The sequence below is a fragment of the Pleurodeles waltl genome, chromosome 6 (assembly GCF_031143425.1).
Source record: "Pleurodeles waltl isolate 20211129_DDA chromosome 6, aPleWal1.hap1.20221129, whole genome shotgun sequence".
Taxonomy (NCBI): Eukaryota; Metazoa; Chordata; class Amphibia; order Caudata; family Salamandridae; genus Pleurodeles; species Pleurodeles waltl.
Genome location: NC_090445.1, coordinates 674,194,400 through 674,338,578, shown reverse-complemented (window position 1 = coordinate 674,338,578; position 144,179 = coordinate 674,194,400). Strand labels below are relative to the sequence as shown.

The window sequence follows — 144,179 nt, the reverse complement described above, 5'->3', positions numbered from 1 at the left end:
AGCAATGCCATAAATATACAGTACATACATTTCAAAATGCAGTGTGGGCTAAGACAAATGTTGACCAGCCACCTTGTCATATGAATGGTTTTAAACATCATGCAGATGTGCCTTTGATAGTGAAGTTGCAGCCTCCTCCCTGCGGTGTATGTGGATTCCCTGCCATGTGTTAAAGACGGCCTCAGGGCTGGTGTCCGCATCTTTTGGCAGATGCCGTGGAGAGAGACTTGCAATTAATTAATAGTGGTGAAAGTACCTTAGTGTGAAACTGTACTTTTCTGTGCTACTTTAACACCAGTTTAGCAATTCCATACAAGGATGGCTCTATTGAGAATGATGAGTATGTCCATGCCATTAGAACTCGAACCACAAGTGTACTGACGCCTGTGTTCAGTAACATCCCATTTCAATACCTGTGTGCAGGTCAATATCTTGGTGATTGTGGGTATCCTGCCACAAAAAAGTGGCTGCTTTGGGACAGTGATACAAATGATCTGTGTGCGCATATGACATGTGGTAAGTTGTCCATACATTATGACCGTCATGTAAGTGCACAACACATTTTGCAGGTCTTACCTTGATATACATAAATATGAACAGATGGAATTTTGTCTATTGAGAAGGCAGTACATAGTTATAGCTGAGTACGGATGTTGCTGGAGCCACTAGGAGTCCTACCCTGAATTGAAATCCCCAAGCAAAATCGTCAGAGACACTAGAACTGAGCTGGTAGTATCTAGATGAGAAAACACTCTCCACATGAGTAGCAGCCAGGGAAACCAACTGAGATGTGAATGAACCCAGTACTGGCAACAGTAAAGACATAATGGATCATGACACCAGGGTGAAAACCAGCTGAGCAGTGGCGGTTAGAGAGGAGTATGAGCCAGGTATATCCACACAGCTGGCAGTGGAGGGAGATCATTCATCTTCCCTAGCTATAGACTTCATCTCTCTGTTCCCAGTTCGACTAACTATACTATGCTGCTACCAATCTCTTAGAGCTGGTACCCTCCCATCATCGATGTCTAGTTCCCTCATTAAATCTTTTTTATTATACAAGAAATCAGTTGAGCTCTGTGTCAGTCAGAAATCTATGGTAACTTGGTTTGCAAGTTCGATCCAGGCTATTGATGGTCATGAAACAGGAATCAGTAAAGCCATGGAAGGCCTTAGAACAATATCACCAAATGCACACTGTAGCTTTAAAGTAACAAAGAACACAAAAGTAAGGGAAGGTTAGAATGTGAAGCAATAACAACATAACTGCGATAAGGAGGCCATTCTTCACACAACATGGGGAAGGGGTCACACCATGGAGAACAATGTTCCCAGCGGAAATGGTGGTCTCCTGGTGGGGCCGCACGCCAGGGTTGTAATGTGGGAGCTGGACCGCCACAGTTGCAGTGGTCTGACCGCAACTGCTAGGCTGGTAGTCCTTGTGTCGCTGGCCTCGTAAACAGGCCCAAAGTGTCTATGCAGGATTGGTGCTGTTCTCAAGAATGTATGAGGAAATGTGCCCCTTCTATATATGATCTAGGCATCAAATAAAGTAGCCTACCAGTTAAATAATCTTGAGACCTATACAAAATAAAGATGTGCAGATTTATTAAATAAAGTTCTTTACAGAATGCTCAATATAAGTATCAAATTAGTTGGAATACATAAAAAAAATCATATATAGAGAATTAGCATACGGTTCTATAAAATTGCATAGATCAGTTTGCCAATGCTGGCATTTAAGCTAACAGATGCAGATGGAGACTTACAGTGTCTCTCAAATATAATCTTCAAACAAAACAAGTCCAGAATATGCAAAAAGTCGACATGACTGCTCTCTACGAACCAGGAAAGCAGCACCAAAGCTTGAGACTAAAAGTCTGGCTCACCTCCAGAATGAGCTTGTTTTACAGGAAAATATACAGTATGAATCATACAGTCAGCATGAGGTGAACAAATTGTTACTTAGGTTTATCGAGTAACAATACAAAATTAAAACATCATCAGCTAATACCATACCAACACCATGCCCTAATTGAATATGCAGATAGTACCTTTTTGACCTAATGTCACTGGATGTGACAGTACAAGCCTAGTTACATCAAAACAGTGTCAGACTTCCAGAATGAATAGGCCCACTGATCAAGAGGCAGGAAAGACCTTGAGCCGTTACATTTTGTAAGAAAGCTTCCTCTAAGTCTCACCAAGAACATCATCACAAAGCAGACATGCGCATTTTGCTGATTGCAGTCAGAGATGAAAACATGGTCACGTTCAAATTCAAGATTGAGTATGGGTCTTGTATCCACCTAGTTGACCAATACCAGTAAAAACATTGTTTTGTAAAGTTGTGTTGTCGTTTTTAATGCAAAACACTCATGGCACTAAGCAAACATTTTTTGTTAAACAAGATATAACCTACACAGTGCTTACCGAAACACTGATATATATCCTGTTTCTTATAATTGACACATTTCACTTCTGGGTGGTCCTCATATACCCATGTACAAGTAGTGTCTCTTGATTTTCCAGGGACATAGCATCTTCCACTCCTCGGTAGACCCAAAAGCACAAGTTGTTGCTTACTCACACCATTGTGGGCCACAAAGGATCATGTCAGAAAACTGTCTCTTGATTTTCCTGGGTCGTACCATCCCTGACCATGGGTGGATCCTATAAATCCATGTAAGAATGAAGAGGGTCATTATGACCCTGGCTGTAGGTGATAATGTGGAGGCAGTACCGACAACAGTCACATTCACGCACACACTCACACATACATGCACACAACGACACACACACACACACACACACACACCCCCCAACGCCATCCCCCACCCGCCCAATTTACCTGCATCCAGGGGGTCTTCCGGCAGGCAACGGGATGGGGGGTTGCTACCGCTAGCAGTGCCCGCCAGCAGAACACCGCTAGGCCATATCATGTGTCATAATACGGCTGGCGGCGGTCTACTGGCGTGGTGTAAGCGCCATCTTACCACCATCCGCCAGTATCCCCACAGCCGGATTTCTGCCCTTCTTGTGGTGGAAATCCGACTGTGGTCATAATTTGGCGAACGGATGGTAGCCGCGGTGATGGACATTTGGCGGCCGTCACCGCACCTGTAGGCGGCATTTACCGCCATTATCATAATGAGGCCCGAAGTCTCTTAATCTTCCTGATTCAGAGCATCTGGGCTATTTGGTGCACCATGTAAGAAAGATGCCTGTACATTTTCATTGGGTCACACCCTTCATTTGCCTAGGCTCCAAGTCAAGCACCTATCCACCATGCACATTAGGGATAGCTCACCCAACCTCTAACATAAGAAATAATGATGTAAGTATGGTAGGCTAAGTGTATGAAAATGCAGCTCTATACTTCCCACGTCTTTCTGCTTCATGCAGCACAGAAACACGTTGCCACAGTTTGTAGCACAGCTCTGAACCTCGCAACACCAAAATACTTTCAACAATAGAAAACATATTTTTTCTCAGCCATGCATATCAGCCTCAGAATATACTTACTTGATCATCCAGAAAACATTTTCAGGATCACGAGAGTGAGGAAAGTACAATGTAAATGCTACAATGAAATACAGTTGCACACAAAGGCCCTCATTATGAACATGGCGGTAAACACTGCTCTGCCGGCGGTGGCGGTAACTACCGCCAACAGTCCGGTGGTCTGGCCCGCCAAATAATGAACCACCTGAAAAACAGGCAGCCTGAAAACCTCTCACCGCCAGCATAGGAGTGCCGGCAACAACGGAAGAGGCCGCCCACAGGCCGACGGAAAGGCCCTACCCGCCCATCAAATAATGAAGCACTATACCGCCATCAGTTCCGGGAAGGGAACCACCCGGAAACTAACCAAATAAAAGGAAACTCTCACCGTAGGCTCACACAACACGCCAAAGCAGACATGGATAGAGAGTTGCAAATCATGCCAGCCCTGCTCCTTGCCATATACCTCCGAGACCGCTGACGAAGACGATGACATTAAGTATTGTAACCTACTAAACAAGGGAAGAAAGGGCACAGTTACATGTCCACCCACTCCACCCACCCTGCAACGCACCCACAACCCCTCACAACAGCACAAGCCATACAACCCACAGCAAGAGGTACTTACCCGACACAAGGCAAATTAAACCTGCCCAAAGTACACATGTGCACACCACCACCGCACAAAGAAATGATGAACCACGGATCCAGAGTGTGCCAAAACCAACACTGGCCACATGAACTTTAATTAAGCTCCATGAGCAACAGAAGTCCAACCGAAGGCCAATGGCCAGTCCATATTCTGAAGTCCGATGGGCCCAAATGGCCCAAACTTGACTCACACAAGTGCAAAGGTACTATACTTCAAAGGCTGGTGGCCTTTGAGGTATAGTACCTTTGTGGCAACAATGGGGCATCCAGGCACCTCAGGGAACAGGGGCAGGGAGTGGTGGGGGTGGGGATATTTGACTGGGTGGGGCTTGGCTTTACATTTGGGAGGTGGAGGGGGCTTGGGTCTGGTCTTAGAAGGTGGTGTAGCGGCCTTGGACTGGGGTGTGACAGATGTTCCTGGGCCAACACGGGGTCTCTTGCTCACAGGGGAGGTAGCACGGGAATGGGTAGGGCGGACAGGAACGGGCTGTGACGTGAGATGAGTGGACAGGGCAAGGAGGTGGGCATGTTTAGGGACGAGACAGGGTAGGCCAGTGGGTTTGAATAGGTCAATACGGGATAGGAAAAGTTTTTTTAGGGGCAATCGGGGTTGACCGGGAAGAAGGCGTGGAGTGGAGGTAGAGGGAGTGGTCGTGACAGGTGTAGGTGTGTGTGACGTGGGTGCAGGTGACTGTACAGTCTGCTGAGGTGTGGTGGATGGGTGTATGTGTGTTGGGTGGATGTTTTGGAACGTTTGAGTGTCTTGGGAGGGGGGGTGGACACTGTGGGACAAGACAGGCTGCCAGTGTACATGAATGTTGTCTGTCTGTCTGCAAGTTTAGTGAGTGTACTACACGTGTCAACCAAAGGCGTTGTGATGGGTGCAGGTGTGGTGTCTGGGGTGCATGAATGGATGTCTGATTTTGTGGTAACTGCCAGAATGGGGCCAGCAACAGCGAATGAGGGTGCAGTGCCTGTGAATGTGCATGTGGAGGTGACAGACAGGGAGGCGGAAGAGGTGGACACACTGGGGGAAGTGGATGTTGGTGTGTGTGCCTTTGTATGTTGACTGTTTGTATGCCTGTGGTGGGAAGTGTGGTGCTTGTGTTTTGCAGTGTGCTTCATGTGTATTGAGGTATGTGCATGGCTGTCAGAATGTGTGCTTGGGACGGGTGAAGGAAGTGGAGTGCTGGAAGGGGTAGAGGTGGTTGGAGGGGGGACAGAATGACCAGGGACACTGGCTGCCATCGAAGAGGAGGCCAGAGCCTGGAAAGATCTCTGTAGGCCAGACATGGCACTGTGAATGCCATTGAGGTAGGCATTGGTCTGCTGCACCTCTGATGCTAGCCCCTGGATGGCATTGACGATGGTTGTCTGCCCTACCAAGATAGTCCTCAGGAGGTCAATAGCCTCCTCCGTGAGGGCAGCAGGGCTGACTAGGGCAGGGGATGAGGTGCCTGGGGCGGAGGAGACACCCACCCTTCTGGATGAGCGGGCACAGGCAACTTGGTGGGGAGCAAATGGGAATTCCCTGGCTGATTTTAGATTCCTGCCATTACCAGGTACAATTTCTCCTCTTGTGGAGATGGGAAAGCCTTCCTCAAATCCCTTTACCAATAAATGTGCATCCTTCTTGTTGTAGTATTCATTGGCCAGTTTTCTCATTACGTGTGTGTTTATGGGGGATCTAGCTAATTTGTACCTCTTCCAGCTAGCCACCCTTGCCTGATCTGGCCTGTTGATATTAATGCTTCTTTTTCTTCTCATTTTTGTCTGAACGCTGTCTGTTTTTTTATGCAACTGGAAGCTGGGTGATCCCCACCGCATGATGAGCAACAGTGCCTGAACTTGCAGCCATGCCCCCATGTGCATTCGTCTGTTTCATACTTCCAGCATATAGCCGGCGTCCCTTTATCCCGAAAACCTTTACCACTGGTCCACGGCTTGCGCCTGTGGAATGATTTGTGCTTCTCGTATCTCCCTTTGGAGTGCGAGGTCCGAAAGGGCTGTTCTGACCTCCCCGACCAGGATCTAACCTCCTTAGCTACCATCATTTTATGGATGTAGCTGGACACGTCCTCCTCATTCCATTCCATTTCTGGGTGTGCCTGCCTTTTTAGCCTGAAACTTTTATCATATTCTAGCCATGCATCCCCTGGGAATTGGCGGTGAGCCTCGTGTATTTTGGATTCGTATAACCAAAGATCAGCTGCGCATCGCGGGAATTTTTCTACTATTACACACGCCATAATCCTAAATGCGTCTAGCCAATTTTCAAAATTCCTTTCTTTCCTTGCCTTTCTCCTTTCACGCCTGTCTTCATCTTTCTTATCGCATACCGTTAGATCTAACCCTTCTAGCTGGATTTCCAGCAAAGAAAAAATTTCTATAAACTCTTTTCGCCACACCCTTTCTTTAACTGTTAAGGGGATGGCGTTGGCTAAGCCTGCCACCCTTGCTGTCATGGCGGGGCGACCCAGGGAGGGTCTGGTGTATGCCTCTGGGGGTTGCCCTGTTGACTTAACCTGATCGGTGTCCTGCTTGGTATGCCCCACGCTGGTGTGGGATCCCCTGGGATTGCTTGGTAGCTGCCCTGTGTATGCGCCCCTGAACCTTCCCCCTTGCTGCGGTTCTCCTCTTCTCTTTCCCTGCGCAATCTGGACCTGACCCTGCGCCGCCACTCTTTAATAGCAAGGGTGTAATTGATTTAAGACATTCTTTGATAATGGCACTTATATGCTCACCATCCGTTGACTTGTGTGAACTGATGCTCTCTGGTGTCTCTAGCTCTGAAGGTGGTGCGGTATCTCGCTCGGGACCCCTTGACCTCTTCGCTGCCTTCTTTGCCGGTTTCCCCACTGACCTTTGACGTTTGTTTGGCTTTTGCGTATGGTCCACTTCAGGCTGTGTCTCACTGTTGTCCCCCTTTGCGGGAATGTCGTGCTCAGGTGTAGGAGGGGTCCCCCCTTCAGGGCCTGTGTCTTCCATATTTTTGCGAAGCCAGTCTTTGCCTCACTTAAGGGCCTCTGCCCTCATCTGTGCCAGCATTCTCTCTAAGTCATCCTGCTGTTCCACTACTACTACGTCTTCCATATCGTGAACGATTGTTGAGCCAAAAAGTTTCTCTAGATTGTCTCTCTTGTGAAATGAGGCACCCTCCTCCTGTGTGTAACACGCCCCCTTGATGAAAACCACGTGTCCCGTGCGTTGCCGGAAAACCACTCGGGGCTAATGCAGGCGTGTGTGAGCACAGTACTGGTCTTAGTGCAGGGCTGTCCCGACTTAAGATATAACTTACAACAATGACGGTAACGAAAGAGTCCGGTTTATTTGCCCTCAAGCCGTTGCAGTTGCCCTAGCCTTAATATGCGCCAGTCCTGATGAAGGTATTAATCGTCTATGCGGTGCCGGTAATATTAAAGTTTATGCCATAAAAATGCGTGTCTACCAAATTGCCCCCAAAGCGTTGATAGGATCGGTGTTGCGCCTTACACGTCCGCTCGGCAACAAAAGGGGGTTGCTGCCTTTCTGGCGGGGAGTCGCGTCGCCTCTAGGTGGTCCTCCCTCCTGAAAATACTGTGTCGCCTTGATAGGCGAACCTCGCTTCCAGGCAGCTTCCCTGCTTCCCGTCGTGTCCCCGGGACCCGGTACGCAGAAATTGGCGGTCGGCGGGAGCTTCCGGACGCGTTGCTCTTTTCGGGAGACAGCCGGGAAGCCGTACAAGTGAGAACAACGCTCCACCACGTTACCCCTTGGAGTCGCGTCGCCCCTCGAGGCGGTCCTCTTAGGGGGGTGGAGCTGTGCCGGGTGCGTGGACGCATCTCTCAGCTCGCGGTTCCACAACCGGATGGCATGAATTGCGGCTCCGGTCGTGTATCCCCGGGGAGGTGGCCTTTTTTTTTTTTTTAATATATTTTTATTAACATTTTGCTATTACAACGTTACATATTTATTCATTTCACATGCACTTTTATATCTGCTTCTTATTTTGTACTTTTTCGCTTATTGCTCGATCTTTATTAACAGTCGTTTTATTTCTCTTTATTCAACCAGTTACTCTTTTACTTATTCAATCACTTTTCTTTGTTACAGCTCTTTGTTCTGCATAAGCAATAGTCAAGCAACAGGTTTAAACCCCTTCTTCCTTGTAACTTGGAATAATGGTATAGAGGGTTAGGTGCCACCCAATTGGGTGTGGGAGGAAGGAGGAAGAGGCGGGAATAAAAAAGAACAGGCCACACAGGGCCAACCATGGGGCTATGTGCAAATGATTTTTATAGTTGTTGAACTGAAGGTGCTATGTCAGATCCATTTTTTATTTTAATTTTAAGCAGGGGGTGATATCGACCCAGGGCGCAGGGACGCGCCGTGTAGACGGAGGGGCACGCACACTGCCTATCATGTTTGATGGCGAGGTGGGGATCCACGGCCCAGCTGCCTTCAGGCCTCTACACTTAATGAAAGCCACGTGGAGGTCGGGTTTGTTCTGGGTGCCTATCTATGTGCTACAATCGCCTGGCTCCGACCTCGGCGTGGGTTGGGAGTCGCTGGTTTCTCTTGCTGGGTTCACCAATCTCCTAATTATACTCTCCCAATTCGTCACTAAGTTCTCCCACCCCGGAGCTATGGGAACCCGGCGGATACTCCTGGCTTCTTCTGCTTTTAGGACCTGTAATTCAGCTCTAGCCCACGTTAATGTATCATTCTCCCAGACAGTCAGTAAAGGACAACCCGCAGCTTTCCAGCCCCTCGAGATTAGTCTCTTATATAGTGCCAGGGTGAGGTCCAAAAAGCGCCCCTTCACTTTTCCACGGAGTGCCGTTGGTCCAAGGCCCAGCAAGCACATCTCGGGGCTGGGTCTTAACTCAATCTCAAGCAATTCAGTTAAGGTAGTCAACATTTCCTTCCAGCCAGTCTGGATCACCGGGCAAGTCCAAACCATGTGGTCGAAATTCGCCCCACCGCCCCCCGCACCTCGGGCAGGTCGCTGGAGATCCACCGTATATACGGAACAGCCTGTGGGGTGTGAGGTATGTTCTATGCAGGTAATTATATTGAAGGTACCTTAAGCGTGTATTACGGGACACCATCCGGGGGTAAGCCAGTATCTTTTTCCACTCTGAGTCTGTGAGTTCTCGACCAACCGTGCCCTCCCAGCCTCCTCTCAGTGAACGTAGGGGGTCTAAAGCTGCCTCAACCTGGGACCGATATATCTTGGTGATGAGACGTGTTTCCTCACCTAATGTCATCAGTGAGTGCAAGACCCCGTGTGTGTCAGGTTCCGCATTTGCCGTGTCCCAGTGAGCCCTAAGGGTATGTACCAGTCTCCCGTACAGTAGAAACTGTCCACCGGGAACACCCTCCTCCATCAAGTCAACAAATCCCCTCAGGACTCCCTCTTTGAAAAGTCCTCCCACTACTTCTATTCCCGCTGCTAGCCAATGACTGAGTCCCATACTTCCCGGCCCCCTCCCCCTGGGTTCTATAGCAAGTACTGCCAGCGGCAGAGCTGGAGAATACGGGTGACCAACTCCTACTCTTTTCGTGCATCTTTTCCAACATCCTATTGCCACTTTTATCATTATGTTGTTCCCAGGGAGAGTTATCTTCCTGTTTGCCATGTTTGCCGCAATCCACGCCGTATCAATCACTCCCTGGGCCGTATATAAATCCAATTGGCCCCGACCCGTAAGCCACCCGGCTATCCACTGTAATTGGGATGCAAGGTAATATGCCTCAAAGTCAGGTGCCCCCAGGCCTCCCGCTTGGGGAGGCCTGCAGATGGTCACGAGAGTGGTACGTCTTCGCCCACTATCCCAAATTAGTTCTCTAAGCAATGTGTTCAGATCACGGAACCATGCCCGGGGTATTAGCAGCGGTAAATTGGCAAAGTAATAGAGCAGTCGGGGAGCATGATCATTTTGGATAGCGCCACTCTAGCCATCACTGACAATTTTAAAGAGCGCCAGAATGTTACTGATGATCTCAGCGAACGAAGCGCTCCACCTAGGTTACCCTCTCTTAGGTCAGCCATACCATGGTAGATCTGGATCCCCAAGTATCTAAATGTACGCGGAGCCCATTTCAGGTCCACCGGGCACGCTATGGGGCGACCATATCCAGACGTCAGGGGGAACACATATGTTTTATTACGGTTAAGTCTTAATCCTGATACTAAACCAAATTCCTCAAGTACGTTCAGGGCCCAGGGGAGTCCACTCGCCCCGTCTCTAAGGTATATCAAAATGTCGTCTGCATATAGCGAGATAATGTGATCCCCTGGTCCCCACCGAATCCCTCTGCCCGCTCCTTCACCTCGCACCCACGCCGCTAAGGGTTCCATCGCCAACGCGAACAACAATGGAGACAGGGGGCATCCCTGTCTAGTTCCCCGATACACTGGGTAAGCAGCTGAGACCGTCCTACCCGTCTTGACCCTTGCCAATGGGGACGAATATAACAGGTCCACCCAGGCAACCCAGCCACCACCCAGGCCCATTTTTAACATTGTCGCCCTCAAGTAATCCCATCTGATCGAGTCGAAGGCCTTTTCAAAGTCCACAGCTAGCAAGGTCCCGGCTGGTGGCTTCGCCTCATCAGGCATATGCATTATAGAGAAAATCCGCCTAAGATTCAAGGAGGTGCTGCGACCAGGAATAAAACCGTTCTGGTCAGGGTGCACCAGGGTCGGCATAAGGGGCAGTAACCGATTAGCTAGTATCTTACTCAAGATCTTAAAGTCGCTATTTAGCATTGATAGTGGTCTAAATTCTGTTACCGATGGATCACTAATGTTTGTTTTTGGGAGCGGCACAACCAATGCTTCACGGAGCGTGGAAGGGAGCACCCCATTCTTTACCGCCTCCATATACATTTCCTTCAGTCTGGGAGTTAATAAGGATTTATACTTTTTATAAAAATCCATCGGAAGACCATCTGTGCCCGGGGTCTTCCCAGGAGCCAGCTGCGTGATTGCTTCGTTTATCTCTTCTGCAGTCACTGGACCCCCCAGGCCGGCCCCGTCCTCCGGGCTCAAAGCCGGCAGAGACATCCGAGTTAGGAAACCATCAAGGATCCCCACCTCCAAGTCTGTGGGCTTCCTATACAAGTACGTATAATAATCTTTGAATGCGTCGTTAATGGATTCTGGACTAATTCTGCGTGTCCCACCCCTGTCCAATACACTTGCAATAGGACCACTATCACCATTCGGGCGCACTAGCCATGCCAAAAGTCTACCGGATCTCCCCTCCTCTGATTGCATGGATACCAAGTATCTTTGCACACTGTGGCATCTGAGACGCTCTTCTATTCGGGAGTGCTCCCTACGCGCACTCTCGTACTCTTCATCCGCTTGTCTTGTGGGGCCCTGTCTCAACTCCCCCTCGTGGATGACCTTCTCCAGTGCGTTTAATTCTCTCTCAAGTGTACGTTTTATCCCCACTGACTGTCCCAGACAATGACCCCGCGTCCCCACCTTGAGTGTCTCCCACTCTATGCCTCTGGAGGAAGTGGATCCCCGGTTATCCTCTATGTGTTCCTCTAAGTAGCTTTGTACCCCCTCCCTGTACGCTTGGTCCTCCAAGGCCGACGGAAGCATTCTCCATGCCGGTATAGGAGGTCTGTCCCGAGATACATTCAATGTCATCAATAGAGGATTATGATCAGATATTGTGCGGGCAAGGTACTCCGCGTGGGTCATATTTCGGGCCAGCCCTGCTGTGCAAACTATTCTGTCGATTCTAGTATGTACCTGGTGGAGGCCCGAGTAAAACGAATAATCCCTGGCAACAGGGTGTTGTAGCCGCCAAGCATCCACCAGTCCCCAGGCGTCCAGCCACTCTGCTAGTTTTTTTGCTGCTTTAATTGATGTTGCTCCCTGCAGTGGGGGGTTAGACCTATCTAGGTCGATATCAAGCACTGCGTTAAAGTCTCCTCCTATTAGTACTTCCCCCGTGCATTGACGAGTGAGATGCCCAGACAGGCCCGTCATGAATAATGCTTGTTCCTGGTTGGGGGCGTATATACAACTCAGGGTCAACTGGAGCCCCTGTAGTTTCCCTTCTAAAATGACAAATCTTCCCTCCCTGTCTATGTTGGAGGAATCTAGCACAAATGGAACTCCCGCTCTAATCCAAATTAGGGTTCCTCTTGCGTAAGCTGAATATTCTGTGGCAAATACCTGACCCCTCCATCTCCTCCGTAATTTCTCCCCCTCTCCGGGCACGAGGTGAGTCTCCTGTAGCATAGCTATATGCACCCCTCTTCTTTTTAAAAAGAAAAGAATTCTATGTCGCTTACTCGGAGTGCCCATCCCCCTAACGTTCCAGGTCATAGTGTTGTAGCCCCCCATCGTATTCTTAGAACCCGTTGTACATGGAGTCTACACGCCCCCGGCCCCGGCCAAGCCCCCCAGAAGCTTGCACCTTCATTATGATCAGCCCACATCGCACATATAGCCGGTATAACTAATAACAAAAAAACCCAACTCCCCTTCCCCAGGGCGCCTCCAAAACTGTAGGCTGCCCAATAAGTCCTACAACACTGCAGATCACACAAACACATCAAGTCAATACTCGCCGGTCAGGGTTGACAGGCGAGAAACAGGTCCGGGGGGGCGGCCAGGTCCGGAGGGGCCACCGTACTTCTTATCTTGACTCGCCTTTCAGCGCCGGTGCGGGTTCTGTTTAGATCAGTTCATCAGCCGTTTGTGGGGTTACCTCCGGTGCACTAGTCGATCCCCCAGAGCCCTCGGGCGAGGACACCACTATGTCTTCTGATTCCTCTTCAGAGACCGCCGGCGGAGACGATTCCACTCCCATCTTGGCTGCCGCTTTTAGGGCTTCTCTCTTTCCAGTCTCCCTTTGTGCCTGCGTGGGTGCTAGCCGTCGGCCGCCCCCTGGCCTTCTCCCTCTCAGGGCCCGCCGGGACCCCCCCCCACCGCGGCCCCCCGGCGCAGGCCGCGCCGGGCCCGACCCCGAGCTCTCAAGCCACTCCCATGCCTCCTCCGGAGTCTGGAGGAAAGTGGTTTTCCCCTCCACAATCACTCGTAGTCTTGCTGGATAGAGCAATGAGTACTGTATCCCTTCTTCTCGTAAAGTTCTTTTAACGGCCAGGAAGGAGGCACGCTTGTTTTGGACCTCCAAGGTGAAGTCAGGGAACAGTGTTGCTTCGCCATTGGCCACTTTAAACGGACCCAATTCCCTGGCTTTCTGCAGGAGGATGTCTCTGTCTCTATAGTGCAGGAGTTTAGCAATTACAGCCCGGGGCGGTCTGCCAGGGGCAAGCGGTCTAGCCGGCACCCGGTGTGCACGTTCCAATGAATAAAAGGGGGTCAGGCATCCTGGTGCCACAACCGTACTTAGCCATTTCTCCAGAAACTCCACCATGTTAGTCCCCTCGACCCCCTCAGGGAGACCCACCACGCGAATATTGTTTCTCCTGTTTCTGCCCTCTGCGTCCTCAGCTCGCCGTTCGAGCTTCGCCACTCTGTCTGCCAGAGAGGTCACCTCCGCTGATACTTCTGCTTGTTTTGGAACAACTTCCTCTAGTGTTGCTTCTGCCTCCTTTACTCTGTCGGCCAATTTGTGGTGGTCGGCTCTCAATAGCCCCACCTCTATCGCCACCTGATTAATGTCACGCTGTAGAGTGGATTTGGTGTCCTCAATGGCACCCAGTATCTTGTCCAGGGTGTCCTGAACCTTGGTTTGTGACTGGCTCTGTGTGGTCAGCTCGTTGTCCGCCATTGGTATCAGTGTCATGGGTTCCATGGCTTTGTTCTTGTGTCTGCCCTTGGAGGGCATTGAATATGCAGAGGAGGGCGTCTCAGCGAGGCCGGCGCGCTGTGCAGGTAATTATACTGCCTGCTGTTGGCCTGCCCGTTCACCCAATCTGTTGCCGTCAAGATCTCAGGTTCTGGTCGCTCTAGGAGGAGTCTCAGACACCATGCCAGTCATCCCCAGCTCGTTGGGCCACAGTAAGCAGGTGCGCCCAGGATCCTCGATGTCGCCGTGTAGCTCGCCTCCGCCGAGCGTCCCCACCAGCGGCGCAGTCGGAAACAAGGTGGTTTGGATCGGGTCGGGGTGGCGCCTCCCCCAACACCGCGCCGCCCTGCGCGGGAGGGGCAACCGCGGCAGGCCCCCAAGGCCGCGCCGTCTCCAGCAGCCAGGAGGGACCCCAACCCCGGGCAACAATGGTGCGCAGTCTCAAATTTCGGATGATAACAGCAATCAGCACGGGGCGGACCCTCGCCGCCACACCCCGCGACGGGCGATCAGTGACCAACTTGAACCGTCCTAGGCGCAGGGGGCCCCCCCGCCACCATACAGGGGGCACCCGGGCAACGACCACCGGCACCGCAGTCGTACGGCCCCCAGGGGGCACAGGAGAAGCGGGCTCCCAATCAGTCCTCCTCGGGGCGCCTCTTGTCCCCTTGTCTCCTCACCGTCCGTGCCCCCGCAGCCGGGAAGCACCAGGCCCGCCTCCCGGGTGGGAGGCCAACTTCACTCCGTCCGGCGTCCCCACTCGGCACTCCGATCTGCCCCTCACACCTCGGGGCGGGCCCGCGCACAGCCTCCGCGCCCGGCGGGGCACGCCGCACGTCCCAGGACCGCGGCCGCAGCCCGCCAGCAGGCCCCCGGGCACGATCCCCGCCGGGCCACACGAATCCGCAGGGGGCCACTCCCGGGGCAACGGCCCCTCACCAGTGGCCCCACCCGCAATCGCCGCTCACCTCCTCCTTCGCTCCGAGCCAGCGGCACCTCAATTCAGCGCGGGGCGGCCCCGCCCGTCAGCTAGGCCGCAGCCGCTCCGCAGCCCCGATCGGCCCCGGGAACCCAGGCGCTCACCCCGGGGGCCAAGCCGCGCCGCCACCGTCTCCCCACGTCTTCAGCAGTCGTTACGCTCCACTTTGAGCGCGACACTGCCCGCCCCAGCGCGTCTAGGCATACGTTTGAAGTCGGCCCCTCCGGAGCCGAGCGGTTAAGCGTGCGCCATCCCCGGGGAGGTGGTCTTCTTTTTCCGGAGACTGCCGGGAAGCCACCACCCAAGAAAAACACTGGATTAGGGCGTAGCCCCCTGGAGTCACGTCGCCCTTAGGGGCGGTCGTCCACGGGGAGTGGTGATGTGCCGGGAAGGCGACCCCGTCGGTGATCGGATGGGACGATGGGCTGTAGCCCGTGGTCGCGTCACCCGGCCGAGTGGTCCCACGGGGAGCTAGCTGGAAACAAAATAGGAGCACGGCTTGCAGCGAGGACTTGGCTCCGGAGACAAAAGGTAGGGTCTGAATCACGTCTTCTTCCTGGCTCCTGGCTTCTTTATTTGCAGTTCGCCTCCAGCGTGTCGTCCTATGTTCATTTCCCGTGTGTCCTTGTCCCAGCCAAAATGGGGCTCCTTAAATGCCCCCCAACTCTCTGTTGGGCATTGTCGCCCTTTCACTCATTGGAGGGTTTGAAAAACTCAAAGCCTCCCCATTGGTTCTTGATGTGGCTCTTTGCACCTTCTGTCCCCACTTTGGTGTTTATTGGGGGCCAGGGGGTGCCCCCTCTTGGGCGTCTTGGGTGAGCAGGAGATTCCCCCAAAACCGGTTAGACCAGTCGTCCCTTCCGGGTCCAAGGTGGCCGTAATGGCGCTGGCCTGTAATGCCCCCTGCGGGGGCGGCCTTTGCTCAACTCCTTAGTGTTCCACAGAAAACGTTTACGTAATTCACCAATACTAACAACATATGCCATGACTTCATGCATTTTTTCGGAAACAGTATGGTTTCTATCGTGCTGTTTTTTGTACTTAAAAACACTTCAGTTGATTTGGTTCAGTATTTTTAAACTTTTCTTTTCATACTGTAGCCTGTACCCACTTTAAAACTAACTTTCACTGACATCTTGTTTTTGATGTAACAGGTATAGAGATTAATATTGTAATTGCATTTATGTAGCCCTTACGATCGCTGATGAGGATTTAAAGTGCTTTACAGGACACTTAGGTTAACGCTTAGTCACATGGAACATCTGGTAGTTTTAGTCTTATGAATTCAGACCTCGGTGCATGCATTATCTTCTGTTTATTACAAATTAAATGGAATTAGAAAAGTTTAGTAAGGGTATTGTGGCATCATGCAAGTGGTTGAAGAGATAAATGCAGGTGCTACAGAAGATTAGGTACTTTGGGGGTTTCGGAAGAGGAGGGTAGTGGTCTGTAGAATGGGGTGTAGCCCGTTAGCACATACATCAGCGCTTGCTACAGTACATTTTGCCATTGTATAGCACCGTAATTATCAAGTCGGCTGCCATCAAATCATTGGAACTCGTGTCATTAATCTTATAAGGACGAAAGACTGGGACTCCCTAAAGTGATTTGGGAGGCACAATACTGGTTATTACATCCATATATACAAACATGCAGGCATGCATACACATAAACACAGTACATTAATAGAAAGGCTGGCAGGACGGTTTTAGATAGCCCCCAGGTCAGAATGCAGCATTTCTTTTGTTTACATTTAAAATGAGCTGCATGAAATGGATGGCCTCACAACACTGATCAAATAAAACAAACGGCTAAGAACTATATTCTATCATCATACACTGTTTGTTAAATTTTACTGAGAAGGAAAAATTCTCGTGTGCTGCTGTAAGCTTGCATTCTTTGTTATAGTGTGTGACCTGCTCATTTTACACATAACATTTAGCTTGCCTTAATGTTTTTTATAATGCAGATATCTCAATTAGGCAGGAATATCAGGAACTGCAGGGTCAACGGGGAGACTTTCAAAGAGATAAGGAAGACTGGGTGACCTGTGAACGGCCTTTGGAGGACAGGTCACAGCATCGCCGTAGGTGTGATGGTGCTTGGAATCCAGACTCCCATGCTCAGACCAGTTCACGGAGACTAAGGATAGGGGTGGGCGGGTTGAGAGCTAAAGGCCTCTAAGCCCAAATGGTGAGAACCGATATTAGCAATGCATCAGTGCCTTGAATACGGGAACCCTTTTCGTTCAGGTTTGAGCAGTACTCTCCTCAGAAGTTGGAAACGTAATGGTCTGTGGGAGTGGTGCACAGTAAACGAAGAACTCATACTGTGCTGAGCTACGAGTGTTTCTACAGCATGCAACTACACAATAAATGTTTTACCAAATTGATTATGTAATTAGTTTAGATATCTTGGCATTCTGTAGTCCAGCTGCCCAGCTATTATTTTCGAAACGTTTTCAGAACCTTCTGCTTCCCTTTTACCACGATATTGCTGCCTGTGTCTTGCCCCACACACTACATCAATTCCCACATTTTATGTGTTGCCCACTGATGGTAACTCTCACTTCTTTTACTCAATTCCATTAACAGTGCACATTGTTCAGATTCATAATTCACTTAGTATGTACATTTGAGTGTATGTATTGAAAAACATTTGTCTTAGGTTTGTGTTTGATTGTGTGAATGGTTTTGTAAGTACTGGTGATGTGCTGTAGTAGCGACTTATATAAATCATCCGTTCTGTCCTTTACTCATGGTATTCTGTCCAACTAATGTTTTAGTGGTGGTGAAAATAGTGGAATGGTTGTAGTGTGTGGTACTAGTGTCTTTGGTTCTATACGCGTCATGATTCTCTGAGGTGATAAGTGTGTGATGCGGGCATGTTTATTGTCCCATTTGGTTGTTTATTTTTGCTCCTGTTTAGTTGCATGTGTTGTGTAGTGTGCTTTTACGCGCTATGTGTGGCATACTCGTTACATGTGTCCCCCTGATACGCATTGTGCTTGCATCACTGTGAAATTCTGTATTGCTTGGTGTTCTTGTCTCTTCTGTCTCTTAAGTTGGAAGGCATTTCTTTTCTGTTTCATAAAGAAGGGGATGCTTTTTGTCTTGTTCCCTTAGTTACCTACTGATGTCATGGAATGATGGGGTTATGAGAGTTCCCTGGAGGGTATTTGAGCCAATGAGACCATGGTTGACCAACTTCTTCTGGTGGGGTTGTTGGTCGAATGTGAATTTACCTTGAAAAAACAAAAGACAAGAGGCATTTGGCAAAACGAGAGCAGTTGGTTTAATTAAACACTATGGCCAGTACAGAACAGTGTTGGCACGTCGGACCTTATTAGTTTATTGCAATAAGTTGATAAGGAGACACGTGTATAAGGTCAATGAACCTTTGGACTCGTTTAAGATGTTCACACCCTCGAGTTTACACATATCATGGAAATCAACAATCCATTTAAATCTTTAGAGACAGTAAATTTCACACATCATGACCCATTTGGCCATGAATAACCACTCTTTTAGTATCAATTAGAAAGTTTACTTCCCTAGATTAACAATGCTAATATCACATAAATTAGTCTTAAAACCACATGATACAAGTACAAAAAGCACACTGGTTGACCACATCTTTTAAAGAATCTAAACTTAACTAAAGCATTTACAATCAGACCCTCTAAGATCAGAGTACAAAGCAACAGTAAGAGTAATTGCGCAATAGAGATAACATACATTGAGATAATCAGCAATTGAGCAAGTAATCAAATCAGTACCCTAGTCAGTTGGAAAAGTCTCTCTGTCATCAGATCAGAGTTAGCATGTTGGGCTTCATGCAAACGTTTTAGTCAACATTGATTTGGAAGACATCTAACTATGGCTCTATCAGAAGCAGCAGTTGGTACCTAGAAACAGAAGATACATCAGTAGTAAAGACATTTACAGATTAGTATACCTGTTTTTTACGGGTTACACATTATTTTCTATATTAAGTCATTTTCTATGCACATTTCAGGATAAAAAATACATAAAATATTTATTAGTAAAATTTCATCGCTCACAACAATTACAGAAACGGGTTTTGAGGACTGTCTCAAAGTACAATTGATCTGAGCAGTGTTTTATACATTTCTCTAGGCAACATAAAACTATTTCTGCATTTTTTTTTAGCTGAAGAATGTGAGTAGTTGTCTTGGAGTCGTAAGTAAGGTCCCTGATAACAAACGCAGATGGGCCTCAACCTTGTGTGGACACAACGTGGGCCAGTAGGTAATGTGTCCAGATGTCCGGCATGAGGTGTGCATGATCGCGGTGTGTTACAGTGCGTGCTGTATTGTGATTGGCCGAGTGTGCCTAACTTCATGTAGCATCTGACTTTATGGTGTTTTGGGAATGCATGCACCCCTACGGCCATCTGTACTGTTTTGGGGCCAATCTCCTGGGTCCATTGTGGTTTTCCTGCACCTATTTTTGTGATTTATTTGATTTTCCTGTTTGCTTGTTTGTCCGCTGGCTACATGCTGCCCCACCGATGACCTGTCAATCTGTAACTGCAGGCCTAGGTCTTAGAGCCTGTCTGACCACGTATTTCTGAGTTGGGGATGATGGAGAGTTCATGACGGGTGAATTTGATAATAGTGATGCGATTTCGTTTTTATGTGTGAATGTATCATGGTGCACATCGACATCGACTTTATAAAGATTAACAGGGTCTTCTTTGATTGTACCCTATCTATAATAAATCCCTCCCAAATCACCATACTTGTATGGGTGTTACTTCACCAACATACTTCACAATAATGTGTGCCGGCTTTTGTGATTTGAAAAGTAGTGTGATGCTGAGCTGAACTAGAATGGAGGTGTGCAGTGTTCCAAGCTGTCCCTGGAAATGCCAGCGAGGATGCTGATGTAGATGGAGTAGGTTTCTCTTTAATATGAAGATTACACAATGGTCCATCATTTTGGGTGTCCTGTGTATTCAGCAAAGACACCACAAATATTTGGCTGGGCTGGTTGTAGATGTAGGAGGTCCAATGCAGAGCAGTCTGCAGCAAGGAGGTTAGTGTTAGCTGGAAGTGTCTTGTTATTGGGTTGCTCTCACAGGGCCACACAATGCTCATCTTTGTCCTGGAACTTCTCCTGCTGATATGAAATGCCTTTAACTATCCTGCCATCTATTCCTAACCTCCACCAATGGACACAGCTCTAGTCTCAATGTTTTGAAAATATTGATGTTCACCTGCCACAAGTCCTGCTCAGAGACTACACTCAGAATGTGGTATATAATACTTTGGAGCTAGTTCTCCTCTCAGGTCCTTGGTATCAGTGGTGAGCCTTCCACCACCCTGGGAAGGGTATATTTCTTCATGGTGTCATCCCTAAATGAGATATGATAACTCCTATGATACGGCAAGGTACCTCTCTCATTACCAGCACAAACTACCTTTTAGCTATAGAGCTACAGGTCCTAAGATATTTGATTGTATACATATTATTATAACGTTTGATAGTGCTAGTACAATATATTTTTGTCAAATAGAATTTTGTCATACTCATTTTGTGTGTGGTTCACTAACAGTTTTTACACTGAGTTTCTGCACAAACAAATTGATGCGGTTTCCTATTTCACCTTGCCAGCAGCTAGTTAGTAAGCAACAAAGTGTAATAATTAGTTATCAATTCCTGTGCTCAGCATTGGTTTATCATGGATAAGGATTGCCTGGAGAATATGGAATACTGATATCTATATCCAGGCACAAGGACCCCATCTACCTGTTTCTCCTAATGAGACGGAGAAGAACAATCTGCTTGAGAGGTTACTGAAGTATATAGACACTTTAGACAATATTTATTACAGGCACACAGAACTGAGTCTGCAGAAGATCCAACACACATTGCAACCTCTGTAGCTCGTAACACATCTGTTAGATGCAGTGTACCCTTAGTCCACACCTCTGGAACACATGGATGTATGAACTTCTGTTTGTTCTATTTTATTACTGCTTGTTCTAGGTTCATTGGACAACCACCAAGTGTGTGCGAAAAAACTGAACACCAGAAGTTTGGGATTGTTGATGTCCATGAGCCAATATTTTTATTAAGAGGTTGAAAGTGTATGCAAGTGTGTATAAATGGTTTGAGGCATAGAGGCTTGATGAAGTTTGAAATAATATTTTGGAAAAAGGATGTATGTAATGTTCAGCAGTTAAAAAAAATCTTGCTGAATAAATATAATTCAGCAGTGTATATATGAATCAAGCCATAATTAAAATGTTATGATGGCTTTGTATAAAAATTAATAAATTAAAATGATGTCACTTTATGTAGTGACATATGTCGTAGATCGTATCGCTGTGTAACAAAATAGAAGAAACAGAGGTTAAGCAGGAATATTCTTGTGTCTGAGATTGTTTTATTACCCCTCTCCTGAACCTATAAATAATATATTGGGGTTCCAAAAACATTTGGCATTTCTCACTATCTATGTTGGAATGAAAGTGTTCGTAATATGGACACCATAGCCTAAAAAGTTCAAGGCAACTTGAAGAGCAATGCGGACCCCTTTGTTGAAGTCTTGTAGTTACCACACTGTAACGGAAATAGGCAGAATTGCCCAAGATTATATCCCAAATATATATGGCATAAACTACCTCCTGCCATACATTCTAAGGATATTGCAAGGCACGGAGGTGTTTGTGACCATATAGATGAATGAGTCCTAAGTAAGGAGTACTGAGTATTAATGCTAGCCCATTAGAAGTGAGATGCTTTTATCTGAAAACCTATATCTGCCCTCTCACCCGCTGGGACATTTAGCAGTTTATACCAGGGCTGGCTTTAGGGCAGTGCGACAGGTGCAGCTGGACTGGGCTCTGACCTGGGGAGGGGATGCTGTGTTTAGCAATAGATTACATTTGAGAAACACCTGCTGCAGAGTTCCTTATGCGTTCATCTTTCAGGCAGCTATAAAAATGTAAATTTTACTCTTGTTCCTACCAGGGAGAGAGGGTGTTTTGTCCAGTGGCAGTTTTGACTCGCCATAAAGTAGCACATAGTGTCATTATGCCTGCTGCAAAGAATGAATACCATGCAGATCACAGATCTGTATTTTATGTAGATAGCTGAGTGGATTACTGCTTTTGTCACAGAGATGCTTTTGTTACTGCAGTTCATAAAATATAATTTTAATATAGAACAGACTGTTCCGAACTGTCATCAAACAGCTGCATGCAAATTGCATAAAATAGATTAGGATGTTATGCTTTTTTCCTCCAGTCTTTCATTATCCATTCCTAATGTTGCTAAAAGGGTTTATTCGTGTAGATTTACATTCTTGTTAGTAAAGTCAGCCTTTACCAGTGCTTTAAAATAAATGGAATTTATGTGAGAGAGGGGCTATGGAGAGATGAGGGGCACTATTGGAGAGTGGTAGTGAGGGAATCCGAGGAGGAGGTAATGGAAGGGTGCCAAAAATGAATGTCACACTGGGTGCCACCAGCGCAAAGACTTCCCTGATCGAAACCGTACAAGATAAAAGCATAAAGATAGGGACTACATTTTATTTTTTGTATTTCACAAGTCTGCAAAATGGCATCAATACATATGACACCATCTGCCACTCTTGGCTTTTCTGCCAGCAGCATGTTGTACAGTGGGGCTTGTCATTTCGCTTTTGACACTTTTTTAATGGGGTCAAAACCCCAGTCTGCAAAGTACTTTTGGCTTAAATGTCAGAATTGGCCAAAGGTGTTATAGATGACAGGAAGTCACTTATTGCCAAAGTTAATTTCTAAAACTACTTCACATGTAAAAAACAAAAATAAACTCTGCTGCCATAGTTTGTGAGGGGTAAACTTTTATTCACATTAAGGATTTGGATAGTGTAAGGTTTTGCACTAAGCTTCACAACACAACAAAGATACAATATGGACAGCAGCAGCGCAACTGTCCCTAATGCTTCTCTGCAAACAGACATAAATATATAGGGGATAAAGTACCCCCTCCTATACATTCTAAGGATACTGCAAGAAACCAATGAGTTCTATAACTACATAGAGGAATGAGGCCGGAGGCCGAGTTCTTTCATAAGGTTATGGAACTCTTAGGTGTCTTACAGTATCCCTACGATTTACGGCATGGGCTACTTTATCCCATATAATATATGGACACATCAACACCTTTCCCATAAACCACTTAAAAACTTGGTGTATAGCTCCTTCATATCAAAGAAAGAGTGTGTTTGCAAAAATGAAGAATAACAAGCATTTGTAATGCAATGGGTCTCGCGTTTACTTGAGTTAAAGCTATTAGCGTTGTAAATTCCTAGCCGGGCTTTTCTTGCCACATAAACTGAAAAGTAAAACAGTTTCACATAAGCGAACGAACGGCCACCATGAGCGCAAAGCAACCACACAAACGGGAACAGAGCTTCGCTGAAATGTATTGCTGAAATGAAATGTAACGTGGCGCTTTGAATCGGCTTGCTTATGTCAACTTTTTTACTTTTCATTTTCAATTTATGTGGCAAGAAAAGTCCAGTTAGGAATTTACAACTGCTCTAACTCGAGCAAACACGAGACCCACTGCATTGCAAATGCTTGTTTTTTTTTACTTAAAATTTAAGCACTGGCCCGGACCCCTCAGATCTCCAATGCCCCTCCGCACTGGCAGGCAGCATAGGCTGCATTTAATACTGGAGCCGCGAAGAGTTATAATGCATCCTGCCTTAGACATTCCCGATTCTTCTACACTGAATTCCCAGTACTGAATCTTTGAAATATTCACATACTTGAAACCAGCAGTTCCACTTGAAGTGTTCTCCCCTACCTACAGCTTGGGAGCCAAGCGCACCTTAGTGTCCGCTTTACCTCCCGCTCTATGGATGACGATAGGAAACTTGTAATATACTATGCATTATAGATTTCTTTTTTTATTTATAGGGCAATTCAGTTATTTTTATTGTTTATTGATGATCTGGGAATCCAATAAAATCCATATGAAAAATAAAACGCACAAGATAAAATGCAGTATGCTAAAACCATTAAAACTATGAAAAATTAAATCAATAAAACGTCTAGACACATTTAAAAAAGTTAAAAACGTGGTCTTGGCCATTTACTACCGTATAATAATGCAGAACATATAAATAAGACGTGTTTCAAATCCTAACATCCATGTTTACAAAAGTGACGTGCTCGGTGTATCATACTGTTTAGATGTTATGTCATTTAATGGAACAGTATTTAAATAAATGAATGCCCAGAGGTGTCGAACCCACTGACCCAAGTTCTGTGACACGTCTGACGCTCTGCAGCCTTGTTAAATGGTAGCTGTTTGGGTGCGTGGGAGGGTTTGTATTGCCATATGACGTGTGCCTGCATACCCTTGAGCAGGTTGTATGTTTTGTGTACTGTTTTGCCATTACAACGGAGAGCCTCTTGGCAGCATCACCACTCCCGCTGCATGAGGGTTCAAGAGAAAGTCACGGAATCTTTGTCCCAGTCAACAAAATAGACACAGAATTAGTTGACCTTTTATATAGCGCTTCATAACCCCGGCGGGCTGTCCAGGCACTTTCTATGGATGGTGGCATTAATTGTGAGATATCCACAGATGCTGTTGACCTCAGCTGTTACATGTGTTCAAAAACAATCAGTTGGAAATAATGCGATTACGGGCGCGTAGTTCACCCTAACTGGGGAATGTAATTTGTTTAAAGTTCTGGGTTCTGAGTTAATTTCCCTTTAGGTTTTTGTGCTCTCGTTGACGTGTACGATGAGTAATACTTCAGTTGTGAGATCACATCAATGTGAAGTCGTGTAAGTACTGGACTCATCTCCTGACCTTATGCCAGGCCCTGCATTTCGCCCCATGAATACACTGGATTCAAGCAGACTCTTGGGATGTGGACTGTCCTCCGGCAATGCATCCTTCATCCCCAAAAGCGACTGGCCTGTTCCAGGGTGGCTGTTCGGAGCGGCTACTGCTAGCAGCTAAATGCCCCAACGAAGAGCTGCGGCAGCTCCTTTCACTGAACAATGAGAGCTCAAGGCGCTAAGACTGCGGGACGGTAACGCCCTTACCGTGAGCGTAAAGGCACTCGCACAAGTGATAGTAAACTAATGTTGACGCCTTCCCTGAAAGACTGTCAAGACAAAGAGCTGAACTGTGACATTAACTGAGGAAAGAAAACCTGAGGTTACACATGCTGAAGCAAACCCTTCCGTAATTGCACGACAGAACAAGCATTTAGTATGCAATGGTGTCGTGTTTGCTCGAGTTAGCGTTGTAAATTACTGACTGGACTTTTATTGCCACACAGACTGAAAATAATAAAAGAAAGAGAGCGAGCTGGCCCTGGAAAAGCCCCCCTCTGTTTTTATTATGTTTGCAGACGGAGCTGGTGGGGAGGAGGGACTGAACAAGCACCCACACTGTTGAGGTGAAACAGGCAAATGCCAAAAAAAGTCCCTTACAGAAGAGATAAACAGGACATAGCGCAATTACACAGTACTTTGTGCTGCTCCCAAAGTGAAAAAAGGCAGGACAAAGAGGCAGAACTGACCACTAGCAAGCAAGGATTTTTTAAGGACACTGCAACTAACAAATCAAAACACTGGAACTCACTCTATTGTATACTTTAGTATACAGCAGGCTTAACGCTAACGATAGACCTAAAAATAGAACCTCTACTGCAAAAATAAACACATAAAAAACCTGTTAGATATTTGTTGCAACAAGATATTAAAAACAGTTCAATACAAGTACGTTTAAAAAAAAAAAAGCTGCAGTACCTCAGAAAATGGAGAAACATGCAGTAAGATTCTAACTTTTCTACAATTATCTAAGGAATGCAAAACATCATTCTGTTCTTTCTGCTTGTCACTGTAAGCTAGAAAAACAGTGCAGAAGAAAGGAAAGTAATGTTTCATTTTTTTGCTCTAAACAGCTGCTCCGTGACATGACCTGCATTTCACCTTGTCTGCTGCCTCTTGCAGCAGGCTTTCTGACATAAGGACTAGACTGCAATGACTTATTACAGTTGAGCTCTAACAACTCTAGCAACTGGGTGTGTCACAAGTCTCTAATTATAAAGATATTAGAGACAGCCATTTATACATGGATTGCAGAATCCTGTGTATTATACAAGAATTATGCACCTTCTTGAAAAAACATCCAAAAGAGAGTTGAGCAATGGACTTTGCTTCTTTTTTTCTCTGGACATGTTCTGGCACTTGGATATTGCCTATAAAGCTTCCCACGCCTTCCTCAAGACTATCGATATAGCACATCAACTGTTGTGAAACAGTACATAGTTCATTTGGCATGGTTTGAAAGAACATTCAATATATCCTTTGTTTTTTTCATAAAATGGGATAACAGAAGTGAAAAAACCCTTCTTCACAGAACAGGTACACCTTCGGCAGTAACAGTGCAAACTTCCCTCCTTTAGAGGAAAGGTATTGCTAAGACAGCAGCAGCAGACGGTTTGTTCATGTGAGGACAGGTACAGATTGGACAGCAGCAGTGCAAACTGTGATTCCTTGCAGAACAGGAACAACATGGTAATAGGAAAGCAAGCTTCCATCTCTCAGACTGCAGCAAGTGCAATATCACATTCCCCACAGATCAAATCCTGTATGGCAGACTAGAATAAGCTTTCATGGCTCACAGAAAATCTACATTTAAGTTATGATTGAGATGTAGGTTACAGACTGCTCTTTAGAGTGCTCAACTCGGAGGAATGTGTAGGATGAGAAGTGAGTTCTGATGCCATTCTCACTTAGGTGGTTTTCATGGCAGAATTTTGTAAAAAACTGCTGCTGTCAAAGACCTGCTGTTTATGTTGATTCTTTGATGTACACATATTGAGAAGTAATCGTTCTCTAGTAGGTCATTAGTTGTAGCACCCCAGCCATAGCATAACTAACAATTTCCAGTCTCTTTTTAAAAGTTTTGAATGCGCTCTCAGCAGGCGCTGTGCACAATCAGCCTCAGTACTGCACTTGTTCAAAATGTTGAGGGCCGCCACTGACCAGCTGAATTCTTACGCACTTTTATTGAGAGCTTTGATTCCTGCTGTATGCAGGTTTGTCACCTTTCTTAGAGCAAAATACCGCCCATCTGTTCACGTTTTAAGATCTGCAAAAGCCTGCACATTATACTTATCCTTAAGTAGGACTTTATGTGAAATAGTCTGTATTAATAATTAATTGTTAACAAGGCCTTACTGTCTTTGTTTTGTTATCAGTCAGAGGTCCTTAAGGCAGCTGTAGAGCACATTTCAAAGTGTTTTCTTTGTACATTTACTGTTTAAAGTGTGTACTAATATGTAGAAAAAATACCAGCTTTATCTGTTTTTCCTAATTTTTCTACCAGCAGGAACATCAAAAAACTGGCATAAAATTTGGTGAAGCAGGGTCACCAACACACGGTGCAGGACTTCTTGTTCCAAGGTCCATAACTTTCACACTGCATCACGTTTTAGTGAGTGTACTGTGAGACTGGGGACCTCATTACGAGTTTGGCAGTCCGTGGCACTCGGTCCTCCGCCAACAAGGGCGGTCCGAACGCCACATTATGACCGTGGTGGAGCTGCCACAGGCCGACCGCCGGCACCACCAGGTTGCCACCAGCCTACGGCCTGGCAGTGCTGGCGGTCTTAATCCGCCAGGGCAGCCTCAGGATTACGACCCGCGTTTCCGCCAGCCTTTGCATGGCGGTCCCACCGCAATGCAAAGTCTGGCGGAAAGGGGGTGCCGGAGGCCCCCTGGGGGGCCCCTGTACTGCCCATGCACTTGGCATGGACAGTGCAGGGATCCCCATGGACTGCTCTGTCGTGCCTTTCACTGCCCGAATTACGGGCAGTGAAAAGCACGATAGGGTCTGTCACGCCCGACGTACCGCAACATTGCCGCTGGCTCTATTATGAGCCGGTGTCAGTGTTGTGGTATGTTTTCTGCTATTTCCAACCTGCCAGCCCAGCAGGAAACTCGTAGTAGGTACCGCGGAGGGACGGCCACATATACGGTCATCCCGACGCAGGACTTTGGCGGGCGGTGGAGATAATGAGGGCCTCGGTGTTCTCTCCTCCTTCCATCTTGCTCATTCCACATCAACAGGGGTGTGAATAGTTCCAATGGTGAGCATTAGGGAGTACTCTGACTAGAGATATGCCACTGTGTTGTTGAACCTGCTCAGACTTTAATGATAGTTCACAGAAGCGTATTTTGGCAGTGTGATAAAGTGAGGATTAAACAGCAAGTCTCCTAGTGCCATTGCTAAACCTTTACTGCTGTACCATATCTAGCAGTGGAGGTTCAGTGTTTGTTTCTGCACAACTCAGTGAACTGCACATTTTGTTTGGGGGTCTTTCCTAAGAACTTTTTTTATAGCAATTGTTATCCTAGAGCCTATTTTAAGCATTCCCAATGTTTAAAAATAAGAAATTCAAGGCATAGTGATATTGTGAAGCCTAAGGTTCTAGTCTATTCCAATTCAATAATCAAGTTACTTCTGTTTGTAACCTTGGCTGGCCAAAGAAAGCGATAGCAAGGCAAGCAAAGAAGCCTTACTCCAGTGTGTAGCAAAGGGATAGCAACTCATAGACAGCATAAGACAGTATTGCCAAACCAGTATCTCTTCTAGAGACTAGGGCTTAATTTAGAAGGCAGTATGGAGTGAAACCCTCAAAATAACTCCACGATTTACAGTCCACGCGATTGACGTGTTTCACTCTGCCTACATCTGTTGGAGGAAAATCTGTCAATAAAGTAAGACAGAAAGTTTTACACAATAATATGGTTTTAATCTATTGATCAATTGGGAACATCAGCCAGTCTCAAAAAGAGACGAAATTCTGAAGTTATCTTTTTCAGCACATCCATTTATTAGGCTTAGTCGGATTCACTACTTACATAGGTTTTAACACTATCCTTCACCTGAAATGTTTGTAGTGGCGTTTGTGATTTTATATTTGTGTATATATCTATATAACATATTCCTATTATTTCCCTACATCACATCTAATACCTTCCCTCAGTGACCCTGTCTCTGCAGACATTTATGCTGCCCTCTGTCACACCACACACCCTACCTTTTGGCCCCCTTGAAAAATTTACCGGCAATACATGTCAAACTACTCAATTCAGGCTAGAGAGACTCAATTTTAAAAGTCAAAAATAACTTTATTTGAGCTGCCTAAAATTGCCTCAGTCTCAGTGTTAGTTAATGGGGAAACTAAATCCCCAGGATTTTGTTTTCACCACCTCTCTTTCCTGTTACAAAATGTTGACATCTATTACCCATGCTAAGATGTCAGGAACAGTGCTCCCTTAACTGTGCTCAGACACAGGCACAATTAAGGCAATCCATAGAGAAAAAGCAACAGTGTACTATACCGAGATTTTAACTTTGGCCTTTGGCTTCAGTATTCACCAGTGAGTCTGTGCTTCTTTTCTCGCAAAAGCAGTGGCTAATTTGTAAATAAAAACGTGCCAGTGCTCAGATCTCTCCTCTGAAACATGCGGCTGTTGCATTTAAATGTGCGAGCACAGAATACTGAGGCAGCGTAATCCTAGAGCCATCTCGGGCATCTTTAATCCATTTACAGCCACTCCCTGCCCTTAGGCTAACTCTTGCACCTTTCTCCCTTTGTGACATTTTCCCGTCTTGCTGTCCCCCGTCTTTCCCATGTGTCTTTTGCTCGCAGTAAGTGCCTGATGCAGAAAAATAAGGGCCAGCCCTCAAAAATAGGTGCCGGTGCCCTCCACCGGCTCAAATTAAGCACTTCGCAAACGGAGCTGTAGCGTGTAGTTGCAAACACTTCTCCACGTGTGCTGTAATTGGTTACTTTTTTTCTATTCCAACTCCAGCTCTAAAAAGATTGGAGAGAAACCGGCTTTCATATACACTAATGCATGTAGAATCCGACAGAAGTTGGGTGAGGGCAGCTTAGCCTCGGTAGCCCTCTTTACAGTGCAAGAAAGAAAAGGCGAAATATAAAATGTTCTGTGGAATGATTCGAATCTTTTAACGTGTACCTCGTATTATAAACCAGCTTATGCGCAAAACTCCTGTACATGCTACTTGATCAGTGTCTCCTACGGCGCGGACTATGCGCATGCCCAGGATATCAGTGTGTTTTATTTGAGCGTGTGCGGCAACAGACATGATTTATCACCCTGCCAGTGGCGCCAGGCACAGGAAAGGGAGCTGTGGGTCTGAGGTTGCACCTCGCATGCTGATCAGTTGTAGCGCCAAGTGTGATCGTCAGATACGATCCCGGGAGAAACATGTATCCACAGGATCCAAAAAAGGCGAGTGCACGAGCCGGGAATGTTCAGAATATTTGTGTTTGTGTAGAACTGTCGCATCCGTATGCAGAAGCTCTCAGTCTACCAATTCTGGAATTTGAACACTTGAAAGTTTCATAAATATACATGGTTTTACCACAATTTTAAGATGTGTATCTAAAAAGTGGAAAGCGTTTGCTTGTTTCCAATGACCAAAGTTCACATTGCTAATTGTACATGCGCATTTGCCTGATTTTGTATGTTCTTCCATGAAAGCCACGTGTAGGCACACAAGGTCAGACACACTGTATCGTCTTCTTCACAACCCCAACACAGCACTCAACATCAGGAGGCACAACAGTACCAGTTATCAACTATTTACAGTTATCCAGCTATGGGCTAAAAAGGTGACTGTTTTTGATACTTGTATAGCGCGAGGCCAGCCGAATGGCAGCGGGGGGCTGTAAAGAGTGAAAGGCAAAAATACAGTCAATGTTTTAGTGAAGGGTGGCTGGTTACTGACAGAGAGTATGCAGTGTCAAGGGAACTGGCTGAGGGATATCCATTCTGCTTAGGGTTACCACCTAACCAGTATTTGATCGGCCTGCCAGTACTTATATGTCTGTTAGGGAAAGAATATCCTGTGCCTGGTAAATTGGTAAGTACCCATACCCTGAGTGCCTAACTTTATGTGAACTTGGTATCTTTATTTTGTGTTTGACCCTGGTGTAATACTAATCGAGCGTGTGCGCAGAGGCCTATGCCTGACCCTGATAATATTAGGTCCAGAATGTGTTCAGTATCCTGCAGGAGGGCACCATGCTTACCCTTACAGTGGGAATATGATGACTTTCTTGCCCTGGTTCATCACATAAAGAGGTGGTGGTAGCATAACATGTTTTGTGTATCAGTAGTATGACCCGACCTTTTTCTAGGAGAGGCAAGACCATTGGCTTCTTTCATGGACATTTCTGCATTACGTGAACCCCAAACGTGCTCTGACATTCCATGTGTGAGCCTAGTGCATGTGTGTGCAATGAGTGTGTAACATACGTATGACATTATAACTTGTTTTTTTGTGAGAGTCAGAGTAGTAGGACAAGTGGTCCATTTTGAATGTCCCTGGTTTACATGGTTCATTATGGAGGCTGCACATGGCATCCCCAGACAGTTGAACTATATTGCTTGTGGTTGGGGGATATAGATCCATACACCGAAATGAGGAAGCTAGAGACACAGGTACCTTTAGAAATTCAGTGAAGACCTTATTAGCAAAAGGCTGTTGATTAGTTTATCCTGAGCACTGCTATTTGGGAGGGGTGAGAGATGGAACCTACCTTCTGTTGTTCAAGGTAAGAATGTTTCTAGGCAGACCTGCCTTTTTGTCTAGCCTTATTTGCTGCTTTAGGAAGGCGAATGACAGCCATGTGCATAGATCTCACACTCCATTGTGGCCTTGTTTTGGATATTTCTTCTTAGTGCCGGCCCATGGCACAGACTGTGAGGGACAGCCCGAAAATTACATTTGATAGAGAACCACCCCAAATCATATCTGAAGCCTTAGAAAAAACTAGATCCTCTGTCTGAAAAATGTGTATAAAAGTGGGATCCAAACCGCTTATTATGTCCAAATCCCATTTTCCTCATGAACAAGGAATAGAGTGCTTGAAGGACTTCCCTGTGACCAGGGCTGGTGTCCGCATGACAGGCAGTCTCCAACAGGTGAGGGGACATCACCTCAAGTTTTCATTTCTGTCTGCTGTAGAAGCTGATGGTCTGTTCTTGTGCCTAGAAGTTTGTCTGCCTGCTGAGAGAGGGGAGAAGAATGCCTTGCCCTGCATGAGGACACACTGTCCAGGGGGAGGATCTCAGCATTTTACAGCATGTAGAACACCCAGAGAGTGAAGCTAGGAGGGACCTGTGGTCTGAGGTGGTCCATAGGTTCTCTGAGTAGTTCCCCTGTAAACCGCGCCAATACTTTGCAAATACTAACACCACCTTGTCATCTGGCAGCCCTCTGGAGAAAAGGATCTACATCCCTGCTGAAGTGAGGCTCAATTGGTCTGGAAGGCTGTAACTGCTGAAGGCACATCACTGCTGACAAATTGGCCCAGATACTGGTGCACCCGTCTGGCTGGGTACGGGTCAACACTCGTACATCCAACTAATTCACAGGACCTGCTGCTTTGACTTGTCCATCAATTCCTGTTCCAAGGGTAGGTTACGGCTGAAGCTCCCACAATGAGAAACTCCACTGTGAAGAACGGGTAAGCTAACTGCACCTGTTGACCATTAAAGCAGCAACAACCACCAAGCAGGTCAAGCAGTAAGGCGGTGCTTACCCTGCAGTAAAACAAGGGACTAAAAATGCATTGAGGAATCTGGCGTGACGTCTAAAGACTGTTAGCCTGGGGTGAGAACTGTTGAACTGAGTTGCACATCAAACCTTTTGGTAAATAGGTGTGACATATAGAGCTATGCTTAATTAATGCCACTGCCTCCATCGTCCTGGAGGAAAGTAGGATGATACTAGACCTGGGGAGAGGATGTGGATGGGGTTGTAGCACCAGATCTTAACTGAGATCACAATCCTGTATTTGCAGTTTGTATAGTATTCTATTTTGCTAAGAGATTATCATATTTTATAAAAAGATAATAAGCACTGGGCTGGTCTATACAATATTGTGTCTGTTGGTTGACTATTGAGTTCTGAGCTCCTGGCTCCCAAAATACCTCCCTGAGAAGCTTTTGGCTGCTTGCCCTCGCCATTCTGATAGTCTGATTTAATAAAGGATGTACTTGGCACAGTTTGGAAAGCCATAGTAGACCGGGCCGCAAGACCTCACTGGCAAAACTTATCCACCACAGTAGAGGCCCAGTAGCCCCTGTCTGCCATGTGATTCCCGAATGTGGTCTCACAGCGTCTATGTCAGTAAAAACATTGGAGGAATCAGTAAAACGTGGCATTCTTCTCCTTTGAAATATAATTTTGAAACAACAAACAGTAGAAGAAATTCCTCATTTGAAGCCAATGACAACAGAATGTGTGAATTTAATGGAATGATAACAAAATCAAAGTAAATATTGAAAGAATAAAATAACATAAAAACCTCAAAAAAGTAGACACTTGGTTTAGAAAAACAGTGGAGCATAACTCTAAAGTGTCCAAAGCAGCTTTTTCTATCATCTGAAGAGGTCATCCCTGTGGTAGGGTTGCTTCCTGATGCATTTATTGCTCTCAAATACTGTTTACTCGGCAGAGCACGATAAAGAGTTCTGTTAGGCCTGACATCCTTGGTGTGGTACTCCCCCAGACTTTTTCTTTCAGTCCACTGTTTCTCCTGAACTTGTTTTGTTGCATTAGGGCTCTATGTACTTTTACACCTGCACTTTTACCCCAGCTAACAAGTGGTAAAGTGTTTGTGCTGTCCCTTTCAAACATGGTAAAATTGTTGAACACCTAATTGTTGCATTTAATTTACTTATAAGTTCCTAGTAAATAGTACTATATATACCAAGAGCCTATAAATTACATGCTACTAGTGGACTTCAGCACTCATTGTGCTATCCACTAAAGTAGCACCGAAAAAAATATCTCAGGCCTGCAACTACAGCCGTTAGTGCAGTTTTGAACTGCTATTTTGACCTGGCAAAATTAACCATTTGCCTGGCCTAAACCTTTCTTTTTAATACTTAAGTTACCTCTCAAGTAGGCTCAAAGGACCAAGTGCATGGTATTTAACAAGTAGGACATGAACACTCACATTTTGACCTGGCCGGTAACCACTCCTAAAGTCATTTTTCACTACTGTAAGACTGTCTATCCCATAGACTAACCAAGGGCCTTATTACATTTGATAAGTGATAAATTCAGTTTGGGAACAGTTAGGGAAATGTTTCCTCCACTCAAATGAATTGTAATCTAAAATGCTCTCAAATGGTCAACTCAAATTTTAAGTTACTATTCTGAAAATGCCACTTTTAAAGAGTTGTCATTTTTTTCCTAAATCAAATGTGCCTCTCTGCCATTGCTCAGAGTCACATGAATGTAAATGGCTCTCCTTCTGTGTTTTGTGTATACCTTTCAGTGATGGGGACAAGAGGGCCTTAGGTGTGGAGCAGGGTGTTTCTCTCTTGAGCAGGATGTCTTGGGGGATGTACTCAGCCTTTCGTGAGCTTCAAAGGGTAGCCTCAGGGCTTGCCCACCACCTTCCTGACTTCTAAGGGCTGCCTGCCCTGCCACTGACAAATACAGCTCATGTCTAGGCCTGCTGGCACTTTGTTACCCTAGACAGTTGTGAGTCAAACCCAGGAAAAGGTTAGCCAAAGTGGGCAACCTCCGCCCACATGCTGACACTGGGGATAAAAGTGGCACCTTCAGAACCTATCTTTGGAACATTCCTACCCAGGCTTCCCAAAAGTGACTCCAAGGCTCATTTGGCTGACCCCTTATTTGCGTAACATGGACACAACAAGCTTCCAAAGACCTCCCTGCAACTGCCCAGATGTATAGCACCAACTGGACCTGACTGATAACTGCTGCTGGCTTGTAGTGGAGTGAGTCCTGATCTACAGGAGTCTTGGACCTTTGGCAGGCATGAATGTAATGCTTCTGAACTCAAGGCAGGGATACAGAAGTTTTTGGCTTCTCGCAATCATGAAGCGGCCTCTTTGCACTAAGAAATCACCGCCCACGATGACTGATAACGCAAAAATCCAGTGGAACTTCCATTTAACACCTACAGTAACCGTCCTCAATGACCACCAAAGTGAAAATGTATCCAGACCTGCACTTCGCACCAACAATGACGTCCAAAGCAAGCAGGTCGAATCTTATTTCTTCAGACAGCAGGGCAGTCATAGCTCCAGAGACAACTAGCTCTACATACTACAACAACGACCGTCTGTGACAGCCAAACTACTCCTGGAGCCAAAAACGCCCTCCTTGCGGTCCCTGCCTTCATGAACAGTACCTCCTTGCTTGGACATGAGAAGGTAAATCTTCAGTGGAGTGAACCTGGTGCCTTTACCTGACCTACACTCCATCGCAGTCAGTCTGAACGCATGACTTTACCACGGATAACCACGAGCGGCTCTTTGAGCTTTGTGGCACTATTTTTTCCTAAAAGTTTAAAAACTGATATCTCCAATTCTACAGATTGGATTTTTGTAATGTTGGTGTCATTAGATCATGGTCAAAATAAGCTTTTATTTTACTACTACTTCTCTTCCCTGGGTACACACGTACTTTCCTCTCTTCTCACAGTCAATCCTCTTTTCAAAATAATATGTTTTATATTTTCTAATGCTTGTGCACCTCAACAGTGGCATAAATCAAATTATACTCTTGAAATACTATTACCTTGGGAACCTTCTGGAGAATATATGCATCAGCTTTTGTAAAACTGAGGCCAATCCAAAAGGCAATCTCACATATCTGTAAGTGCTATCAGTCAGTAGTCACAAAAATTGTAAATAATCAGGAGTCACAGTCTACCTAAACCTGGTGATAAGCTGCCTGTAAATCAATGGTAAAAAAACATGCAGAGCCACATTTGGCTATTGAGTTCAGTATCTTGGGGAAGGAGGGTAATCAATGTGGATGTTCAGCTGTAAAGGTCATAAATAAGCACAGAGGCATAACTCACCCGATTTATTCTTGGCAGCCACTATTGTGGGGACCCATAGGATTTACTCCTGGGGAGAACGTAGCGGAAGCTACTGCTAAGTCAGGCAGTCTGGCAATGCATCTTGGGCAGACAGATGAACAGGTTGGTCCCAGCCTTCTCTTGGGTTCTCAGACCAGCTTTTATCCAAAAATGTTCTAAGTCCCAAGTTTGGGATTTTGCCTATCTGGGTACCTTTTACACCACCACCAAGGGTCCAAAACTGGAGGGGTACCAGTTGGGGGGTTAAGACTCATTCAAGGTGAGCTGGGGTTAGAGCCTTTTCTGTTCCTGAGGCTCTGATCATGAGGCCAGCCAACTAGCCCCCGGACTCCCTCTGGTAGTCCTGGATCAAGTGATGAAAAGGGCTCAAACAGCAGGTTAGGCCTCTGACGGTTTATGGCAGGCTCCAGGCAGCGAAACAGTCCTTCCTGGTGTGGCAAAACAGCCTTGTGAAGTACATAGCAGGCCACTGTAGCAGCAGTCCTCTGAGAGTCCTTTCACAGATCCAGAGAGTGAACGGAAGACTGGGTCTGAGGGTCCTGTTTATAGGTTGAGCATAGCAGCATGTAAGCACTCCATTTCCAACGCCTTGGTATCTATGTGGGCTTTGAACCACACCCACCTCACACCCATCACTTTCACTAGTTCGTGGGCTTGCCTTTAAAAAATCCTGTTATCATTGGTGAATGCTTTACATTTGTCGCTCCTTGGGGCGTTTTTGTTACTGCCTTGGGAACCGACCCTGGTACATGGGTAATTGCACGTTTGCCGATATGTTTGACTGCGTGCAAAGTTATTTTCCTTTTGTGTGTCTCCTTCGCGCTCACTCTCATGGCGGCCGTGGCGCTTTGAATTGGTTCGCTCATATCAACTGTTTTACTTTTCATTTTTCACTTTGTGTGTCTCCTTTGCACTCACGCTAATGGAGGCTGTGGCGCTTTGAATCAGCTTGCTTATGTCAACTTATTTACTTTTTTTTGTACACAGCAAATAAATGAAATTCTTAATATGTGTATATTTCAGCAAAGAAGCATTGTTTCCCTATCAAGGAATGCTTACGGCCCACAATCGAAAACTGTCCTGTTAGATTAATGTTACCTCCTGAAAATATACTTTTTTGATGAAGCATTGAATTGCCATTGTGGAACTGGCATGTGTTTTATTTCATCTGAATAATAAAAGAGTCAGTTTGCGAATACAACAAAAACAGCAGATTCACACTTTCTAGCTTTCTTCTGTAAATTTGAAACAGGTATTAAAAATGTTGAAAGCTTTCGGTGGTCTTGATGATTCTGTGGCAGATGGGGGTCAGGCTTCCTTGGGATTATTTGAGAGGCAGCTGTGTTTGAGTATAAAGTTAACATATATGGAAACCAGGAGATCTAGATTCCGAACCCCCACCTTCTCCACATTATCAAAATGTTTGATCTTGAGCTAAACTTATTTTTCCCCCGTTGCTGGTTTTGCTTGTGTGCTAATATTTTGAAAGTGTTTGCATGGAATTCAGTTTGTGATGTGCAATATTTATCTATTCATTCACAGTGATTTTTCTGATTTCTGCACAAAATTATGTTGCTTGTAAGTATCAAGTGGCAATATGCAACAGGAATGGTTATAGGTTTTGATCTGCACTTAACACATAAGTATCGGTAGAACATCCTTCGAGGTATTGTTTTGCACTTTGGAAATTGTAGAACACCACATATATATTCCCTTTTGTAACTGTGGTACAGTTTGACCAAATTCCCTTTTTGGACAACCATCTCGTCATACACAGTCAAAAATGCCCTTTGCATCTGTGCAAATGAGTAATAGTGCGGGGTGCTTCCTTTATTCTTGGTGCTCGCAAAAATGTTCATACCAACCCCACACAGCAGGAGGCCAAGGTGCCATAGTTGGGCGATGTCAACCAATCTTGGTTTCAAAGCAGGGACCCACCCTGCAGCCCATCAGGAACATTTTGGTGGCAGAATGTTTAGTCTGGCCATGTTTACCCAACACTACTACACCCTGGCCTTGCCCCTTCTTCATCCAATTTCCTCCTGGGACCAGTTATGTTGGTCCCACCCTTGCTCCCAGCTTCTCATCTCTGGTTTCTGACTAATGCGTGGAGACACCAGTTTTGTTTCAGGAGGCCTCAAGTAAGTACATAGTTTATTAGACCAAAGGCATAAGCGCTTTGACTTGTTGTAAGTATTGTGGGCTTTTAATCACACCCAGATCATGCTTATCACTTTCATTCGCTCCTGTCCTTCCCTTTCCAAAATCACTTGATGTCATTGGTAAATGCTTTACGTTTGTCCTGCTTTAGGGCTGTTTTTTCCATGCCTGGCTGACTGCCCCTGTTACATGGAGTACTCCACGATTGCCAATATATCTCAACGTGGGTGAACTATTTTTTCTTTTGTCTCTCCTCTTAGTGCTGCACGGCGGCCATGGCGCTCTCAGCGCAAACAGGCACAACAGTGTGAACTCGATCAGAGGTATTTGAGTGAAGGTCACATTGTTCACAGTTACCCAATCAATGTACTTTCTTGTGGCTCTCCCCATAAAACACTTTAAGTTGGTAAATGCTTTAGTAAAAAAGAAATTCTGTAAGCGAAAGCGACTCTCCCGGCACAGCGGGAGAGCCGATACTACAATATTCACTGCCCTTGGAAAACTTGCCCCATAATGCTTTGCAGGGCATTGCTTTTACAAAACATTTTTACTCATAACTCAGCCTGTGGTGGTCCTAGGACAATGGACCACCACCAAAACGTTCAGCATAACACTTTTATCTCGGTTATCTCTGGGTCCCCACACTAGGTTAGTAGACACCCCAAAATACTAACCACTCCCACCATTCAGTGTCTTTTTAAGCGCTCTCATGGCTGGAACTTTTGTTTTATGAGGGGGAATAGCTTGTGTTTTAAGGGCTTTATTTGTAATATAATTGCTGTATGCCTGCTATTCCTGAAAATGTCTAATGCACTACTCTCTCTAGGGACTATATATATGGTTACACTGCATCACTTTCTACCATTTTCTTTTTGTGTTGTTATGCTTTCTAGGGGCTTACTATATAGTTACATGACCATGCTTCTTACAAATGCTATTTTCATTGTGGTGTTCTCTAGGGGCTGTTCTAAGCATTCCACTCATATCAACACACTAAAATATTTGTGACATGGACACTTGCCCCATAATGCTTTGCAGGGCATTACTTTTACAAAATATTCGTACTCATGACTCAGCCTGTGGTGGTCCTAGGACAATGGGACCACCTTCAAAACATTGACCAAAATGTGCTATTTCTGTCTGCATCATCTCAGAATTCCCACACTATGTTAGTGTGGACTCCAAAATAGTAACCCCTACCACTATGCATTATCGTTTTCAGCTCTTTTATGGCTTGAGCTGAAAATTTGGTTTTATAGCTGGGAGAAGTTATGTTTTATGGGCTTGTTGGGGCCATTCTGAGCATTGCTGTCAACACACTATAATATTTGCAGCACAATACTCGCCCCAATAATGCTTTGCAGGGCATTACTTTGACAAAACATAACTGAGCCTGTGGTGGTCCTAGGACAATGGAACCACCTTCAAAATGCTCTTTCTGTCTACATCATCTCTGGGTTTCCACACTAGGTTAGTAGGGGGCCCAAAATAACAACACTTCCTGCCATTCAGTGGCTTTTAATCTTTCTCATGGCTAGAACTTTTGTTTTACAGCTGGGAGAAGTGTTGTTTTAAAAGCCTTGCTTGTAATATAATTGCTGTGGGCCTGCTAGCCCTAAAAATGCCCCATAGTGGCTGAGTATATTATTTCACTGCATTACTTTCTTCTGATTTTTTTTTTTCATGGGGTTATGCCCTTTAGGGTCTAACAATATGGTTACATGGCCATGTTTTTTACAAGTAATATTTTTTATGGCCCCCAAGGGACTGTTTTGAGCATTACAGTCTAATGCCAAAAGTTTATTTCTGATAAAGGTTTATATAATAATTGTATATGTTTTAATAATCTCTCCTTTTCACAATTATGACCATGATTCTGGCCAACTTAACATCCTTACTAAACTCTAACTGTTTGAATATTCTTGATATATTTGGGTGACCCTTCTAGTTTATTACTCCTCTGTGGCTGTCTTGTGTCCTTTTTGGGTAATTGTGTTAGCCAACCAGCAACGCTGATGGTGGGGTGGTGAAAGTGATATTCTATTGCAATTAGCATGGCAGATTTAAATTATGATGCTAATATTTTTTGCTGCAGATAGAGGAAGAAGGTGAATGGAAGTGCTTCCGTTATATGCAGGACCACTGGAATTATATGGCATGAAAAGACAAAATCATGAGGCAGGAGTGACCAATTTATGTGGCATGAAAAATCCAGTTATTCATTTACAATGCCAATAGCTCTAACTCAAGCAAATGTGAGACCTATTGCATTGCAAATGCGTGTTATACCTGGTGCCTTCTATAAAACAGAAGTTTCTAGAGAATTCCCTTTGAAGTGCTTGAAATTTCCTGACTCCTTTGCCCTAGCTCCGAGCTGGCTGTTTGAACAGTGCAGGGGTAACAAGTAATTTGTCTGATGACAATGCACAGTCTATTCAGTTGCAAGTGGGGCTGTTTCCACCACCGCCCCATCTTGCTAGTTGATGGCCTATCCGGGCACATCATATCCCTCTTTTGTGTGGCTGTCTGGGAAGAATAAACAAAGTCCAACTGCCAACTTCACCCAGTCATGTGACCTAGGAACATGCTGTAGGTACCAAATAGCTAGGGCAGGAAAATGACAACTTTCTAAAAGTCGCATTTTCAAGATTGTAGTGTAAAATCCAACTTTTCCATTAAAGAGGGCTTTTAATTCAAATTTCTCCATTAAGTGTCTACCTATTCCCAAAGCTTAGCACTTATTAAATGTGATAAGACAAACCAAATGTTATCCTATGGGAGAGGTAGGCCTCACAGTAGAGAAAAAAAAATGTAGGAGTTTTTCACTACCAGGACACGTAAAACGTAAAAGCGCATGTCAGACCTTTCAATAACAATCAATGCCTTCTGCCATATGGGCTGCCTAGGGCCTACCTTATGGGTGACCTATATGTAATAGAAAGAGATTTTAAGGCTTGGCAGGGAGTTTATTATGCCAAGTCAAATTAACAGTTTAAAACAGCATTCATGTTGCAATGGCAGACTTAGAAGATGTTTTAAGGGACTATTTAAGTGAGTGCCAGTCTAGGAGCTGCAGTAGCATTTAATTTACAGGTATATCGTATACCACGTTACTAGGGTCTTCTAAGTTAATTGAATATGCCAATTAGGAGTAAGCCAGTTTTAACATGTCAAATAGCAAGAGCACAAGCACTTTAGCACTAGTTAGCAGTGGTAATGTGCACAGAGTCCTAAGCGCAACAAAAACAAATTTAGCAAAAGGTGGAGGGCAAAGGCAAAACGTTTGGGGGAAGACAACCCTAAGGTTGACAGTTCTAATGGAATAAATGGTCTGTGAGATCTCAGGCTAATCTCAGGCTAATCAGCTAAATAAACTGTCAACAAAGTGGGGACAAGAAGACATTCCTGTCATAGGCCATTCTCAATTAGGATTTTCCGTGTTAGAAGTCTGTTTTGATCTGACCCTACCTTGGCTAATTTCCTTTGATGTAGTTCCTTTACCACAGCTAATAGGCTTCTAAAGTTCAAACAGAGCACAAAAAGTATCCCTCACCAGATTAGAAAACTCAATTAGATTTTGATAAATAAGCAAGGCCAAAAAGACAAAATCCAATCAGTAGAACCGGAGATATGCACGTTTAGAGTTTTCAGTGAAAATAGCGCCAAAAAGCACAAAGCTCCAACTCTGTATATCTGGCAGCGCTGGATTGAGGCCAAGTTGCAGAATCAGGCCGACCGCAATTGAGCGTGGTCTGGCTACCTGGACCCACTTAGGCCCGCTAAACCAGAGTACCGGTTGTGGAGCGTTATGAGGTCCTAGTCGAGGATACTTTGAGCAGCCCAGGCGATGCTATGTCAAGGTCAGAGATGTGTTGCGCAGCGTCACTTCCAGGGAGATGTGATGCGAGGTCATCGTTGAGGAGGCTGTCAACAACGGACGGTTACAGTGTGGAATCCTGCATCAATGATTGGTCACGCATGGCTGGTTCTGAAGAAGCTGCAGGACTTGCAATGTGGAGTACTGTATTGTCATCAAGGGTGCCATTGATGAGAGGCTTGTGATTTGATTGCCTGCATCGAGGATGCGTTGCGCAGCAGTGGTGCCAATGAGACTACGGGCTGCAGCAACAATTGGAAGTCTTTGCAACAGGAAGCAGTGTTGGTTCTGCTTGGGGTAACAGACTGGTTAAAGAGATAGGAGAAGAATTAATTTAGACTGAGCTGTGGATTTCACAGAAGCGAGATTGGAAGGTGTTAAGCAAAATGTTGGCAGTGAGGTGGAGAATAAGGCAGTTGAAGAAAAAAAAGGGTTCAAATGTTTTGCAGACGAAAGGAAGTATATAATGGTGGGGTTAGCTGCATGTTTTTTTTATACGGATAGAACAATAGCACGTGGATATGTACCACATTGTAGTGAGTGGTTAAACCGGGAGGTTATACAGTGTTGTACAATGAAGATTAGAACAAATAGTTTCTTAGGTTGTGGCCTGCAAGGGTCAAATGAGTGGCATAAAGGGTTAGAAGATTTGGGTATGGGAATGCACTGTCGGGGGGAATGTAGGCATCAACTTGGTAAGCGCAGATATGAACATTTGTGGGGTGGCAGAGATGTAGGAAGAGCGAAACAGAGGAGTAAGTAGTGTGACAAGGTTTTTTGATTTTTGAAGAGAAGTAGACTGCAAAGTCTAAACTAAAGAAAGATGATGCAGGAAGATTGTTGCTAGTGAGTGCCAGTTGGTTAGAGTGTGATTGAAGAGATGTGATTAGAATTTTAAAGTAGGTTCACTTGCTGTTGTCAACTGCTTTGGAAACTTTACATAGAGCATATTAGTATGTTTGAAAGTTTCCTTTAGTCTTGATTGTACGCTATTTATGGGGTAGTATGTGCAAAATTGTTTAAGAGCAAAAGATGTGGAGTTCTAGTAATGGTTTAGGTCTTGATGTTTTATGGGACAGGTGTCCATTGGGAAAGCAAAAAGGACGATCTGATTGCCAATGTAAGGAAAGGAGTGTAAATCAAAGTGCCCAGTTATGTAGGGGATCTTGCTACAGATTGACTAGACATTACTAAGTTAAATATAGACAGAGTTTTTGTTGAGATATGGCTCTACGCACTCTGATGCTGGTTTTATATTCAGTCTAGGACAGTAGAAGAGGTGATGATTGATGGGTGTCTTGTATCTGCAGTGGGTATGAAACCATGGTAGGGTTGCATGGCATGGTAGCCGGGTGATGTGTGGTAGTAGAATGGGTATGAAATTGCAATGCTTTGATGCCTTGTGGATAATAAGGAGAAGTAGAAGTAAAGTGAGTGGCACTGACACTTTTCTTGTGGGAATGTACAAAGCTGATAAGTATGTTATGACTGTGTATATTGTTGGTGCAGAGGTCACTTTTGTTAGGGGAAATGTGTTGGAGGTTTTGGTCATAGTGTTGTGTAAATTAAATCACAATGAAGCAAGCACAGCAGATCATAATTACAGTGGAACAAAACTGCAGTGGAGCAAGCTCACACAGGTGTAAACTCACAGTGGAGTAAAATCGCAGTAGAGGAAAAACTCGGTGTAACATTCTCACAGTGGAGCAAGATCACAGTAGAGCAAACACAGAAGCAAATTCACATTGGAGCAGTGATGTTACTTAATGAACATTAGCAAACTTGGAAAAATCATCATTCTTTTGAGAGGGAGACATTGACTTGTGTTTAGGTAGTAGATAATTTCAGGTCACTTCTGAGGTTTTCCAGGTTATATTTTGATAGGTATTTGTTAAACGGTGTGGCACAAGTCGGAAAAGACGTGTTATTAGATCATTGAAATGTCAGAAAGAATTGTTTGATTTTGAATAGATTATAAGCAGAAGGAAATTACTTGCTGATTTTTTTTTTTTATTCCACATGCTGTAGATTGGCAGCAAGAGTCTGGAATTGTGTAGGACGCGGGAGTGTGTAGTGGGCCTTATAGATGTTGGCTAAATGTGAATTAACTGACAAATTTGTTGATCCCAATGAATGGATTAAGGTCCATAAACAGTGATTTCCTGCTGAAGAAGGTATGGTGACATGGGGTCAAGGCGCTGTCTGAGGAGTGTCTGCTGGTAATTTAGCAGCTCTTTTGGAAGATTTTTGGCAAACTGTTTTAGGAAGTAAAGTTGTTGATGTGTGGGTCTAAATATGTACCTCTTGAGAGGGGGGGGATAGTTGCTTAGTATACTAACCTGCTTCCATGAGGCCTTTGCAAGAAATAAATTGGTGGCTGGGGATGGATCACTGTGTCAATGACTAATATAATTAAACTAGTTTGTCAGAAAAACATCTTAAGATTCCACCAAACCAATTTTTTCGTAGACCTGTTTAATATGACAGGCCTTATAAGAATTTAGCCTTAGATTTTGTGTGTCTGTTGCACGTTTTGGCAGATGAAATACACAATTCAGTAATGGTGAATTTTTGTCAAAGTAGTTAGAATTCGTATGTGTAAGTTTGTTGTATTTGCAGTTATTCAATCTCGTCAACATGTCTTTGTACGTGAGGGCTTACCTTTCGGCACTAATGATGTTCAACATTTTATCTTTGACCATAAAGAAGTTACTGTACAAGTGTGCTGTAGAGCTGAAATGAGAGGCATGATATAATCCGTAATCAAAAGGGTTGGCTAATCCACCTTATTGTTAAAAAAAAGGGTAAAAATTGGTCTCACTTGTGAGAAAGATTTGCAGATGTTTTCGAAAAGAGGTTATTGTGGTATCATGGAATATTTCAATGTGTCTCTTTTCCACTTGTGGAAGGGAAGGCTACCCTTTACCAAAGAGTGCTTATTGGGCGTTGAGAAGAAAGGAAGGGAAAATAATAAAGACCTACTCACAGGAAAACATTTTGCCAAGCCGTTGTTACTCGTGAAATGCATTTCATGAACATGGCACTGTGAGACGTGATAAACGTTCTTGGGCTTCATTATCGAGAACGGTAATTTTCTAACGCTCTCTGTTCTATTGAATGCTAAAAGGTGAGCTGCACGTAGCCAGCATACGTCCCAAGGAAACCTACCTAATGTAATTATACAGTCTCCAACCTTGCTGATACAATTGGTAATGGCATAATAGAAGCAAAACATTTTCTCCCATTAAAAAGGCATGATTGTGTGATAATCTACAGTAAATCGCACAGTTTTAATGAAAGCCAGCATAGGTAGGCCAAAAACTGTCTTGAGAACATGATTCTCGGCTCCTGAAAAGAAGGTGAGACAGATGTTCTTGTACCCGTGACAAGAACACGGTTGGGCAATGTATTGCGTACTACTTAATGTTAACCCGTTCATGGAAAAAGTTATATTTGTGAAAAATTGGTAAGTGAAAAAAATATTTTTGATCCTTTACTAAATGCACTGGGCAGTTAGCTTGATGTAGTGCTGCATTAAAACTAATCCGCTGCGCCCTTTGTTCTTCAATTTCCCGCCACCTAATGCTAACTTACACAATGCAAAACGATGGTCATTACTTGTACAAAATCATTATGGCAGCACGTAGACTGCTAGTGTGAGCATACAAGTCATCAGCTTTATTGTGACCAAAACTAATCAATAGTATTGCATGAATGCCTACATTGAAGCTACCTCAGATGATCTGATAAGATACAGAAAATGCACCCGGGCATGATCAGGGACGGTGTGAAACCTCAGGACTAAATTAGGCAGGGTGTCCTTAAATGGCACCCCAACATAAATGAAAACAAATAGCATTTCAGAAAATAAGCTGTCTGAGCCAGAAGTTTACAGAACCTTACAGATCATGAGCGCCTTGAGACCCTTAAGGGTGAGTAGTTGATTTGATTTGAAAGGTGTATTAGAAATAATTCAAGAGCCTTACAGACGTCATAAATAATAGTCTAATCAGATAGCATGAGGAATTGGTGTAAGCCTCAATCAAATGCAACAATAGAATCAAATGAAGTAAAGGCAAAAGTATTTTAAGTCCAAACTATGAAACAGGCCAACAGTGGTTTAGTCTCCAAAGTCAGGAAGTCAGAAGACTGGCTCACCTCCAAAAAGTATATTTTTGTTATTAGCAGATTTACAGTAGAAATCAACTGAAATCGCTCAGTCAGCACAGGGTGAGCAAATGTAGCAATAAATTGACAATTCTTACAGTAGAGAGTTATACAACATCACCTAAGACCACAATTCTAGCACAAGCCATTACATGAATATTAATGTGCCCTATTATAACCTAATGTCATCGTAGGAGCATCAGTGCACATTTTGGTTACATATGGTGGTGTCCTAATGAGAAATGAAAACACATATTATGGATGTGTTAAACTCCAAAATAGAAGTTATTCCTAGCTCGGACCTAGTTTATCCACTCACTGTAACATACAGTTCTGTCAAGTGCAGCGTTTCCATTTTAATATAGGAATGCGCACAACGATTAACACATTTTTTATTAAATCAAAGCCGGCGTAATCACTTGGAAGACTCACATTTTGCATTGCCTACTAGCCACCAAATAGGCATTTTGAGGTGTGTTAGTCAGTTTCCCAAGTGTAGGAAATTATCATCTTTTGTGTGATGTACCTCAGCTGTTTGTCCTAACAGTTTGGCTGGCTGTATTGGCCTAGTCCTAACTTAACTTGTCTATAAGTCTCTAGTATATAGTGGACAAAGTGTACCCAGGGCCAATAGTGGACCTCAGCACCTATTATGCCATTCACCACAATAGCAAACCAAACATGGCTTCAGACTTACCCTGTGTACCCAGACTGCTCTCCTTTAGAGGTGACACTGCAGTGCGACCAATCAAACACATCCTTTTTGACAGGTAAAAACTCACTTTTAAATATTAGTAAATCATCTCTATGTAAACCTTTAAATACACTCTGTCCTACCTTGTAGCCTAAATGGTAGAGGATGTGTAGAAAATGAATATTACAATGTGAATACACTGACAAGGACCAATACAATCTATTTCACTTGTGGAAGGCCTAGCTGTCCTATGTGGAGTGCAGAATAAATACCAATACTGCTAACTTTTTGGTAAGGTATCAGCTGGAAAAATAATTAAACACCATTTTCATTAGCTAGTAACAATCCAATTCAATGGTGAGGTTGGAATTTCAACAAATACAGAAGAAAAATAACCTTTAAAAAGCTTCCATTTCCCTGCTTGAAGGTCCTTGAAACTTATTTACAGCTTATTTACAACTCATTTATTAGCTGTTCAGCGTTAGCTCAGCTAGTGTTTATCTTTGTATAGGTGTGAAATTGGTTTCAAATTCCCCTCCGGAGCAAACAATAGGCAGAACTGAAAGGGCAGAAATTTCTTCTCTAAGCACAACAGAATATGCAAGGAGTGCACTTTGGTATTCCTTCTGATAACACAGTGTGAAATCCTGCTTGACAAAACTGTTGAGCCACATGTAAAACTTTAGGCATGTGAGGAAAGTGGTGTAGTATTTGGTGTGGTTGTGAGACCTCAACATGTAATACACTCACAATACCATTTTGGGTCGAGTCAGCGTGGTTTGTAAGACATCTAGCTCAACCCCAGATATGTGTGGCTTCGAGCAGCAAGGCTTAAACAAAGGAGAAAATGTAAAGCATTTAGACAAGACAAAAAAATTAAATCACACAACACAAAAGAAATTAGACACCAATTTATAAAAATAAATCTTATTTTTATGAATTTTTAGAGTGCTCCTGATGCAAGTGATACAGGATGCTGTAAGATGCTGAGGATGCTGAGGGACTTTCTTGGGCTGCTCCTCAGTCCACGCTCTTTATTGGGTCACTTTGGCCACAGGAATCAATGTCCCTCAAAGTTCTCTTTGGTCCAGCAGAAGTCCAGGTGTCACTGGACTGCTGGTCTCAGGTCACAATGAAAAACATTATTCCTTTTGGTGAAGGCTAGCATCCTTCTTGGGCAACCAAGCTGCACTTTGATGACTCTCCCTGTTCCAGCAGACTCAGGTGCAACTTTTGAGCGTTTGGACTTGGTTTCCCCAGGTACAAGTCTATGGTCAGTGGTCAGTGGTGGTCAAGTGCTTGTTGTTACTGACTAGCCAGGATGGGCTTCCTAAGCTTCTGGGGTCCTGGTGCTGTAACAAGAAGTCAGTGGACTGACTCTTGAAGTTCACCTCTTCTGTCTGGGGCTGACGAGCGCCTTTTCCATTAGTCATGTGTAAAAATAAGATGATGGTCGTTATGCCGAACAAATCAAACATTCATCCCCAAGGATCTGGATTAAACCCATCATTTTTTTCTCACCATGCCATTCTGGTTTGGATCCAGCCATATGCCAGTCACTCTTGACTTTGCTCCCCATGGAAACAGTCCAGCCCGACCTGCCAGGCCAAGTCCTCCCTGGACCAGTAACAAGCTTCCTGTGACCAGTTTCCTGGTATCACCCCTCATCAGCCAGGCTAGCTTGACTCCATATTGGCATAGCAAGCATGAGACCCACGTCTGGGCATACCCTTCCCACTTCGGGCGACAATTGCAAAAAGAACAGATGATGGACGGGATGCTGAACAAATCAAACATTATACCTCCAGTCACAGATCTGTGTTAAATCCATTGTTTTGTTGCTTGGCATGTCATTTAAGCTTGGACCCAGCCATATGCAAATCAGTGTTCATCCTGCTGTCCATGGGAACAGTCCAGCCCAAACTGCAAGGCTAGGTCCTCCCTGGATGGGAATCAAGCATTCTGGGATCGGTTTTGGGGTATCACCCCTAATCAGCCAAACTAGCTTGAATCTGGTGGCATACTGAGCACGGAACCCATGTCTGGTCATACTACTCCCACTTAAGGGGACAATTGCAAAAAGATCAGATGATGGACGGAATGCTGAACAAATCAAACATTCATCCACAGTCACAGATCTGGGTTGAATTAATCGTTTATTTGCTCACCATGCCATTCCAGTTTGGACCCAGCTATATGCAAATCAGTCTTGAACCTGCTCCCCCTGGGAACAGTGTAGCCCACACTGCATGGCCAGGTCCTTCCTCGACCGGAAACAAGCATCCTGGGACCGGTTTCAAGGTATCATGCCTTATCAGCCAGGCTAGCTTGAACTGATGGCATAGCCAGCACAGGACCCATGTCTGGGCATACCTTTCCCACTTTGGGCGACAATTGCAAAAAGAACAGATGATGAATGGAATGTTGAACAAATCAAACTTTCACCCCAGTCACAGATCTGGGTTTAATCCATTATGGTTTTTTGCTTGCCATTCCAGTTTGGAACCAGCCATATGCAATTCACTCTTGACCCTGCTCCCCATGGGAACTGTCCAGCCCAAACTGCCAGGCCAGGTCCTCCATAAAGATAATCATAAATGTGGCATCGTCAGGCACCCTTTTCAGAACAGTTTCTGGGCCTGTGGACGATCAGAAGAAGACTGGACCTGCTGGCTGAAACCTGGAAGGAGCCCTTAAGGATTGAACCTGCTCCCTCTTGTATCTAGAACAAAAAAAAGAACTCCAAGGTTCAGTTGGCTAACATCCTATGTGACTGTACTGAGACCGCAAACTGCAAGAGGTCTTTTCCTGGAAGTACCCAGCTTACCAGTGGCAACTGCACCGGGACTGGGCCCTGCTGTTGGACTCTGCCTGGCACACTGTGAGTCTCTATGTTTTAGGCAGAGGCCTTAAAAGTGTACTCTTGCGGTTGGTTGGGGCTCAAAAAAGTAAGTCAGAAGTATAATCTTTAACCAGGACTTCTCCTTTTTGAAATGTTTTCACTTTGGTGTCATTTTGTTTATTCAATTTCACTCTAGGTTTTTAGTTGGGTTTGAGGTTCTTATTGTTTTGCATTTTTATTTTTTTACTGCTTTGGTACGGCATAAATACTTTACTCATTGGCCTAAGTTAAGCGGCCTTCTCTGTGCCATAACTACCAGGGGTTGAGCGCAGGTTAATTTATTGACTTTGAGGGGTCACCCTGACAAGGGTTGTGAATATTCCTTGAGGTAGGTAGTCACTCACCCCAGATAATAATCCAGTTTCTAACAGCTAGTAAGAGTTTTCTATCAGTCACATAGTCTCTGACTACAGACTCTGCCGCCAAGTAGTTAACTGAACAGAGTGCCAATTTGCAAATCTTTCCTTTGTAAAAGAAAATGCAGGGAACTGGTAAAAGAGAAGAGGAAATGAGAAATTAGCCTGCTGTTTTAGTTTTCTGTGCAGGAATGGTTGTGTGAGGGTAAAGTGTTAATAAACATCCCCCAATATATGTAATCCCAACGATAAGCACCTCATTATCTGCAAGACTTATAGAATGGAGTGTGTCATGCATACTTTACCTTTACAGGCCCCAGAAACGTTCCAGGATGTTGTTGCCTGTTTCTCTGAAGAGGAGTGGAAGCTTCTACATGACTGGCAGAAGGATCTTTACAAAAACGTGATGAAGGGAATCCACCAAGCCTTGAGTCCACTTGGTAAGCTTAGACTGTCTGCTTGTAAGAATTGTAAAATATTGGGTATAATTCCTGTTTCATTTTCATTGGAGCTACCTTGATAATATTTGTGCTCTGTCAAAATAAATCCAAGGCCACACTGCAATCTCTTCTCAAAGCATCTACAAGGCCTACTGTAAAACACTGTATGAGTATCATAATAAACACATCGCAACCATGGGTGCTGGAAATAATGGTGCAGTATGTGCTGTAGCACGCCTGAAATAACTAAGCTGGAGTCCTGAAGGTGAATAAGCATTAAAGATGTATTTGAATTGTGTATTTATCGTTTACCATTTGCTGTGCATTCAAAGACAGAAATCAAATAGTCTAGTTTTGTGACAAACTGCTTATTGTTCTTTTAACATCGAGACTGGTGTATACTTTTCTTTCTCTTAGTACAAAGTGTGAGGATTTTGTAATGTGAACTACGTGACAGTCTTGCTGGTGTGGAATGAAAGGCTGTAGAATGTTGTTTTCTTCTAACGCAAAAAAAGTTAAATACCTCTAAATGTACTGTACAAATATTTCAAAACATATAGGAAAGCAAAAATGAAGCACGTTTTTCTAATTCTAACTTGTGACGGTCACTAAGATTTGAATTCGATCAGAACAATTCAAGACACTTTACTTGGTGATTTATGAATGACAAATATTTGCTGAAAACCAATTTCTACACTTTACTGTTTGTGCTTTACATAGTTTTATCAGTAAAAGGGCATATTTGTGCAGATTTAGTCGTGCAGTCAATGGAAAGGTGTGCTGTCTGTAAATGACCTTGAGCATCCACACCATGCTTTAGTAATATATTTATGGCAGTGTGCTTCTAAATGCAACACCAGCTACACATTACACCCTTGCCACTCCTGCTGAATGGGTGTTGCTCATTTGTGACCAATGTTCTTAGTGATGCTTGGATGTTACAGAATCCCTATTAGTTAAGTAATCTAACATTTATTTCAGCACCCCAATTCTGAAAATTGTTTCATTACAACTGATTGCGACCGTCCTGACTCCAAAGCATGTATGTATGTGATTTGTAGTTACAGTTTATCGAATGCAACATGTCACAACCTATAGACAAAGCAGTGAATAAAATGGCTTCCTGAGTAACAGTGACAATTATCTTGTATGCAATATTTCTTACAGTACATAAGTTCCTGATCCCCAAACTCTAAAAAGATTGCCTACAAATATACCCTGTAGAAAAGTCATCATTGCTACCCTTTGTTCTCTAAAGTTAATGAGGTACAGAACTCGGCACTTCATGTACAAACATGTTTCTAGCTGAGCAGGTATGTTGGTTCTACAGATAGAGATACTATGTTTTGCAGACCAGCCATGTTTTGCTGTGGCACTTTTTGTACAGAATGGAAATGATAAGCAGTTAATACACACCAAAACGGTTGAGTACAAATCTCTGCTTGCTCAGAATCCATAAATGTTTTGGAATTGTAAATGTTAGCATACTGTTGCTCATCATGTACCTGTTGAGTCAGTTAACATCAAAGGACAACCTCCAACCTACTGCACTAACCTCCTACCCCTACATTAACTGCTCCCATCTTACCACATTAATACACAGCACCACCCTATGACTCCTTATTTAAAGCCTAAGCTGTCATAGCTGCTAAGCAGCAACATTGCGTCCATGATACCTCCGCTTTCACTGGAATTTTTACCAACATCTCCTTGCTTTCTAGGACTTACAGATTCTCTTTTAAAATTGCAGGCATGGATTCAAAACCCTTAGTGTGCAAAGTGGTGTGAGCTAAAAAGACAGAACTAACCAAATGTGTTACCATCTCTATTAGGTCCTCTTCTCTTGGCACTTTCTGTGACACGCTGAACTTCCCCAGGCTTCGTCCCATCAGCCTCTCTGAGAGACCGCCTCATTTCGCTCTGGCACAATCTTGTTCGTTCAAATTAACCCTTGGGAAATGTCTGTGCTGGCTCAAGCCCTGTCCTGACATCAAGGTCATCCGTCAGCACACACACACATTTGACAAGCCAATTCCCTCCCTGTTGTCCTGTCCTGCTGTCCTGTCAGCATCTGGTGGCTTCTTTCTAGTGGCATGCTGTGTTCCTTTAGGCTGTCTCCTCCAGTCAGTAACACAAATGAGCGATGGACTGAGATCACTCAGACCCTGTTGTGCTGTCTTGTTGTCATCCTTTGGGTAATAGGCTGAGCTTCATCAGGCCCTATGCAGGATCTTACATCTGCTCTCTCAGGTATCTACCAGACTTCTGTTTGGCCACGTCCTTCTGCTTTCTCTATTCGACCATGTACTGCTCAAATATAATTACTTCCAGGTGACTGACTGAACCATTGAGACTATGTGCTCCCTCCTGTGATTGGTTGAACTCCCTCCGTACGTGTTCAGCATTTCTCCCCCACCACTCCATTATGACAGGACGTGCTCCCTGGCCTCCTTCAAAGAGCAATACCTTCTCCCTCAGGGTCAGTTCAACTCTCTGTTCAACTACCTTTGATAACAGGCTGATCTACCTCACTTTTGGATTACAAAAGAAGCTTCCTTAGGCCCAGTATTGGTCAACATTGTTCTTTAGCCTCCCTGGTTATCATACTGTGCTCCCCTATTTTCTGTCCTTTTGTCCAAATAGCACTATTGAGTGACAACCTGAGTTCTCTCAGGACCTTTCAGTGACAGGCTAGCCCTTCTGCTCTACTTTCACCAGATAGTTCTGAATATTTGGGCTAAATTAGACCAAAACCTGCTTCTTGACCCCATTGCCTCTGCTGGTCGAGTGTAGTGATTGTCTCCTCCGTACTGTTTGTGCTGTAGTCATTCCATAGGTCAGTGATTATCTCCATTGATCAATATTAGATGCACCTCTGCAGACCACTATACACTGATTATCACTAATTAATTTGTTATGTTCTCAACAGGCCACAAACTGATTGCTACATTTGGTTAATATGCAGTATTCTCCTGCATATCAAGTTGTCGCCTATAATTCTTATAATGTATTCTTCTACAGATCAGATGACAGTGGTTGCATGCTACCAATTTTTGATGTTCACTTGCAGACCATTGTGATCATTTTGTGGTATTCCCTCTGCAGACAAGTGATTTTCTTCTCTCAACATTGCAGGTAGACTTGTCTCCTCTTATTAATTGGTTGTGTTATGCATGGTGAGGGCACAGTGATTCCCTGCTCTGATCAATAAGTCGTATTTTTGCAGGTTGAAGATTAATGGTTGTCTTTTTTGACTTGACAGTGCTTTGCAGAAGATGCAGATGTGTCTACTTTTCTTCTCTGATGAGTTGATGGTGGTCTGTAGGCAAGAGCGGCATGTTTGTCTTCTACAATGGGCCTATAGCAGTGGTTTTTATCCTGTGGTCTGGGGATCTCTGGGGGTCTGCGAAGCTTACCCAGGAGATCCACAAGAGCCTAGAAATGTAAATAATATTAACAGATTAATAAAATGTTCAGAAATAAAGAATTCAGATTGAAAATTTTAAACATTTTGTAAATATAAAGCAATTTCAAATTGTTGGCTAAAAACTGTTAGTAGCCGAAGGATTTGTGGGAGCAGTGTAAGTGCCTCAGACACAATATAGTATATATAACAAGCAAGGATGAAGGTGATGTGCTCATCTCCGCGAATCGGTTCATGTCAATTTATAACAGGAAGAAAAGTATTGATCATTCCGAAATTATGAAACAACAACAGTTTACAAAATCTTCCATTTATTGGTACTTATGTTTGTGTGCTTTTCTGTCACTGTTGCTTCCATACTGCTCTTATTCTTTAGCGGTTTAGATGATCATTGTAAACCTTGGTTAACATTTATTGGCTTTCAGTCAGCTGTGTCTCAAAGCTGATTTTGAATAATTCAGTTTACTTACATACAGCCACATGAAGAAATCTCACCGAGTACAGCTGCTGAATGTAACTAGTGAAGGGAATCTAGCTTGGAAGACACCCTTGAGCCACACACAATCAGATCATTAAAAGGACACACTGGCATGCACACACACCATCGCACCACTACACTCACACAAGCCATCACAAAAAACTGCCCCACAAAACAAACACCATTCCACCCAATCACTGTGAGGGAGGCAATCTTTTACTGCTGCTCTCCATTCTGCACCTATAAGAACTGTGCAAACCTGCAGGTGGCAGTTGTTGATCTTTGAAAGTGGTGGAGCGCAGTATTTACCTGCACAGGAGGGTGTGGGTGTTGGGGGGGTGTTTGCCCCCGATATAATTTTGGAAAAAATGTATCAAATAGTGCCTTTTAAAAGCACACATTTAACAAAAAGTATGTTCTTGTGTGCCAAGCCAGTGAAGCCTGATGCTCCACAGTAGTTGGCCCTTTTATTTGAAAATGTGCAGGAGGTACCTCCTATATGATAATAATTACCTCCACTCTGCCAGGGCCAGGATTTTGTCATGGGTGACCCCCTTATGCCATGTGTGCTCCTTTATGCCAACATTTACATACAAAACGTCAGTGCAAGAATGTTGTCATTAATGTCGTGTACAATGAGTGACCTCCCAGGGGTGTAGAATGTATAAAAACATCTACTTGTCCACAGGGCAGGTTGCTTCATAAATCTACTTGTCCTATAAAAAATCTACTTGTCCCTTTGGTGCCATGTAGTGTGGCAACAAATTCTGGCAGCAATCTCATTATCTAAGAGCTCTGATAATAGCCTCTCTGATTATGCCAGGGGTTCTACTATATTAGGGCTTGAATACTTGCAATTTCAATCCCTACTCTAGTAATTTCCTTATTTTGCCACCTTTCCGAAGATCAACATACTGGAGCTGGAGGAAGCAGTAAGCAGTAGTTACAAGGCTGGAGTGCTTTTGAGTCTGCAAACCTATTAACTTGCATGTTTCAAGGATTTTCACCAGCTCTTCTCTAATCTTTTCCCACAATGAGAAAGGTTGGAAATTTACTCCTGACAATAGCAGAAGTACAAGTTCCTGCAGTATTGGGAAAAAGTTGGTTGGAGGGAAAGTGAACTTGTAAACGCTCAATAGATTTTCACACGAGCAAATCTACACATGCAAATTTGCTCGTGCTAAAATACAGTTCACAAATATTTTCTAGGAGTACAATTTCCTGGTCTACTTCTGTAAGTTCTTGTGAATTCATGAAAGCCACTTATTCAAAGACATGTACCATGGGTGCACTTTTTTGACTTTTTTTAAGAATTGGGTCCATAATTAGGTCTGGCGTTAACAAAGACATTTTGCTTTTATTAAACTTCTATTTCTCTCTATCTCTCTTATCACTGGCTTTACTGTGAGTGATCACATTCTGCTCTTCCACAAGGAGCATATTGGCACAAAGTAGTTTTGTTCAGTGCAAGGAACTACTGTGGTAATCAGTGGTGTAACGAAACTGGAGAGAACATGAAGCCCCCCACTTTCAGACTCACTCAAGGGAGGTGCTGTGCTGAGGCTGCCCCCTGAAGTGGGGCTGCGGGGTCTTTTTTTGAGACCAAAAACGTTATTTTTCTTTTTGCCAGTGTTTGCTACAATGGTTAGGGCCTGGCAGCTCCCACAACAATGAAGTGTTACAAAAGTCATGTCAAAACAAAACACTCATTGACGAAACCAAAAGACAAAAAAAATGTCAGGTCGGTTGGCTTTGCCAGTGCTTGTTTATTTTCATGCTTCCCATAATCTTGTTGAAAATGGTTACACTAATTTTCCATTACGAATATTTTTGGGAAATAATAGAATGCATCAACATATTTGACTAAATGACGCTTCAAAGAAATAGCACCTAAAATGTCATTGTAGCAAAACGTTTTTTTTCCTACTTTCATTTTTTTCTGAACATTTTATTTTGAAAGCAAAGAATAATCACTCTTGCTTACAATCTTCTGCAAACATTTGTATCTAATCAGAGACCATTCTGGGCACATTATACTTAGCCTCATATTGTTACACTTTTCAAAGATGTGCATACAACTTTTTTTTTCCTGCAACCACTGTCATTAAAGCAGTGTCATTTTAAAACGTTTATTTACAGTGCCCACCCTAATATTGAAAGATTTTCATTAATGAACCATAAATACAAGTTCGAAGAGCAGTACCATATGGACACACATCTTATCTCAACTGCAGACAGTTCCCTTCTCTGTAACCTGGCAACCAAATGGTTTGTGCTGCAGGGGGTTGGGCCTACTTGTCCCAAAGACAAAATAAACATAAACTTGTTGCTCTTGATCCCACACCGTATGTCCCAGGCGTCGGGAAATAGGAATTCCACATCCCTGCCTCCATTTCAAAACTGACCTTTAATATTTTGCCTTGGGAACCCTGTGCACCAAAAATTATCTCTGTGCGCCAGCATTCAGGCATGGGCACACCCTAGGGACAAAAATGAATTTCAGTATAACAGTAATTTCAATCACCAGCATTTTGCCATGAATGACTCTTATGCCAGGACTTACTTCCACGCTGGCAGCTTTTTTCCATGGATATTCCTCATGCCATGAATTACCTCTACTATGTCCGGCTAGCATTTTGTCATGGGTGCCCCTTATAGCAAAAATTACCTGTAATATGCCCCAGAGCCAGCATTTTGCCATGGATATCCCTTGTGCCAAGAAATGCATCAAGTGTGCTAGAGCCAGCATTTTGACATGGGTGCCTGTCACTCAAAGGATTACCTCCAGTATGCTAGCATTTTGGCATCAATGCCTCTGTAAGCCAAGAACTACCAGCAGTATGGCAAGACCTGCAGCAGCCACATAAGCTAAGAGACACACAGACTCAATCAGTCATGCTCACTTATGTTCACTCTCTCACGCTCATTCTCACTGTTACTTGCATTCACTCATTCTTTGTCTCATTCTCGCTCTAATTCACGCTTAGTTACACTTACTGTCACCCACTCTCACTTATTCTTAAGTACACTCCCCTGGTGACTCACTTCCACTCACAAACTTTCACCCACAAACGCACAAAATATGACAGATATATGTTTTTTTATATATGTTTAACTGACCAAGTCAGTGAACTGCTCTGCCTCCCATAGCTCCACCGGCAAGTAGAGCCCTCGTTCTTCTGAACTCCTGACCTCTGTCAGGAGTTCGAGGCCCTCCTCCACCTGCATGCTCCTGCCTGCACTTCATCTCTGGTGTCTAGTAGGAAAGCTCTGCTCTTCTACTAGGCTGCCCTCTGCCTCTCTTCTCCTTTTTCCTACTTTGATCTTTGTGTGCTTTTCCTTCCGTGTACTGTCCGTTTTGTGCTCCTTTTGACTTTCGCTTCTGCATTTCACTCTTTCCTCATTTCTTTCTAGTCTTACTCTGCTCTCTCTCTCTCTCTCTCACTCTCACTCCTCTCTCTTTCCCCCGCTGATGCTGCCCCTGCCACCCTGCCCCCCTCCTCTCTCGTGCTGCATTCCCGCTGCTGTTGCTCCTGTAGCCCGCCCCTTTTTTGTGTGACGTTTTCCACCCCCGCTCCTGTCTCCCAGCTGTCCTGTCCTCCCAGCTCCCTACTAATGGCGCCCGCTGTGCGGTAGGACGAGCAACATCACTTACCTAGTCAGTGAACTGCTCTGCCTTGCATAGCTCCACTGGCAAGTAGATCCCTCGTTCCTCTGAACTCCTGACCTCTGTTAGGAGTTCGAGGCCCTCCTCCACCCGCAGGCTTCTGCCTGCGCCTCATCCCTGGTGTCTAGTGGGTGAGCTCTGCTCTTCTCCTAGGCTGCCCTCTGCCTCTCTTCTCTTTTTTCCTACTTTGTTCTTTTCATGCTTTTCCTTCCATGTACTGTCCGTTTTGTGCTACTTTCGACTTTCGCTTCTGCATTTCACTCTTTCCTCGTTTCTTTCTACTCTCACTCTGCTCTCTCTGTCTCTCACTCTCGCTTTCCCCGTCTCTCTCTCCCCTGCCGCTGCTGCCCCTGTGGCCCCGCCCCCTTCTCTCTCTCGTGCTGCATTCCCGCCGCTGCTGCCCCCACGGGCCTGCCCCCTTATTTTTCACGCCGTTTTCAGACGCCACTCCTGCCGCCCAGCTGTCCAAAGGCGCTCCTAAGAGAACCCTGTTTGCACCCGTCCGCACCTGGACCACACCCAGCGCCATCACCCTCCACGCATGCAACGCCAACTGGTCATCCATCTGCCATCAGGCCACTCTGCAGCTCACCCGCAGACCCTTCTCCTGCTGGAACTGCACATTCATCAGCCTCCACGCCAGCAACCCACCCGCCAAGGCAGGATGCAACCATCTCAGATGCATCCTACTCAACACCTGCTCCATCCACAAACATGCATCAAACTCTGGAACCTACGGCACTCAGATTCCCCAGATGTCGCCTTCTTGACCGAGACCTGGATGAACCCCTCCGCAGCGCCTGACATCGCCATAGCTATCCCGGATGGCTGCAAGATCACCCGTAGGGACCGCACCAACAGACCAGGAGTAGGCGTCGCCAGCGTCCACAGAAATACCCTCAGAATCACGACCAGCACCGAAGCCACCCTCAGTACCGCCGAACACCTGCACTTCCAGATCCACACCTATCCAAACACCGCCCTCAGAGGGACCCTGGTTTACAGACCCCCTCAGACCCAGACACTCAGTTCAGAGACTCCATCTCTGATGTTGTCAGCATGCACGCCCTCGCATCAACAGACTACCTACTCCTTGGGGACCTGAACTTCCACCTCGAGAACACCAACGACAACAACTCCACCAACCTGCTTAACAACCTCACCAACATCGGGCTCAAGCAGTTTCGTCACGACACTCACCCACTCCGCAGGACACACGCTCGACCCCATCTTCTCCGGCAGCAAACACGTCTCCTTCAGCCACACCACCGACCTCCACTGGACCAACCACCACTGCATCCACTTCACCTTCAAGAAACCCACAACGCACCACCACCCTCAGAGGATTCCCCACAGTAGATGGAACAAGGTCACTGAAGACCAGCTGATCACCACCCTCTCCCGGAACCCACCAATCGACACCACTGACGCAACCTCAGGCAGTGGATCGATGACTGTGACAGCACTCTCGCCCTGATCAAGAAACTTTCAAACAGACGCACCAACACAAAGGCCTTCTGGTTCACCACCGATCTCCCAGAACTCAAGCAAACATGCCGAAGACTCGAGAAAAAGTGACGGCAGGAACAGACGCCGGACAACCACACAGCCTTCAAGAACGCCATCCGCAGACACTACAAACTCATCTGAACCGCCAAAAGAACCGCCTTCAAAGAACGCATCGACAACAACGCACACAGCTATAAGAAGCTCTTCAACATTGTAAAGGAACTCTGCAACTCCGGTTCCAACGTCAACGACATCCTGCCATCTCAAGACCTCTGCGACTTCCTAGCCACCTGCTTCTACCGTAAGATCGCAGATATCCATGACCTCTTCAATACCCAGATCCCCTGTCAACCACCGACACCACAGACTCACTGTAGGAGGCTGGCCTGGCTTGTAGTGGGTACCAATGGTACTTACACCTTGTGCCAGGTCCAGTTATCCCTTATTAGTAGAATGTAGTAGTGTTCTAGCAGCTTAGGCTGATAGAGGTAGCTATAGCAGAGCAGCCAAGGCTGAACTAGGAGACATAAAAAGCTCATGCAATACCACTTATATAGGTACCATATCATAAGAAAGACAAATACTCAGTGTTACTAAAAATAAAGGTACTTTATTTTAGTGACAATGTGCCAAAAATATCTCTGAAGAAATATACTCCCTTAGGAAGTAAGTAACATACACAAAATATACACCAATAACCAAACCAGGTAAGTAAAACTTAGTAGAAAGTAGGGCAAACACTGTAGAATACAACAGGATGCAATAGGCCTGGGGCAACACAAACCATATACTAAGAAAGTGGAATGCGAACCATGAATGGACCCCTAGGATAGTGTAGTGTGTAGAGGATCGCTGGGAGTGTAAGAAAACACTAAGGGTGTCAAAGATACCCCACCCCAAGACCCTGGAAAGTAGGAGTAAAGTACTACTATTTCCCCAGAAACACACTAAAGTCGTGATAAGGGATTTTGCAAAGACCACAACAGGCTGCAAAGCACTGATGGCGGATTCCTAGACCTGAGGACCTGCAAAGGAAGGGGACCAAGTCCAAGAGTCGCGAAAGTGTCCAGTGGGGGTAGGAGACCACTAAACCCCTGCTGAAGGTGCAAAAATGGCTGCCTCCGGTTGGAAGAAGCTTAAGATTCTGCAATAACGAAAGGGGGTAGGAAGATCTTCTTCATGCAGAAGATGTCCCGCGGCAAGCTGGAGGATGCAGAAGGGTTTCCTTGGCAAAATACCGCAACAGGCTTTGCTAGCTGCAAGAGTCGCAGTTGGAGAAAAAGGGTGCTGCCCGGGCCCAGGAAGGACCAGGATGTCGCCACTTGGGAGAGGAGACAGAGGGGGTCCTCAGCAACGTAGAGAGCCCACGCACAGGCAGGAAGCACCTGCAGAAGTCCTTGAACATGGGTTCAAGAAGTCTGAACACGACGGTCGTCTCAACACTGCAAAAGGAGGTCCCACGACACCAGAGATCAACTCAGGGATCTGAGCATCGCAGGACAGAGTGCTGGGGACCTATGCTCGGCTGTGCTTGCAGGATTTCTCGGAAATGTGCACAGAAGCCCTTGTAGCTGCAGATCACGCGGTACACAGTATTACTACATGGAGAGGGGAGGCAAGGACTTACCTCCTTCAAATGTGGACAGTTGGACCACTGGACAGTCTGGGTCACTTGGGTCCACCACCTGTGTTCCAGGGGCCACGCTCGTCAGGATGAGCGGGGACCCAGAGTACCGGTGACGCTGAAGTTTGGTGCCTGCTGAAGCAGAGGGAAGATTCCTTCGACCCACAGGAGATTTCTTCGTGGCTTCCAGTGCAGGGTGAAGGCAGACAGCCCCCAGAGCATGCTCTACCAGGAAACAGTCAAGAAAGCCGTCAGGATTAGGCGCTATAATGTCGCTGGTAGTCTTCTTGCTACTTTGTTGCAGTTTTTCAGGCGTCTTGGAGCAGTCAGTGGTCGATCCTTGAGCAGAAGTCGAAGAGAGAAGTGCAGAGGAACCCTGATGAATTCTTGCAAGTCGTTATCTGAAGAAAAGCCCACTGGAGAGACACTAAATAGCCCTCAGAGGAGGATTGGCCACCTAGTTAGGTATGCACCTATCAGGAGGGGTCTCCGACGTCACCTGCTGCCACTGGCCACTCAGAGGCCTCCAGAGTGCCCCCACACCTCTGGATTCAAGATAGCAGAGGTCTGAGACACACTGGAGAAGCTCTGGGCACCATTCCTGGGGTGGTGATGGACAGGGGACTGGTAACTCCCCTTTCCTTTGTCCAGTTTTGTGCCAGAGCAGGGACTGGGGAGGTTCCCTAAACCGGCGTAGACTGGCTTATGCAAGGAGGGCACCATCTGTGCCCTTCAAAGCATTTCCAGAGGCTGGGAGAGGCTACCCCCTCCCCAGCCTTAAACACCTATTTCCAAAGGGAGAGGGTGTGGCACCCTCTCTCAGAGGAAATTCGTTGTTCTGCCTTCCTGGGACTGGGCTGCCCAGACCCCAGGAGGGCAGAACCCTGTCTGTGGGGTGGTAGCAGCTATAGCTGCAGAGAAAACCCTAGAGAGCTGGTTTGGCATTACTGGGGGTCCATAGTGGAACCCCCAGGATGCATGGAATTGGTTCCTCAATACCAGATTTGGAATGGGGGGGACAATTCCATGATCTTAGACATGCTACATGGCCATATTCGGAGTTACCATTGTGAAGCTACATATAGGTATTGACCTATATGTAGTGCACGAGTGTAATGGTGTCTCCGCACTCACAAAGTTCAGGGAAATGGCCCTGAACTATGTGGGGGCACCTTTGCTAGTGCAAGGGTGCCCTCACACTTTGCACCTAACCTTCAGCAAGTGAAGGTTAGACATATAGGTGACTTATAAGTTACTTAAGTGCAGTGAAAATGGCTGTGAAATAACGTGTGCCTTATTTCACTCAGGCTGCAATGGCAGTCCTGTGTAAAGGTTTGTCTGAGCTCCCTATGGGTGGCAAAAGAAATGCTGCAGCCCATAGGGATCTCCTGGAACCCCAATACCCTGGGTACCTAGGTACCATATAGTAGGGAATTATAAAGGTGTTCCAGTATGCCAATTGAAATTAGTAAAAGTGGTCACTAGCCTATAGTGACAATTTTAAAGGCAGAGAGAGCATGAGCACTGAAGTTCGGATTAGCAGATCCTCAGTGACAGAGTTAGACACTACACAGGTATACACATTCAGGCCACAAACCATGAGCACTGGGGTCCTGGCTAGCAGGATCCCAGTGAGACAGTCAAAAACAAAGTGACATACATGTAAAAATGGGGGTAAAATGCCAGCCAAGATGGTACTTTCCTACACTCACTGCCCCCCAGCCACACCAACCTGTTCTCCTGGACCACGTCAACGACGACACCATCAAAATCATGAACACCATCCACTCCGGTTCACCATCCGACCCCTGCCCTCACCACATATTCGACAAAGCGAGCTCCATCATCACACCCCAACTCCGGAAGATCGTCAACAGCTCCTTCGAGGCGGCCACCTTCCTTCAGAGCTGGAAACACGCCGAGATCAATGCCCTCCTCAAGAAACCCAAGGCAGATCCAAAGGATCTCAAGAACTTCCGTCCCATCTGCCTGCTCCCTTTCCTGGCAAAAGTCATCGAGAAAATTGTCAACAAAGAACTGACCCGCTTCCTCGAGGAGAACAACACTCTGGGCTCGTCCCAATCCGGATTCCGCAGCAACCACAGCACCAAAACCGCCGTCATCGCCGCCATCGACGACATCAGGACCCTACTTGACAATGGCGAAAATGTGGCCCTCATCCTCCTGGACTTCTCAGTCGCCTTCGACACGCACATGCCTCCAGAACGCAGGGATCCGCGACAGAGCCCAGGACTGGATCACCTTCTTCCTCACTGGCAGAACCCAGAGAGTCCACCTCCCTCCATTCTGCTCTAAAGCCACCAAGACTATCTGCGTCGTATCCCAGGGGTCGTCCCTCAGCCCGACCCTCTTTAACGTTTACATGGCTCCGCTCTCAAACATCATCCGATCACACAACCTCAACATCGTCTCATACACCGATGACACCCAGCTGATCCTCTCCCTCACCAAAGACCCCGCCACCGCCAAAACCATCCTCCACGAAGGAATGAAGGCCATCGCTGAATGAATGAAGAACAGCTGCCTGAAACCGAATTCCAACAAAACTGAGATCCTAATCCTCTGCTTCACCCAGGACGACTCATGGTACCCTGCCACACTGGGAACTGCACCAACACCCACCGACCTCGCACACAACCTGGGGTTCATCCTGGACTCATCGCTGTCAATGTCCCAGCAAGTCAACGCCGTCTCTTCTTCCTGCTTCAACACACCCCGCATGCTTCGAAAGATCTACAAATGGATGCCCACCAGAACCAGAAGGACGGTCACTCAAGCTCTCGTAAGCAGCAGACTGGACTACGGCAACACCCTCTACACAGGAACGACGGCCAAGCTCCAGAAAAGACTGCAACACATACAGAACGCCTCCGCACACCTCATCCTGGACATCCCCCGCCACAGCCACATCACAACTCACCTGAGAGACCTGCACTGGCTCCCCTTCAACAAGAGAATCACGTTTAAGCTCCTCACACATGCTCACAAAGCACTGCACAACACGGGACCGGAATACCTCAGCAGATGACTCTCCTTCCGCTGACCGTGCCCTCGCTAATGTTCCACGCATCCACAGAAGGACCGCCGGTGGCAGATCATTCTCCCACCTCGCCGCCAACATGTGGAACACTCTTCCTATCCACCTGCGACAAACACAGGACCTGCTAACCTTTGGAGACACCTCAAGACCTGGCTGTTCGAGCAGTAGCAGCACCCCCATCCCTTCATCCCTCAGCGCCTTGAGACCCTCGTGGATGAGTAGTGCGCTTTACAAATGCTGTGATTGATTGATTACCTTTTAGACTATAACAGCAGGAACTCAACCCCTTGTGCCTTCAGCACTTAAGCAATAAACCGAAAGATTGGGCCTGTGTAGCACACACACCAACCTGATGAACTGTGCAGACTCCAGCCTTCAGCCTCTTGCTTTTTAAGCTCATCCTCTCTCAACACTATAGGGTGAGGTGAGATGAATGAAGTTCCTGACCCCTCCTAACCCGTGTTAAAATTGAAGAGAGTGATGTGACAGCCCGATTGAAGTGTAGCCCCAGGCACTGCAGTGCTTAAGCTTAATGCACCAAGGGCAGCCATTACATTTAATGTTGCAGTGTTTCACCAAATAGGTGGCACCTGAGCATTTTGGAGCCCTCAGACCAGGACTAAGACATCACCTGGAAAATCTGTTCAGTGGCTGGTGTGCACACCTCCAAGCGCCTGCTCCACCCACAAGACCATATCAGTGCCCCAGGCTTCTGCTTTCAGGGATGATGATTTAAAAAAAAAATTAATTCTATTATTAGAGACCAATGAAGTAATATTCATGATTGTAATATAAAATAGGGCAAGAAACGTCCACAAGGTGGAACTTCCACTGACTCCCACTGGCTGTTTTGTTAATTTGTTTGTGTGTGTGTGGTTAAACTTGTACTTCTGCTGCATATATTCTCTGCCTGCACTATGTGTTAGAAAATGTGATTAAAATGATTTCACTATACAGATGCCAAAATGACTGACAGTGCTTATTTCAAATTCTTCCTTTCAGCTTATTGTATATGTTATTGGTTTATATATATCTTTCACGAATTTGCAGGCAGCCTACTAACCACTTGCTCACAACTTGACTCATCCTTCTCTTTTTCTGAGACTAAAGAGTACCAAGTCAGGAGTTAAATAATGATAATGTCATTAATAATAGTTCAGTTATAAACTTTGTAAAATAGTATTTAAGCATTCTAACTTCAGTACTAGCATATTTGGGGCCAAGTGCTTAACTATAGGGCAATGTGCAGGTGGATTTGTTTGATTTAATTTATTTAAGGAGACAGTAGTCTATATTTTGGCAAAACATGTTTTTGCGATCTATTTTCACAATATGCCTTCCTAGTTCTACTTCCAAACACGCATTCGCTCCACAAATGAACTAAACATGTGACGTTGACATTTTTGTAAGCTTTTCTGACTCAAAATTGAGTGTCTCTTTCCAAAGAAAGAATCAGATAGTTAATTGGAACTTCATACCGGTTGAAAGGGCTTGCTTTTGAACATTTGAGCCTGTGCTTTGCAGGGCTGTAGAGGTTGGCATAGCAGTCTGGGACATGGGGTAGATTGGGATTTCTTTCTTACACCAGAGACCCGAAGTGCCCACTGACTTTTTATACCATTTAGTAACAACTCCATTGAAGTATCATATAATATATATTTTTTTAATAAATTAGTTTATTTGGAGTAAGTAAAGCACAAAGAAACAAATGGATAGAGATTCTCATTTGACTTGGAGATCCACTGGTGAGTGACAAAGGAGGAGTAGGGGTGTGTGAGGGAGAGTGAGGCTGACTGTAGGAGTTTGGTGGGTTGTTGGAATTGAAGGCAGCAGTTAAGGTATACTGGTCCTATGTTGTGCAGTGTCTTGTATGCATCTATGAGGAGTTTGAATTGGCAGTGTTTGTGTACCAGTGGCCAGTGGATTTCTCTGGGGTGTGGTGTAGTGTGTGTGTAATGTGGGAGACATAGCAGGAGTCTAGCTGAAGAGTTCTCAATGGTCTGAAGTCAGTGGAGGAGGTGGTTGGAGATTCCGGCATTGAGTGTGTTTCTGCAGTCTAGTCTGCTTGTGACTAGGGCTTGAATGATGGTATGTCTCATTTTCGTGGCAATCCATATGAAGATTTTCCTCATAAGCATAGTATGTGGAAGCAGGATTGAATGTGTTCACCTGTGAGGCCATGTTTAGTTTGTTGTCTAGGATGATTCCCAGATTTCTTTCATGGTTAGATGGTATAGGTGTTGGACCAAGCTTTGATGGCCAACGGGTGGAGTCCCATGGGACTTTTGTTTGTTCCCTAAAATCAGCACTTCATTCTTGTCCGATCTGAGTTTCAGGCAATTGGTTTTTTATCCCGTCCGCTACCTAGGTCATGCATTTGGTGAAATTGGATCTGGTCGTGGAGGACTTTTCGGACATTGAGAGGATGAACTGGGTGTCAGTGGTGTAGGAAATGATGGAGATGCTGTGGGATCTGATGATGTTGGCAAGTGGTTCCATTCAAATGTTGAACAGAGTGGGGCTGAGAGGTGATCCTTGGGGGACTCCACAGGTTACGCCATTGGGCTTTGATGTGTAGGATGGGAGTCTGACTCATAAAGCTAAGTTAATAAAAGAGAGCAAAAAGCATTTTAGGTTTTGTTTACATTTTTAACAATGTGCCAATAAATTACCCACTCTCATCGCTCAGAGTATTAAAAAAAATAAGGCAAGGTGGCACCCCAAGCACCTTGGCTGAGAGTCCTACAAAATGCTGGGCCACTCTGATAATTTGCTGCAATGGGAGACTGCTAGTATGCCCCACACATGAGCTCAATGGTTCAGGTATGGCATTAACAAGAGCATTGATGTGGCCCTCAGTCCCAGTTAGACTGTGGTCCATTGTGAGCTGTCAGCAGCATTTAAATACCTTCCACATTCTGTGGTGATGCCATCCTGCTGCAAAGCAAACATACATAAGTCCCTTACTCGGGGCTGGCAGGCACCGATCCCTCTGTTCCGCTGATCGGCTATATTCAAGCACCAGTTGATCTGGCAGGCACTGCCGTAGTTCGCTGCTAATGAGATGAAACCACCAGCATTTCACAGTTTCCTTCACAGTGGCACACAGAAATTTCAAGCTAGCACAGGCAGCTCCACACCGGATATTCAGGACTATACACAGTCATATAGTAGCTGTTTTACCTTCTTTAAACACTCGGGAGGTGTTGGAGGAGCAATGGTGCAGAAAGAGAGCAGGATAGTAATGAGGAGATTAAGAAGCAGCAAGCTTCTTCCATTGTTGTACTTTGCCCTTGCCACTCACAGCATCACATCTGGCCACATCAACTTCCACATTTTTTGAGTTAAGCACTGCTTTAACTACCCGTGCAAAAAAATACAGGATACTTGCAGGAAAGGTATCAATGTAATTCCACTGCAATGAATAGAGGTTCACCGACAATGGATTCAAATGGAAGCAGAGCCTTTTGCCACAATCATCTGATTTATGCAGTGGAGAAATGCTATACATTGTGAATGATCAGTGGCGGATACATTTGGGCTAATTAGTATGTGGATGACACAGCAATTAAGGTCTTAAGGGGACTCATATTTCACCCTTTTCTCTGTATAGATGTTATAAGCTCTTGCAAGAAGGCTGTAAGACTTGGGGGTGCTAGAGAGCCCACAGCAAGATGGCAGCACTGTAGTGCAGCTCTGCTGGCCGTGAGCCATTAATCTATGAGTATCCAGCAATCTGGCTACATTTGAAACGTTCTTCAAGGAATAAAGGTGCATAAAATCTAGCAGCATCTTATACAGGTTGAACTGGTGACAAGTGACAGCACCAAGACCAAGAAACCTTTGCTGTGAGGTGCTGGAGTAACGAGCTGCACCACCTAAGATGGCGGCTGCTGACACGACTTGTGAGGCCCGGTGCCTATCGAGTAGCGAGGATCTGGGATCGAGGTGCGGATCTGTGCCACAGAGTAGGTGGCGTGCTGTGGGAGGGTTTGAGCCTAAAGACGAGGCCCTGCAAGCAAATCGAGAGGGACTTGTCTGACCCTGGTGAGAGCAGATTGCAAGAATTGTGGCATGACCTGACATTGCTACAGCACACTTGGAACGTTACCCCGGGGCATTTTTGTGAAAGCCCTGTGCAGAGAAGCAGGAGAGGAGATGGCAGGGCAGCACTGGCTAGGGGACATCGAGCAGTCGGTGTCCCTTGCTGGCACGTTAAAAAAGGTAACGGAAAAAAAAGAAGCGATGTTGGGTGCTCGACGCCTGAATGTGATGTGAAAACACCTGTGACGCCTATAGGAAGTAAGTGCGCGAGGCTGTGGGGTTTGTGTTCCCCCAGGGGCACTTACCCCTTGGCTGTAAGAAGGCAGCTCAGGACTGCGAAGAACATAGAGTGGCTGGCCTTGTTGTAGGTGAGAATTGAATTGGGGGCCACTTACCACTGCTCTCTGGGCAGCCAGTGCATGAATGTGAACTGCATTGATCTACCTTCGGGGGCCTGAGACAAGCCAAGCAGGCAGCGTCACAGAAATTCCCCCAATCAGGAGGCACAACAAGAGCGCCGGGACAGGACCTGCTTCCAAGGCCCCCCGACCTGGCCCTCATACTACTCCATGAGTGCACAGGCAAACTGCAGTGACTTATCAGGCAACCAACCAACAACCTCCTAAAGGGGCGGATATCCCAGCAACCAAGTGGGTCTTAATTACATTGTGAGGTGGCAAATCAGTGAAGCGGGATCTCTATGGAAGGTGATACTGGGGCGCGGTGGGACTTGAAAACTATAGCAAGTAAGAAGGTTATCACAGACCCATTGTGCGGTGAGGACCACACCTGATCCATAGACTACCACCCCCTTTTGGGCACCTTGGCCCTGCCGGTGCGGCACAGACAGTGCCCTTGTGGGGCTGTGTGCAGATGGCCCACAATGGGTAAAACAGACAGATCCCATTCTTAGCCCTCATTTGAATCCAGGAAAAGCTGAAAGAGCCTACCTGAGAGCTTGGGGAATACAGACAAGGCAGACTCACACCGAAAATCAATGTCCTTCGGAAGTACTCCGATGGCAATGCAGAAAAGTCTGCGATCTATAGATGGTAAAATAGACCAACTAAACTTACAAATGGACCACCTCACTTCTAAATTTGACCAGCATGCTACTAGGCTAACAGAAGCAGAGCAAAGGATATCTAACACAGAAAACAATGTGCAATCTCTCACCAGTAAACGCCTCAACATAAAAAAAAGTCTGGCTGTAATTAAGGCCCAAAATGAAGATCTGGAGGTGTGCTCTTGGCGCAACAACTTATGGATCATGGGGATTCCAAAGTCGGCAAACACAGGAAGGTTGGAGGTTTATGTGAGCATATGTGTGGCAAAATATGTGGTGCCGCCACCTTGTAAGCTCTGTTGGTGGTGGAATGGCTCACAAATCCTTGGCCCCGTGCCCTAATAGCAGAACTCCTAGATTAGGGGGAGTGCGACACAGTGCTATGCCTGGCACATGAAAAGAGGGAGGAAATGTGCAGGCCGCACAGAAGGAATACTACTGGTCAAGAAAAAGCTACAAAATGCAGAGATTGCTTATGCCATGCTATTTCTAGCGAGGCTGGAGGTGAACCACCAAGGCAAAACAAAGATTTTCCATACACCTCAAGTTGTGATAGACTACATCAGTAAAATCACTCCATGCAGACGTGACCATTGAATATCCGAGGATGATGACAGAAAGATTGAACTATGGATTTATCGATCTGACTGAGACTGCTGATGATATTGCAATCCTCCCCAATGAGCTGGCCTCCCACTCCACTAAAGGTGATGGAAATGAAACTTGAGGTGGGGCTGGCCAGCTGCTGTGAGAATCCATATTGGCTGACAATCATGCAGGAACTCTTTACAATGGGCACCGACTTGTCCCCAATGTTTAAATGCTTGACTGAACATATACTGGGTGCTAGAAATGGGGTCCTTGTTTCGCAGTCAGGTTTCCCCCTCTCCAAGCAAGGACCCTCACTTTAGTCAGGGTAAAGGAGAATCACCCTCAGTTAACCCTCGCTCACCCCCTTGGTAGCTTGGCACAAGCAGGCAGGCTTAACTTCAAAGTCTAGGTGTAAAGTATTTGTACCAACACACACTGTAACTCAGTGAAAACACTACAAAATCACACAACACAGGTTTAGAAAAATAGGTAATATTTATCTAAACACAACAAGACCAAAACAACAAAAATCCACCATACACAAGTCAAGTTATGAATTAAAAAGCAAAAAGAGTCTTAATTCCTTAGAAAACAGTACTAACCCTGTTAGCATGAAAAAGTACCTGGGTTGCGTCAAACTTACACCGCACAGGCTAGTGTGCTTTGGAAAGGGCCAGCGATTCGTTGATTCCTCACTTGCAAGTGAGACAGTGCGTCGTTCCACGTCTGTTGTTTTTTCTCTCCGCAGGAGAGCGATGTGTCGATCCGGACAAGCAATTCGGGTCCGGACAGGCTTTGCAATTGTTTTTCTGCACCCAGCGAGGTCTCTGTTGAAAATCCTGCCACATGGTACCAGAAAATCTGTGCTATGTGGGTTGCGCCGTTATCAGCCTCCGTCAGCAGGTGTTGCACGTCGTTTCCTCAGACGCGTGCATCAATCTTCCAGCCGCGATGCAGGTGGAGCGTAGATTTCAGCCACGAAGCTGGCGGCGCGTCATTTCTCAACTGCGTCTCGGAAGGTGCGTTGAAATTTTCCCCGCACAGCAGTCTGTGCGTGGATTTTCAGTCTTGGTTTGCCGGTTTCACCTTTCAAGGCCCCAGGAAATGGATAGGGCACCACTTGGCAGGGCAGGAGTCTCAGCAGAGAGTCCAGGTGCTGGCAGGGGAAGTCTTTGATGGCCCTGAGACTTCGACAACAGGAGGCAAGCTCAGGACAAGCCCTTGGAGATTTCTTCACAAGCAGGAATGCACAACAAAGTCCAGTCTTTGTCCCAGGCAGAAGCAGCAACTGCAGGATAGCTCCACAAAGCACAGTCGCCTCCAGACCAGCACTTCTCCTCAGCTCTTCAGATCTTCTCTAGGCAGAGGTTCCTCTTGATTTCCAGAAGTGATGTAATTTTCAGGGGTTTGGGTGCCCTTCTTAAACCCAGTTCTGCCTTTGAAGTAGGCCTACTTCAAAGGAAAGTCTCCCTTGTTTGTGAAATCCTGCCTCGTCCAGGCCAGGCCCGGACTCACACCAGGGGGCTGGAGACTGCATTGTCTGAGGGCAGGCAGATGGTTTAAGCAAGAAAATGCCTTCTTTCTAAAAGTGTCATTTTCAAACACACAATCTCAAAACCTCAAAACCAACTTTACTAAAAGATGTATTTTTTAATTGTGAGTTCAGAGACCCCAAACTCCACATGTGCATCTGCTCCCACAGGGAATCTACACTTTAATCATATTTAAAGGTAGCCCCCATGTTAACCTATGAGAGAGATAGGCCTTGCAACAGTGAAAACCAAATTTGGCAGTACTAGTATGTGTCCTAACTTAAACATACACTGCACCCTGCCTGTGGGGATACCTAGGGCCTAGCTTAGGGGTGTCTTACATGTAAGAAAGGTGAAGGTTTAGGCCTGGCAAGTGGGTACACTTTCCAAGTCAAATTGGCTTTTTAAAAACTGAACACACAGACATTGCGGTGGCAGGTCTGAGGCATGATTACAGGGATACTCATGTGGGTGGCACAATCAGTGCTGCAGGCCCACTAGTAGCATTTGATTTACAGGCCCTGGGCACCTCTAGTGCACTGTACTAGGGACTTACCAGTAAATCAAATATTCCAATCATTGAAAGCCAATTACATACACATTTTATATAGGAGCACTTGCACTTTAGCACTGGATAGCAGTGGTAAAGTGTACAGAGTAACAAAAACAGCAAAAACAGAATCCAGCACACATCAGCAACCTGGGAAACAGAGGCAAAATGTTAGAGGAGACCATGCCAAGGATGCCAAGTCGAACATTGGGCATAACAATGCATCCTTATCCTAGGTGCTGTCACCTTCCTTACCTAACTTGATCTGCTCACTATGCCAGAACTAGTTGAGTCTCCCGTCCACCCCCATTTTCCAGGTGGGGATCGGGACTCTAGCTGCTCTCAAGTGGGTGTACCACACATATGTTTGAAGCTCTAGATACACCTACATTTTTGTTGCATCAGTCATACACTCCCCCTTACATCATAGAAGACTAAGTCACGACAGGCTGGACTCATATCTCTTATGACCTGGAATGTGAGATCTCTAAATAATCCCCACAAAACATGCCAGGTATTAACGTACTTGAACCGACAGGTTATACAAATTGCCCACTTGACGAAACAGACAGAGAACACTATTGGGATGAAGTGGGCTAGGATCAGAGTAGCAGCAGCCTATTCTTCCAGAGGAGTGGTGATACTGTTTAAAAAAGGTACATCATTTCATGTCACCCACATGATCATAGATGATGAAAGTCAATATGTAATACTACAGGGTGCTCTTGGTGGCCCCCTGAGCACGATAGTAAATACCTATGGGCCAAACGTAGATGACCCAGATTTTTACACTAACATATGGAATCGGTTGAACTCTGCCACAGTCCGAAAACATTTGGTACAGAGACTTGAACACACCACTCAACATGACCCCGGACAGATCGTTAGGGGCACCCAAATATAAAAGACAATCTGACAAAGAGGTTAGGCAAGGCATGGAGGAGTTCAACATGGTTGATATGTCGAGATTGAGCAACATGTTTGTGCTCAAGGGCACCTTCATTTCGGCTGTGCATACAACCTGGTCCCAGCTAGATTACTGACTGATGACCAGATAGGTAAGCACCTGGGTAACGGACATACAACACCTCGCAATAACCCTTTTGGACCACAGACCAGTACAGTTGGACCTTGCCATTCCAACGTATACCCTCACACAATATATCTGGAGGTTTAAGGCCACTGCACTGCTAGACCTCGTTTACAAGGAGACCGTCAGAGATGCTATTCATGAATACTTTGACATAAACAAGGATTCAGTATCTGGGGCAGATGTTCTCTGGGAAGCCTTCAAGGCTATGATTAGGAGAATATGTTATCAGCACAAATGCAGTGATACTTAAAGACATACAAACACAGTTACAAAAACTAGAGCAAACACTACAGCAATTAGAAAAAGAATGTTAGCAGGCATCCCCGGTGGCCACTCTGGGCAGCATTAGGGACCGCAATACCAGCTACCACGACATGACTGTGCCACATGTCCCACCATCACACAGCAAGGGTGTACGGAGAGTGTTGGATGGTCCGGCCACCCCCTGGCTGCTAAGCTAAAACCGAGTGATCACAGCACGTGTCAAACATAAAGAATAGTACGGGGTTGACTATTACGACACTCCGGTAATCTTCTGCTCTGTTTTCTGACTTTTATGGGGATTTATATTCATCTTGCAAGACATCCGAGGCTCCAGAGATAGCAGAATATCTGGACGATGTCACCCTGGTGTGGCTGTTGGAGGGGCAAAGAGAATACCTGTCACAGACCATAGAGATGGAGAATGTATGAGAGGCCATACGATCTCTACTGGCCTGGAAGGTGCCGGGTCCAGACGGGCTAACCAGTGAATTCTACAAAGAGTATGCTGACCCACTTGCACCATATATCCATGCAATATATGGGTACATTAAACAGACTCTCCCCCAACACTCCATGAGGCCCTTATTATAGTGCTTTTGAAACCATATAAACAGCTCAGACCAATGCAACTGATATCATCCCCTCTTCTTATCAACACGGACACTAAGATCCGGGCAAAGATCCTAGCTGGCAGACTTGTGTTTACTGACAAATATGTTTCTCTCGGACCAGTCGGGATTCATTCCGACTCATTCCATAGACTCTAGACTGTGCCAGTTTTGCAGTCTGCATCTTTTTATGTAATGCTACAATACAGAGCGTATGACCAAACAATACATTAGTGGCTGTATAATAGTCTATCACAAGCTGCAAAACATTTGAATATTGTAGAACTGAGCAAGTTTATCCATTTCAGTCACAGTTCGCAGTATATTAAATCTTAACAATTAAACTGTGATACTGCAATGCATGTTTCCAGATACAAACATGAAGAGAGAGCAGCTGTCGCCATACAATCAACCAGACAACAGTATTCAGGCGGGACAGGCACTTAGGGGGCCAGTGGACACCCAACCTGCGGTTAAACAGGTACCTCGAACGAGTAAAGGGGAGGGGGAGCCCCGCGAGGGAGTGTAGAATCGAAGGGAGAGGGGCATATCATCATCCAGTCACTCACAGCCACATATCCGCAAACCCAGTATTTACTGCCCAATGGGTTCTTCTGCTGAGGAGTCCTCCCTGTCCTCCACGGGTGCTCCATGCAGCCCCTCAATCATACCACACCAGTCCTCCAGATCTCGCTCAGCGTGTTCATCCACACGTATCTTACGGAGTCGGCATTCCTCCACAGTCGCCCACTTAGTGAGGTCAGATAGTCATGTATCATGTGACTGGGGGACTGGATTTGGCTACTGGAACGCAATGCGCCTCTTGGCCAAAACAAACTGTAGCTGCGCAAATCTATACGCCATTTTGCGCCCTTTTTTAGGAGTGGGAAGAAGTCCCAGCAAGCAGTGACTCACTGTTACCTTTGCGCTCACAGCCGTCACATCTCTCAATGTCTGCACTATCTGGCAGCAAAAGAGTTCAATGGAGCTACATGCCCATTTTACGTGTTCAAAAGTGGCAGGGGACGTGCCTCAGCGGGCACATCTGTCAAGTCGTGATGGGAATATTCTGTGAAGGCATTGCGGTGTCAGATATGCTCTGTGTAGATAGTGAAAGTGTGTCAGTTTAAATCTAGTATTGCTAGTCCCATCCCGCACCAGTGAGCAGGTCCTATTCCATTCTCCATCAGTAAGTGTTCCCAGGTCCGCATCCCATCGAGCTCTTGTTTCGTTTATGTTTATCTGCCTATTCGTTTTTAGAGCCTTGTAGGTTCGGGAGAGGAAACCCGGATCACAACCTGGGTCATTACGAGGTGGAATTCAGTGGGCTCCGGGGGGGAAAGGTTTCCAAATCGCCCCCGGCCCGTCTGTGATAGGCTTGGATATTGCAGGAATTGTCCCTGGTCAACTCCAAATAGGGACTCGGCCTCTCCCCATGTGACAAATATGCCATTTTGATATAAATTACTGGCATTATTACATCTGCCTGCTCGCCATTTCGAGAAGTCCAGTATATCAGTGACTCTAGCAAAGTGGAGGATCCACCAGAGTGGAAGTTGAGGCGCATAGGTCGCTCTCCGCAGTACCCACGTAGCAGCCGGGTCCCACATCCGCAACACCTGCGCTACTAGGAAGGGGGCATCCAGCTGAAGCCTAGAGCCACCCATTAGTAGGCCTGGTAGTCGGGATATACATATAGAGCCTTCTAACAATTATTTTTCCCAGTTGGGGGCATCTTCGCACCACATGGCCGCATACTGCAGCAAGCCCGGCATGTAGTATAGATGTAGGTCTGGTAGCACCAATCCCCTGTTGGGCATCTTCGCACCACATGGCCGCATACTGCAGTAAGCCTGCCAATCTCCCATCGGCCAAATCTAACTTGAACACCTCAATGTGAATTCTGCATCTCTTACCTGCCCAGACAAGGGACAGCAGCAGATTATCTATCTGTCGAAACAGAGAAGGGGGGTAGTTCACAGAGCGAGTTTTACATAACATACAGGCAACGCGGGAGTAAGACCATTTTACTGGGTGTAATTCTGCCCATTCCGACAGTGGGAGGGTGGTCCAAAGTTACATCGAGGCTCGGAGGCCATTCATCACTTTCCCCATGTTCAGATCATATTGTAGTTGAGGGGAGTGCGCTACATGCATGCCCAAGTACTGAAAGGACTCAGTCTCCCATGCCAAATCCACCTGCGGTAGCTCCGATGCCACAGCAGTCGTCAGACCTGCCATGGGGTACATCACCGTCTTCCGACGGTTGACACGAAGGCCAGATATCCCACCAAATTTATCCATCATTTTGTAACAAGAGCGGGATTGACCGTTGCGGGTCTGTAACGTGCACTAGAGCATCATCTGCATATAGTGATACGATGTGCATTCTTGTCCCCAAACGAATGCCCCACCTCTGCAGGTCTGCCCTCAGATGTATGGCCAAAGGCTACATAGCTAACTTGAACAGTAGCGGCAATAGTTGGCAGCCCTGCCGTCTGCCCTGTTCGATATCAAATGAGTCTGAAACTATCACTCCAGTACGCACAAGCGGTTCTGTATACAGCAGACGCACCCATGACAAGAAGTGTGGTCCAATGCCCATCCTGCGCAGTACCTCCCATAATTAGTCCTGGGACAGAGTATCAAATGCCTTTTCTGTGTCTAATGCCACCAGCGCAGCACGGATTGCAGAGTTGCGCGTCTCATGCATTACATGCAATAACCTCTGAAAGTTAATGTGGGTTCCCCTCCCAGGAATGAATCTGCATTGATACTGCCTCACCAGATGGGTTACCACTCGCCATAAGCATGTTGCCAGTACCTTAGCAAGTAGTTTTACGTCAACATTAAGCAGGGACAGTGGTCTATAGGAGCCCGGGTCAGCTTTATCTTTCCGTAGTTTCGGTATCATAACTATCAATGCTTCCCTCATGTGTGTTGGCAAGGTGCCTTCTCCACGTGCTTCGTGCAATGTTTCCAACAATCGGGGAAGAACCGTTGCAGAATATGTTCGGTAACATTCAACTGTTATCCCATCGGCACCAGGCGTTTTACAGTGCGTCATGACCCCAAGGCTTCCTGTAACTCCTCCAGCGACAACTCCCCCTCCAGTTCCTCCGTCCGAGCCACAGTAAGCCGGGGAAGTGAGGGCCCATCCAGGTACCCGCGCATGTGACATCTAGCCTCGCTCTTCGGTGAGGTGTATATGGTTTTTAGGTGATCTCGCAAAAGTAGATTCACACGTGCTTGTCTCAAAAACCTTTCCCCGGATGGTCCGCAGAGAGACAGGATTATTGGTATAGGGCGTTCGTGCCTAAGTAACCAAGTTAGCATGCGCCCCTAGCGGTCTCCCTCGCGATACAGCTGCTGTCTAAAGTCCTTATGGACATAATAATCCAGCCTATTCAAAATGGCTCCTATTCTTCTATGCAGCACACTGCAGTCAGCCTCCGATGCGTCCCCGCTGTTGACTTGGCACTGGAGGGAAGCCAGGATGTCCTCCTGCTGTGCGAGCTCCCGGTCCAGTTTTTTCCTAATACCGTATGATTTACCAAAGCTTTTGCCTCTTATGACGACCTTTAGGTCCTCCCATTTTGTGCCGCAGGTCCGGGTCGTGGTCCAGTTCATGCTAAAATATACATCCAGTGCTGCCTGTATGTCTCCCTTATATTCACAGTCCCCAAGTAGCTCAGGCCGCATTCACTGCAGGGGGATCGCCGGCTTGGGCTCATGCGTCTCACATTCTAATAACAGAGGGGCATGATCTGAGAGTAATCTAGCCTTATAGACAGCTCGACGAACATCAACCGTGCCGTCGTTTGCTAGTAGAAATCTATCCAATCTGCTATGAGCCCAATGTGTGGGCGTGTAATAAGAAAATGTTTTGGATGTGGGGTGTAGTTCCCTCCATATATCAATGAAGTACAGGCTTCTCACGACCTCACAGAGCTTTGCAGTCATATGAGGCTTAGTGATCAGTTTCTGCGGGTTCCTATCCAAAGTGCTGTCTAAGATACAATTACAATCATCCACCCAGATAATGGGCATCCCCATGTAGGGTACTAATTCTTGTTGGAGCTTTTTAAAGAACTCTGCATCATCCGAGTTGGGGGCTTATATATTTAAGAGGCAGGGTTCTCGCCCGTCTAATTCTCCGTTTAAGAATATATAGCGGCCTTGTACGTCCAGACTTTTTAGTTGGAGTAGGGCCCCAGGGGCAACCCAGACAGACACCCCCTAGCGTAGGATGAATATGTTGCCGAATATAACTGTCCCCACCACTTTTCCTGTAATTTTTGCTCTTCATTATCCATCAACGTGGCTCTTGTAGGAGGGCAACGTGGGCACCTATTCGTCTAAGGTAAGTGTGTACTTTATAGCGCTTTACAAAAGAGTTCAGCCCCCTCATGTTCCATGTAACAATTCGCATTAGGGTGACAATCATGAGCCATGCCAACCCACAATCGCCCCCTCGCCCACTCCCCTCCCTGTCCGAATCCGTCTCAGCCTCGCATTCCAATCCAGCGCCCTCTCGACAGTATAACACCATGTCTTCTCTTCATCACAATGCATACAGTACGGCAAGTGTATAAAACAGAACTCCAACTCCAACCAGGAAACACATTCAACACCCCCATCCCTCCCCGAGTAAACCCCTCCCTCAAATAGTGTCTGCCCAATCCGTGTGTGCGCCCCGCTATCCAATCCAGAGGAGAGGGAGAGCGAATCACTGCCCCCACTCAATAGCAAGGTGCTGTTCAAGATGGTCCGACCAGCTCACAAGTAATTCTCCACAGTCTCTCACACAACCATCCAACCATGCACACACTGTACCCGAATTACTTAGCTTATCCCTGTAAAAAAAGCATAAACAACAACAAGACGTGCCACTTAGAGAAAGAAAAGATAGGAAGACAAGTTTAGTCGTGGCCAAAGGGGGAGAGCGTGTGCGTTAGATCGCCCCTCCCCGTTTCTTGTTGCCGTCCCGAGTCTCTGCCTCCCCCAGCACTGGAATGCAGCATGATAGAAAAGAGAGGGGGGAGAGTAGGAGGGAGGAGAGCAGGAAGAAGGGAGGTTCATATTTCCAAGCCTGGTATGAGCCCAGCTCCTGAATTCCAACTCAGTGTCTCATCAACGTCTCTCAGGTGTCGGCATTGTCTTAGTCTGGATTCAGGCCATCCTCGCTGCGTGGCGATCTGAAACGCGAGGATGCCTCCGAGGTGACGGATTTCACAAACAGTCTGGCCTCCTCACGCTCCTGTCTTCTCTGTTCGATACTCAGGGTGCCATCTGGATGCACTATAACTCTGTTGCAACGGCGAGTGGGGTGGCGCCTGTTATTCCTGCGCACAGTGGCCTGCGAATCACCTGCCCCTTGTTTCCCCCCCGGCTCCCTCTGTGTGGGGTTTCCAGGCGTCCTTCACTTTCTCTAGGTTACACCCAATCCCAGACTGCTTCAGGAGTCTGGAAAAAATGTGAGTGGTCCGTGTGGAGGACCTTCAAATTGGATGGGCATAGCAGCATATAGGTGTAACCCAATTCTTTTAACTTATGTTTATCACCTACGTACGATTGTCTTTGGAGCTGTACCACCCTAGTGTAGTCAGGAAAGAAGCGTATAGTGTGATTCTCTGAGGTAGGGTCACTGTGTTTGCACACTTCCTGTAAGATAATGTCTCGGTCCCTAAGGTTGAGGATCTTGGCAATAATTGTTCTAGGGGGAGCTCCCAGCAGTGGAGGGGGTGTTAAGCTCTGTGTGCTCGCTCAGCCACGAACACCGGCGATAGGGGTGTGGCGGGCAATGTCTTTTTGATCCAGTCCTCTAGGAAGGCCTCCAGGGCCGTCCCCTCCAGGCAGCCCACTACACATAGAATACACCTCCTTGCCAGCCCCCTCCTCATCTTCAGCCCTCGCCTCCAGTTTGCATGTTTTAACTTCAAGGGTGGCTACTGTGGCCTTCAGCGTATCTATGTCTGTCTGCATACAAGTCACTTGTTGCTCAGTGCTCACCGAACGTTCTGCCACCACCCTCAAAATCAGCTCACAATAAGTTAACGTCTACTGCCATAGCCGCAATTTGCGTCCGTACTGCCTGTCCGGATGCCTCTATGGCAGCCAGGATTTGAGCTCCGGTGGGTTCACCCACCTTTTCCATGGGTCCAGAGGGGCCCTTCTGCAAACTCCCTCCTGTATTCTGGGCTGTGTATTGGTCCTTCCGGGTTTGCTGTTCACCTTTGTTTGATCCGTCTGTGCTCATGTTGCACACGGCCTGCAGCACTGGCCTCTGCCGATCTCATAAGGTACTGGTGGTCTCAATGTGGGCAACTGGCTAACTGCCTGATCCCCACAGTCTCACGAATCACTGTGTCTCAGCCGGCGAGGGGTGAGTTTCTGTTGTAGCAGCGCCAGGCAGGGCGCCAACCCCAGGCAGTACCGGGTTCCGGCGTCCTTCGTGTTCCAGAGTGCTGTCTGGTTCAGCCGGCCAGCTCTGTGTTCAAAGAGCCATCCAACAACGTTTAGGTAACCAGGAGGGGGAAGAGACAGCGTCCACTCATCTGACCCACTGATGGGCCCCAGTCGTCTCCCCGGTCTCTCCGGTCTCCTCTTCCAGTTGAGAGCCACGCCTCACCAGCCAGCAACTCCAGGCCGAGTATGCTCCCCGGGGGTCAAGCGTCAGAGCAGGTGCACTTCACTTCCTCATCCGCGCCGTTCTCCGCGTCTCCATCTCTCCACCAGAGTTCCCCTGTCTCCTCCGCACTGCTCACCGTCTTCCAGCAGGGCTCTCCAGTGGGTCACCCCGGTCCAGGCGCTCACTGCCAGCACAGTCCTCACCGCGCGGGGGGAGAGCGGGAGGAAGTGTGGACAAAACAGAGGGCCCCCCCCTCACAGCAGGCATCCCCCGCCGGGGCTCCTGTGACCCAGGGCACACAGATCAGGTCTGGCGTGATAAATGACGCCGCCCAGCTTGCAGCCACAATCGCGGCCGCCATTTTGGAGTTAGGTATTCACCACAAGTGTGGTTCCGTGGCTCGTTTTTGTCCTTCGCCTGCACTCCACCTTGGTCCCCTGCCCCCCATCAACAGGTCCGCTGGGTCTGCATAGCCTCCGGACGGCAGGATGGTGGAGGATGTTTAAGCTGGGGCCGGGAGCACTCGCCTAGTGCGTCCGATCAGCAATCTTGATGGCCAAGCCCCCGCTCTTGCAATTATTAAACAGGTGAGGATCTTGATGATGTATTGAATTTTGTATGACGTGACTCCTCTTTTTACCTTTCAGTACCACTGTCTCAGATTGGCTATCAGGGTCTTATTCCCATCCTTCCCAGACATACCCCAAACACTATGTGCACTGCAAACACTACTCACTAGCTCTATGTGCTGCCACTTCTTCACAAAACCATATAATGCTGTACAGGACGAGACCCAGCCACCAGAGGATAAAGCTCTGGAGCAATAGACAACACTATTAGATACACCTCTAACACTGGTGGAATGGGCTTCTTGGTGTACATTAACTGGGTTTCTAACTCCTAATTGCAATTTGGGTATCATATATTTCAAATATTTGCAGCAGATGTATTATACTCCTGTCAGACTGTATCGGTATGGACTGCTGGAGGACACATGTTTCCAAAGCTGTGGGTTAGACAGTGCGGATTTCCTGCACTGGCATGGTGCTGTGATAAGAGTTCAGCACTTCTGGCAAAAGGTGGTATGTGATTTGTGTAATATGACAAGGATTTAATAGAATGCACTGTCCAGGTGTGCCTCCTGGGGCTGGTTAAGAATATTCAGCCTTTTGGGTGCAGATTTGTGGCAGTGGCGCTCTTGCTGGCCAAGAGAAGAGTGGCCATGTGGCGGGGACAACGTTATCCTCCCCAACACAAAAGATGGCTGCTGGATATTGTCTAGAGACACCCTAGAGACATATGCCTAGATGCTGCCAGCATCCTCACGCCCCAGAGATATTTGGGTCCTTTTGTTTGCTCATTTGTTAGAGCACCTGAATGCATCCATTGGTGTCTTATAGATTGTTGGTTGATCTCCAGGATCCAATTTGAAGCATGGTGTGTGATGCCTCAGACCTTTCTGTAATATGAATGTGCATTGTGTAACGAGCATGTACAATGCTGATGGCATGTTAATTCTGTCCTGTTTCTTTTTGACAGTTGAAATCAATAATATTTAATATTAAAAAAAGAATGCTCTAAGACTTATCACTTGGTCCAACTTGATTTAACTTTTCCATTGCAAGGGCAAACAAGCTAAGCTTTTATTACTGGTTGGCTTGGAATTCATTCTTGCCACTTCTTTTGGACTCACGAGGATGAGATAAGGTTTGTCAAGTGGAACCGATGGCTTTGCAATCAGCTAAACGAGGGAGGTATGCAAGAATTATGGAGTAGGAATTGAGTTTAGCCATTTTACAAGGTTAATATGGATTCCTCAGTATGTACCTTGGTGTATAACATGCTTTGATAACTGCGCCTTACAGTGTAAATAATGTTTTGGTGTATGACTAACTGGAACTAAATTTTTTGACATTTAAAGGATGCCATTTTCTTGCTGGGCACTACCTCCGACCAGCATGCCTGTAGGCCGGTACTCAGCCAACTTTGTGTATTAACTCTTTTGAGCTTTGTTAATTTTACATCTACTACACTTCTATTGCCCAGTACTTGAAACATCTAGGGAATAGTGTACTCTGCCTGCAGTTTACGCTCTTGGGAAGTCTGCACATGTCCTTGAACTGTGCCCGCACATTGAGTTCTACTGCAAAAAAACATCTAGGTCTTTTCGTCGTTCTACAAGGGACTGGAGAGTCATCCTTCTTTTATGTTTACTTTTAATACAGGTCCTCTGATTGCCAGCTCTATCTTTTCATTGAGAGGCAATGAAAAGCAAGATGTGTGCTGCCGAAGGCATCAGTACTCCAGAAGAGTGTGTAGTGACCATCAGTCCACAAGTGAGTGAGCAGAACTTGAGCAGAGATCTCACTAGTGTCTTTCATCTATTGATCACAATCTTGCTTACAGTTGTGAACATGCACAAATGACACAGACACACACAAGGCAACAAATACAAAAGTGCACAACCTCATCGTACACATAGATCCACATCTTGTTTGATTATTGCATAGACGTGGGCAAGCTACTGAAAGCTGGAGCTAGGCTCCGGCCTTATGCCAGGCTGAGGCTCAGCTGCATACCCTCTTGGACCTTTGAGCCCAGAGCGAGCCGAGCTTTCATGTAGCTTCTGTCTGACACCCTTATTCTACCTTATCTGCCTACAATTGTAAGCTAAACAGCAACCTTTGATGTAAACTGGCAAGAGAAGACGATACTCAATTAGTGGCTGAACTGTACAATGTGGAATTAGTAAACCTGGGTTAAATTTCGGCTTTCCTGCTTCATCAAATTATGTGAACCTTGACAAATATTTTATTTTACAGCGTCTCTTTTGTTAAATTATCACATATGAGGACACCTTCAAATATGCAAGTTTGAGATGTGCTCTGTTCGAAAACTTTTTGTGTTCGATTTAGTAGATTGTAATGTTGGTCCACTTAAGAATCTAGAGCACCTACAGCGTACACATAAGAAGTGACTTACACCTTAGTTCACCAATAGCATTGTTATCAGTATGGGGGCAGGGAACAGAAATGTTTAGAAATAATCATTTTTAATAAATGTTTCTCAGTGCAGTGGCATAAGGAGAAGTAGGCTTCTGCATACTTAAGAAATAGTTTTTTTTTTTTTTAAATGAAGAAACTTTTTCATATTTTTACATGATGTTTGCAGTATGATTTTCATGGCAAATAGTTTAAAGGCTCGGCTCACGCGGGGGCTCGTAGAGCCCAACCAGACCCTTGGCTCAGCTTTGGCTCTCCCTGTTAACTTATTGCCTTGTCCACCTCTATTATTGGATTTGCACATGTGAATAGGACATACTCCCATCCCACCTTTTCAGTTTTGAAACTCCAAATACATACCAATCCAGAGAAAATCAAAGGGGTCCACAGTGTAAAGTTCCATAGGTTTAAAAATAGGCCATATTTTTTCCTAGATTGTTCAGGTTCACAGACATTACAATTTAACAGCTTCTCTGAGCAGACGCAGGCAGTTTTAAATGTAGCAACGAATGCATGCATGGCTAAGTATACACCTAGACCAATACATTTATTTGATACTGGAATATCCACTTATTAGATTTCATGTACAAGAAAGCACAAGCTCTCTGGTTTGCAGGACCTATTGTGCCCCTCCAAGAACGTACAGTGGGAAATATACTACCATAAGATTCATTCAAAAATATTGTTGATCTTTAATATAGTTGCAAAAATATTGTGATGTCCAGAGTGTCATGGGACATAATATTGCAGGAAAAATTATATTTGTAAATGTATTAATAATATTGAAATGTTTGATATTGTTCTATAAAATATCTTATTGGGGCTTTTAAAAATGGTTTATTAGCTTGAGTGTTATCACTTATTATTTTATTGTTAATTGTTTGTAATTATTTTGATATTATGTTTTGGTTTAGCAATATATTTAAAGAATTATGTGTCATTTTATTTTTTTGATTTCTTGGCAGGTTATGGAACTTGTAGGGTGGGAGGTGTTAGATTTTGGATGTGTTGTTAGGTTTGTAGTGGAGTAGGATAGGAAATGTTTGAAATACCTATATACATATAAGTATATATCCTAGTACTCTTCCTAGAAAAGTTTCAGGGTGATCCGACAAGTAGGGCCAAGAAAATGAAGGGGTCCCAAAACGTGTTTTCCCTATTTATTTTCCATCGATAAAATTAGACTCCGCTACAGCCAAAACTGCAGAATGGAATTACACCAAATTTGGCAGAAAGCTAGATCTTGATCCAGGAATCATGCTTTTGTGATTTGGTGTTGATTTGTTGAGTAGTTTTGGAGAAATTAAGGTTAAAAAATAATTGAAAATATATTACACTGCTGACGAACCGCGGATCCAACAGATCAAAAGATTTGATCTGTTTGGCTCTCCTTGTATCAACAGAGATGTGGACGCAGCCATTTTAAGACTCAGGGCCTGATTACGACCTTGGTGGATGGGATACTCTGCTGCAAACGTGATGGATATCCCATCTGCTGCATCACAAATTCCATTATATCCTGTGGAACTTGTAAAATCGAGGCAAGGATATCCGTCACGTTTGTGACAGATTATCACATCCTTCAGGGTCATAATCATGCCCTTAGTCCGCTGTCCTGTTAAAAAAAGTTAAAAGCACATAAAGGGGGCAGGGTGGAATACTCTGCCACCAGACCTTCCATAGGGCCGAAAACATGTTTTTCTTTTTTTTTTTAACGTCACCTTGGATCTGAGGAGATGTTGTAGCTCCAATACTAAAAAACAATAGTGGCTCCCACCCATTTTTTTATCTTATCGTCCTGGCGTGGGCCTGGCCCAGGGGTTCAGAGCTTTCATTTGTATAGTGGAGGCACGCGGCCTCCCTCCCTGAGCCTTTTCAGGCACCAGGGTCCCCACCCCCAATGCTGCTTTTTATTAAATGGGGATGGTGCCAGGCCCCCGTACCTGAGCCTTTTTTAGTCCCCGGGGAGCCCATTCCCTGGGGTCACTTTTTTTAGGCCTTTGTAGGCCCTGGGGACCCCATCCACCAAGAAAAAGTTTTCAGTTTTGGGGGCGGGGGCATGCATCCCCTCCAAGCCTCACAGAGGTCCCAGGAGCCCCATCCCCTTGGGGCTAATGTTTTTTTTGGGTGTCCGGCCCTCCCCTCCTGGGCCATAAATGAGCCCAAGAGACCCCTTCTCTGGGTCCCGATATTGATGTGGTTTCCCAGGGACCCCATGTCTCAAGACACTGGTGTTCCATGCCCAGGAGAGTATGGCCAGGAAACACTGCACTCACCCACACTCACCCCGGCAGGGAACAGAACGTCACTCCTGCCTGGGCTGCAGCAGATGGAAATGCTTCAAAAGTTGTAAGTATGGTGGGCAGTCTATGATTTCTGCAGCATGTAAAGGCTCCATTGCTTTTCATAAAAATAGCAAAATAGCCACACATAAAGTTCTCTCATTTTAAACAGCTCTGTTCCTATGTTTATGGTGATTCAAGTCATACATCATATACTTATATTATACACATATTTTGTACAGCTACAAACTAGTGAAACAGAAGCGAAGTAGTGATGGTTTACCTTGCTGCAGACATTCTTAATTAGTGACACAACATTTGTGCCTTTCACATCTTATTTTAATGGGAAGGCATTTTTATAGAAACAAACCGAATTTGCTCCATTGCACCATCTAGATGTGTTTTGTCCGGCGGACTGCTTCATTATGTCATATAACAAAGTCCACACTGAAGGAAACCATATGCTTTCCCCAACCCATTTATCTTTCTGAACATATAAACATTTACAACACACTAGATATACCTTACTTTCTTCATTGAAAAGGTATTGGTGTATCATTTTATTATCACCCCCTGGTTGTGTCCTCCAATGCAGACTAAGCTGTGCTTTCTATCTGCAAGTGTGAATGTTAATGTGTTCTTGGTGTACGTTAAAGTGAATACCAATTGCAAAACTGCCCTCCCCACTCCTTAGATGTACAGTTACTGCTACCTAACCACCCTGAGTCCTTCCCATCACACCATGACCATCACTGGTAATTTTTAAACCTCAACCTTTGTTGCATGTGTATGCATAGGCAGCCATCTTTTAATGGTTTTTGGAAAAGTTAAAAAATATAAAGATAACCACTTATGTTTTTGGACCCACTGGCAGTTACAGTGGTATCCTTTTTGTTGTCCTTTACATAAACAGATCATTACAAAATAGCTGCCAGTCTGTCATCCCTGAATGTGTTTTAATACTTTCACAAAAACATTCCAAGACAAAGCCAAAAAGTTAAGCTGTAAAGCTAGACTACTAAGCTTTCCCAATGCTGATTATATTTTGGTGTTCTGACCCTTTGAAAAGTCACTAGGTCTGCCTTACTTAAAATGACACCCTTTATATTGCTTCATCATCTAGTCCGGCCTGCGTGCCCACAACATTTTGGCTGTCGGACTGCGGCAACTGTGGGATGCCCTTGGCATTGGGCAGTGCAGGGGTCCCCCTGCCCAGCACCCTCGAAATGCCATCTGTCTGCTGTTCAGACAGTGTGCTTTTTGAGGGTGCTCGTGCCCCCTGCATGCAGCAGTGTTGCCTCCAGCTCTATTATGAGCTGGCAACAATGCTGCCACCCCTTTCCCACTGGACTGACAGGCAGAAACCTTGAAGTCGTAATGGGGCATGGCGGCCACCCACTCTGTCGGAGTTTGCCAGATGGGTGTTTCCATCCGCCATCAGTACATTGCCCCTTAGTTTCCTGTGAAAAAGTGCTTTTTGACTTGCCTATATCTTTTGTGCCGTTTGACGAATCTTCACAAAATCTTCTCAAAAAAAGTGTTCTCAACTTTCTTGTTGTACATAGGAAGTTTCGGGGAGATCCGACAAGCGGGGACTAACAAAAAGGGGTTGGGGTGTAAAAAAAAATTGTGTTTCCCATTATAATTCCAATAGGGATTTTAGACACAACTCCAGCCTGAACTGCTGGATGGAATTACACCAAATCTGGCGGAAAAGTAGCTTTTGACCCAGAAAGAGTGCTTTTTGGTTATTTGGTGTAAATCTGTTTGTAGTTTTTGAGATATGAAAAGGAAAAGAAATATAGATATCTAGCGGCGCGAATGATTCACAAATAATAACAAGCTTGTTCAGGCAAATGTAGAGCTCTGATTGGCTGCCCAAACTTCAACCAGGAAGTGTTGGCAGCCATCTTGGGACTCCACTTCAGCTGAGTCCCAGAGAAAAGATAAAATAGAGAAAAGGGTCCAGGGTAGGGACACTCTGACCTCTTAGCTCTGGTGCAGCGACCCCCAGAGCAAAAATAACATTTTGTTAATAAAAATGTCACTGCTAGTCGTGGCAGATTAAAAAAAAAAAACACACTTCTTTTTATGAAGCCCCCAGGTGGGGCAGGTCCCGGAAGCATTGACATTTTTAATACAGTGGGCCACCTGGCCCCCTTGCAGCTCTGGGGACCGCCACCTCCCTGGGTCTAATAACTAATTAAATGCAAGGGGACCTCCCCTCCCCTCACAGCCTTGGGGACCGCCACCTATCTGGGGATAAGATCGAATTAAATGTGGGGGACCGCCACCTCCCTGGAGCTAATATAAAATTAAATGTGGTAGGGCACCTGACCCCTCACCCCCCACTCCTCAGCCCCAAAGACTGCCACCTTCTTGGGCTTAACAACTAATTAAAATGTGGCATGGCCATCCAGCCCCTCCGCAGTACCGGGTACTGCCACCTAAATTAAATGTAGTCTACCACCTTTCCAGGACTAAGAATTAAATGGTGGCTCCCCCATTCTACCCCAGTGACTGCCACCTCCTCAAGGCTAACAAGTAATTAAATTGGGGGGCTGTCTACCCCCCCCTCCCCCGCAGCCCCAAGGACCGCCACCTCCCTAGGGCGAAATTTAAATTTGTATGGGGGTTCCTGTCAGACCCCCGGAGACCACTACTTCCCCGGGGCTGATTGAAACCTTGGAGGGGGCCGCGTGTCCCCCCTGTTGAGCCACTAGTGGCCCTGGGGCCGTCACCATCTCCAGGGCTGGCTCCAGCTATGTCCCGGGGTGCCCACCCCCGGATAAAGTTGTTTGCTCTCACCTGGCGGGAGCTTTCACAGCTCCTGCCAAGTCAGAAAAAACACTCTACACTCTGCAAGTGGGAGCTGTCAAACAGCTCCTGCTTGCAGAAAGCAGAGTTTTCATTTGTTTCCCTGCACGCAAATATGTGTGCAGGAAAACAGATGAAAACATTGCTCCAGCAGTGCTGTCCTTGCAGAATGCGGGGAGCCAGCTAGGACCTTGAGGCCTTGAAGCTCCCCCCGTGGTCCTGTCACTCTCTCTCTCTTCCATCCTATCATCCGATGGGAGAGAGAAAGAGAGATTGTTTTTGCGATGACCTGTCCATATAATGACTACAAAAGCATCACACTAGCAAAATGTTTGGTTCAAACATTATGATTATGTTTTGATGGACAGCAGACCATGGTCACTTCTGGCCTAATGGTAAAGCTCTTAGACTGACACTCAGTAGGCTGAAAGTTCAAATCATTGTTTTTCATGGCAGTGTGTTTATTGCCCAGTGTTTTCACTGTTAAACATTCCTAGTGATGTAACATTGAAGTCTATTTCCAATCAAAATCTTTGGGTTCAATGTCATAGCCAAGTCTGGGCACCACATGCTAAGGAGCCACTTTTGATCAAGTCTTTAAGGTCTCAGACCCATACATTGAAGGTTGAGGGATCAAGTGTATGTGTGTCTGTGTTAATTGCCCTAGTTCCCAAGGGCTGAAATCAGCAAAAAATAAAAATAAAATTAGAAGGCCTGGCGATGGGAGCCATACAGACCTGCAAGCCAACTCCTGCTGCGCATGGTCATAGGCCGTGTGCAGCATGGGGCTGGATGTCGAGAGGGGTTGGCTGCTGGGTCTGGCCACAGGCCAGGCCTTGCGGGCATCCACCGCTACGCACATCCAAAGGCTGTGCTTGGCTGTGGTTGGATTAACGTATAGTAATGAAAATTACTTTACGTTAAAAAAATTTAAAAAAAATCACTGAAAAAAACAAAGGTTACAGGGACATTATTGTTAGGAAATAGAATTTTAAAAAACATAGACACTCACTTAAAAAAACAAAGGTTACAGGGACGTTATAAATAGGCTCACATTTTAAATGTACAAAACTATAGAAATTCACCTGTTATAGTTAAGAGTTATCCCAAATAAGTATAGCTCCTGCTCTAAGGTAACTATAACTCAAGCTCTCACCATGCACTGTTAATTACCCCACAAATTACGGCACTTCTTTGCTAACATCATTGATAATATCAAAATAATATTTGCAGTCAACTTTTTTATGGAAAAACTGTGCATGGCAGGGGCACTAGTTGTAATTATCTTAGGCCATGAGTTATAGTTACTTGAGAGAACTCTAAGTAAAACAGTTGAATTTGTGAGCCTAACTATAACATCCCTGTAACCTCTGATTTATATATATGTATATATATATATTTATATATAAATTCACTGAAAAGCCCAAAGGTTACAGAAACGATATAGTTAGGTTCAGATTTTACACGCTCAAAACCATTGAAATTCACCATATATAGTTATATTTATCTCAGGAATCTATAACTTATGCCCAAAGGTAACTATAACTAGTCACTGTGCAAATTCCATTGCATATGTTGTGGTGATATTATCAATTATGTGAGAGAAGATGTCATAACTGATGTAATAAGTGGGGTAATTAACAGTGCATGGCACGTGGGCCCCCTCCAATGGGGGCTGATTTTGGCCCTGGGGGCCACAGCCCCCCGGAACCCAGCAACATCTTACTGGGACAAAGAGGCACACGACCCCACTCCCTGGGCCATTTTTGGCCACAGGAACCTCACCTCCTGGAGCCTGGTGACATTTCCCAGGGCTCAGTGGTATTAAGTAGATGGACATTTTGGTCCTGGGGACCCCATCCCCTGAGTAATACACAGTTAAAAAAGGTGAGTACCTTGGTACCCACCCACGGCACTGACCATAGTGCTATTAGGGGCTGTGGAGGTAGCCCAAGATCCATCTGGCATTGCTCCCACCCGCAGGGGGCAGCTCCTAAGGCTTCTCAGTGCCGGAGGGAGCAATATTTAGATCTGTTTCCTTGCCTGCATCACTGGGGGCCGATAACAGATCTAAAGTCTACTCCCAGCGGGCGGGAGCATTGTTTGTTCCAGCTTTATGGGAGATTTGAAAATGCGCCTGCCAAGTGAGAACAAACACAAGTTTCTCTGCCAGCACCACTGCGAGCATGGAAACTGGTATGCCCCGGGGTGTGTTTCCTGGAAATAGCCGCAGAGCTGGCCCCAGGGATGGGGTTCCTGCGTCCATTAATGGCTCAAGGAGGGGGGCCACGCAGCCTCACCCCCTCAAGTAATCAGCCACAGGCCTCCCGAGGCCTGGGGAGTGGGGTGCACGCAGATTCTCCTCCCCATAAAAACTAACTTCAGCCCTGTAGATGGGTTCCCTGTGGCATCTTGAGGCTTTGGGAGGGGTGACATGCAGCCTCCTTCCTTACAAAAGATAATGTCGCCCCAGAATTGGGCTTCCCGTAGCCTTTGGAAGCACAGGTAGGGTGCCTCACTGCCACTACCCATTTTCACTGATTTTAGCCAGAGGGTGGGGCCCTGGGCCCTCTTTGGGGGGCGAGGAGTCCATGCAGCCACCTTTTCCTTTATGAAATTAACAATTTAAGTTATTATAATGTGAACTCCTTTCAAATATGCATACTTATGTAATGTCAATATTTTTGTCCACTATAATTTTTAAGTCAATAAAGTCAATATCTTGGTAGCAATATTTTTGTATTGCAATATTTTTGCTGGCTGACTTGTGTGCTTCCACTGCTCACATTTTGGGAACTATTTTTTTTTAGTTCAGCACTCCATGAGGATGCGTGTTTTTTCAGCTCTTTCCATCATTTGCTTCTCTCCTCACATGCAGAGTTTTGCATCTTGTGCTTGGGCTTCTACCCCATCAGACTGGGGCACCTGGCCACTCCATGTTACTCTTTCTTTTGAGTGCTTCTCTGCACACTCTCCTGTTGATCTCTCCCTCGGGTGCTTCTCCCGCTACTTCCCATGCTGCTTCACCCGTCATCTGATACTGGGCTTTGTTTTTATTGCATTGCTGCCTCCTCCAGCTCCACTGTTGCTACCCCACCTCCACTGTCCCTTCTTATCTTGGAAGGCTATACCACCTAAAAATGCATGTGCAATCTTCCAATTTCATTTGTTTTATCTTGGATCCGTAAAAACAAAATAATGACATCCACGTCATCAGGAGCCTACGCGATAACGTGGCCTCCAGGAGTGGCTGTCATCACGTTTTTTTCTTTCTTTTTCTGATGCTACACAGCAGTGGCAAAAATGTTTTTTCCCAAAAGACATTGGCGAAGCCACTAAGCCCGAAAGATGAAAACTGTTGTCTTGGTTGCCAACGGTTGTTTATGTGTATTTTAGAGCTCACCCAAATATTGTAATCCACTTGATTGCCGATAAGTAGAAGAGCATAAAATGTGTTGTTTCAGCCTCCTTTTTTTGTCCTGCACCTTAGCCTTTGCAGCTTTAACAATAGTTTCTAGAATAGCTAACAGCCCCAGCAAGGAAGCTGACTACATTCAACAAACATACATTTATAATAATTGTGCTTTAATGTGCAAAGTCCTTATTGCTATGCTTTATTTTTAAACGCCCTTCACATTTCAACACTGCGTGTAGACCTTTCAACGTGGGTAGTCTGTAGACGTTTGCTATCTCCTATGCAAGGAAGCACAGCACTCTTTAAATCCTCAAACCTTGTGAAAGCATCCTCTTCGCATCTTATTCTGCACCGTCTGTCCACTCCCACAGGAAAGGGTTCAATACCAACCTTCACCTTACACCCCAAAATCTGTAATTCCCAGGCAGCTCCCATCCATCATCTGAAATGATGACACCATACTTTGTCCGGGGCAAAGCAGTGCAAGGCAGAGAATATGTCTAAATATATTTAAGTTTAAGTACATCTTAAGTGCAATGAAAATAAACTTGCTGCTTTGTCACAAATAGAGGTAATATTGTTTTTTCCAAGGCGTATCTTCATCACAATTGTGAGACCTGCTAATGAGATTCCAGATGTGGCAGGTTGAAAAAATATATATGCAGTTAAACGATCTATCTGATTTAAGGTGCTAAATATTTTGGTACTGTGCATTAGTTTTTGGACCAGGCATATCCTCGTTAAGATGGTGAGTAAGTTACCACATGTAGGTCAAACAAAACTAGCTGGTTGATGTGGGTGCTGGAAATTAGCAGATGCTGAGCACCATGTTACTGTACCTCAACTGCATTATTTATTGATATAGCACAATCAGGAAAGGGAAATCTTTGACAGTGATCGAAGCCCCAATCCATTTGGTATTACTTTCAAGTCCATTCTGTATCCTTCACTAGTTTACCCACAGACATATGGAATGACCAATATCAACAGATGTTGGGCTTACATCTAATTCTAATGTTCGCACATTTATTTTAAAGTAGAAGATGTGGCCATCACACAGACGGTTTCTTTCACCGTTAAAGAGGAGATGGATAGTAGTTCCATGGGACATGAGAGGACCGAGAGAGAAGAAAACACCACTGTTGCCTCAGGTGAGTGCATTTTCCTAATTGTGCAATCAATGTCATAAATTGAAGTCATATCTATAAACAATCTGTAAATTTCCAACAGAAAAAAAATACAAAGCTGTAGTAGAACAAAGTCATCAAAACACTAATAAACTAAAGACATATAATTGTATTTAATAGTTACAGAATGTAAGCAGACAAAAGGACAAATGAGACATGAGATAGTTACAGTCCTTAGCAAAATAGATTTAACTGTAAAAGTTAGATCTTGAGTTCAGGAAGATCTTCTTATTGTTGGGAGGTTGGTCTTTGGCCACTCTCATTAGGGGCCTGACTTGTTCCAATAAATGTTGTTAATAACTTGGGAGTCCAGCTGAAGTCTGAACTATCACTTACCTTAACAATTCTGGATGGTAGTTCTGTGTGAGTTAACAGGGCATACAAGTAATTTTCCCCAGAATAAGGAATAAAATGCAGAACCGGTACCTGTTTTTTCTACTTCGGGAAAATCTAAAGCTCTAGCTGTATGAAATCTAGATGCTATCCTTTTCTCCTCTCCGCTTCCTTTCCTTGCTTCTACAGTGCAGAGAGATCTGCCGAAGGAGAATACTGGTTGTAGATAGATAGATAGATAGATAGATCATGGGGTAATGCCAGTATGTGTTTTCTACTTACATAAATCTGACAGGGGCCACACCGAAATATATAACAATTTTCTGGTTTGTGAGAGTGGGGTGATCACTCACCCCGATATTAGCACAGTCTTACTTAGTTTTTTTCACACTCACTGGTGCATTAATAGTTCACAGCAGGACTGTAAGTTGATGATGAGCCCCAGGAGTCTCTGTGTGGGTGCTCAGCAGTACAGTGGACGCAGCTAATGCTTTGTATCCCAAGAGTTAAAATCCAGTGGTCAGAAGGAGGAGGGAAAGGCAGTTTGTAATCAAAACGGAACGGCACCCAGTAGGGTCCAGGTCACAGCTAGGGAAGCCACAAGTGAGTGAGGTGCAGTCATGAAGAGGCCCGCGCTCAAAAGCAGTCAAGTTCATAGTAATGTATAAAACACAAAGACCTGGTGCAGGCACGATCGGGATCTTGCTCATGTAGTTTTGAGTCTCATTTCTGGGTGCCACACAGTGGCACTTAGGACTGTGTAGGTAGAGAGAAGATCACATGTGTCACACCACAGTAGAGAAAAGGTCCGGACACAATGAGAAAGAAGAATCGGTGTATAAATGTGGTATAACGTCAACTAATGGTAGGAGAGGGAACGGTTTTGTGGACGGTTAATGAATTGTGATGGACTGTTCTTTAAAGAGATACCTCTTCAACTATTTAAATTGGAGCAGTGTTTGGGCGGTCCTGATGGATACCCGGATGTTGTGCTAGATCCTTGGAGTATAGATGGGAAAGGCCTACTGCCTTGTCTTTTTCCTGTTTTACACTTGTTAGTCAGCAGTCTTATGGCGTCCAGGCTGCAAGTGTGCAGAGAACCAGATAGTGAGCTTTTCTGCAAGATAAGCAGGATATTCTTTAGCGGCCATGTGTTGCCAGCTGTCATCTCAACGTTTTTTTTTAACTTTCCCTTATTCACCTGCCCCAGATGGAACATTGCTTTTTGACCTTTCTCAGGAAGACAGGGAAAGGGTAGGGCGAGTTCTGCACTTGCAAATCACAATCTTGGGAGGGGTCAGGCTAGGCAGGGTTAACAGGTCTCCGGTCATGGCAACTCCTTGCAGCTAGGTGTCCTTCCAGAAGTACAGATGATAGCTAGACTAGTCTGGTCTGAACAAAGAAGATTCTGCACACACCAGGCAACCGACTTTCTTCTTTTCAACATCACACAGTAACTTTTTCTGCTTTCTCAGTTATGGAATATGTTAGTTACACCTGTAGGGGAGAAACAAAATGTTTCTGCCCCACGGCCTGTCCTTACATCTGTACCACTCTTCCAAGCTTCTTGCATTCGAAAAGAGCATGTGAATACCTGGCTTAATGCACAAGCTAATACTTCAAAATAGCGGCAGTTGGGCTCAAACCATCTAGTTACTAAAAAATCAAACTTTGCCCTAAACCTTCATAGTGAACCAGTCATTACCAAGTGTATCTTACTTGCAAAAGTACAATTTCTGGTGGTAGGCATCCCCTAATGTTCACTGGGCAGAGCATGGACAGACAGCCCATGCCCATTGTGAGCGTTAACTGAAGTGGCTATGCCACCGTCCACATTGCTGCCAACCCACATGCACTAACTGATCTGATGCTGGAAAAATGAACACAAAGAATCCATCCTGCTCCAATTCCAAAGCGTACATGAGAGAGAAAGAGGGAGAGACAGAGAAGCAAAGTAGACAGCACCTTGTCTGCCTACCGCTGACCTAAAGCAGCTTCCCCCACCTGGTCTTTACTCTTCTAGACTTTTTCATGCACGTGTGGTACTTACACAGGCCTTATGTTTCACGGGGCATATGCCTTAATTACTTTACCAACTCACCTTTAGTTTTCTCAGTGACATTGGGGATCATGCTCACGCATCACACAATAGACCCAGTTACCTGAAGGGTGGCATAGGCCAGATTATGCATATATACATGAGCATACCAGCGGTGTTGTCCTTACATGTTTGTGTTTGCCTCTGATACTAACAAAAGTGAAGGTAGATAGGGACTGTGCACCTTCTTGTGAGACCGCCCAGCAGTCAGAGAATCGCAGGTAAACTTCCTTCACTATGATTGTGCGTGGGAGTACCTACATCTGTATAGAATCCCACATTTATACAGGCCCAGTGCAAGATCGTGTGTACTTTCATGCTTACATGGGCATAATTTAAAAAATGGGGCACGTGTCCTTTTCCATAGTGTAAGTCCATCAAACAGTGTCTGTTAGTACACTACAAAGTGCAGACACAGCGGAGGAGAAGTCCTATGAATATATTAATTTGCATTATTCTTTGTACAACTATAAATGCACAAGTTTTCTTGACCACCCAAATACATCTAGTTTTTAGGTTGCAGCCTACAGACAGCTCAGCTGTCTGGTTTGCTTCAGACATCTTGGGGGTCATCTTTTGGAAAGTTGACTTATGAATGCCTCCTGTTGATTACCATTGGCTTTGTGGTTTGTAACTCACATGTTCAATGGCATATGTGGCTGTAGATACACATGCTCTGCATACTCCTACCATCTACTGTTAGGTCCAGAGTGGTGCAAGTTGTTTTTCTTTGACAAAGCGTTTCGAGTCACAGGATCACATGACTCCTCCTCTCAGTGATGGTGCGCCTGGGCATTGACTCCTTTATTGTTTTCTCTCCGCTGTCGAGTTCAGACGTGTGTGTCTTCACTTCATCTTTCGGCTCACTCTGGTTTGAAATGTTTCTTTCTGTCTTCTCTGCAACAGTAGTGTGTGTCAAAAGTGCATTCCTGTCTAAGCACTTGACTTGAATCGTCCGTATGGGCACCGACCGTGTGCACTCCCAGGCATCTTCGCCCGTCTCGGTCCTACCTCACCACACAGCATCGACCACTGTGCTAAGCCGGTTGGCTTCTGTCCTCAGTGCCATGCTAAATTTCCCCACACCAACCAACATCTGGTGTGTAACCTAAGCCCGTCCTCCGATCACCGGGAGGCTACCTGTGACTCCAGTCTTATCAGTCAAAGAAAATGCTTTGGGACCAAAGGGCACGTTGACTGAAAATGGCAAATAAGTCTTTGGATGATTTACCAGACATCTTTGGGGTAGAACACGTCCAGGAGGAACCTGAACAACAGAATGAAGCCTTCTCTGTCTAAGGCTCCGACTCTGACATGCAGTTGGACATCGGAAGCCACAAGGTAACATCTGCACAACCTGTTGGTACTGGTGCCTCTCCTACCCACCCCAAGGCTGTGAAAAAGACCCTTTTAGAGTTCCCCACCAGTCCCCCACTGCTATCAGACCATGGGCCGATCCAAAAATCCATATCAGTTGCCTCGCCCTCTGACTTCCAAAACAGAGAAGACAAAGCCATTGTTTGCAGCTTCAACCTCTAGGACCTTGGCCCGAGACATTGTTTCCATCTCGGTCCGAACTTCAGCTCCGGGCTGACCGGCCACCGCCTCCACCTTGGTGCAGACGAAATCGCACTGACTGAAGCCTTTGATGCTGAAATCCACGGATCTGAAAACCTCAGAGCAGAGAGACTGAAGTCAGTCTTCGGTTACACCTCCTGTGGAACCAATCCTAGAGACTATGGATGCTCTGCAGCACTGCCTCTATATTCAGGAGGGTACAGGACACATTTTTGCTTCTTCTCCTATACTGATAAAGAGGAAGCTGTCTTTTCCTTTTCAATAAGCCCTGGACACTTCACCTCCAAAGAAAATCTCCTGCTTCACTTACTCCAGGGGATTATACCCCTTAAGGACCCCCTTTATATGTTGGGGAGGATTTGGGTCGGATACAGCATGACCCGGATCACTGTGACACAGCATGACCCTGACCCCATCCTGCCCAATGACCCTGACTTATACCCACACGCCCTTCACAGCCAGAGGATACCACATCTTACCAGCAAGTAGTGACAAGAACAGCCGCTTTTCACAATGTGAAACTACCCAGAGACCCTATCAAACAGGACTTCCTTTTTGATACTGTTACATCTACTCACAGGAAAATCCAGTTTCTCCCGACGCTTCCTGACATGCTTCATCATGCAGAGGAGCCTGTCCACTCTAGGGTTATCACCCCTAAAGCTGACAAAAAATATAGGCCTGCTGCCTCAGACACATTATACATTAGAACACAGGTCCCTCCTGATTGCACTGTAGCCACCACTGCACAAAAACATGGCAATAGCTAGGCCACAGGTGACTCTCCTCCAGAGAAAGAGAGCAAGAAATCGATGCTGCCGGCAAACGAGAGGCTGAGCAGGCAGCTCCAATCATTCCCAGATGAGCACCCCAAGAGAGGGCAACAAATTTTAGCTGCGGGTCAAACAATCTGTAATAATTATATCCGTTGTGCCCTAGATGCCACAGATGCAGCTGCACATGGCATCAATACAAGTGTCCGAATAAGAGGGCATGTGTGGCTCTGCTGCTCTCGTTTTAAACCAGAAGTGCAGCAAGCGGTCTTTAACATGCCCTTTGATAAGGAGCATCCTTTTGACCCTCAAGTAGATACTACCCTTGATAAGCTAAAAAAGGGCACAGATACAGCCAAGGCCATGTGTGCTCTGCAGTCCCCCACACAAACGGTCACTTTTCGTCACCCCACTTTCAGAAGTGCCTACAGATCCACATCCTCTGAGGCATCTACTTCCCAAACCAGACAGCCTTCACCCTCCTATTCCAGGGGTTTCTATAAGGGCCCCTACAGAGATACCAACAACAAAGGCAGAGGTAAGACCACTGCCTCCTGAGGCTTTTTCTCCACTGTAAAGCAGTGGCTACCTTCGTCTTCCCCCCAGTCTCTCCACACCTGTCGGGGGACAGCTCCAAAACGTTTATTCAGAATGGGTCAACATTACCACAGACCAATGGGTCCGTTCCATTATCCATCATGGCTTGTGTCTGGAGCTCATTACCACTCCTCTAAATACTCCCCTTGCTCTCCTAGGCTATCCCACAAGCATCTTTCTCAAACAACAGGTTCAATCTCTTCTTCTCAAAGGGGCAATCAAGACTGTTCCCTTACAAAACTAGTGATCGGGGGTATACTTGCTATACTTCCTCATTCCAAAAAAGGACGGTTCTCTCAGACCTGTTCTGGACCTCAAACCACTAAACCTGTACATTCTGTCAGAACACTTTCACCTGGCTACTTTTCAAGATGTTATTCCACTTCTTCAACAAGGCAACTTTATGACATCTCTAGATCTAAAGGAAGCCTATTTCCATATTTCCATCTACCCCACATACCAAAATTACTTAAGGTTTGTAATTGCAGGCAAGCAATACCAGTTCAAAGTCCTGCTTTTTGGGGTCACAACTGTACACAGAGTCTTCACAAAGTGTTTAAGCACAGTAGTTGCTGCACACATCTGAAGACAGATCATCCTCGTGTTCCTCTACCTACACGACTGGCTCGTTGAAGCCACTACCTTACAACAGTGCCAATCTAACACTCAGTTGACAGTAGACCTCCTTCACACTCTGGGTTTCACACTCAACTTTACCAAATCCCACCTGCAGCCCCTTCAGATACAGCCTTATCTAGGAGCAATTCTCAATGCAGAGTTGGGACTAGCATACCCCAACCAAGCCTGTGTTCAAAGTTTTCAGTCTCTTCTTCCCCAGTTGCAGGAGAATCCCACATACAGAGTCAGGTCTATTATGCGTCTATTATGGATGATGGCATCCTGCATTTGCAATTGTTCCCATGACAGACTGCACATGCATCCCCCACAGCAGTGTCTGTCTTGTCACTGGTCTCAACCACTGGGTCATCTGGAAGATTTAGTGTTGTTAGACTGCCATAATCATTGCTCTCTGCAATGGTGGAATACCACCAACTTGTTGAAAGGGTGCCTATTGCCAGGCCCTGTGCCTCAGGTTATACTGACCACAGACGCATCCCTGATGGGTTGGGGCACTAACCTTCAAGACCTTGCAGTACAGGGCCTCTGAGATCTCAGTCAGTAATCCCTACATTTCAATTACCTTGATCTTCAGGCAGTGGTTCTAGCTCTGACAGCTTTTCTTCATCACGTATCTCACAAGGTTGCCTTAGTCCTCCCGGACGACAGCCATGTATTATCTACAAAAACAGGGGGGACATAGTCGTCTCAATCGTCATAACTCTCTCAGACAATATGGAAGTGGGGTCTTCACCACCACATTTACCTGGTGGTAGAGTCTCTTCCAGGGACAGACAACGACTTTGCAGACCTGCTCAGCGGGATGCAGCAACAAGTCCATAAATGGGAACTCCATCCACGAGTCCTTCAAACATACTTTTCAAAGTGGGGAACTCCTCAAGTAGACCTTTTTGCCACACATGAAAGGGAAAATGCCTAAGCTTCGCACCCAGGCACCACACCCTCTATCCAAGGGCAATGCTGTATAGATGAATTGATCGGGCATATTTGCTTACGCTATTCCACCTCTCCTTCTCTTTCCTTTTCTGGTTCTGAGGATCAGGCAGACGTCTCTCACCATGATCCTTGTAGCTCCCACTTGGACTCGTCAGCCATGAGTCACCACACTTCTGGATCTATCAGTAGTTCCCTACTAGAAGCTACCCAACAGGCCAGATGTTCTCACTCAAAATCAAGGACAAATCCGACATCCAGTCATACTCAACCGTGTGATATGGCTCCTGAAGTCATAGAGTGTGGTTACTTAGGTGTGCCTGCGGACTTTATGGACATTCTCATGGAAGATCGTAGACCCAGAAGTAGAGCATGTAATGCTGCAGAGTGGAAACATTTTGTTTGCTACTGCCAACCCAAATGTATTGACCGCATCAAAGCTGCTATTCAAGACTCATTTGTTATCTGGTCCATTTGCAAAAGTCAAAATTAGCTTACACTTCTGTTCACCTACATCTCTCAGCTATAGCTGCATATTTACAGAACAAACAACATAGTTCTTTGTTCAGAATCACAGTCATTAAAGCTTTCAGGGAAGGCCTTAAAAGTGACATTCCGCCCACAATGTCTCCTGCATTATCCTGGAACCTCAATATAGTTCTCACCAGGCTTATGGGCCCTCTTTTTGAGCCACTTCATTCATGTCCTCTTCAATACCTTTATTGGAAGCTGGCTTTCTTAGTTGTCATCACATCACTTAAGCATGTCGGTGAGCCCTAGGCCTTAACCTTGGAAGATCCTTTCTTCCAAATTCATAGAGACAAATGTGGTCCTTCTCACAAAGCCGAAGTTCCTCCCTAAAGTAGTTTCACAATTCCATATAAGCCAATCCATTCAGCTACCAGTCTTTTTTCCCGAGCCTGACTCTGTTGCGTGGAGAGCTCTCTACACTCTGGATGTTAAAAGAGGACTCATGTTTTCCATTGACAGAACCAAAGAGTTTAGGAAAACTAAACAGCTCTTTGTAGCCTTTCCACTACCTCACAAGGGCAGCCCAATATCCACAAATGGCATAGCTAGATGGATAGTTAAGGGAATACAGATATGCTATGATAAAGCAAAGAGCCTTTTACCTGTTACTCCTAAAGCACATTCTACTAGGAAAAAGGGTGCCACAGTGGCTTTCCTTGGAGATATCCCTCTTGCTGACATTTGTAAGGCAGCTACATGGTCTACACCACATACATTCACAAAAAATTACTGTGTGGATGTACTAGCACGTCAGTAAGCCAATGTATGTCAAGCTGTGGTATGAACACTTTTCCAGTCAACAGCAACTCCCACAGGCTAGCCACCGCTTTTATTTAGGGACTGCATAACAGTCTAGGCAGAGCATATGTATCTACAGCCACACATGCCATCAAAGGAAAATGTTGCTTACCTTATAAGCGTCTGTTTGTGACATGTAGTGATGTAAATTCACATGCGCCCTCCCTCCTCCCAGGATGCTTGTGCCAGTTTCAGTTACATTATATTTGTATATATTTGAACATATGTAGTTACATTGCATGGACATCTCTTTCTCTATATTTCTTCTACATTCTTCTCACCCACCTGCGGGAAAACAATCTAACAAAGAAGTTTATGCTCAGGCGCACTATCACAGAGTGGAGGAGTCACTCTATCCCGTGACTCGAAATGCTTCTTCAAAGAAAAACAACTTGCATTACTTTGGACCCAACACTAGATGGCAGGAGTATGCACAGCATGTGAATCCACAGCAGCACATGCCATGAACAGATGCTTACTTGGTAAGTAAAATTTTCCTTTCTGGCTTTCTATTTGCTGGCCTAATTTACTCTATATTCTCCAGGTTCACTTCGTCCCTCCTGTTGCTTAAACCATATTTACTGTATTCTTCCACAAACTCGCTTTCTGTAAACAGGCCTTTCAATCTTGTTCCTATATTGTCACATTTGCTGTGCATTCAAAGACAGGTCAAATGTCAAACTGTGTCTTCGAAGGAGCATGGTGTTTATTTTGCTTTGGGCCAATTTGAAAGTGAGAGTGTTTACAGGAAAGAGAAAAGCAGATTACTGTCCTCATGGAGCATGCTTTTTCCCCTCCAATGCTCCATTTAGGAGGCTGTAATATAACCCCTAAATAGCACATTATGTAACATGCAAATGAGAGATTTTTATTTTAGATAGATAGGTAACATGTATGTTATGTAAAGCTCTCTGACACCCTGCAGTGGGATTAGAAGCTGTGTGAAGGAAATAAAATATTGGTATTTATATTATTATTTGTGCAGATACTGGGACAGACCAACACATACGACATTCTTACAGTGCATGCATTTCAAAAACACGCCTCTGTGTAGTGGTAACAACCTGTGAGCCTTTCTTTCTCCTCCTTTCCATTAGCATCTAAGTGTGAGCCTCCAGACCACACTCAGCCAGGATCAAACTGGAACAAAAAGAGGCCTGATGGCCCCTTAACTTCGGCCTTCATCTAAAATAGATTTGGCCTACTTAGATTTGACCTACTTGCGCTATCACCTCTGACCTACATCAATGCGTTCTTTTGAAACAACAACAATTTCTCACCAGTAATATTTCATAAGACTTTCGCAGATGTCTCTTTCTCCCATCCCTACTGCATACTCACTTATATCAATCTGGCATCAAGGACATATTGAAAAAAATTACGCTTCAGTTTGAATGTTTTTTATTGGGCACAAGGAAATCATCTCTTCTATCTCTATGCCACTGTACTCTGTGCCGCTGTTTTCTGTGCCACTTTACACCACTGCACTCTACAACACTCTACTCTGCAACACTGTACTCTTCACCACTGAACTCTCTGCCACTCTACTCTACTCTACTCTACTCTGCTCCACTCCACTCTGACATTGCACTCCATGACACTGGACCACTCTACCCTATGTCACTCTATGCCACTGCACTCTGCCACTCATTTCTACTGTGCACTACTGCACTCTACGTCAGTGCACTTTTTGACACTTTACATCGCTGTACTCTACTCTGCAACACTCCATTCTAATCCAGTGCATTCCATGCCACTTTTTATGCCACTCCACATTGCAGAACTTCACTGTATACCTCTTCACTGTATACTGAAACAATCTGCTCTACACAACTTCACTCTATGCCACTCAACTCTATGCTGCAGCACTGTACCCCACTGTGCTCTACGCGTCTTCTCTAAACTACTGCATTCTACCCAATGCACTCTACACCACTTTCCTCAAGATCAGTGCATTCTACGCCGCTGGACTATGCCAACTACTATGCACCACTGCACTGTACGCCACTATACTCTACTCTGCAACACTTCATGCCATTGCACTCTATGCCACTTTGCACCATTGATCTCTACGTCACTGCAATCTATGCCACTCTATTCTACTATGCACCACTGTAATGTGTTCCACTGCTCTCTACAGCAGTCTACTCTGCAACACTTTATGCCATTGCACTCTACGCCACTCTACACCATTGTGCTCTGTCATTGCAATCTGTGCCACTCTATTCTACTCTGCACCACTGTAATGTATGCTATTGCTCTCTACAGCACTCTACTGTGTAACACTCTACACCAGTGCACTCTATGCCAATGCACTCTACACCGCTACACTCTAAGACTCTCTGCTCTGTAAGACTGCACTCTTCAACGCTGAACTTGACTCTACTCTTCACCACTGCACTCTATGCAATTTCATTTTACTTTGCACCACTCATCTCTACGCCAGTGCACTCCACACCACTACACTTAAGGCTACTGCAATTTACTCAGCACCTCTGCACTCTACATGACTGCACTCTATGTGACTCTGCACTCTATCCTGTACTACTTCATTTTACCCTTCGCAACTTCACTTTACTCTGAAACAATCTACTCTATGCCATTATATCTACGCCACTCTACTCCACCCTGCGCCAATCCACTTTACACCATTGCTCTCTACACCACTCCACTTTACTCTGTACCACACTGTACTTATGCTACACCACTGCACGCTACAGCAGTGCCCTCTATACCACTTTCCACAAAAACAGTGCACTCTAAGCCACTGCACTCCATACCAATCTACTCTCCACCACTGCACTCTGCACCACTTCTCTCTAGGCCACTCTACTCCACTCTGCAACACTCTCCTCTTTGGCTCTTGTTAGAAATAGGGTCTTTGCTTGGGAGTCAGGTTACTCCCTGTCCAAGCAAGGACCCTCACTCTATTTGTGCAATAAATCATGCAATAACACAGTGGAATCACCACAAAAAGACACCACACAGATTTAGAAAAATGTAGGATATTTATCTGATTAATTTAAGGTAAAAAACAAGCAAGATTGGATAATCTCAAATTAAAAATATCACCTTTGATATCAATGAGAATAGTCATAAGTTCTTAAAAGCAACAATTGTCTCTTGCAAGCACAAAGTACCTGGTTTGCGTCAAAATTACACGCACAGAGACCACAGAGGAGGAGATGTGTGGAAAACGAAGGGTGTGCGTCGGCTTTCCGGGAACACGCAGATAATGCGTTGATTCTTTTCTAAGCGGCAAGTGCTTTGCGTTGAATTCCGGCGCGGAGGCTTGAATCCTCCTTGCGATACAGGGTCTTTTAATGCCCAGGGACGATGCTTAGAAATCCTGGGCACGCATGATGAAGTCACAGGGGCTGCGTCGATCCGGTGGGCAATGCGTCAGAGTTTCTGTCGCACTGCAGGCGCTGCGCCAATTCTTTACGCAGGAAGTCAGTCTGCGTTGTTCCAATTCGGTGATGCGTCGATCACTCGGGGTGCAGGGCTGCATTGTTCCGGTTTGGTGATGCAGAGATTCTTTCTCCACTAAGGAAGCAGGCTAATGCGTAGTTTCCGGCAGGCTGTGTGTCGATTTTTCACCTCACAAGGAGTTCTTTGCAGAGATGAAGTCTTTTATGCCCTGAGACTTCAGGAAACAGGTGGCAAGCTCAATCCAAGCCCTTGGAGAGCACTTCCCAGCAAAGCCAGAGGCCAGCAAGGCAGCAGGGCAACCGCAAGGAAGCAGTCCTTCTCAGAGAAGCAGTCCAGGTGAGTCCTTTGGGCAGCCAGGCAGTTCCACTTGGCAGGTTGCAGGTCCTGGAGTAGGGTGTCTGTCCCAAGAAGAATCTTGATGTGACCAGAAGTGACTAAATTGGTAGGGTCAGAGACCCATCTTATGTACCCAAAAGTGCCTTTGAAGTGGGGAAGACTTCAAAGACTGGTTTCGAAGTGCACAAGGTCCCCTTTCAGTACACCCCTGTTTGCCAGGGTCCCAGTAGGGGGATTGACAGTCCATTGTGTGAGGGCAGGCCACTGTCCTTTGAAAAGTAAGTGTCAGGCCCTCCACCCTTCCACCCCAGTAAGACCCATTCAGTATGCAGATGTGACTGAGCATCCTGTGTTTGTGGTTGTCTGGGTGAAATGCACAAGGGAGCTGTCAACCAGCCCAGCCCAGAAGTGGATTGTAAGGCACAGAATGATTTAAATGCAGAGAAATGCTCAATTTCTAAAAGTGGCATTTCTAAAATGGTAATATAAAATCCAACCTCACTAGTAAGCTGGATTTTGTATTACCATTCTGGCCACACTAAATATGCCCTTCTACCCCTTTCTGATCAGAATCTACCACTCAAACAGTATATGAGGGTAGCCTTGATGCAGTGGGAAAAGGCTTTAAGAGTTTTCCACTACCTTTAGACTAATATGGAGAAAAAGGGGAGATAAGGCTTACAAAGTACTTTTAAATGCCAAGTCAAAGTGGCAGTGAGACTGCACACCCAGGCCTTGCAATGGCAGCCCTGAGACATAGTTAAGGGGCTACTTATGTGGGTGGCCCAATCAGTACTGCAGGCCCACTAATAGCTTTTAATTTACAGGCCCTGGGAACATGCAGCACACTTTACTAGGGACTTCCAAGTAAATCAAATATGCCAACTGGGTCTGAGGCAATGTTACCATGTTTTAAGGGAGAGAGCATATGCACTTTAGCGCTGGTTAGCAGTGGTAAAGTGCGCAGAGTCCTAAAACCAGTAAAAACAGTGTCAAAAAAGTGGAGGGAGGCTGTCAGGTCTAACAGCTCTGTATTCCATTAAACTCTATGACACTCTACTCTACGCAAGTCCAGTCCACTATTTGCCACATTACAACACTATTCCATTCTAAGACGCTCTATGCAACTTCCTCCACGCTGCTTCATACCACTTTACTCCACTCTGTTCAACCACACACTACTCCATTCTACCCCAACACTCCACTATAAGCCACTCCAGTACTCCACTCTATGCCAATACACTCCATGCCCCTCTATGCCACTCCACTCTACCACTGTTCTATATCATTCCATTCTACTACACTTGGTGCCACTTCACTCTGTGACAATCTGCTCCTCTCTACACCACACTTCAGCACTCTACTCCACTCTATACAACACCCTGCATATCAGTCCATTGTGCTCTGTACCACCCAACAACACTCTATGCCACTCCACTCTACGACACAGTAGTCCATCCCTCTGTATGCCACTCCATAATACCACCACTCTACTCCATGACACTCTACTTTACGACACTCAGCGCTACTCCCCGTTATGTCACTTTTAGCCATGCTGAACAGCTGCCAGGCTGGTCTACAACCTGGCTAACTCAAATTACTGAAGCCAATAGGTCCTGCATAGGCGTGACCTATTGGCTTTGCCAATAGTTGTCCATGGTTCTCATCCCACACATACATACACTTCATTCTCTTACACATTTTTTGTTGTCTGCAGCCCTTGCAAGGCTAGTTCTGTTGTAAAAGGGAATAACTTCTGCCCTCCTTCCCCATGCATAACAAGCAAAATCCAGCCCTCACGCCTAGAAATAAATGAGGCAGTGGCATGTCTGTCTTATTTAATTATTTAAGTATTTGATCCCCAACTGTAGTCACAAATGACTTTGTCTGCTGGAGCAGATGCTCTTGTCTATTTGTAGCAAAATCTTTAGCCCTAAATACAATTAAGTTATCTGTAACGCCACGGTCCTTCCTTTCTTAAGTGATTCCTTTTGTTACCATTTTTGGCCTCTGATGACTTTTCTAGTTAATTTGTACTTTGATTTGGATGGCTTCCTCCCCCTATTTTTCAGAACTGGAATTCTCTCTTCTAATGAATTTATAAGATATGTTGGCGTTCTACAGAGCTCAATTTGAACCAGAGGTTTTAGGTGGGGCTGACCGGCACTCTTTTATGGAGACTAGCACCTCATTTTTGGGGACCAGCACCTCATTCAAGAGGGGGGAGAAGACGGAGGAAGTAAATGGCAGAAAACAGTGACAAAGTGAGAAAGGAGGGATGAAAATGAACCTTGAGGGGAGTGAAGTAAATGGCCAGGGAGTGTCTAGTGCTTGATGAAAGAGACATGAGGTGGAATCAAATCGAGGCTTCCTATACAAAGGAAGCATGGTTCAATTTATCATGTCCGGGAAGGTGGTAAGTAGCATTATTTTGTTGTAGACATATTCATTTACTTTTCCTGGTTTCCATGACATATTCTGAACTTATCCTGGTTTCCTGGTTAATAGTTACACCTATTTTTTATCAAGTTTGTGCAGCAGGATATCCTTTGGTCTTCTCCGATTCAGGGGATATTACTATCAATCCAATTTTTGTATAGGTGTCCGAGAAGGTAGCACAGCTCTCACCTCAGGTACTATAACTTACACACTGTACAGATTATTAAATCGCTGATCCATCGCCATGTGAAAAATATGTATGTTTTCTGGTATATCAAACATGGCCCTCAGTTGTTACAACAAGAGGATTAAAGATGTCTAAATTTAAGATCACACCTCTCTTCCCCCATTTCACTACATAAGCTGGTTTGTTTCTGGCCTTGTATGTTTAGTAGACTTTACAGTATGTGACATTAATGAACTTTTCCTAACAGTATTACTTACTTTTGGCAGAAAAGGAAGTTCTTGCACAATGTGTTTCATTTCACAGTACGAGTGGAGAAGAAACCTGTTCCATGGAAAATCAGGACTCTGAGCTGAAGGGGACTGGCAGTTTTCCTACGGGTTCGTAAGTAGTGGTCACATTTATTTATTTTATTTTTATTTGATTTATTTGAGGTGTTTTATGTGGCGCGAGCATGATCCTTAAGGGCATCAGAGCGCTATACAAAAGCAAACAAATCATACATAAAGTGGAAAAATGCAAGTTATATATCAAACAAATAAACCAAACATAAAAAGAGAACAATGCAATCTCAAGAATAAACAACACCACTGCAGAGTCATCTAACTAGCTGCCTGATCGATTCTAGCATCAAAGTGTTCACAGGGAGAGGGCCCAGCTGAAAAGAATAAAAGCAGCTATTGCTGGAACAGAAGCATTTTTGCTTCATTTTTGAAGGATGTAGTCGAGAGGTTAGATCTGATTTCTGGAGGCAGTGTGTTCAATATTCCTGGGGCTAGACTGGAGAAGGAGCGGTTGTAAGCTTCCTGTTGTTGAATTTCTGTGGTTTCAGCAGTAGAAAGTACGCGCTTTGTAAGGAGCATCAGGCGCCAGACAGTTTGAGTTTATTGGCCTTGTGAGTCATGCAGACTATCTTCAGCTGGATCCTTGCTTCAAACATTAGCCATTTTAAAAGTTTCAGGTCATGTGTAATGTAGTTGGATCTTCTTGATCCCGTGATGAACCTGACAGCTGAGTTCAAAGTATCTGTCAGTCGTGCCAATCTTGTTTTAGGTAGACCTTCAAGAATAGCACTTCCATAATCTAGTCTAAAATTACTAGTGCGTGAACTGCCAACTGAAAGTCTACAGGAGGTAAGAAGGGTTTGATTTTCTTAAGAGTGCTCAGAAGGTAGTTAGCTGCCTCGGTAGTAGACTTGATATGATCTTGCATATTCAGGTGTTTATCCAATGTTATGCCAAGTGATCTAGTACAGTCAATGACGTGAGAGACACAATTGGAAGCTGTAAGTTGTTTGAGCCATTCTTCTATGGGGGCATAGTTATTTATTGGGGGGCAATCAAGAGGAATTCTGTTTTGAGTGTGTTGATAATCAGGTGATTGCTGGTTAATCATTGTTGGGTTTTCAGTAAGGTGGAATTGCGAGTTTTGATATCTTCAGGAGAGGAAATTTTCACGGTTAATTGTGTGTTGTCAGCGTACATGTGGTTTCGAATGTTTGAAAGCTTCAGAATTTCAGTAAGGGGTTCCATGCACAAGTTGAATAGCGTGGGTGACAGTGTGGAACGTTGAGGGATTCCTATTGAAAGCGGAGCAGTGTCAGAGAGGGTATAGTTGGTTTTGAATGTTTGAGCTCTATTATTTACGAATGAGGCAAACCAATTTAAGACGGGACTAGATAGACCCATCCTATTCTCTAGGAGGCTGATTAAATTCTCATGTTTGACCGTATCAAAAACAGATGAAAGATCCAGAAGAATAAGCAAGCAAGGTTTGTTCTGATCAAGTAACCTAAGAAAATCATCTGTAATGTGAGTTAGGGCCATTTCAGTGCTGTGTCCCGTTCTGAGACCGGATTGACTGTGGTCAAGGAGATGAAACTCCTCAATGTGTTTGCAGACTTGCAGGTGCACACATTTCTCTAGTAACTTTGAAACTGTCGGGATGTTGGTAATTTGGCAGAAACTATTAAGATCACACAAGTCCGCATTATGTTGTTTTGGGATTGGGGTGACCTGTCCTATCTTTAAACAATCCAGAAACAAGCCCTGGGAGAGAGATGTATTAAGAATCTTAGTCCAAAGCGGGAGAATGAAAGATCTAAGCTCCTTTAATGATATTGGTGGGCAGTTTATCATTAAAGTGATTAGACGGTTTGATAGAAATAATTGTTTTGAGTATATCGGCTTCATCAAGATTATTTTTAGTTTTAAGCCCAATATGACTGGAGCTCACCGGATGCTGTGTTTGGAGGGAAAATTGGTCTGTACCTGACTATGTAGCCACTGGGAAGCATGTTGCAGGTGTAAATCAATTTTCCTAGTTTGGTCTGTGTAAAATGTAGATTAACATGTCATTTAGGCAGTGATCCATAATCCAGTGATTGGTGGTTAGATTTGCAGACAGATTGTTGTTTGATGCTTTCATAAAGTTTTTTTAATTCTGTTTTTGCTATTGTAAAGTTGGGTCCTGAAGTAGTTTGATTTGGAGCTTCTGATGTGCTTCTTGTAAGTACTTCTTTGTGAACTTGAGTGCTTGAGGTGAGCAATGGAGGGACAACTTCTCCATGTTTTCGCAGCGAGTCTTAAGCTGTGTCTTTCCTCATTTGGGTTGCCATTGAACCAGGATTTGGAATGTCCACTAGCTATTCTTTTTAACTGTTTCAGAGCAATTGTGTCAAGAATGTTAGACATAGATTTGAAATAATGATCAGTAAGATCATTCTCATTTGTCTAGTTTGTGGGAGGAAGTAGGAGGTTGTTACTCATAGAGGTTAAATTGGTTAGATTAATATTTCTCATGTCTCTAGATCATCGTCTGGATTTATGAGGTTAGCCCTGTTTAATCAACACCTTTTCCAAGATGAGGAAGGAGATTAGATGGTGATCTGACCAATCAGAGGGTGTTATGGACTCCAATTGTATGACATTATTCTTGGAGATGATTAGGTCAAGGGTGGAACCTCTAATGTGTGTAGGGCTGTTACATAACTGGATTAGGTGGAGGTCAGAAAGGAAATCCTTGAAGATGTTCAGTAAGGGTCCATTTCATTCTTTCCAATGAATGTTGAAATTCCCAGGTAAGATCTGATTGTAGTATTTGTCAAAGATAGAAGAGATGGTCTTCATAAATTGTTCTGTGAAAGGCAGGTAATTTGCAGGGGAGAGCTAAATTGTGTGGAGTTTGCATACAATCTTGTCATTATTCCATAGTTCAACACCTAGGTCTTCCCAAAACGTGTATTCGCTCAGTTTGTGCTTGTTTCAGGGGCAGCGCTATATGCAAGCTATGCCTCCCTCGATTTTGGATCGAGCCAATCCGATAATGTCATAGTTGGGAGGGACTGGGATGTTCAGAATGGGTGAGGAGGTGTCATTAAGCCAAGTTTCAGTTAAGATTAGAAGATCAAGATCAGGTGCAAGGATGAGATTGGCGATGTCCACTGCATGTTTCACTGCTGGCCTGCAGTTAGGAAGCATTGACATGGGGACATGTAATAGATTGAGCTTATCCATGGCTCTATAGTTGTAGCTGGGTTCTCTGAAGGAGGTGGAAAGAATAGTCTGGAAAGGGACAGATGAAGGTGATCAAATATTTATAAGTGGTGGAGTATGATAACAGAAGGGAGTAAATAGCCGCATCAGATAAGCGATCTTTAACCCTCTGGGGTCTAGAGGAGGTGGTTGAGATCTCCAAAGTAAGATATGTGAGCTCTCCTTAAACAATGTCACATGTCCTGAAAAATTTGACGTTCCCCTTGAGGAAGGATTATAATGTTTAGAGTGTGAGGTACTAATACTCCAAGCTGCCTGGTTAGAAATCCATAGTTTCTGGAGGTTCGAGGTGATGAGTAAAACTATTTCGATATCGGCTTTAACTAAATGAAGGTCTTGTTTAAGGTCTGCAAGTTTATCCCCGTGGTGAGGGGGCAGTAGTGCCGATTGGGGTGTAGTGTAACCTAGGGACAGATGCAGTGTGCGATCCCTTTTTGGTAGGTGACTTTGTTCGCATACCAGAAGGGTCGTAGATAGTGGAGAATGTGATGAGGAAGTGGTTGAAGTGTGAGGGCTTGTAACGGGTAAGCTTGAGGAGATGGATGGAAGAGGGGTCCATAGATCTCCTAGATGCTCCAGCAGTTGGCCACGTGTGTTGTTGTGAGGTCATTGTTAACTGGATGGGGATCAAGGTGGTCGAGAGGGCTGAAACATCAAGCTGTCACTACTGGTTAGATGAATTGGCTTCGTGGTGGTTGTTGCTAAACCAGTAAAGTGGTTAAAAATGACTGATTGTTGAAGTTGTTTCTCTGTGGACATAAAGGGAAGCTACTAAATGACAAATGCACAGTTAGTAACTAGCATATGCGAAAGTGTGGTCTGAGGAGGAACATTGGAAGGGGGGAAGAATTGTACCAACAAAGGAAGTGCACGACACACTACCTAAAGGTCAACTAAACAGCCACAAGTGATCATAGGTGGTAGCAAATATAGCGATGGGCCAAATTCAGAGAAATTAGTAGTGGTGAAGAATCCCATTAACATTAATCCTGGGGCATCCTGTTTCCCTAGCACTCATTTAATCTCTTCATTAACCAATAGATTACTGCCAGGAAAATAGGGATTAACCTGCAGTGACAAACGAGCTACTGCCAGGATTATAAGTATATATTCTGAAAGAAGCAGTCAATGCTTTTTGATTGATAATATTATTTAAGTAAAGTTGAGGTTACCTAGAGGCAAAAACTGCCTTAATAGAACAGGCTGAGCCCAGCAGTTCAATAATGGTAAAGCCACGGACCAACTGCAGGATGGTTGCCCCTTAAACTTACTGTCATAATTGTGAGCATCTGGGGCCTTCTTTAAAAATACAGTTCTTCCTTATTTTCCGATTTACAGGGTGAGACAAAGGTCCTGTGTCACCTGATGGCCGCCGTTTTGACGATAAAGGCCTTCATGGGGAAGACCCCCAAAATGAAGGTCTAGGCAATGCCAACAGAATCCCCATAGAAACAGGAGAGACCGAAATAATAAGGACACAACCTATTTGGCACGACCAAGGGGGAGCAGGAAGATAAGGACACAGCTTCAACAAAGCCGCTGCAAGGGTAGAAGCCCACAACAAAACCGGGCGGACCTAGGAGGCTGCCAAGACACAGGTCCCCATGCATGAACTCTGGATAACAGGATTATCAGGCCGAAATAAAAACCTAGAGTTATGTTTTTTGCAATCTGACCTGTCCTTATGACTTTAAGTACATCCCATTGCATTCGACCACAGACACAGCAATAGAGTGAAAAGGTCACTTTATTTTATTGTGACAGGCATACGCCTCCACAATGTAATCTTCTAAAAACTTTTTCTCCCCTGTGATTGACACAATCTGCAAAGCTTCCGGTCACACCTCAGTTATAACTGACCACTTGCCTTTATCATTATACTCTTCAGACTTGCAGGGCTTTCTAACACCCCCTATCCATCTCCACTGTTGATGGTTCATTCACAACAAATATTTTCCTTAAAATCTGGACCGTTCCAATTGTAGCAGGACAGGAGTGATTTCCATAAGGCTCGTCTCTGTCTAGAGTGACATAATGGGCAAAAATAAAGGTACTGGCATGAAGCTGCAAGTCATTTCCAGTCAAACATACCTTCCATTACATTACCCTTTGTTTCAGGTAGCAGTGGACACAACAACACCAAATGTACACTGGTAGGACACAATCTATTACCGACCTCCAGCACCTCAATGTGCACCTGGCCTGTATCACCACCAACTACACTGCAACAGATTGGGTCACAACGAAAATCAAGAACACCAAGTGCATAGCACAACTTGCACCTGAGCTGCTGCACTAGACACACAGAGCAGCATGGATTACAGTGAAGGCAATAACCCCTGGTGCATAGACTTAGAGCATGATTTAGGCATGACCGACTGCACCTCTCGACATATTGCACCCATATCAATTCCAAAAAGGACTTTTGCTACATCAAAACATAAAAAAACTGTGCTCAGCACACTAAAGCTGTATACTTTGTATGGCTAAATTGATTGCATTTGAAATGTTGGCATCTATATTTGTTTTGGTGATATTTGGGAATAAATAAAGGAGCATGCAAAAATTGATGAATGCATTGTGGACTTTCTTTTTGGCTAAGATTGCAAAGGAATGGAATATTTGTATTTGTGTTTTGAAGAGCACATTAGGTCCTTAGGCATCAAAGCTCTCAGAAAGAGGTATCCTCCAGCAAGGGCTAAATAAAGAGAGAGAGAACAGCCAAGTCTTCAATTGCTTCTGGAAAGTCATATGAGAGTCTATGCTGGATAACTGTAAAGGCATTGTATTGCAGAGTTTGGCCTCTGCTATCGCAAAAGTGCGACCTCCCCATCTAGGAATAACTACCTTCCTCATAGGAGGATCTTAGTTGTCTTGCGGGGCGATACCAAAGAAATGCAGACCTCAGAGCAAGTGATCCTTGCTTATACAAGGCCTTGTGTACCATACAAAGGGTTTTAAAACGCACTCTCTTTAGGACTGATAAGCAGTGCATAGGACACAGGTCCTCTCTTATTAAGAGACCCTTCGGTATGTTCAGAACCAAAAGAGCTGCAATCTGGATCACCTGGAATTGTCTGAGAAAAGATTAATTGATGACAAGATAAAGTGCATTGCAGTAGTCAAGCCTGGATGTTACTAGAACGATCGCTACAGCAGCTTTAATTTCGGGGTGCATGGAGGAAAGTATTTTTCTCAACATCTTGATGATGTAAAAACAAGTTCTGGTTGTTCTTTTACCTTGTGAGTCAAAAGGCATTGTATTGTTAAAGATGACTCCTTAGTTCTTTGCAATGGTAACTGGGGTGGGAAGATGACCGCATGTCTCTGGCCACCATGCCACTGACCACAAAGAATTCTGGCCAAGAAAGATCAGGATCTCTGTTGTTTCTGCATTAAGCTTTAAGCAATTACCCTTCAACCAACTACAGATGTTTAAAATACATTTCTTAAAACTTTCAGCCGCAGCCTGTGAGTCACTGGACATTGAGACAGTTATCTGAGTATTATGTGGGTAAGATTGCACCCGAAAGCCAAAAGACCTCACCAGATTTGGAAGTGCAGCTACATAAGGATTGAACAACTTTGGGCTAAGTGAAGACCCCTGGTGAACTCCACATGCTAGTTGCATAGGATGAGCCCTAGAATTCCTGCAGCTAACTGTGTGAGTTCTGCTGGTAAGCAAAGCACTCAGTAATGCTGATGCGGTGTGTCTTATCCCAGCCCGTCGCAATCTATGCACCAAGTGGGTTGGAGACACCAATTAAAATGCTGCAGATAAGTCCAACACCACCAAGATGGCTATGCCACCTTGATCCACTTGAGTCCGAATGAGACAAAAATATTGAATTTTAAAGTCTTATGCTTCCTAGATGAAAAATGTACTCTTTGGAAGCCAAATTAAAGTGTTAATTGAATAATCTACCTACGATTAATATTGTACCTCCATGTTGCACCCTTATTTGTTCTGTTGATAAAATAGATCCAATGTGCATCCAATATTGTTGGGGCAAAGGGTTATAAGTTCAAGTCTATTTACTATAGGTTCTGTAGTTCGTAACTGGCCTTTCACGAAGCCCTGATTAGAATCTGGACACAGGTATCACCTCTTGCAAAGTCTCCACTTCCAACTACTTGCTCTGATCGGCATTTATCTTCATTTAGGTGGCAGCATTACTGTGGTTTGGTGGTGATGGATATCAACGTGGTGCTATGAGGTGGCAGCAAGCTCAGTAGCACAGCAAATGACTGCCGTAGTTTGTGTGCTTTTCCCACTTTCCCCCAGCCTCAGGAGGTTCTGTTTACCACTGTGTTACTAGACTTGGAACAGTGTGAATCACAGGTATTTCTTCAGCCACAAGCAAATAATAAATCCAAGGTACGTTGCTCTCCGAGTTTGTTCCACTGAGATGATCATTGTCTTGGGCCTACTGTTCTTGTTCCCCTCTGGTAATAGCCACTCTTGCCTATTATTTTGGGGCATGTGAGAGTTGTGAGGATTGTTCTCTAAGGGTCATATATTTAAAGCAGGTCAAAGGGGAGAATCCCTTAAAACTTTTTAGACATGACAATTGGCAAAGAAAGGAACGTGCCAGTGACCACCATGTAGTGGCCACAACCATTCCACCTTCAATCTAATTTCGCAGCAGGTCTAAACTGACCCAAAGACTGTGGGAGAGATTCAGCCGAAAAAACTGATGCAATACCTACCCCACAAGTTATTAAATTAGGGAGGTATCAAGTGGATCCTGGCAAGAGGAATCTACTGCTTGCTCTAGCCAGTGTTGGATTGACTTTTTGGAAGTTTGGCACTGCCAGATGGGCCATCCTGGAAGGAACCTTTTTTTTGGTCCTCTTGACTGTGACAGGACCAAAGAAAACAGCCCACACACAGGCCCTTTTATGCTGGCTCTTTTGACAGTGCCAGACTGCCAAAAAGACCAGTCCAACATTGGCTCACTCAACTTCAAGGTCTCAGAGTCAAGAAAGCATTTCCTTGATATGTTTTCTGTCCAAGAGCACATGTAGCCTATGTACAACCTGTCATCAATAAAATATAGGTGTGTGTGTGAAATTTGCATAATTTCCTTATGTGTAATTATGTGCACATTTTAAATAAATTAAACATAATGATTACAATCTGGCAATTCAAGCTACAGTGTAGGGCAGAATGTGTCCTTGTGTCACTCTTTGACCCATTTACAACTTCACAACAAAAAAAGCAGAAGAAAGCGCAAGTACTGCAAATAAAAGGTGCTTGCCATTTGCTTGTTTGTGTTGCTCTGATGCTCCTGTTGCTGGACTTTTACCTGAATGAACTCCAGTTGCACTATGTGGCATAATTACATAGTTTTGTGGATTCTCACTTTAAAAGTGTAAAGCAAAATGCCAGAAGGTAGGTGAATTACACTATCATAATTGGAATTTTGCCCGAACAACAGTATTTTGAAAGGACCAGATATGGATTTATGGCGTAGGTGAAGACTTTATCCCAGATTAATGACCTTAGCTGCACCCACAGATCCAGGATATCAATAGAGATAAGCGCAAACATTAGATTTAAAGCGTTTTAATAATTACATAATACTTTATATGAAACTTGTCAGCAGACTTTGTTTTTGTACTTCCAGCTGGTCCGGATGTCCCATCTGGGTTTTTCCTTGGGAGTTTCAATGAGGAAAAGTCAACTTTAAAAGTGGAGCCAGAACCTGAAGTAATAGGCACAGGTAAGGGAGTACCATGGGCACAATAAAAGGCTTGAGCGCACAGTATTTGTATTGTATTTATATAGCGCTTACTACCCCTGGCGAGGCATGGCACTCTGGAACCCAAAAGGATTAGTAGTGGATTAGTATAGGAAAATATAAGTATAGTATTAGTTTTTGTACAGGAAATAGAAGTTAATTTGAGCAGTGGACATGCCAGTCTGTTAGCTGGATTGAATAGAGTAATGGAAGGATTGAAAAGGGAAGAATCTAGAAAGTGTCAATTGGGATGAGTAAAGGAGAGATGAATGAGGGACGAGTCTGTTGAAAGGGATTAGGAAATCATAGCAGTACAAAGAGGTTTAGGATGAGTCAAAGGAGAGGTACATAAAGGAAACCTAGCAGGGTTGCTTGGGAGATCTTATCAGTAAACTGAGGTTTGGGGTGAGCCAGGAGGCATAATGGAGGGAAGAGTCTAGGAAGGGTTATTTTGAAGATAATAGAAGTAGAATGAGGTTTGGAATGAGTCAGAGAGTGGAGATAGAGGATAGATTGAGAGAGGTTTAGGGTGAGACAGTAGTGCATTGGAAAGATAATTTTTTCTCTTGTACAGTAGGACTACAGTAATACACATATAGATTAATGATTACATAGAAAGGGAACATATGTATAAGTAAGATCATATGTTGAGATTTAAAGATGTATTGTATAACAAACTTTCAAGTGTTGTGGTATTTGAAGGTAATTTGGGTACTTTTTATAACTTTTTAAATCTTTTCCTCAATGTTTCAATAGTGAAATGCTTCTTGATAAATAGTTAAGACAAAATTTACCTATTGTGACAGATAAAATAGACTCATAAGCATCTAATCAAAACAACATGCACAGAAACTGCAATGACCTATGAACATATGAAGCATCAATTTATATATATATATATATCGAGTCAGAAGATGGAAGCTTCCACTTCAAACCAGAAACGTCTTCATACCAGCTTGTAGCCGAAACATCTAAGCTCCTCTTCATAGTCAAAGCATCCAAGCTCCTCTTCGGAGCCGAAAAAACGTCCATCTGCTTCAGAGACCACATTTTCGGCCCGTTTAATGCAGTCAATCACCAAGCTTTTGTGGGAAGTGAACATGTTCCATCTTCAGAGGAATCAACAGACATTAGGCCCATTCTTCAGGTCATGGACCATAAACAAAGGAAAATACAAATCCAAAAGGGTATAGGGAAAATTATTGCCTCTCCTCCTCCTATAACCAAGAGGAAACTGTCATTCCAAGAAGGTTTGGAATCTGGGCCTTCACCAGCGAAAATATTTAAGCACAAGAAGCCAAACTCCGCATTCTCCACCACATTCGCATTTCCTTCCTACTTTGCTACCACTCACCCACACAGTTTTCTGCACAATCTCCTGTCTCCTCACCTGGGGATTATATGGGTGACAATCCTTATAATATAGACCCATGGGATATGTACGATTCTGACCCAATTCCATCTAATGACCCTAATCTGTATCCCACAAGGTTATCTCCACCTGAAGACACCACGGCTTATAATCAGGTCATTGTCAGAGCAGCCACATTCCACAATGTGCAGGTGCGCTCTTAATCCATAGATGATGATGTTCTATTCAGCACCCTATCCTCTACACATAAACAGTATCAATGTTTGCCAGTGCTACTGGCCATGCTAAAACATGCTGATAACATTTTTAAAGAGCCACCAGAGGCTAAGGTACTAAAACCTAGGGTGGGTAAAAAATATAAAGCTGCACCATCAGATCCAATTTTCAGAACACAACAGTTGCCGCCTGATTCCATCATGGTCAGTGCAGCTAGGAAAAGTGTAAATAGTCAGTCCACAGGGGATGTCCTTCCGGTGATAAAGATAGCAGCAAATTTGATGCAGCAGACAAGAGTGGCAACTCAAGCTGAAAATCAGTGGAGAATTGCCAACTCCCAAGCTCTTTTAGCCAGGTATGACAGGACCCATTGGGATGAAATGCAGGAGTTCATTCAATTTCTTCCTACAGAACACCAGAAAAGGGCACAGCAGGTAGTGGCAGAATGACAAACTACTGCCAACAATCAAATTAGATCTGCCCTAGACGCAGCTGACACTGCAGCTGGGGGAATAAATACTAGTGTTATGATCAGAAGGCATGCTTGGTTGCGGTCCTCCAGGATTCAAATCAAGCAGTCCTTAATATGCTGTTCAATAAAAACAACTATTTTGACCTGAGGTGGATACCACCAATGAAAAATTAAAAAAGGACTCCGATACAGCAAAGGCCATGGAAGCCCTTTACACGACACCTTTTATGGGCACTTTTCGTAAGCCCCAATTCAGAGGAGGTTTTAAACCCCAAACATCAGAAGCCTCTACGTCCCAACAAAAACAGGGACAACAGTATTATTCTAGGGGATCTTTCAGGTGTCCCTATAGAGGACACAATTTCAGAGGTAGGGGCAAATCCACTGCTACAAGAGGTGCCTCCACCGCATCAAAGCAGTGACTTTCTCTGCATCCCCACACAGCACACATCTCCTGTGGCAGGAAGACTGCAACATTGTCACCATCATTGGCAACAAATTACATCAGATATGTGGGTACTGTCAATTATCCACAATGGTTATTGCCTAGAACTCATCTCCACTCCACCAAACATTCCCCCTCGTTCACACAGGCTTTCTCTGGAACACATTGTTCTGCTAAAACAAGAGGTAGAATCTCTCCTACTCAAAGGTGCAAAAGAGGTAGTACCCATCAATCAACAAGGAAAAGGAGTATATTCTCTATACATCCTCATACCAAAAAAGGATGGCACTCTCAGACCAATCCTCGATCTCAGACCTCTCATTCAGTACATTCTCTTAGAGCATTCCCACATGGTCACTCTACAGGATGTCATCCCTTTGTTACAGAAACAAGGCTACATGACAGCATTAGATCTAAAAGATTATTTCTATATTCCTATACATCCAGCACACCGCAAATACTTAAGGTTTGTAATAGCAGGCAAGCACTACCAATTCAAAGTGCTACCCTTTGGAGTAACAACAGCACCAAGGGTATTTACCAAATACCTAGCAGTGGTTGCAGCATACCTCAGAAGACAGTATATACATGTCTTTCCCTATCTAGATGACTGGCTAATAAAAGCTAGTACCATTGAACAACACAAACACTACACAATCGATACCCTACACAGTCTAGGGTTCACAATCAATTACCAGAAGTCTCACCTTCAAACAGCGCAAATACAACCATATCTGGGAGCAATTCTCAACACTCAGTCAGCATTAGTCTACCCAAACCCACAAAGAATTCAAGCGTTCCACAGTCTCATAACTCAACTTCAATACAATCAAACTTACACAGTAAGATTTATCATAAAACTCTTGGGAATTATGGCATCCTGCATATCAATAGTGCCCAATGCATGTCTAAACATGAGACCCCTGCAGCAGTGCCTCTCATAACAATGGTCTCAGGCACAGAGTCAAGATAACCATCTAGTGTTGTTGGACCGCCAGACTTTCAACTCTGCAGTGGTGGAATCACACCAACTTATCAAAGGGGCTGCCATTTCAAGACCCTGTGCCAGAGACAATAATCACCACGGATGCATCAATGACAGGTTGTGGTACCCCATCTCAACAATCTTACAATACAGGGTGAATGGGATTCAATTCAGCAGACTTAACACATAAACCACTTGGAATTGCTGGCAGTATTCTTAGCAATCAACGCATTCCAACCTCAGATCACACAAAAACCAGTGTTAATAAGGACAGACAACGTGACAACAATGTATTATCTACTGAAACAGGGGGACATACATTCATCTCAGTTGTCCCTTCTAGCGCAGACAATTTTGAAATGGGGGATTCACAATCGCATTCACCTATTAGCGGAGTATATCCCAGGGATACACAACCAATTAGTGGACCTCTTAAGCAGGACGCAGCAACAGATACATAAATGGGAAATTCACCCACAAGTAATCCAACACTACTTTCACATTTGGGGAACACCAGACATAGACCTTTTCGCAACAAGCGAAAATGCAAAATGCCCAAACTTCGCGTTCAGATACCCACACAATCAATCCTGGGGCAGTGCTCTAAAGATCAATTGGTCAGGGATATTTGCTTATGCTTTTCTCCCTCTCCCACTAATTCCATTTCTGGTCAACAGGATTCATCACACCTCTCTTACTATGATACTCATAGCTCTCACCAGGGTACGTCAACACTGGTACACAACACTGTTAAATCTGTCTGTAGTACCACATCACAGACTTCCAAACAAACCAGACCTTTTGACTCAATACAAAGGTCAGATCAGGCATCCCAATCCCAGTATTCTCAACCTGGCGATTTGGCTCCTGAAGTCATAGAGTTTGAATATCTACAACTTCCATCAGAATGTATGAGCATTGTAAAGGAGGCACGTAAACCTACAACTAGACAATGCTATGCAGCTAAATGTAAATGTTTTGTATGTTACTTTCAACCCAAAAACATTAATCCACTCAAAGCATCAGTACAGGATATTGTATGTTATTTGCTTTATTTACAAAAAGCAAATATTGCATGTTCATCTATTAAAGTTCATTTAACAGCAATACCAGCCTACCTCCAAAATAGACAGTACACTTCTTTCTTTAGAATTCCTGTCATAAAAGCTTTTAAGGACGGGCTTAAAAGAGTTATTCCACCTAGAGCTCCACCAGCTCAGGCCTGGAATCTTAACATTGTGCTTACAAGGCTTATGGGTCCACCACAAGTTATTAGCTTTGCCAGTGTTTTTAGCCATGTTGCGCAGCAACTCAGCTGCTATGCAACATGGCTGAAAGATTTCAAATAAAAAAGCTCTATGATGTGGGCAGTGCTGGCCACGTCATATTGCCCTTTTTTTAAATTCCGTTCAGGACGGTGGAATTGAGATATCTCGAGGGAGAAAAGGCATGCAACACAAAGGGGGAAGATGCCTCCTACACTGCCCTAGGGCCAGCAATTAAAAAGGCACTTGATGTGGCCAGCGCTGCCACTCCATGCTGCTTTTAAAAAAAAAATCTTTTAGCCATGTTGTGCAACATGACTAAACATGACTAAACATATTAACAAAACCATTTATTTTTTTCTGGCTGCGTGAGAGGAAGGGCTGGAAGTAATTAAACGAGAATGGGATGGCTGAAAGCAAGAGTGGGAGGATGGAACGACTTGGAGAGAAACACAACATGGGAGGGTGGCAGGGGGAAGCAACATAACACGGGCAAGCAACAATGACAGTAGTCAGGACAAGCAGTAACGTGGGAGGGAGGAGGCGCAAGCAACAATGCAACCCAAAAAATGCTTTTAAAAATGCTTTTAATCTTGTGTAACTTTATCCATTGCTCATGTAAAACATGTCTATGCCCTCAGTCCAATTCTGCACTGTATAAAAGCAGATTGCAGAGCAGGGGGTGTGAGGGAGGAGTATAAGGACATTGGGAGGAAACACATGCACTTTTATGGAGTGCTTACACAAAAATAAAAAAGTCGCTCTGCCATGAAAGTGTGACCAGTGGAAGGACACATAATTAAAGAGGAAGCAGTACTTGAGCCATGCTCTACAGGAGGTTTAAACACACAAAGTTGAAGTGAACCCAGCATGTGCTGACCAAAGAAGAGCAAGAACATGATATTGACAATGAAGCCAGCCAATGGGCAGGCTTCAAGCCTCCCCGTAAGCTAATAAAATGTCATGCAAGCAACAACAAATGCGCTGTCTCAGGAAAGACCTCAAAAGGGTATAGGGATGAAAGACATTTGAAAGGGGCTAGTGAATGTAGAAATAAAAAATAAAATATACCAGGATGGGGGAACACGGAGGGAGGAGGGATGAAGTCAATTCAGATAGAGGTTCTATAGGGAAATTCAGTTGAAAAGCAAAGGGACATGAAAGTAGAAGAGGAGCCTGGGGAAAACAGCAAGACCCAGAAATGAGGCCATACTTGTGGACATGTGACACAAACATTGTATTTGTTCATCCAGCACACAAAACGGAGTAAGGGAGAACAGATAATTTTGAGCTGTGTAAAATATATTGACATCTGAAAACATGAACGACATTCACCATGTTAGCTTGGACAAACTATTAGTTATGAAAAAATGCAGAAATAAGCTGGTTCTAAAAGCTTCACCAGAATGGGATTCCAGATATTGCATTTTCTCGTAGATCGCAAACAATAAAGAAATATAGATTTCACATGGTTCAACTAAACATAAATCCTAGAAAGAGTTGCAAAATGGGAATTGCAGTTGAATAAGACTGTAAGAACGTAACGAAATTAGAGGATTTAAACTTTCTCTTGTTCCATGTAGTCATTGTATGACACAAGTCTAAAAAAAGAGAACTTTTCTCAAAATTTATATTTGCCTTTTGGATGCTTTTATTTTTAGTGCAAAGTCCTGTCTACTTTTTTTTTAGTAGCAATGGGTTTGCGTCAAAATCCATGCCCTTGAGGCAAAGTAACACGTAGTACTTCTTTACATTAGTTTAGGGATACTTCCATTCACAATTTAGAACTTGCACTGAAAAGGAAATCCAAAACAACAATTAGTGCCAGTTTACATCACTTCTTCCTGCTTAATTATTACTGCAAATTTGGAGACATCCTTATTCTACATCTACCGAAGCTAGACTTGGCCATCATTGTTGTACTTCCTTAAGCAGGACAACATCAGTTAGATGTGCTGCCCATTGTACCATCTTCCTGCTCAATACTGACATAAAGATCTTTCCTAAAGCCCTGGCAAATAGACTACAGTGAGTCGTAGGTACCCTCATTCACCCCGACCAACGTGGTTTTATGCCCAACTGGAGCAACCAGCATTGTATCTGATGTGTCAACACTGCATTGACCCGAGTCCAGGAGATTCCTGATTCATTGTCTCTCTTGCTTGTGGACTTCAAAATAGCCTTTGATACTGTCAATTGGTCCCCCTTGGACCACGACCTCAGACACATGGAATTAAGACCCTGATACCGCAGATATGTTAAACTCCTGTATTGGGATCCTTCGACACAAGTCCGCATTATCAGGGTGCTTTTGTGCACCTTTCTGATCCAAAAGGCTATTAGACAGGGGTACCGGCCATCCTCTCTCTTCTTTGTCGTCGCCATTGAAACCTTGGCTGTGATGCCCGGGTGCAGGGCTGGAACTGGGAGGATTCCAGGAAGACAGGATTGCTTTATCCACCAACAGTGTGCTCCTCTTATTTTCTTATCCCCTGTCCTTGGTACCTCGGGTTTTGAAAATATTGAAGATGTAGGGGGAGACCTCTGGGCTCCATCCTAACTGGAGCAAATCTCTTCTAGTTCTGATAAATGGAGACAGTGACACAATCACTTGGCAGCCAACCATTCACATTTGGCGTCTGAATTTTAAGTATCTAGGGATCCATATATCTGTACTGCATGACCTTATGCACAGTTGTAACCTCCCTCCTCTCCTGCATAACACCAAAATGGACCTTCATAACTGGTCTAAACTTCCATTAAATATATTGAGTAGGGTTGTTCTAGTGAAAATGATAGCGATTCCGTATTTCCTGTACTTTGTACAGAATTTCCCATTTCCCATTTCCAAATCATGTCTTACCAGGGGAGTAGCCCTGATCTGCTCCTTCCTCTGGAGGTGTTGATCGCTGCACATAGCTCTGTACAAGTGTTGTCAAACTGTTTGTGAGGGAGTGATGGGGGCGGTGGACATCAAACTTGATTACTGGGCTTCACAACTTTTAGTTATCTGCAACTGGATGAATACTGTGTGGAATGACCTAGAATACCGCTAGAACTAGATACTTTTAGCCAAGATTATATATTAATCTATTATGTGGTAGTCCCATCCCATCTCACACACTGGAGATCAAGAGGATGGTTTTTTTGGCCTGGTGAGCTGCAAATTAATGTATAGGGTGGGGAAAAAAACTGAATGCAACAAATCTCTCTATGGAATGGCAGTTACATCTAGAGTGGTTCCCACATGAAATCCTGTCAAGACCTACCACCTACCGTCCCAGTTCCAAATATCAAACACCCAATCCCATAAATACTTACAACTCCAGCACACATTAGTGAGTTTGCACACGCAGCTCAGCCACCTGCGAGACTTTAGCCCAATGAAAGCCAGGCTATTGATGGGTCGCCTGAGTCAAGGGGGATTTTCTCAAATTTACTACTCATTGGTCTGTAATGACCGACAGACATTTGAGAATCTTCACAGAATGGCGAGAGGCATGTATGGCCCCTAGAGAAATCACAATCTCTACATGGCTGTGGTTGATCCACCTACATTATTTACATATATCCTACCTTCCAATGAAACACCTTTAGCAAGCTGGCATAGTCAGTGAATCTACTTACGCCCTATGTGGATACCAAGAAGCAGATTTCTTCCATGAGTTTGGCATTGCCCACATGTTTTTATGTACTGGAGGCAGATATCCACCACCCCTACGCTGGTGTTAAAGAGAACATTTCACTTGTTGCCTGAGTTGACATTGATGGGTCTTCTGGAGGATCTGGGGAGCAAACGAGGAGACCGTGTTTCTGCGGGAATGGCAACAGTCATCGCAAAAAGGGACGTACCATGCAAATTGAACTCTCCTTACCTGCCCACCCTGTCTGAATGGGGGACTGGTGCTCTAAACAAGAAGTACAGATATGTACAGCTAGAGGCTGTCCAAAGAAACACCAGGGTATATGGGGGAGGTAGTGGGAATTCAGTGGTCTAACAAACACTTGCGGGAACACACGTGGCAAAGCTGATAGCTCTTCAGGAGGCATGTGAATTTGATGGGATGGATGCAGTGTTTTCATGTGTTTTTAATGCACCTGTTTCTATCAAAACCAATGAAATGTGATTATAAAAGAAATGTTGAAATGTAAAAGGTGCAAACATGTCTATTCGGTAAGCCCAACTAATTGGTACACTTCGCACTCAAATATGCTACCTTCTGGTATTCTAAAACTTATGCCTTTGAAAATTTGGTGTTTAGACGTTTGAAATTTACTGTTTATTCATAGCGCTGATATGTGTAATTTATTGTCTGGCTGCGCATGCTACTTTGAGTGGTGCAAAGTAAAACTACAGGGTCATACACTAAAACTGTATGCCTCTTTAAACACAATATTAAAATACGTAAGTTTTTTTTTGTCAGACCGTGTCTAATTAGCTTAGGCCCATTAAGGCAGATTTCTATACAGGAAACTACATTTTGCTCCAGTAAAGAGTATGTCTTCATGGTTATGGGAGTTAAGGAATGACCATTAAATTCACCAAGCTATTAGGAATTGTGTGGCCTTAATTGCATCAATCAAGACGTCAAATATGTAATGAATGTGTGTCTGGTAAACTCAATTTTTGTCAAGGTATTATCCTTTCCAAAAATTCAGTCCTACACCATGTGCTTTTTTTTACTTTATGACATTTTGCTCTAAAATGAATTGTTTCTAAATGATGAAATAATAGTTAATGTGACCTCATAAAGAAGGAATTTAGAAGAATGAATCAGATCAGGTGGAATTTGGACATATGTGCATTTTGCATGACTCTCTTTGTAGATCTCTGTCGGAGGTTTTAAGCATGGAGAGATATGTTATCTTCCCGTGGTGATGGGACCAGCACAAGTCTCTTCTGTCAATGTGTGTACTTTTGAGAATGTAATGTTTGGTCTCCTTTATATTTCAATAGGTAATCAGCCCATAGAGCAAAATATCACGAAGAATAAGGAAAGATGTGCAGATGCTGTAAAATCTATTGAGATGAAAAATGTGCGGGCTCTCCAGAATCCACAGAGACGAGAAGTAGGGAAGCGAAGCAAAGACTCCAACCTGAATACGCTAAACTCAGGAGCAAACAGGCCACCTCAGTGCAATGACAGCGAAAGAGATGAACTCAACTCAGAAAAGTATTCTGACCAGCAAAAGCCTCACATAACTACAGGAAGATATACATGTATGGAATGTGGGAAAACCTACACTAAAAACTCCACACTTACCATGCATCTGAGGTCTCATACAGGAGAGAAACCTTATCCATGTACCGAATGTGGAAAACGTTTTAGTAGGAAATTCACACTTACAATCCATAGACGAACGCACACAGGAGAGAAGCCACATATTTGTTCTGAATGTGGGAAATGTTTCACACAGTCATCAGCATTAATTTATCACCAGCGAACACACGTAGAATGCCGAATGGAGAAAGGAGACAGCCCTAAAGGTGATGTGAGACAATCTGAATTGAGAACGCCACTAAGCATCGTCTCCACACTCAAATCAGAATCAAATACCTTCAAGAGGTGGGACTTTTTGTAAAAGATATTTTCCAAGCAAGGGGAAAAGAGACTGGTCTACCACATCATTAGGAAAATCTGAGCCTATAGTTAGCATCAACCTAGGTGCTGTAGCTTGGTGTAACAGAACCAGAAGTTCAAAACTAAATCACACTTCTTAAATAAAGCCCGTTCGGAAACCTGTTTAATTTCCCTGAAAGCAATTGCACAGACTGATAAGCCATAGGATTACAATGTTTGAAATACATTTGAAGAGAAAACTATTCTTTTATTAATAGTGCATATCATTATTTTACCATGTCCTGAAGTAAACACCCAGTTACTTTCCGACACTGCACAATATGCTCTGGGTGGCAAGTCTAAAGGCACAAACACAGCTAGTGACAGGTCATGCATCCCTTACTAGGTAAGAGCCAAGAGGTACCTAGGGGGAGTCTTTTGCAGGGATTCTCACTCTGGTGGTGGTGGTTTTATTTGGGGTGAGTGTGCCTGTCCTTGAGGATTCGAATGTCTAACGTGCAAGATATTTTGGTATGGACTAATATCCGTACCATATAAAAACCAGGAACTATAATGTACAAAAAAATGTTTTCTCCAGTCCCACAAAGAAACAAGTGGGCACCATAAGATGTATGGAACAACTATATACCTGGTCTCAGCGCGGTTCAGTCGGTATAATTCTTACCAAGAGTGTACTCTGAAAAAGCAGCCTAGGTCTGTTGGTGAAACCAAAGCCACTGAGGGTAGGAGCGAGGTACTTCAGGGGACAGTAGTGCATGTATGGATGGGCAGGCTGGCAGCAACTCCACTGATGGATGAGGCAAGTGATGCAGCTCCAGTGCCACAGAAGTCTAAAAATGAAAGAAAAATGCAGTACAAGAGTCTAGAAAGTAGAAACCTTTCTAATTATCCTGTTGCTAAACAAACAATCCATGAATGTCTGTTTGGGATCACTAGCGATTTAACCCTTCAGTAGGTTTCTAGATGTTTTGGTCCGTAACATCTGCTTGGTGTATGGTTGATCTGTGAGGAAAATAAAAATGGCAGTGCAAGCCACCCGCAGTTACATGCACATATATCTGCATGCATCCAACAGACTTGTCCGACAACTTTAAGAAATATTGTGTAAGTAAAGTTCCTTTCATTGGCGATCATGAGTTATTTAGGAAAAGGGAATGAGATGAGCGGAATCATCTTTTTTTTTTCCAGACATCTAGCTGCCCTGTAATGCCTCATCTCGATTTCATATTTGGTGTTGTGGCCTATGTGTGCATCCACATAGGTTAGCATTTAGGGTAAGGCTTTAAATGAGTTTTAAGAATTCGGTATTTCTGGCAAGGGCATTGTAGAGAGGAGAGCACAAAGAGAGAATGGAGAAGCAGGGGCCACGGTAAAAGGAGGTAAACAAAGAGGAGAGGAACGAGAAGGAAGGAAAGAGAGGAAAGATGCGCTGGAAACCCCTTCGTCTTTTCTCATTGCTGCAAAAATTCTAGAGAGTCCACTGCCAAGTATCACAGGCTTAACCAGCTTAACGTATGATGAAGCTATCAGCCAAAATGAATCAAGACAGATTTTAAAAGGAAGAACTATCCGAACCTTACCAAGGCCCACTACCTGTTACTGAAGACATCGCAGCCATCTCCCCAAAACACAGACCTTAGCAGCTCTTCTCCTTTGTAGCGCTTTACATCTATTGGTGGGAAAATTGCTAGTCTTCCGTATGCTATATTAATGGAATTTTGCGTGAGAGGTTACGTTATGTTATGTTAATGGAACTTGTAATGTGTATGTAGTGTAACATGTAATGTTATGTCAGTAGAAATTTTAATGTGCCGTTTCGCCCCAGGAGGGATTTCTTGGCTCATCCGTCTGTAACAGCTTCAGGCCTGTCATAATTACCAACAATCCCCATCCCTGGGCATTTCACCCTCAACTGCAATGCTTCTGGTCCCTAGATCTCCTTTCCTACAAATGTGTCCTCCGCCCATGACAGCATGGTAAGCAGTGTAATCTGATGCCTGTAAGACTTCTAACATGACTGGCAGAGTGGAGAGCCTGTGTAGCTACAAGTCAAAACAAGCAATGGCAAAGCCAACAGGTCTTGGTAATGAGCGACCTGTTGCCTTTGGTAATGGGGTGGGACTGGTGAACAGGAAGGTGGTGAGGATGGTGAACGGGAGGGCGGGTAGGGGTCTGAGAAACCGGCGGCCCACATCTTTCACTGCTGCAGTGCTGAGAGTGGAGCACGGATAGTGCAGAGCAGCAACAAGACCCTGCCTGCACTCAGGTCCCAAAGATAGTCGCACTGCGGGATTAAGTGCTCTGGGGTCACCCGGGTCACTGCGAAGTCACAGGAAGTCCATACATGAAGAAGGACAGGTGGGGGTGTGGAGAAGATGAAACATGAACAGGAGAGGGTGGGAGTGGAAAGGAAAGGATGGGGTGGGCCAGTGTCAGGGAAAAGGAGCGACAAAGGACGGGAATATGTCACACAGCATAAGAATAACATGAAATTAGCAGACAGGCGGAAGCAGGGCAAGAATGAGCAGAAAGGCACAAACCAAGGGCAAGAAACAAGCAGAAAGGCACAACCCGGGGCAAGAAATGAGCAGAAAGCAACAACCCGGGGCAAGAAATGACCAGAAAGGCACAAACAGAAGGCAAGAAACAAGCAGAAAGACACAAACAGCTGGCAAAAAATGAGTAGAAAACATGTCGAGAGGTACAAACAGAGGGCAAGAAATGAGTAGGAAGACACAGTAAGTGTACCTAATTTGATTGAAGACCAATTAACTCTGGTCTTGTGACTGAAAATCAAAACCAGAGTCTCTCATCGCATTGTAAAGAACTACATGCATGTTGAAAAGCGTGCAAGGCCATGATTAAAGACATCCAGTGTTTGTACAGTAACGTGAGCACAGGATTGGTGTGACAAAAAAGAAGTGTACATAAGCTGTGCACACGCTATGAGTTTGTGTGTTTTCATTTTCCCTTAAATAAAGAAAACAAGGCATTTTGGACTAAACAGGCAATAGAGGAATGCAGAGACAGCCAAGTAGAAAACCATCTGTCATCAACTGGCAGAAACAGTTTTAGCTTGTGAAAGCAAGATATCTTCACTGTCTGGGACATGAAGGGGATTGGACAGTGATGCGAAGTTGTGAATTCCATCTGTAATTGCTTTCATAGACTTAAAACACATCTTTGAAAAATCAGCCAAATTACAACCCTCCAGTCATCCAAATCCTAATACTTCAAACTACATTAGGTTGTTATGTAGATTTCCGTTCACTTTATTTTCTATTCACATACATAGAAGGAACCCTTGCATGACGTCATCTGCAGCAGTACAGTTGGTGCCAGGGTTTTCTGCAACTTCCAAAGGCTGGTAGCCGTACAGAAAGTCAGTGCACCACAATCAAATCATTCGTATTTTCGTTGTTCCCTGAAATGCGTTTTCATGACCTTTTGAAAGAAAATACAACAATGAGTATGTTTTCAAGCATTTTTCTTTTCTGTTCAAGGGACGTTCACTCACATTTTGGCAACCGTGTGGTCACAATAGCTCATGTTCAGACCGCCATGTAGTGAGTTACTACAGGCAATAATCCAGTTAAGAATTTCCCTTTAGCAAACACTGTTTCTTTAAAATGTCTCCAATCTCACAAACTCAATGGCACAGCTCATAAAACACAAGTTAAACATCCAAGTCTACACGGAAAAGAAAGCAACCATATGAAACAAACCGAGCAACAGAAACAATAGCGCAGGATTTCCTTGAAGCAAGCACAGTCTCTTTAACCCCTTCGCTGCCAATCCTTTTCCCCTCAGGTGCCAGGCCTTTTTTTGGCTATTCGGGGCAGTTCACGCTTAGGCCCTCATACCTTTTTGTCCACATAAGCTACCCACGCCAAATTTGCGTCCTTTTTTCCCAACATCCTAGGGATTTTAGAGATACCCAGAGTTTGTGGGTTCCCCTGAAGGAGACCCAGAAATTAGCCAAAATACAGTAACAATTTTGTGTTTTTCTTTTTTTAAATGGGGGAAAAAAGGCTGCAGAAAAAGGCTTGTGGATTTTTCCCTGAAAATGACATCAACAAAGGGTTTGCATGCTAAAATTGCCAGCTTTCAGGAACAGGCAGACTTGAATCAGAAAACCAAATTTTTCAACTCAATTTTGGCATTTTACTGGAACATACCCCATTTTTACTATTTTTTGGGGCTTTTAGCCTCCTTTCAGTTAGTGACAGAAATGGGTGTGAAACCGATGCTGGATCCCGGAAAGCCAAACATTTCTGAAAAGTAGACAAACTTCTGAATTCAGCAAGGGGTCATTTGTGTAGATCCTGCAAGGTTTTCCTACAGAAAATAACAGCTGCAATAAACAAATATTCAAATTGAGGTGAAAGAAACAGCCATTGTTCTTCACGTTTTACACTGTAACCTTTTACTGCGATGTCAGATTTTTGAAAGCGATATACCGTTACGTCTGCTGGACTCTTCTTGTTGTGGGGATGTATAGGGCTTGTAGGTTCATCAAGAACCCCAGGTACCCAGAACCAATAAATGAGCTGCACCCTGCCATAGGTTTTCATTCTATACCGGGTATACAGCAATTCATTTGGTGAAATATAAAGAGTGAAAAGTAGGTATCAAGAAAACCTTAGTATTTCCAAAATGGGCACAAGATAAGGTGTTGAGAAGCAGTGGTTATTTTCACATCTCTGAATTCTGGGGTCCCCATACTAGCATATGAATTACAGGGCATTTCTCAACTAGGCGTCTTTTTTACACACTGTCTTACATTTGGAAGTAAAAAATATAGAGAAACACAAGGAGCAGTAACACTTGTTGTGTTATTTTGTGTTCCCCCAAGTCTCCCGATAGAAATAGTACCTCACTTGCGTGGGTAGGCCTAATACCCAGGACAGGAAACACTGTATTTTTGCAAAGTGCTAAGCTGTGGATTTTGGCCTCTAGCTCAGCCTGCACCTAGGGAAACCTACCAAACCTGTGCATTTTTGAAAACTAGACACCTTTGGGAATTCAGGATGGGGTGACTTGTGGGGTTCTCACCAGTTCTGTTACCCAGAATCCTTTGCAAACCTCAGAGTTTGGCCAAAAAAACACTTTTTCCACACATTTTGGTGACAGAAAGTTCTGGAATCTGAGAGGAGCCACAGATTTCCTCCCACCCAGTGGTCCCCAAGTCTAAAAATGGTACCTCACTTGTGTGGGCAGGCCTAGTGCCCGTGAAAGGAAATGCCCCAAAACACTATGTGCACACATCAAAATGATCAAATACTAAACTACCTGTTTTTGCGGGTGGGAGACCTGTGTTTTGGTCCTGGGCTCAGCAGCCACATAAGGAAACTGTAGAGATGTCATGTAATATAGATGGGTTGATATTAGAATGTCAGGAGCATGATGGGATTCTAGAATGGGAGAGAGTAAGCTTGGAGAGAGAAAGGAGAAGGAGAAGAGGAAGGAGTGCTGTAATGGTGATGCTGTACTTGGTTTGCTGGAGATGCTACACATGTAACCAGAAATAAAGGAAAGATGGAATTAAACTACGCCTGAAGACTCATCTTTACATTGGCGACGAGGGGCCATACCGTGCAGGAGACGGTTTAAGCATCTCCACTCCTGGAATCAAATTAATTAATCAAGAAGTTTTGGAAAGAAAAAGAAAAAGAAGATGGTGAAGACTACAAAACAACCTTATAACATCGATCTCTATTGGATCTGGTGAGCAAAGGAAATTCTAACAACTTGTGCTTGAACTTTCAATATTTTTATGCGAGCAAAATAATTAACAATCAATTTATACGAGGATAAGCTAAAGTCGTGTGGTATAACTGAGGTCGATTATACTATTATAACTATCACCTCTAGCGCGTCAATAACAGACTGTGTATTTTTTAAAAGGGAGAAAAAGAAAAAATGAAAGACTTGTGTGGCGCGTGACAGCTATGAACTGAGCCTGCTGTTGGTAACGGCTTATAAACCGCGTGTGCATACGGCACGTGATGGAAGCTCTATAGTGCTCGCGGCCAGCACTATTCAAAGAAAAACTTGCCGCGAGCACTAAACAGCGTGCGCACACGGCACGTGAAAGAAACTGTGTAAAGCTCTGAGTGCGGGCAGCTCTATTTCAAGAAAACACATGCGCCGCGAGCACAATAAACAGCGTGTGCACACGGCACGCGAAAGAAGCTGTGTAAAGCTCTGTAGTGCGGCCAGATCTATTTCGAGAAAACCCACACGCCGCGAGCACCATTAGAGCAAATAAATAACAGAAGAGAATTTCGAATAATTTATAATAAATTCAGGAATAGGACTTACGTAGAGAATTTAAATCTGTATCTTCAACATCGTTGGTCTTGATTACATCAATCTGGAAAAGTAGTAGAAAGTATAGAAGGACTCATGCAATTCTAGGAAACTAAGGAAAGACTTAATAGAAATTAGATACTTTTCTGAGGAAAGACTAAAAAAAAAAAAAAACTGCAATACAATTAATTAATAATTACAATAATAATATTGGAAGAAGATCTAAAGGAATTATGGGTGATCAAAGTATCTCTTCACCACCACTCTTTTTACCAACCCCAGGAGAACCATCTATTCCATGGAAACAGTGGAAAAATATATTTTCTACCTACTTACTAGCAATTGGGGGTGATCGTTACAGTCCAATCAGAAGACAAGCGATTCTTCTTCATCATTTAGGTATAGAGGGAAGAAGGATCTATGAGGATCTACTAGAGGTTTCCTTAGGTATGGGTGATGGTCAGCCCTCCAATTTATTTGGAATGTCTTTACAAATGCTAGATTTGCAATTTACACCAAAAACGAATTTGGTTTTAGAACGCCATAAGTTCTTCTCGAGGATGCAGAATCCTGAGGAAGATATATCATCATATGTAGCAACCTTACGTGGACTTGCGGTATCTTGCCGCTTTGAACAGTTATCTGATTCTCTGATAAGAGCCCAGATTGTAAGGTGTGCTTACAACAAAAAGATAAGAGAGAAACTACTTATGAAAGATCCTAATCTGGAGGAAGCTGTACAGATCGCTAAAGCAATGGAGCACACAGCTGTATGGTTACAGGAAATGGATGGTTCGAGTAGAGGAGAAAAGCAAAATATTGTCAATGAAATAAGGGATAAGTGTAAATTTTCAAGTGGTGGAGTGAAGAAAAAATCAGCAAAGAACTGGGAAGACCAAGATCGGGGAAGATTTGACTCAAGGGAAGTAAAATGTTATAGGTGTGGTGCGCCTGGACACATTGCTTCAAGCAAAATGTGTGCTGCGAAAACCGCTATATGTCGCAATTGTGGAAAAAGGGGACATTTTGCCAAAGTTTGTAAATTTAAAAACAACGAAGGTAACGGACGTGCAATCCAAGAAATCCAAGATGTGTGTGGAAACTTGGAAGAAATAATTTTAACTGTGGATGAAAGCGTCATTGATCCAGCTCCTAGTGTTAAAACTGCGAGTGTCCACGATGTGATACACAATGTTAATCTGGAAAGTACAAATGTTTTAGAGAAACCTCATGCCCAGATGTTGTTGAATGGCATCCCAGTTAGGTTATTGGTAGATTCTGGAAGTCTATTTACCCTCATTTGTAAAAAAACTTATGAGGAAGTATGGGATAAGGTTGGAGAAGAGAAAATGGTGGAGCCAGACATAAAAGCTGTGGGGTATGCGGGAAAAAGAATACTGATGATAGGTATGATTTGGATGACAATTGTTTTTAAAGGAAGAGCAGTTAAAGGAAGAATATATGTCACAGACTTTGGTACCAATCTATTGGGTTGGCGCCACCAGAAGGATTTAGGGATAGTCTTAAATCCCAATGCTAAAGAACCAGTAATGGTAATGGAGAAAGAAAAAATTGATGAAGTTAATGAAAACTATTGTCATCCTTTAATTCAAAAGCATCCATTAGTTTTCTCTGCAAGACTAGAAGTCTTAAGAGGATTTTCTCATAAAATAATTTTAAAGAGAGATGCTAGACCGGTTGTTCACAAAGTGCGTGGCATACCTAACTTAATGAAGGAACCACTAAGAAAGGAATTGGATAGATTGTTGCAAGATGGCATCATTGAACCGATTCAGTCTTCAGAATGGCTTGCTCCCATCGTCGTAGCACCTAAGGAAGGAGGAAGAATTTGCCTATGCATCGATCTTAGGGATTTGAACAAAAACATTTGGGTGGACAGACAACCATTGCCTAACATTTCTCAGATGTTGTCTGTAAAAGGAAAAGGATGCATCTTTAGTGTATTGGATATGTCATCAGCATATCATCAGATTAATTTACATGAAGATTCTAGGCACTTGACGTCCTTTGTGACGCCTCTGGGGGCGTTCTGCTATAAGAGGATGCCTTTTGGATTAGCTTCTGCCTCGGCTGTTTTCCAAAGATTATTGGAGGAGATTTTCGGAGATTTGGAGAAAGTGTTATGCTTTCAAGATGACATTCTGATTGTAGGTGATAACAAAGAAGAGCATAACCTCTTATTTGAAAAAGTGATGTCCAGATTAGAGGAAAAGGGCTTAACCATTAAGGAGGAGAAGTGCCAAATTGGAAAAACTGAAGTAACTTATCTGGGACATTTGGTTAGTGAAAACGGTATTAGACCTAAGAAAAGCATAGTGGCTGCTATTGAGAGAGCGCCAGAACCAACTAACAAAGATGAATTGAGATCTTTTCTGGGTCTTGCGGAGTACTGTGCCAAATTCATAAAGAATTTTACAGAGATTGTGGAACCTTTAAGGAGATTGATGAAAAAAGGAGTAGTATATGAGTGGAGTGAGGACTGCAAATATGCTTTTGAGAATGTAATTTTTTTTATTTTGAGTGCTCCTACCTTAGGTGTCTTTGATGTATCAGCACAGATGTTTGTGACTTCGGATGCGAGTAATGTTGGAATAGGGGCAGTATTAACACAGAGGAAGAATGACAATGAGTATGTTGTTGGGTTTGCTTCAAGGAGACTGCAGGGTGCGGAATTATCGTATTCGGTAATTGAAAGAGAGGCCTTGGCTTGTTGCTGGGGAATCAATCACTTCAAGTTTTACTTGTGGGGAGTGCCTTTTAAATTGAAGACTGATCATAAACCCTTGATTTATATATTTAAAGGGGGACGTGGTTTGGAAGGGAACATAACACCGCGAATTTCAAGATGGTTATTATCTGTAATTTTGATGTGGAATTTGTAAAAGGTAATAGAAATGTGGTGGCGGATTGTTTATCTAGAATGCCTGTGGAGGTGGATGAACACGTGAGTGAAGTAGTTGAGGATTTTGTGGGCACCATCTTGGGTGAGCTGGCCTTAAGTGATATCGAGTGGGTGAATGCTAAAGTGAAGGATTTGGTTATGAATAAGGTGGAAAGTAAGATAATTAACGGGTGGACATATGAAGACGAACAAGATAGTGATGTGTCTTGTTACTATAGGATTAAGAATCAACTGAGTATACTGGAGGGTAGGGTATATAGGAAGAATCAAATTGTTCCTCCAGAGGGTATTAGGAAGCACATTATTGACATAACACACCAGGGACATTTAGGACGAGGGGTGATGAAAAGGAAAATAAGACAATTGTTCTGGTGGCCAGGAATTGACAAACAAGTAGAAGAAACTGTGAAACATTGTGTGCCTTGTGGTAATAGTGACAAAACTAAGATTCTAAGACAAACTCCTGTAGCTCCCATGAGTTTTCCAAAAAGACCTTGGGAAAAATTAGCTGTAGATTTCATTGGTCCCGTCTTCAGGTTGGGTACTAGGAGTAAATTCATTATTGTGCTGGTCGACTATCACTCAAAATGGTTTGTAGTCAAAATTGTTGACCATGTGGATACTGCAAAAGTCATAGAATTCTTTGAAGAAGTCTTCTTAGAAGAAGGTATTACAAAAACTATTGTGTCTGATAATGGAGTACAGTTCGTGTCACGTGAAATGGTGGAATATCTACGGAGGATGGGTATTAGTCATGAGAGAGTTGCTCTCTTTCGACCACAAGCCAATGGCTTGGTCGAAAGGGTGAACAGAGTGATAATGGATAATATTCAGTTGTCATTAGCTAATCGTCTTTCTTGGAAAAAAGAGCTATGTAAAATGATGTGGACATATCGCACAACTCCACATTCGGTCACTGGGGTAGCACCGTTTGTGTCTCTCAAGGGGAGAATGCCTGGTGTGAAAGAATGCCCGGTGTGGTTAAAAGCTGAAAGAAATGTAAGAGTGGACAGGAACACTATAAAAAAAAATGTAGAAGAGATGCAAAGGAAAAATATCCAGCAATATAATAAAAGAATGAGTGTGAAACATACTTACATAGTTAAAGGAGATTGGGTAGTGACAAGGAGATGTGGTGTGCTGTTGGAGGGGGACAGCAAGTACTCTGCTCCTCAACTGGTGAAGGAGGTCAAACAAAATGTAGTAGTTTTAGAGGATGGTACTTCCTGGAGTATGGGAAGTGTGTGCAAAATTCATCGTTGATACATTAGAATGCAATTTCTCTTATATATTTGTAGTACTCTTAGTGCAAGCTGGTGTTTATGGTATTATTTTTATTTTTATATATATATATATATATATATATATAATCTTACTTATCTTCTTTATGTTTGTTAGGTGTTGTATATCATATAGGGGGGAGAAATGTAGAGATGTCATGTAATATAGATGGGTTGATATTAGAATGTCAGGAGCATGATGGGATTCTAGAATGGGAGAGAGTAAGCTTGGAGAGAGAAAGGAGAAGGAGAAGAGGAAGGAGTGCTGTAATGGTGATGCTGTACTTGGTTTGCTGGAGATGCTACACATGTAACCAGAAATAAAGGAAAGATGGAATTAAACTACGCCTGAAGACTCATCTTTACAGAAACCTACCAAACCCAAACATTTCTGAAAACTAGACACCCGAGGGAATCCAGGGAGGTGTGACGTGCGTGGATCCCCCAATCTTTTCTTACCCAAAATCCTCAGCAAACCTCAAATATAGCTAAAAATAAAAAAAATCCCACATTTCTGCTTGGGCTCACCTGGGCCAAGTGCCTGTGACCGGGAAGAGCCAAAAACATGTTGAAAGTGAGGGGGAACCAAAGCGGGTCCAAAAGGGCAGTTTGAAAAAAAAAAAAACATTTTTAGGCTGACAATTGGGGCAGAATTTTTATCGGTATAGATGAGACAGTGCTGGGTGGTAGGGATGTTGTGGATTCATCGCGATTCCGGAAGGTTCAATCACAAAAATGTGAGAAAAAATGTGTGATTTCCAGCAAAGTTGGAGGTTTGCAGGGCATTGTGGGTAAGTAAATGGTGCGTGGGGTGCATTTGAAGCACACCACCCTGGAATCACCCAGATGTTTAGTTTTCAGATATGTCTAGGTCTTGTGGATCTTTATACATGGCAGCGTCCCAAAGTCCAAAAGGTGCAGCCCTCACCATTCCGAGTGAGACGATTTTGAGAGTTAGACAAGCTCTCATGGCCCAACTGTAAAACCAAAACCCAAAATAATCAAATGTCCTCTTGCTTGCCATGGGATAAGATGCCTTAGTGTGCAGGGGAAGATCTGAAAGACTGTTAACCCCTTCAGTTTGGGGTGGGGGCAAAATCAGGCCCATACTGGTTGGTAGCCACCACCCCACTATTTTTTTTTTTTTAATTCCCTGGCATGTAGTAGACTTTCTGCCCCCAAGGGGGGTGGATCAGGGATAATTGCCCCATCTGCTCACTTCACTGGTGGGCAGAACAACTTTGGCCCCATTTATTTGGGGTGGTGGTATGGCCATATGGCCATACTCCCACCCCATTATTTTGTAAAAAAAAAAAAAGTCTTCCCTGGTCTCTGGTGGGCTTTCTGCCCCCCTTGGGGGCAAATGGTCCTTCCACAAATAGGCCAATCTGCCCCCAAGGGGAGCAGATATGGCCAACAGTAATGTGCCCCCATGGGGCTCCCCCCCAAACAAAACATACACACACACACACACACACACCAGTCTCTGGTGCCTAAGTGGTTTCTGCCCCACTTGGCAGATTGGCCTAACAAAAATAGGCCGATCTGCCCCAGGAGGGGCAGAAATGGCCTAAGGACAATTTGCCCCATAGGGGAGCGATCCTTGCCTAAGGGTTCGCTCCCCACATATAAAAAAATAAAATAAACAAAAAAGAAGAACAAAATCCCTGGGGGCAGATTGGTCTAATTACAATAGGCCGATCTGTCCCCAAGGGGGGGGGGGGAGATATGGCTTACAGCCAAGTTGCCCCCCCTCCCCAGGGGAGCGACCCTTGTCTAAGGGGTCGCTCCCTTCACATGAAACTGACAGAAAAAAATCCCTTATGTGTAGTGGTTTCTACCCCCCTTAGGGGTAGATTGGCCTAATAAAAATAGGCCGATCTGCCCCGAATGGGGGCAGAAATAGCCTAAATACAATTTCCCCCCCAGGGGAGCGACCCTTGCCTAAGGGGTTGCTCCCCACAAATAAAAAAATAAAGTAATCAAAATATATATATATTTTATATCCCTGGTGTCTAGGGTTTCTGGCTTCCTGGGGGCAGATTGGCCTAAATATAATAGGCCGATCTGCCCCAGGGGCGGGCAGAAAAGGCCTAAAAATATTTAGACCCCCTAGGGAGCTGCTCCCCTTATGCATAAATATAACAAAAAAAAAATCCCTGGTGCCTAATGGCCATTTCTGCTGCCTGATCGCATCATGATCGGGCAGCAGAAATGCTTGCAGAGACATGAAAGGAAAGGCCTTTCCTTTCCTTTCATGCCTCTTCCTGCTCCCTCCTCCAGATTGGAAGAGAAATCCGCGTTGGTAGGTGACCTCTGATGAGGTTAGCACTCGATCATGTGCTGACGTCATCAGACGTCACTGGGAGGGGGGGTCAGGGTGGAAGGGGAAGCAGGGTGGGTCGGAGGCGCACGGGGGAGCAAGCACTCCCCCGTGGGCTGGGTGCAGGACAAGCTGGGCTCGTCCTTGGCACACAGCGTCGTGCCCAGCTCGTCCAAGGCACCCGAGGGGTTAACATGTTTCCAATCTCACAGACTCAATGGCACATCTCATAAAAGTCAAACGGCAATATCAAACATCCAAGCCTACACAGAAAAGAAAGCAGCCATACGAAGCAAATTAAGTGACAAGAACAATAGAGCTCATAATGTGTGGCGGGACCGGTCACCCATTGAAAACAAAATAAAAGAGAAGTCCTGACACAGTGGCTGAAAAAGTCCACTGCGTATGTAAACAGTAGTTGGCCGGTGCCTTCGGGTAGGGCGAAACACTGGAAAAGGCATGACATATGCATGCCCTTGGTGAATGGGGATACCGCAAAATGGAGTGACGATGGTGCTAGCAAATGGGAAGGCCACGATGTAGATACAGCACGTCTTGGTTCAAGACAGCGCATGCACGCCGTCTACAGCTGAGACCTAAAAAGGTGCTGATGCATACCAACTTTTCAGCTGTTGGTCTTGCGCTCCACAGCAGCACTCAAATCCTGCAGCTTTATACTAAGACACCGTTCCTCTACAGTACTGCCAGTCCCTTGTTGGGCTAGCAGCAGAAGAGAATGAAACCAACCTATGCTAGCTACATGCAACACCAATAACCCAATTTGACCTGCAGAAAGTAACTCCTAATGAAACACTATAATAAACCACATACATGTAGTGAATGTGATAAATGATTCCATGAGTCTCCAGTGTTTTGCAAAAACCCTATTAAATATTAAAACCATTTACACAGTCAACATGGAAACTTTTTCATAAAGGTAATAATAATAATTGTAGACAAGGCAAATACAGCGGTTAAGATCAGAAATATGTTTATTCTGTTAAAAATGCTGAAACAAAAGCAATAAAGAAATCAGCATAATACAGATTAATAGAGTCACTCCCAGTCATCATTTATATTTAAGGACTTACTATACTGAAAAACTACAGCTAAAGAAATGACACATGGTGCAACGTACTCATAGATTATCGATTAATAGTAATAATAAAAATGCTGGTCTGCATCTATTAAACCACATGATCTCCACAATGGGACTAAGTATTTCCTATGCATAGATTATAACATTTACAAAAAACAGAATTGCATCGGTTTTCAAACAGATAAGAAAAGACAAGGATTGATGACATCAAATTTCATCCAACCCATTTGAAAAGACAAAAGAAAATATATAGAACTCAACCTCATTCTGGATAATAATCAATGGTCATAGGGGCTGAAATCTAAGGGTTATAAATCAGGTTCAGTTTTCTATACAAATGGGACATAAATGAAGATTTAATATGTTTGATACATTCTGCTTTTAGGGAGAAGTGTAGATCCAGTTACCCTTTCGCCTAGCGTCTGTCTTTGGACAGAAGAGTCCAAGAATGTGTGAATATTTCTGGTCTTGCTAGCTGGTGGTTTATATAAACTGAATTTCGGGATAGCCATCAAGATTCAAACATCCTCTAAAGATTTCCGAATCTTTAATCCACAGTTCACTATGACAAGTAAAGGATGAAGTGCCCTGAGCACAAACGTTATTTGGTTAACTTAAAAGTTACAAATTTGGTATTTTAAGCTACCTGCATATTGCCTACAAAAATATATGCCACATTACCAGCACCTTAGCTAGCTTTGAAAATACATTTACTATTATAAATATCAATCAGATACGTTATTGGTTTGGTGCCTATATTTTTGCAAAATTAAGCACTGCAGCTTGATTTTGCAAACAATATATTTTCATTGTTTTAAAAAACTCTGCCCAAGTGCCAGGTTTATTTGAATTAAGACCAAGACATCTAAAAACTGTTACATTGCTTATGAACAATAACACATCTAGATATCCTAGGGGCCAATATCATAATGTGTGACTTAGAGATATTAGATTCCAAACCTAGATCCTCCATAAACCTGACATAGCTACACAACAGTCTTTGGAGGCCAGTTGCAGTCCTGTATAAAAACAGTGTTATCCACCTAAAAGAAAAAACACAATGGGGGTCATTCTTACTTTGGCGGGCGGCGGAGGCCGCCCGCCAAAGTAACCCCGTCAGAACACTGCACCGCGGTCGAAAGACCGCTGCAGTGATTCTGAGATTTGCCCTGGGCTGCCGGGCGGCCGCCAAAAGGCCGCCCGCCAGCCCAGGGCAAATCAACCTTCCCACGAGGACGCCGGCTCAGAATTGAGCCGGCGTATTGGGAAGGTGCGACGGGTGCAGTGGCACCCGTCGCGTATTTCAGTGTCTGCATAGCAGACACTGAAATACTTTGCGGGGCCCTCTTACGGGGGCCCCTGCAGTGCCCATGCCACGCTTCTTGCGGGGAGTTGCAGGGGTCTTTAAATCTGCTCCTTGTAACAAAGTTGCAGTTCTTTTGGAGCAGTGCCGCTGTCCTCGGGAGTTTCTTGTCTTTTTCGAAGCAGGGCAGTCCTCAGAGGATTCAGAGGTCGCTGGTCCCTTGGAAAGCGTCGCTGGAGCAGGTTTCTTTGGAAGGCAGGAGACAGGCCGGTAAATCTGGGGCCAAGGCAGTTGGTGTCTTCTGTTCTTCCTCTCCATGGGTTTGTCAGCTCGGCAGTCCTTCTTCTTGTAGTTGCAGGAATCTGTTTTTCTAGGTTCAGGGGAGCCCTTAAATACTAAATTTAAGGGCGTGTTTAGGTCTGGGGGGTTAGTAGCCAATGGCTACTAGCCCTGAGGGTGGGTAAACCCTCTTTGTGCCTCCTCCCAAGGGGAGGGGGTCACATCCCTAATCCTATTGGGGGAATCCTCCATCTGCAAGATGGAGGATTTCTAAAAGTTAGAGTCACCTCAGCTCAGGACACCTTAGGGGCTGTCCTGACTGGCCAGTCTCCTTGTTATTCTCATTATTTTCTCCGGCCTTGCCGCCAAAAGTGGGGGCCGGGGCCGGAGGGGGCGGGCAACTCCACTAGCTGGAGTGTCCTTCGGGGCTGTGACAAAGGGGTGAGCCTTTGAGGCTCACCGCCAGGTGTTACAGCTCCTGCCTGGGGGAGGTGTTAGCATCTCCACCCAGTGCAGGCTTTGTTACTGGCCTCAGAGTGACAAAGGCACTCTCCCCATGGGGCCAGCAACATGTCTCTCGTGTGGCAGGCTGCTGGAACCAGTCAGCCTACACAGATAGTCGGTTAAGTTTCAGGGGGCACCTCTAAGGTGCCCTCTGTGGTGTATTTTGCAATAAAATGTACACTGGCATCAGTGTGCATTTATTGTGCTGAGAAGTTTGATACCAAACTTCCCAGTTTTCAGTGTAGCCATTATGGTGCTGTGGAGTTCGTGTAAAACAGACTCCCAGACCATATACTCTTATGGCTACCCTGCACTTACAATGTCTAAGGTTTTGCTTAGACACTGTAGGGGCACAGTGCTCATGCACTGGTACCCTCACCTATGGTATAGTGCACCCTGCCTTAGGGCTGTAAGGCCTGCTAGAGGGGTGTCTTACCTATACTGCATAGGCAGTGAGAGGCTGGCATGGCACCCTGAGGGGAGTGCCATGTCGACTTACTCATTTTGTTCTCACTAGCACACACAAGCTGGTAAGCAGTGTGTCTGT

At 44.6% G+C, this 144,179-nt stretch overlaps 1 protein-coding gene across 2 annotated transcripts; it reads left to right on the top strand.

Moving 5' to 3' along the window:
• Nucleotides 1-30,038: 30,038 nt before the first annotated feature.
• Nucleotides 30,039-127,771, top strand: LOC138300145 (zinc finger protein 615-like). Of its 2 annotated transcripts, none has more exons than XM_069239093.1 (7): nt 30,039-30,217; nt 50,332-50,458; nt 82,826-82,936; nt 93,154-93,267; nt 108,244-108,354; nt 117,159-117,254; nt 126,985-127,771. In XM_069239093.1, exons 1-7 carry the CDS (start codon nt 30,194-30,196, stop codon nt 127,608-127,610), a joined length of 1,209 nt encoding a protein of 402 aa, XP_069095194.1. In that variant the 5' UTR covers nt 30,039-30,193; the 3' UTR covers nt 127,611-127,771. The 2 variants fall into 2 exon arrangements, with proteins under 2 accessions (XP_069095194.1, XP_069095195.1); XM_069239094.1 differs by having other exon boundaries at nt 30,084-30,217; nt 93,157-93,267.
• Nucleotides 127,772-144,179: the final 16,408 nt, after the last annotated feature.

What these genes read in the sequence shown, in the direction of transcription:
- LOC138300145 (XM_069239093.1), top strand. Translation starts at nt 30,194, where the DNA reads ATGTATCCACAGGATCCAAAAAAG. An exon ending in CCAAGCCTTGAGTCCACTTG is followed by an intron (nt 50,459 to 82,825) that starts GTAAGCTTAGAC and finishes CTTTTAATACAG; the next exon opens with GTCCTCTGATTGCCAGCTCT. An exon ending in TAGTGACCATCAGTCCACAA is followed by an intron (nt 82,937 to 93,153) that starts GTGAGTGAGCAG and finishes TTTATTTTAAAG; the next exon opens with TAGAAGATGTGGCCATCACA.